Raw genomic sequence first — 127,842 nt, forward strand, 5'->3', positions numbered from 1 at the left:
TAAAGTCAATACATTTCTACTTGTGCTCCTAATTCTTGATTTAGATTCAATCTAAGCTGTTGGTTGTATCATCAATCAACTCTGGAAAACAAAAGGTTCAGATGCATAGAAGCCCCAAATTAATTTTATATTCCTGATGATCTTCAGCAGGAATGTGTATTAGAGGCCCCTTGAGGAAAGAAGAAAATATAAATGTTTTCTTCTCTGTTACAGAATAATGACAAAATACTCTATCAGGAATAAAGATGAAACTTGATGTCAAGAAAAATGTCATAAAATAGAGGAAAAAAGTCACAATTCTGTTTCATGATTGAATTAAAATATTGAGATTAAATTAGAAATAATATCAGTTTCAAAAGAGGGAACCTTGGAACTGCTGTTTTCTTTATAAGCAGTTTGGTATAAGTCAGGATTGTCTACCTGCTGACGGATAGTGTGCATCCACATGATGCTTAGATGGAAAATGAGAAATAATTTCTTGATTAGATTCTGCAGTAAAGCATAATGCTATGAACTCATTCCAGGCATGATTGTTGCTGGTCTTTGGACCTGTGTTGGTTTGGTTTAAAGGATTATACTTTAATCTCAACATGCCAGCTTTACTCTCAACACTCAACAATTATTGTTGACACACGTTTTCCAGTTTTTTATCATTGTTTAAACTTGTTCTAATCATGTCAATTGCTTTATTGCAATTGCAATAAGATGCATGTAACAACTGTGTAATGTTCTGGGTTCTGTTCTGGTTATGTTAGTTATTTTACTCCCCTGTCTTAGGTTTTCTGGCTGCTTTGAGTTTTGTCTTGTCCTGTTAGCTTCTTAGTTTAGGTTTGGTTTCTGATTTATTTCTTGTTTTGAGCCTCTGCACTGATGTCTGGTCTAATTACTTACTCTGCACACCTGCCTTACTCCACCCCTGCTGCAATCATCTCTGACCGGTTTCACCTGCTTCATCCTCCATATAAACTGTTGAGACCAGACATCAGTGCCAGGTCGTCTGTTTGAGTATGGGTGAGTCTCCTCCTGCAAGTTTCTGTTTATTGGTTTAATTTTGGATTTTTGACCCCTTGTCCCCAGAGATCTGAGCCACCCTGTTTCTGTCTGTTCCTGCCTTGTCTGCCCAACTGGACTGTTTGTTTCTCTGCCCTTTTTGGTTTTTGGATTTTGTTAATAAATATTATTTTACTGAACCTCTGCTGGCCTGGCTGAATTCTGGGTCCCTTGCCTCCGATTCATGACAAATTGTTTACATCTTGCACTACTCATCATGACTGTGTATTGATTTGCATTCCTGACTGTTTATTTACAATTGTTTACATATACATTTGCAATACCGTACTTTAACTGTAATATACAATTACCTTCCACTGCACTTTAATTTAAATAGCTGCTGTACATACTCTAATTATTCATTTTATAGTAATAGCTACCTGTATATCATGCTCACAATTCTGCCTATAGTAATAGCCATCTGTACATATATTCATAGTACATGCAAACTCTGTTATAATAATCATCTGTATATTATGCTATTGTACATATCTGTAAAACTCTATTCACAGTAATATCCACCTGCTATTGCACTTCTGGTTAGACCTAAACTGCATTTCGTTGCCTTGTACCTGTGTAATGACAACAAAGTTGAATCTAAAATATATATATATATATATATATATATATATATATAAAAACACCATAAAAAGTTGTTTTCAAAAAGCATGACATTAAAAAGCTTGTGTTTGTAATGGGACAAAGATAATGCGGTATAAATAGGTTTGCTTTTTATTATAGTTGTATGTATCCTTTACATACAATCAGTGTAGCAACAATAATAAAAAGTTATTTTATGCAATTTCTTTCAAATATGGAGAGGGAGGTGTCGCAAAATAATATGTTTGGGAACATCTAATTTCATGATAACAGTAAACTCCTGAACATTTTCCAAACCTCCTGAGCTAATGTCAGTGACATTGATTATGTAATTGTAATGATCTTTCCATGACATGGATTTTGATGAGTGAAAATCATCTGTTGATGTACTGATATTAGATCACTCTCTCTCAAGGAGCTTCTCACTATCCCCAAGCTGCTGGAGGCCAGCACAGCCGGGCCATGCCAGCATTGCTAACACATAACTGAAACATAACTAAACTCCCACTAAGTGATTTAAGAGGGTTCACAGGAAGGGGGCATAAATTCGAGCAGCATACTGACTGAGCTTTGTTTGGAAAGTGATTTTGAGGTTCTAGAGACCTTCCTGGCATCTTCATCAAGCTGAACTTGTTGCCATGCCTCCGAAGGAAAGAGCTTTTTTTTTTTTTTCTGCTACTCTTAAATCTTAATAGTCAAGGTTGTAAAATAAAGCAGGTGCTCTGGGCGAGACTAGAGATGAGGTTACCCTGTTAGAAACTTAGGAGGTCACTTTTGTTTCATTTGTTTGTTTTGCACATTTCAATATATTGTGGACTTTAATTTACACGTTTAATAGAAACTGTGCGGAGACTGAGGCGGGTTGGATGGGTGAAAGGAAACACCGTGGTGTTGATCTCCTGGAATGCTGCATGCCAAAGGGCTGGCTTGACTGGCACCAAACCAAATGCCTTTGACCCCCTGCACCACCACCACCACCTCCTCCACCTCCCTCCATCCAAACTTTACCCAACTCCTCCCTCTCCGGCTCCTTTACCCCGCTTTACTCTCTCTCGTTCTCATCCACAACCCGTGAAACAGGAGAGCTGCCATCTCCGCTTCCTCGGATCAGCGTTCACTCGGCCCAGGCCTCCTGACAGACAGCATTCCTCTCCCCCTCTGCTGCTGCTGTTGCTGGCCGGCTGTTGCAGCAGGCATCTAGAATAGCTCTCTGACGTCCGCCTGGTTACTAGAATATGCCAGTGTCCTGAGAATCAAAGGAACATGCAGCAAAGATAGATACACAGAAGCAAATTCATTTCTAACAGCACCAGAGACAGAAATGCAGCTCCACGATGCTGTAATGACAAAGTCCTGCAAATGCGTAAACCATTATGGCGTTGCATAGAGTGGCAGCCTTTTAAAAAGTCATGCCAGGCCAAGCAAACTGAATGCTGGGAGAAGGGAGGGGTTATGACCTAAATAGTGACCTGACATTGACCCCCATAGGCTAATTGTGCAAATAAATGTGATCAATACAACCAACAACACTGCGAAAAACAAACTTCTACAGCTGAGGTCATCCAAAGGCGTTAATGAGATATTTCTAAATTCTGACGCAAACATCTGGAATATATATATAAACTAAATCTTTATCTATAGTATAGAAAACGTAGTCTCTTTACACACTTGTTCTGCTTTTGTCTTTTTGTCTCGCTTAATCAGATCATAAACCTTTTTTGCGACATTAGTTGCCATTGTGCACAGTAGTTCAACGATAAAAAAAATGGGCTCAGAAGAGGGAAAGAGGGGAAGACATCAAACAAAGGCAGAAGGTCAGGAATCAAACCCCAGAGAGCTATGTCAAGGACCAACGGCCTCTGTATGGGGAGCACCAGCAATACCGCTCTGGCTCACACTGCTTCATCAAACACATTTTAATTTCAGACCAAGATAACCAGAGTACATACAAAATGTATTTTTCACCTGATGATTTCATTTGTTGAAGCGGAAATGCTATCTAAACCATCCTGGCCCTATGTTGAAAAAAAAAAAAAAAAAGAACTGTGATTAACCACAATTTTTGAAGCGCTTGGTTCAGTTTCACTAGCCACATCTTGGCCTGATTCCTGCCAGACCTGAAAAATCAAGAGATCATTTGAAAAGAGCCTGTTTGACAACATGAAAATAGGCTGACTGCAGATCCCAATCATGTGACAGGATGTTTTCCCTCAGGATTTTCTGGAGTTTATTGTTGCCGTAATTAAAGTAAGTCGTCCAGGTCGTAAAGAAGCCCCAAACCATCACACTGCCACCACCTGTTACGGACTGGTTTCTGGACCCAGATTCAAGCCACACAGGTCAGTGACGTTTTAACAATTTATTGCAAAGCAGGAAGTAGGCGCGGTTTCTCTCAACGCCAAGGTTCTCGTCTGGTCTGACGAACTCCTGGGGCAAAGACAACAGGTTAGCGCACAGTAGTAGCTCACACGAAGCAACGTGGGTTACTGGAGCACTAACCTGAAGTCGGGATAGCTGAGCCAGGAATGACTACTGGAGAGCAGGAGAGCTGGGCGGGAGCCGAAGTCCGCTTGCTTGTGAGGCGGCGGGGTCCGTAAGGGGCTTTTCACAGACAATTGTCCAGTGACGGTCCAGGGTCCGAGATCGGGAAGGCAGAAATCCAGAAAGGGTTCCGACAGGGAAATCCAGAGGCTTTGTCCAGGTCCGGTCCGAGTTCAGTAGCTAATGGTCAGCAGGGTAAAGGCAAGCTCCGTAATCACAGACGAGCGGGGTTCAGGCAACAGGCAGGCAGTCCAGGGTGAGCGGGCTGAAAAATCCAGAGATTAATCAGGAAATCCGGCTGGCAGACAAAAACAGACCAAGGGACAGGCAGGATCGAAAACAGAGGGCTGGCACGGGTCGGATCGAATAAACAGGTAGGCAGAACAGAACGCTGGAAAGCTCGCACGGAATGGCTTGAGACAATCTAGCACTGGCAGCTAGTCTGTGCGGGGTATATATGGAGAAGAGAGCAGGTGAATCCAGTGATGACTAATTGCAGAGAGGGAGGGGTAGAGCAGGTGTGTAGAAACGAGGATCAGGACAGCGCCAGTGCAGAGATTGTCACACCACCATGTTTGACGTCAACGTGGTGTTCTTTTTCTGAAAGGCTGTGCTTTAATATTAAGTCAGACATAACAGGAGAAACACCTTCCAAAAAAGTTCCACTTTGGTCCCATCAGTCCACAGAATATTTTTCGAAAAGTCGTGGGGAACATGAAGATGCTTTTTTAGCAGATGTGAAACGGGCTTTTGTGTTCTTTGTGGTCAGCAGTAGTTTTCACCTTGGAGCTTTATCATAGATGCTATTTTTGCCCGATCTCTTTTTCTTATTGTTGAATCATGAACAATGGCCTTAATTGAGGTAAAGCCTGCCTGTGCTTTAGATGTTCTGACGTTTTTTGTTTTGTTTTGTTTTTTGGTTTTTTTTGTGACCTCTTGGATGAGTCAGTGATTAACACTGGTCGTAATCGTGGTAAGCCACCCACTCCCAGGAAGGTTCGCTCCAGTCCGATGTTTTCTCCATTTGTGCACTGCAAAAATAGAACTCAAAATAAGAAATAATTTCCTGAAATGAGAGAATCTTTCCTTAATTTGAGCAGGTAAATAAGATCATTTGCCAATGGAATAAGATTTTTGAACTTAAAATAGGAACAACTTATCTTCATCATCTTATTTCAAGTGAAGTATATCTAAATATCTTATTTTAGGGGTAAAAATACCAATTCCATTGACAAATAATCTTATTTACCTGCTCAAATCAAGGACAAATACATTCATTTAAAAAAAAATTTACTTATTTCTAGTTCTCTTTTTGCAGTGTGGTTAATGGCTCTCACCATGGGTTGCTGGAGTCTCAACACCTTAGAAAGTGATTTTTAATCCTTTCCAGACTGACGGATGTCAACGACTTTGTTTCACATCAGTTATTGAATTTGTGTAGATCGGGGGGGAATGATGTGTGACTTTTTAGGCTACTTCATGTTGCTCAGGTTATCTTTGTCACAAATTAGTATTTGTTAAATTATACGAAAGATTTTAATTTCACAAAAAAAAAGCAAAAATTTAAGAAATGTTGAAAAAAGGAAATACTTTTTCACAACGCTAAAGTTATGTACAGAGGTCTGCATTTTTAATGCTTATTAAAGACGAATGACCATGATACCAGATGTGATACATAGGGATTAAATATAAACAACAGTTACCCTAATATTTTAAATAGAGACAATAATTTAAAAGATTTTTCTTGCAACGAAAAAGACTTCTTCAAATATGGTCAAAATTCATTTCTGCATCACTAAATGAATTGGGACTCCCCTAGCTGGGGTGTAAATACATACATTTTAGTAGAGTAAAGACAAGGGATGAATGGGGAAATGGGACATTTGGCCTCCACATAATAATCCTTAAAAACATGTTCTAAAATATTGATGTGACATAATGGAAAACTGAACAAATGTATTTCAAACAAATATCTTAAGATTTAGTCGTCCCTGATAAAAACAAAAAATGTAAATACCCAAAATGATAACTCACAGATGTCTCTTTTTATTGGACACACTTGTGAAGGGTCCAAACAAGTGAGAGATCTGATGGTGGAATGCCTTGCTGTCACTTTTGCTGGCATCCATTTGCATGATTCATGTTGACTGCAGCCCTGCGTTTGTCAGGGGAGGTGTCTGCAGTAAAAGTGCCACAGCCCTCCAGATTGACACTCATTAATAAGGGGCTGTGAGGCAAAGGGACCCCACAGGGGGGCAAGAGGGCAGGAGGGAGGGTGAGAGGCCACATCCCACTAAAAATAAATGATTTTTAATGATTGATACAGATAGCACTGGACTGATAGGGCCAGATGATTCATAGGGCTTAGGTGGTGGCAGTGGCGGGCAAGACCTCTGGTTGGCAAGCTGTTGTCAGTTGCAACGCCGCTTAGAGCCAACCGTGTCCAGCTAAATACGCACACATGCACCACCTCTGTACCCTCGTCTTCTTTCACTTGTGCTTGATCACTCCCAGCAGTGCCCCTGTGCCTACTGCCATTCAAACCATCATCGCGAATACGTGCATTACACACACCACACAAAAATGCCAGCGCGCTCCCAAGAGCAAGGGAAATAAACAGAGGTTAGACTCCGTCGTCCGCCGCGCTCTAAGCCCTGCTGCACTTTCCACGGCTTCACCTCCCCCAGATCGCTGTGTCCGTCACCGTGTTTGTGCGGCTCGGGTCATTCAGCGCACATGTCTCCAGCTGCCAATCATTCAATCAATCGCGGCTTCATTACAGTGATTGTAATATCAGAGCCGCCAGCATCGAGATTGCATGATGTTGAGGAGCAGGAAGGCAGGTTTATTTTAAAACGGAGCTCAGATCAGATTTCCTTCAAAAGTAATTTTCAGCTACACCTTTTCAGGCAGTGTTTTTTTTTTTACAGAAGTTTCAAGATGGATCGCAAGTTCTACACTGTAAGTCGGCCATTTTGTTGTTCCTACATCAAGATACGAACAGCGACAGAGGCAAGCCTGTTGGTATTTGACTGATCATACACAAAGTTATTCAAAGTGCTTTACAGAAAAATTAAGGAACAAAGGCAAAGAAAGGGCATTGAAAACAAGAAACGTATTCAAGGAATAGTAGTAAAATGCCAAGATGTGATAAAATTGAATTGATAAAATAATGTTTGACTGACATAAACAATTTCTACAGCTCTGATATTGTTATAGTAGAAGTTTTTTTTTTCAGAGTTGAGGCACATAGGAATTAAATGTTGCTCTTCCTTTTTTGTTCTAAATCTGGGTATCTTGAATAAAAATGTTTCTGTTTACCCAAAGGGTCCACACTATTCATACCTGACAAACTTATCTGAATGTATTTAAGCCCAAGACCATTTGGTGCTATATAAACCATCAAAAAGATTTCAAAAACTAGACTCTTGTAAACAGGGAACCACTGAGGTGATTTAAGGACCAGTGAAAAATTATTCATTTTCCTGGTGTTGCTCAGAACTAGGGCAGCAGTATGTTGGATGAGCTGCAGCTACTTGATGGGTTTTTTTTTAGAGACCAGTAAAGACACCATCAAAATTATTTACACTACTGAAAATCAAACTATTCAAAAAAAATGTCTGTCTAGAAACCCCTTTGGTCTGGCAAAGTTTTTAAGATGGTAGTATGCCCTATGCCATTTAGCAACAGATTTTGCGTGGATATTAAAATTACAAGTGGATCCAGAACACCAAGTTTCCTGAATACTCTGTGGTCCATAACTTTATTGAGTCTGGTACAGTGCTTATCTTTAACCTTGTATTTTTGAACAGATGTTGTTCCTCCTGCATCAACATAAATTCATACCAATCCACTCATTGATGATATGGACACACGCAGTGACTGCAAAGGACTGTGGTCATGTGGTGGAGTAATATAAAGCTGGGTGTCATCAGCGTACAAATAGTAAGAGATGTTGTATTATGCAATCTAATGGTAAATATCTTGAAAGAAAGTGAGCCAAGATTCGAGCCTTGAATAACCCCACATGTGATGTTTGTTTGGTCAGATTTATAATAGCAAAACGTAGTTCCCGCTTGCCCAGATCTATGATTCTCTGTGGGGAGTAAGATATTGTGTAGAGTTAAATTATAAAATGATGTAATTAATTTGTCGGTCCCTTGTGTTTATCAGGGAACCTTAACTTCCCTGGGAACAGTTCTCACCACTGATTTAAAATAAAGGGTAGTCATTGTTACAGTCTTATTATGAAATCAGAGATAATGCACACAATCAGCCACTAATAAAAACAGAGTGCAAATCTATTAATAATCGAACTTGAAGTGATAAATCCCTTTTTCCTTGCATCTCAGAGAGATCTGTAGGATCTGTGGTGCCTCAGGAGATCCTGAAAATAGCAAAAAATAGCACTTTAAAATACATCTAAACATGAAAAACTACCACTTTATTCAAGATCAATAAAGGTTTGACATCATTAAATAACACAACACGTTAATCTAAAAGTGTAACACAATCATAAATAACTAAAGCTGCAACTAATAAAATTAATCCGTCTAAGGTTTCTCAGTTTAAAAAAAATACAACTTTCTGTGAAAGCACGGAAACTCTGGCAATCAGCTGGGAGTATCCTGAACCCTTGGGCATTCTGGTTCTGTGCATTAGACTATGTGCCTGACCTGATGAGAAAATAAAATAATATGATTACAATTTTGAGGTCATGTATGCTACATTTGCTTCATCATAACACTAATTTCATCTTCTGTAAGAAAGCAAAAAGTAATGACAACCTGAAACCTGGGTCAGAAAAATCTGGCCATGGGGGAGGTTCAGACTCTTGCACAGTGAGTTACCCTCAGAGCCATGCTCACTTGTAAGTCATGCAAAGCGGCTGCATAGGTTAAAAAAGCATTGCCGCTTGTTGCTTCATTTGCAACAGTGAAGCAATATTTTCCAATGGTGCCTCACATTCCCTGACCTTGTATGATGGCTGATTTAATTATTAAATAAACACTCTGTATCTTTGTGCGGAGAGGTGACACAGACCCATGGAAAGTCTTCGCCGAGTTGACAGCACCTGACTCCTCTTTCAGAAGGATTTATGGCTTCATAATTGGACATTTGAAGGAGAGCATATCCACAGAGGCAGCTGATGTACAACTGACACTCTGGATAAATAGAAACAAGATTGCCACTGAGGTAAAACTGGCGTGTGTCTGTCCCAAATAGATTCATTAGTCTGACCAGGCATGTTAAAACAAACAGGAACTTCTACAAAACATAACCTAAAGTTTATCAATCGTGACTAGGTGAAGTAAAATCCCAAAATCAAGAGATATTGATTCACACAGCTTCTCAGACATCAAAGCAAACACCATTCTTATAAATTTTCATTGTTCGTGGCCTAAATGTTTTATTATCTTGCAGAATTTGAGTACTATGTTATGTATACTATGTTTTTTTTTCTATTTTACATTCTTCTGGTTGCTCATATTAAAACATACGGAAAGAAAATGTCAGGAGCCATCTGCCACTAGACCCTAAACCAGACAACTATTGGTTTTCATCACTCAGGCTAACCAAAGATTGTCTTGGTGTAATGTTCTGTTTTGGCTTTTGATTATGTTGCTTCTCTCATGCCTTTGGGTTTATTTCCTTTGTAGTTTCTGTCTTGTTTTAGGGTGTAGTCTGTAGTGTCTTAAGTAATCCGGTCCTTGTATTAGTTCTTATTCTGTGCTTAGAGTTTTTCCTCGGTCTTAGTTCTATCAACCTGTCAGTTTCATTATTGTTTCCACCTGCCTGTCGTTAATTAGCCCCTCCCTGTTTACCTGTCTGCACGCTTATTTATTCCTGCCTTAGTTCTCTGCACTCTGCGAGAACGTCTCAATTCATTCCTCACGTTGAAGTGACCGGTAAGAGCTTTCCAAGTCTCTGTTATATTTTTGATGCCCTGTCTGTTTTTGCCCGACCTGTTTTCTGTTTTTGGAGTCCAGCATCTGTTAACCCCAGATCGTGTTTTTGTTTTTCCCCAAAGTCTGTTATTAAACCTTTTTCTTTGAGCGCAGCTCCGAGTCTGGTTGATTAATGGGTTCACTCTAAACAAGTCATTACACTTGGTGAGGAAATGTAACTATATTATCTGAAGTGCCTGCATGTATTGTACGCTTATTCCATCAACATATTTCGGCTACGTCTTTAATTAGCATTTTCCAAACAGAAGCTGACCTCCGGACCTCCTGACCTGTACAGGACACTGGTACAGTGAGCTTTGCTTTGATTTGACAAGGGTGATGATTTCTTAATGTGGCCGTTGAAGAGCAGCGTCTGGGAGAGGGTGGGAAACGGGTAAGGGAAGCCCGGCATTGGTTTTTCTGAGGTGAATGCGATAATTGAGCGGGCCTGAGGAATGTGAGGAAATGCACAGCTGCCGTGTTTTATCACGTCTGTGCACTGGGCTGTCTGTCTGTCTGTCTGAGTAACATAAAGCGTGCAGTTTTTTTAGCCTCCAAAGGGTCTGCAGCGCTAAGATGCTCAACTTAGCTTGGACCTACTGTCCTGTTTAAAAGTTTGAAACAGCCTTTACACAATGCCTGTAAAAGGTTTTTACCCCCTTTTGGATGTTTCCCTCATTTTAATGCTGTTTTAGATTAAATCGCGATCAAGTGATTTTTAACATTTGATGAGACAAATTATGAAATGTTTTCTAACTTTACACAGTCAATTAACTAGAAATATACAAGGGGAAGTAAATGATTGCATAAATATGTACCCCCTTCAAAGTTTCTCACTTACTTAAGTGAAATTTAACATGAGAGCTGCTGATTTGTTTCAAGTGAATAATGATAACACGTCTGTCTGTGAGATCCAGTCAGTGGTTCGCCAGTTTCCCTGCTGCTGTTACAACATATAGATAAAAATAGAAAAACGCAGAGTTTAACTAAATCCATCATTAAAAAGTTGAGCGAGTGTAAAACCTGTCTAAATCTGCCCAGAGCTGGCAGTCCTCATGAGCTGAGTGACTAGGCAAGAAGAAGACACCTAAAACCAGTCTGAAGTAGCTAAAAGCTTCAAGTGGCTGACACGAGACAGACTGTACACACAACTGCTGCCAGGGTCCATTACCAGTCAAAGCTGCGTGAGCGAGACATGAGCATGAAGCAGGGATCATATTGGCACGTCTTGTTTGGAAACAAACTCTATATGACACAGAATTGCATTGTAACATAGGAGTGCCTTTTCTCAGAAGAAGTGGTTTTTGTAAATGGGTGTTGTCTTTTCAACACCCATTGTATAACATCTGAATATAGGATGTCTCTGACTCCTTGAATCATTAGCAGAAGTTATCTGCAGTCATGGTTCATGATTCGGCATTATTAGTAGAACTCGTCCTCTTCTCCTGCCGCAAACATACCCGTTTACATTGATCGTCTTTGATGATGCAGACCAGAGATTCATCCCTAAGCATGATATCACACCGCTTGTAATCAGTCTAAAACTCACAACTGCCTCTACATGGGACAATGAACCTGTAGTGCAGCTGACTACAGTGGTCTAGACAGTACTGGATGTCATGGGGTGTTGTAGAAAGTCCAATACATGTGTCTAGAAAGCAGTGTCGAGGATCACCTGCAATGCTTGGCACAAAATACAGCTATCCTCCCTTGAGGCAGTCTGTCTTAGTCAACTGGAACCTTAATGAGGGACGTGTGGTTACCTCATCTATGCATCGGCTCTAAATGCGTAGATGTGACTTAGTGTGACTTTTGTAACTCTGTACTTCTAACAAGCACCTGGGGTGCTTTTTAGTATAAGAAGCCCAGTGGGACTTCATAGCAGTACAGGATTCACAGCTTCCATGTCCAGGTTGAAATATACCCAGCTGGAACTTCGCCTGAGCCTACACTAGAACCTCAAGTCATTTCCTTCCCTTTCTGTCTGATTTCTCTATCTTGGAAAAAGACATGATCCTTTTTCGGGCCTCCCGCTCCCCTGACTCTCAGATAACTGAGAATAACACAGCTGAATCAACCAGGGCCTAAACCTTTTTGCAACCTTTAAAGGACGAAGAGTGGTCTCAGCAAAGATCTCTTGTCATCTTCACAATGCAACATCTAGTCACTGAACCTATTTGTTCAGTAAAACTGAATTTTATTTAAAATTAATAACTAGACTTTCTTTTCAAATGTCTTTCTTCAAAATCCTTGTATTTGAGATACATCACCAGCCTGGATGTAATAGCTCCATTAAGGCCTCCGCATTTTTTTACCATCCAACAATTAGTAATCTTGGTTTTGATGTACAGATTTCAAACATTACACTGAAATGAGCATACTGGCCTTCTTTTATCAAATTTTTCTTGTAAAATGGAAACCTACTTACCAGGACAGGAGAATGTAATCCATGCCCTTATTTCCTGTGGTTAGATTATATAACTGCTTATACATTGAACTGGATCAGTCTTTACCTTGTATAACCTAAATCTCTAGAAATCAACCAGTTGCTTCCCGATGGGAGCTAAAACAAAGATGCATCACACCTTTTTAACTTCCTTACATTGCTGTTTCAATTGTTCATTTTTAACCATGTTCATAAATGCCACGGTGCGTACAGAATTGTTAAAGATACACCTGCCAGAGTTTTTAGATCATCAAACCAGATATGTTCACACAAGTTTCTAGTAAAGAGTTGTTTCGGCCACAAAACATCTTACGTGTCAATTTATGGTTCTGCTGATCTTCAGTCTTAGTTTTGAATGAGGGCTGAATGCTCTTTCGATATCTGATGATACTATCACTCACACTCATACCAATAAATGATCTGCATTTTCTGAAAACTATGTCGTAAAGTTGGTGTCTGAGTCCTTTCAATGCTTTTTTTGTCAAATGAGTACACTCATTGTCCACTTTACTAGGTACACCTGCTCAGTTGCTCGTAAACGCAAACAGGAAAAAGGCAATCAACTGGCAGCAACTAGATACAGCGAAGGCGACTTGCTAAAGTTTAAACTGAGCATCAGAATGGGGGAGGAAGGGGATTGAAGTAACTTCACCATTTGTCAGGGTTCGTACAGAACAATCCAAAAAGAGAAACTATCTAGTGAAATCATAAGGTAAAAGGGAGATTGGTTGACTGAACAGTAGCTCAAATACTCACTAGTAAAAACCAAGGTATGCTGAATACCATCTTTGAATGTACAACCCGTTAACTATCGAAGCAAATGAGCTACAGCAGAAAAAGACCTCACTGGGTGCCACTCAAGTCAGCTCAGAGCAGGAATCTGAGGAATCAATTCCCACAAACTAACAAAAACTGGACAAAGAGAGATTTTACAAATGTACACTGGTCTTAGTCTCATTTTCAGCTTCCACATTATAGTGGTAGGATCAGAAGTTGATGTAAACAACATGGAAGCATGGTCCTGTCATGCCTTGTGAGAACAGTTCAGGATGGCACTATGGGGTATATTTTCTTGGCACACATTAAGTCCATTACAAGCAATACACATTATTTAATTGCTTCATTTACATGAACATGACCACATGCTATCTTCTGATGGCTACTTCCTGTAGGATAAAGCACAATGTCAAAGACAACCACTAAAACACCCAGGTCTGTCTAAGTTCAACTCCAAAGCAGATCTCGAGATGATAAAAAAGGTCTCCAAAAACCCTAAAATGTCATCACATTGCACCTGTAACAGCCTTTTTTATGCTGTTGATATACAATTACCTGCCTTGTACGATCAGAGAAAGGCTGCACACATTAAACTTTCATTGGAAGTTTGCATGGAGTGAAACTTTGCTTTGTAAAAAAAAAAAAAAAAAAAAAAAAAACATGAAGGTCAGTTTAAAGGTTGCCTGAGAGACTGTAGAAAAAATCCAGGACTTCAATGCTAATATTTGGATGGACTGATTTATACTAACACCAGAACAGAGAACATGTTTATTATTATTATTATTATTAGTAGTAGTAGTAGTAGTAGTAGTAGTAGTAGTAGTAGTATACATTTTATTTGAAAAGCGTCCTTCATAACAGTTAAGGACGCTGTACAAAATTAAAACCAAGCAAATGGCAATACAACAAGAAAAGCATCAATAATCTAACACAAATAAAACATTAATAGAGAGTAGGCAGCTTTAAAAATGTCCGTTTTGAGGCGACTTTCAAAATGGGGGAGGGAGTCAACATTGTGGATGTCAGGAGGCAGTTGATTCCAGAGCTGGGGGGCAGAATAGGAAAAAAGCTCTGCCACCCATGGTCTGGAGGTGGATCGAGGGGACAGAGAGACAAGAAGAGGAAGACCTAAGAGAGCAAGAGGGGGTGTGAATATGGAGAAGTAAATATGGAGGGGTAACGTTATGGATGGTCTTGAAAGTAAGAAGGAGTAACTTAAATTGCATCCTGAATTGAATGGTAAGCCAGTGTAGCTGCTGTATAACAGGGGTAATGTGTTGGAAAGACAAAGTTAGGGTGAATTCTGAGCCAACTGAAGTTTATTGAGGGTTTTCTGTGGGAGACCGTAGAGAAGAGAGTTGCAATAGCCAAGACGGGATGTGACTAGGCCAGGAATAAGGACAGAGGTGGAGTGGGGACATAGGGAAGGACAGAGGTGGTTTATGGAGCGAATGTGGAAATAAGCAGAGCGAATAATGTTATTAATGTGGGATCCAAGATGATACCGAGACTGTTTATCTGGAGAGAAGGGGAGATTGAGGATTTGTCAACAGTTAAAGAGAAGTCGTTGGATTTAGAGAGGGTGTGATTGGTACCAATTAGAAGAATTTCTGTTTTAAGAAAGTTAGCTGTGAACCAGGAGTTAACAGCAGAGTTAATTTAGAATACAGCCTGCTCCAAAACACCTGATTCAAATGGCTGAATTAGCATTGCATGCAATCAGGTTCTACCAATTGCTTTAGATCAAATCAGTTTTATGAGGAAATCATGTAAAATATGCAGAATATCCCCCCCCCCCCAGTACAGAAATTAGGCACCACAAACTTAGTCAAGGTGAAAATGTTGTCCTTAGCCCTACATAGTAATTTAAAACAAGACATCTGGCAAGTTGATCCCACTTGTTATGAGTCATGATGCAATATCTTTTCACACACAATCATCACATTAGTTTGCAGAATGAGATACATTTAAGATACGACAGCTTGGCTGCCATACTTAAAATTAGGAAGACTGTTGAAACTCACTGAGAAGTGATGCCATGACTAAGACGTGGCTAAGCTGAAGTTAAGAGGTCAAGCACAAGAGTGCCAACTGTCCCATTACTCACACATAACACCGTCCCCACATCTCAAAGAAGCACTCGCTGGATGTGGTAAGTGTCTGAAGAAGTCACATCACAACATGTGTCAGTGGAGATGTCCGTGTACCCCACCAGGGAAGCGAGGTCACATCAAAGGTTTTTTGTAGAGCATCCTCAAAAGGTCACCTAGGAAAATAATGCTTCCCATCCTTAAGTGGACTTTTAGCAGGATTAGAGACCATGTCCATGCTGTCCATGCTGTTTCTGTCAACTGGCCCTGATCTGTATGGGGGGATGAGATGAGCCTCTGTATGTGGGACCGCACTGCTGTTTTCCCAGATTATAAAAAAAAAAAAAACACTTTTAGCAAATCTTTAGCTCCACTCACTCTGTGAGAAAAAAAAAGTTAGAGGCATCTCTATGAATTAGAATATCGTAGAAAAGTTTATTTCATTAAACCAGATTACAAAAGGAAAATCGTTACACACAGAGATAAATATTTCAAGCATTCACTACTGCTTAATTCTGATGATTAAGGCTTAAAGCTAATAAAAACTCTAAATGTGTTTTCTCAGAAAATGTATTATTACATTAGACCATTAAATTTTTTTTATTTTTCACAGAAATCTTTCTGGGTGGCAGTGACTGGCATCCAGCTTGAACGTGTGACGACACAGTGGATAAAATGCTTGTTGTTTCAATCCATCAGTGCAACATAAAATGTGTGGTCTTATTTTCCATTATTTTCTCTATTTGTTAAGTTTAAATAAAGCATTACTACTGCTATTGCACAACTGCAAATATTTTGATTATATTTATTGAAACTACTATAATAGGGGAATACTGATACAACAAACTGTATTTCTGTAAAAATTTAAGATTTTGCTGTCTAAAATGTCACAAAAGTACCATTTCCAACAATAAAGGTGTGATAAACCTGAGAGTTTGATTTTACCTGTTACACGTTATTTCATTTTTGAACAAAGTATCAGTCACATGTCCTGACCTGGCCGTTTCGGATCAACAATGAGCCCTCCTCACCATCACTAATGCTCTTCATGCAGTATTGTCATTTCAGACCGGAGAGTACAGCTGCCGGCCTGGTATTCCCCCGCGACGGCTAAGGATGTCTGCCAGGACAGAAATCCACCCAGCATTGATTACTAGTTAATTATAGGCCAAGGAAGTGGCAGCTTGTTTGTTTCTGGGTTGCTGAGGAATACATTTGCACTTCACCAAGAGTTCATGAGCTATCGGGTGCAAATTCCGCTGAGCTCCAAGTGTTATCTTTTTCAATCTCACTTTGTGTCTGGAGCTCACAAGATCTCTCCATTAACTCCTTCCTCACCTAATTCCGCCACCCTCTGCTTTCACAGCCTCTGTACGCGGTGCCTCCTTGAGCCCTCTTTCACACCCTCTCACAGATTTGAATAAACATATGCTCCGCTAATTGTGAGCCCGCCTCAGACGGGAGGACTGCGTTTCAGGGGCTGCGTCTGAGTTTAAGCTTCATCCAAAACGGTTTGTTCACAAACGTATCGATGGTGTTTGTCAGAGGCGCCGGCCTCACCGTACCGTCTCCTTCCTTAACCCACCGCTGGGATCACCATCCATCCTTCCTTGTGCTCCTGCACATATTCCCATGTTTACTCCTCCCTCCATCCAACTGCTCCTCTCCATTCCAGACACATCAGAACCCCAGACCCAGAATTCAGTCTCAGTTGTGCAGATTAATTGCAGTAACCAAAACCCCTTGCCTTTTACATTCTTCATCATGTGCGTGATTCTACATATGGGTCAGAAAATTACCTGAAAAGATAAAAGGGGATTTTTTTTTTACATCCCAACTCTGCTTTAAACTTCTCCACAACTTTCTCCCTGGCCTGTCTGCGGTGTTCCTTTATCTCCATGATGCGGTTTGTTCACTGATGTTCTCTGACAGTACTCCTATTAACTAATTAAGGGACTTCTGAAGACAATTGGTTGCTCTGTATTTAATTTACTAGGTTAGTGTAATGATTCCTGACACTCCGGATGCTCCCAAAAGTTTCATTGTGGCATTTTATCAGTTTGCCAAAAAAGATTCAATTCAATTCAATTAAATTTTATTTATATAGCACCAAATCATGAAACATGTCATCTCAAGGCACTTTACAAAATCAAGTTCAATCATATTATACAGATTGGGTCAGATTATATAGATTGGTCAAAAATGTCCTATATAAGGGAACCAATTGATTGCATCAAAGTCCCGACAAGCAGCATTCACTCCTGGGGAACCGTAGAGCCACAGGGAGAGTCGTCTGCATTGTACATGGCTTTGCTGCAATCCCTCATACTGAGCAAGCATGAAGCGACAGTGGGAAGAAAAACTCCCCATTAACGGGAAGGAAAACCTCCGGCAGAACCGGGCTCAGTATGAACGGTCATCTGCCTCGACCGACTGGGGTTACAGAAGACAGAGCAGAGGCACAACAAGACAGACAAAAATGCACAGAAGCACACATTGATCTAGTAATCTGTTCTACATTAGATGGTAATAGCAGGTGAGCCGTCTTCTCTGGATGATGTCACAGTTAACAGAACGTCAGACCAGGTGTACCTACTATGAAGATAAAAGAGAGAGAGCAAAAAGTTAATGACGACAGTCATTTCAATGTAATACAATGCAAAACTGGAGAACAGTAGAAATCAGTAGAGTGAGAAAATTAGACCCCGATGTCCTCCAGCAGCCTAGGCCTATCACAGCACAACTATAGAGGTAGCTCAGGGTAACATGAGCCACTCTAACTATAAGCTTTGTCAAAAAGGAAAGTTTTAACATTAGTCTTAAAAGTAGACAGGGTGTCTGCCTCACGGACCAAAACTGGGAGTTGGTTCCACAGGAGAGGAGCCTGATAGCTAAAGGATCTGCCTCCCAATCTACTTTTAGAGACTCTAGGAACCACCAGCAGACCTGCAGTCTGAGAGCTATGAGATATAACACAAAAAAACATCAAGGTGATGAATGACAGAAATTAAATTGTAATTATTTGTTTTTATTAGCCCATCTGAAGCATGTGACTTCCATGTTGCTTTTCATAAGCTCTTTAATGCATTTTTTTTTAGCTTTTTTTTAAATAAACCTATGCCATGTAAATGTTATAGTAATCATATTACTGAAGTAATTCCTGCCAAAAGACTGTCTCTTGTGATAAACCTGCTGTGCATGTTGCTATGTCACAGTTTTCAAAATGTCTCACTGGAGCAAGCGCCAAACTGTTGCTGCAGTGAAATGAACGCGACGGCTCGACTTGTAGACTGGTTTTGATTTGCAGCTCTGCGACAGGCCCACCATGGCCACCCACATCGCTGTGATGTCTGGAGCGGATATTTAAGGCTGAGGGGTTAAGCACTCAAAAGGCGGTTGACTTAAAGCGCGAGCAGAGATCTTGACAAAGACAACGACACGATAACTCAGCTTTCAATATTAGTGTGATGTTAACAATGACTGCTTGTGGAAATTTTATTAAAAGAAGGTAGATGTTAAAGAAAAAAGATGTTATGTGGTTGGCATAGCGAACATTGTGGTCATGAGTTTGCCTCCTCGGGTTTCCAATAGGGGTCAGAGGGGCTTCCCAAAGCAGATTCAGCAAGAGCAAGTGGTAAACTAAGTGGTGTCAATTTGAAAACTCACCCCATACCTAATTTCAGTGTCCTTTAAAGAGGCGTAGTCACGTACTATGACTTTACAAATTTGTACGCCAGTAGCTCACTCTGGTCACATACAAAGGTTTTCTGATTAAATCATTTTGCCCTGTTGTTTTATCATATTTAATTTCTGGATTTTATGCTTTCTATTTGCTCTATTTATTAGTAAATAAAGCGCTTTTATGTATATTTACCATAACAACATCCCATGACAGGAGGTATGATATTGTGCATGCACACAATTAATAGACAAGGAGAAGCAATGCAGCCGAGTGAGTCAGCAACGCGCAGCGGCGGTGATAAAAGAAACAGGAAAGGTTCGAGTTCGAGTGTGACAAAGTGCAAATAAAATATTAATCGGGTTGGTCTGCCACCACACCGAGCGGCAGAGATGGGTAGTAACTAGTTACATTTACTTGAGTAACATTTTGAACAAAATGTACTTTTAGGGGTAGTTTTACTGCACTGTACTTTTTACTTGAGTCATACTCAAGTATCACTACTTTTACTTGATTAAAATTTCTGGGGAGTAACTAGAATAAAGAACACACTTTTTTTAACCAAAAATGCACCTGAGAGACAAAAACCTAGAGTTTATGTTAAAGTGAGACTTCTTATTTGTACACAAGCTTTGTTGTTTTACTGTTATTTTCTACCTGCTGAGCTCAGTGAGCAATTTGGAGGTCAAATGAACGTAAACAGTAGATATTGTCAATGGAAGTACTTTGGACTGTTCTAACATACTGCATTTTTAAATTAACTGCTGGAAGTATTGCTTTCAAGTTTAACCATGTTATTATTTGTATATTTTTGTCTTAAAAATACCATAATTTGCACATAATCTTTTTTTGTCTGTCTGATTACGTTCATCATTTTTAAATATTAAATCATCAGCTGCTATGATCAGTTACTCAGTACAACAACGTTTATGTCTGCTGATCACGCCTGGTGCAAAAATTCATTTCAGGCTCAAAAAGGACTAAGTAATCAGCTATCAGGATGAACGATTGGTGTACATTGTTTTATTTTAAGATAAATATGTACTTGTTGTGGTTTTTATTGTCATAGTGAGTGACTAGGGCCCTTTAAGGATGTCTAGTATAGATCACCCTGAACTATACGCTCTTCTGAAGAGGCAAGAGAGATGAGTTGTGGGAACACTGCTGGAAAGGTCAAAGGGTATAAAAAAGCAGGATGGATGGATGCTAAAGGTGACCTGGGCAAGATAGCAGTGTAAAACATACAACAAGACCAAAAAACAAGACCAAATACACAGTCATAAACAATAGTTTCACATTTTAAGTATATTCTGCAGCGTTAAACATTTAGGCAGTTACAAGAGCCAAGTGAGTTAATGTCTTTTGAAATCGACTTAAATTCCCCCAAAAGTTATAAAAAAAACTTGACAGCTTTAAATCCTTTTGCATTTCTTTCCAGGTAGCTGGAGCAAAAAAATGTAAAGGCCTTTTTACCCGATTCAGTTCTGACGTTTGGGACCTGCATCAAAATAATGTCCTGAGAGCACATGTCATACTGGTTGAGGTTCCTACACAGAAATGAGCATAAATATGTTGGACGAAGCACAAGAATGCATTCTTAGATAAAAAGAAACACCCAGGCAGAGAGTCTGCAGACAGATAGAAGTGGACAATTTTCTGCAGCATGCAAAGTACACTGAAGTACTCAGTAGTTGCAATCAGTCATAAAATGCAGACTGAGATTGCCAATACATGTCATAATGCAAGTGTGTGTGTTGAGTGTGTGTAGGTGGGCAAAGAACATGAAACAATAACACAAGCTTTAGCCAAGGCAATGAATTCCCCATGTGGTCACTCTAATCTTGTACCAAATCATTTGCAAGATGGCAAATCTGAAAGGCCTTTAGGCTGTATTAAAGACTGTGTGCTCTGTACCTGTTGGTGTTTTAACACAAGTGGTACAGAGGAAAATCTGAGGTTAGACTCATACCGGCCCTGCTAGATGAAACCCTTGCTTATTTACCAAGACAAAGCTGAAGATGGGCCAGTGTGCGGTGTGGTTCACTTCAACCCTAACCAAATGCAGGAAGATGGCTACAACACCAGGTGCCAAAACAAACGCAGGGATAGCTAAAGCCGGGAGATACGGCTCGCCGTGAGATGTTGAGTGGGGACAAAGGTAAATCTCCAATTGAAATATTGTATGATGAAAATATATGAGAGCATTTTTAGCGTCAATTAGGGTCAGGAGATCCAGTTAGTTTGACCACCGTATTAGGGAAGCGAACCCAGAGAAGCAGAATGCAACAGCAACCTACAATCATACCGGGCCTACCGGACTATTTAATGTGAGAATCAGAGGAATCTCTCTTGAGATCCAGTCTAACTACAGTAGAAAGGAACTGCTAAATATTGTGCTGGATGTGCCGGGTTTAACAAAGATAGGGGTAGTTGCCACGAGAGACGAATACTACTTTATAAACATTCAAGTAATTACAATTAAAACCTGTTAAATGTGAGTGGTAATGCCTTGGGATTCCCCCGGAGGGGCTGGCCCAAGTGGCTGGGGAGAGGGATGTCTGGGCCTCCCTACTGAAGCTGTTACCCCCGCGACCCGACCCCGGATAAGTGGAAGAAGATGGATGAATGGATAAATGTGAGTTTAGGATGTTTACTAGTCTTATGCTTAGCTGTGGCACCAATGCTATGTCCGGTTACTTTCTTTGCTCCCATAGTCTGGAGGATATGATCCTTCTGGATCCTCCTCCTTGTCCAATGTGCTTCTCTCCACATGTGATTCTCTTAGGGAAAAGAGAATCTGGTTTATTTCTTGTCCTTTGGGAGTTAACTTGTGTGTTAACTTCATCTGGTCACTACGTTTCTCAATTTAACTTGTACTGATAGATTTCTCTCTACATTTTATGCTGGTGGTTAAACCAACACAGAGCTGCATTTGGAAGAAGACCCCATAGGTAGTAGGTAGGAGGAGCAATTTTGAAAACTAAATTCTTGTAGCAGCCACTTGCAGGGTGAAAAAAACAGGTCTAGGCCAACATATCTTGTTCTTACCCTCAGAGGTACCCGCAGCCAAGCCGCTACTCCCAAGCAAAAATGAAAGGAGTCGAGGCCTCAGGTCCCCTTCAAATAGTAGCCAGACCTAAAGAGAGAGAGAGAGAAGGATTGCATCACCTGGTCTCCAATGGGAGTCCCCAGCCTCATCACCAGTGACTATGACCATGAGAGAAGGAAGTGGATTCACCATAAGAGCCAAATTAATCTCTAAAAGATTCACAGGTCAGAATCAAGCCAAGCCATCTTTATTTCTAAACCTCTTTAAAAACAGCAGGAACTGACCAAAGTGTTGAACAAAAAGAATTTAAATAAATAAAAACAAGATTTAATATGCTTACCAAACAGAAACCAAATATGTCCGCTCAAATGACCAGGACTGTGTGGATAACCAGTTAAAAATAAATCCAAGACCCACAGTAAAACTTCAAAAGTTCTTCAGAATGGTCCCTGATCATCTCAGGATTTCTATCGAGGTGATCTGGGATCAAATGTGTCACAATAAGATAGGCAGTCATTGTGAAAGTGTTGCCACCGCTAGGGATTTAACAAAATATGTTTGTCAAGTTACAGCAATAGACTTCAAGGTATATTATTTTGATTTAATGCAATAGTGCCTGAAGGCAATTGTTTGTACTGGATTTTCTTTAAGGGGATCAGGGTAATAAGACGCTGAATACATACATCTGTTTTCTGTTTTCTGTTTGTTTTGTGAAAAATAATGGCACCCGTGTATCCCTTCACCTCCACTTTACATGTTCTTCTTTGAGTTGATCTGTCACATAAAATACCAATAAAAGGCATTGAAGCGTGTGGTTCTAATGTGATCAAATGATGAAAAGGGGGTATGAAAATGTTTGTAAGCTAATTATTTCATGGAAAGTGCTTGGATTTCACGACACTCCCTCCGTTTTAATGGAGCTGCAATTGAGTGATCGTGTTAATGAAGACATTAGGACATGTGATGATGAGCCTGTACATAATCTGACAAAGTTGCTTACAAGCCAGCGCTTACTTTCACTGCATTCTGTTACAACCAATAAGCTTTTACACGAGCGCTCAGTTTCCAGCTCTCAGGACGAGCGAGGTAATATCTCCCTATTTATAACTCCTGTTCCCCCGACTCGCTGCGCCTCTGTGTTACATTCATTACCAAACAGCACACAGCATCAGGTTTTGGCCTGGGAAAGATAATGACTCAAATTCTCAACTTTGAAGACACGAACGTGGCGAGCGGCGGCTGACCTGCTCCTGACACAAAGCGAAATCCGATTTCAGCCGAACAAGGTGACCGCCTGAGGCCGCTAACCGGAAGCAGGGAGAGGGGAGCAGAGGAAGTGCTGACTCCAGCCCCGGGGCGGCTGGACACGCCTGGCTGGCCGTGGCAGCAGCCGTGTCGCTCACACCGTGGCCCCCTCGCCACCCGTGTCAACACTGATGACTTCAGCGGGCGCCCTTGTGAGCTCACCTTGCTTGGAGAGACGCGGGAAGTGGGATAAGAGCCGTGACAGTGTTGAGGGGGGTTCACGTGTGTCATACCTGCTCTGGAGGGGGAGGGGGTTCGTCCATTAATGTGTGTGCCGTTCCAGCACATGTAGCTGCTAATACCCCAGGGTTATCTGTTTCATCTGTGTTTATGAAGCAGATCCTCTGTCCATGCTGAGCTGCAGACGGCTCAGAACGAGGTCTCCAGCAGCGCCGCTTATCACTCGACCAAGGGCCAAACCACTTTCTGTTTCAGCCAGATCACACAGTCGTGTTCAAAAGATAGGACGCCTTCTGTCAGCACACCAGGTTCTAACATCTACACCATCCTACCTCAAGACGAACAAAAACACTTAACCGGTCGCACCCGGTTATTGTTCATCAAGTCCCGGGAACCTCGGGATTTATACGATGTTCTTTCTCTTTTGGCCATGACTCAACAGGCCCGTCTCAGTAAATTAAAGAATCTATTAGAGTGAGGCTCTGCAATGTGGAGTCATGTAGTCAGAGTACTACATTTATTTGCTTCTGTTGACTTTAAGAAATATAACATAAGACATATAAGAGGGATTTCTATTACAGAAATGCGGGGCCGCTAGTGCAGTTTGTCCATGTACTGAACCAAATCTAGTTTACTTGGATGGGGCTCCTTTTGCATGAATTGCTGCATCGCGACGTGGCAAAGAGGTGATCAACCTGTGGTTCTGCTGGGGTGTAATGGAAGTCCAGACCGCTTTGATAGCTGCCTTCAGGTCATCTGCATTGATTGGGTCTGGTGTCTCTCGTCTTCTTTACTCCACATTCTCTGTGGGGTTCGGGTCCGGCCAGTTTGCTGAACAATCAAGAACAGCAACACCACGGTCACTGAACCATGTCTCTGTACCTCTGGCAGAGTGGGCAGGTGTAGGTGGACAGCAGAGTCTTGTCCTGAGGAGGAGACTCTGCTGTTCACCAACACCTGGGCGACTGTGGCTTGATGGGTTGAGTAGTTGTCTGGCAACCAGAAGGTTGTGGGTTCGATTCCAGCTTCTCCTTGCCACATGTTGATGTGCCCTTGGGCAAGGCACTTAACCCCAAGTTGCCTACACTCTTTTGAGGACCAAAGTGTTCACATTTTGGACAAAGAAGACAGTTGGTTTGAAAGGGGTGTGAAGGAAGCCATCTAAGAGAGAAAAAACAACCTTAAACAGAGGAGGAGGCCTTAGGTTCCAACTCTCAAAAACTTACAATGCAGCTATAGGATTAATTCCAGCCAATCATCACCTTAACTCTCACCCTCATTCGGGTGATCAAAACATTGTTCCTTTAAGTCAGGCCAATAACAACCCTAACGACTCCTCGTTACAGAGGAGTGGACCAGTTTCGGTCCAATCTGCTGGCCTAAAGTCTTTAACAACCGCCCATTACTAAGGGGTGGACCTGTTTCGATTGAATTTGCATGTTATCTAAGCCATTGCAAGGCCTTTGTTTGGGCAGTAGTATAAAGCTTGGTACTCATCATTACTTCAGACTTTTTGAATTGAGAAAGCTTCCTGGAGAGGAAGCGAAACGTCTTCAACTACGGAAAACAAGTCCAGTTGCTTTGTTTTTTACTTTTTTTTTTTGGAATGACCATGACCTGGATGACTGAGAATCTTCACCAGCACACACAAGGACTGCAACAGTTGCAGAGCATGTCCTGGATACATCTGTGTGCTGTGGCTCTTGAAGCTCTGACTCCTGCTGCAGTCCGCCCCTTGTGAATCTCTCTAAATTTGAATGTATTGTGCTTCAAAATCCCCTCGAGGTGGCGGGTACCCCTGTTGCTCGTGCGCCTTTTGCCTTCCACTAACTTTTCCATTGTGCCAGTATGGCGTTTGGAGGACTGACTGACACAGGATGTCAGTCAGTCTCTGCTGGAAAATATCGATCAGCAAACTTCCCCAGGATTGTGGAGGCCATAACACAGCATTTTTTTTTTTTTAAAGTTAAAAATAAATGATCAGTCTTATGTAATATTCAAGTATTGTGAGAAATTGAGCTTTAGATTTGCATTTGCTTCAAATCATAATCATTGAAATTGACTCAATTAAAGCTTTAATGGATCACTTTGTGCGTCAAGAATCTACATGAGACTCATGTTTCAAAATGAGTTTACTGAAATAACTGAATTTATTAATGATATAATAATTTACGGAAATGTGCCTTTTTGTGATTGGCTGTAAGATACTTTAACAAATGTATGGAGGAGTTGTGAACCTGATTTGCGCAACAGTTTGACAGCACATCATTCATTCTAATGACCAAAATAAAAATATAGAAATAAAAATCAATGAGAATAACTAAATTCTAGCTTTATTATGTTTTTTTCTAAATGTGGTATGTAGTATAGGAGTTAAAAAAATCATAGACGTTTGTCCTTAAAGTCTTTACCTTTCATCAAGAAAAGTCAGGTCAATTTATACCTCAAAGCCCTTAATTAGCCATTTTTAATATTTGCTGGCATTTCATTATTTGGTTTGAGACTTGTTTGATTAAAAAATTTAGAATTCTAGAAAAACGGGTGATAATTTGACTTTTCTGTTCTCTTAAAACTTCCACATTATTTTTAAATCCTGGTTTTCCTTATTTTCTTGTGAAATCCAATATTTTTTGCGCCATGCAATGTCCATCACGATATAATCAACGTCATTACCAGTGCCTGAACATTTCCAAAATTGTGAGGAAAAATACATCAATATAAAAAAAAATACAAGTAAAACATATCTTTTCTTTTTTTCAGGTGCATCGAGAGTCAAACAGAAAATGAAAAGCAAAATTTCTGATTCACTGATGATTCAATCTGTCAACTGGTTTATGACGAGGAAAAATTGAAAAGGAGAAAGACGCAGCCACAAAAAATGAAAAAAATAAATAAATAAAAACTAACTGAAACAGAGTGGGCGACCATGCAATCTCTGTATAATTCAGACGCTCAATCAGATTACATGAAAATTACACTTTTAAACGAATTAACATTAGAGAGAAGATGCTGTAGAGGAGAAGTCATTAGAAAATACATGTTTAAAGGGGTATCTTCTTGGAGGCACATGGACTGACTTGATGATGAGTTTCTGAAACTAAAAGAAATGCATTTAATCACCAATTTGTGTAAATTACGTGCATAAAAGGCTGTCTTTTAATTTATCATGCGCTGTTTTTATTGATTACAGACGCTTTCCTGTTAGATGTTCGAGTCCGGCAAAGACTGTGTGCCTAGAAGTGTGTGTGTGTGTTTTATGTAGAGGATGGGTTGGCTCTTTCATATCTGGAGCCTATCGCGTCCTCTCTGCGCACTCCTGACACTCCTCCACTTAATATATGTATGTCACAGGTTAAAAAGTGGAGCATGTGTTTGAGACAGTGTTAGGGTCAAATAAAAGACATTCATCCGCTCCCGTAGTAGTAGTAGTATAAAAAAAAAAAAAAGCTAAAGTTTGGTGTGAACGGAGCGTGTGAGAGATGTTTTCACCTCTGAGCGGCGGACAAGTTTAAATGTGCCGAATGTCAGAGCGCTTTCTCTCCTAGGTGAGGAGAAAACACTCCGGACTCTGCAGCTTTTCTGCTTCTGTTTTTTTTTTTTTTTTTCTATCATTTTTATTTTGTTTTGTTTTGTCTTGTTTTACTGGAAGTCTGGGTTAAGCTTATGACTTTTGACACAGTCCGGGAGCGACGCTGCAAATGGGCGGCATAGGTGGCAGCCTCTACCTCAGCATGTTGAATGGGACTGAAGCGCAAACTCTCGGAAAAAGCGTCGACATCAGCAGCCACCTCCACCGCGGCGGCAAGGATCTAGCCGAGTTCAAGATGGGCATCCAGGACGCCCGCTTCTACTATCCGGACTCGGTTCAGGGCGGCCAGGACCCTCTGACCCTCCCTTACCATTCGGAGCAGACGATGGGGGGTTACGGGGCGCAGCCCGGCAGGTTTTACGCGCAGACTTTGAGCGGCTGCCCCTACGGCGGCGTGCGCTCTCCGACGAGGAGCGGCACCGGGCAGGGATACGTCCCTGTGACGGGAGACGGCTTCCCCGCTGGGGGTAAAGAGGCCGTGTATCCCCCCTCTGCGGAGAACTACTCGGCGGGCTTCCAGCACGGCTACCAGCGGCCTCTCTACCCTTTACCTGGGCTGCAGGTGTGCGGCAAGACGCAGGTCCTGCTCAATAACTACCCGCTGTGGGCCAAGTTTCACAAGTTCCAGACCGAGATGATAATCACCAAACAGGGCAGGTAGGTCTCACGGTCTTTGCGCGTTAAAGAAGGTTTATTAAAGCATTGTTTTTTTAAAACAGGAGAAAATTTCCCATTTTGCGCTTTACGATTTAATGTTAGAGGTCTGATCTGTGCAGACTTTGTTGCCATCGGTGGTCAGGTGACAGAGCTGTTTAAAATAAAGTTTTAAAATTTGATTTGCTGAGAATGACCCCTTAGAATTAAACAAGATTTCCATATGATCTGGGTAATGCAGGACTAATTCAGGTCAGTTACAGTTTTTTTTTTTTTTTTTTTTTTTTGTTATTTGCACCTTGTGAAAATTGCATTTGTGCAACAGATGTATTTTCAAGATTAGCAGTATTTCTAACGTGCTTTAAATTAACTTCCTGATGAATGATGTTACTTTTTCCTTCTGACGTTTGACTTTCTGCTAAATCAAGCAGACTTGTGGCTCACTCATCGATGAGGACATCTTTAGAGAAAGAATGAAAGCTCAGTAATAATGAAACCGCCCCTGCTGTGATGCGTTCAGATGTTAAAACCGATGTAGAAGTTGTGATAAACGCACAAAAAAGGGGGGGGGGAGAAGTGTTTCAGAAGCAGAGAAAAACACGGAGAGAAAGAGAGACGCTGGCGGGCTTCTCTGCAGGTCACCGAGCATTAAGATGCAGCCACGTCGATGGGGATTAATTCACTAATACGCAACACTTGTGTTTGACAGAAGGTTTCAGGCCAGAGGTTTCTCATGGCTCAGATCAGTGCACACAAAAAACCCTAATCCATGTCACACAATAAGTGCAGTGATAGCCTCAGCTCATCTGCAGAAGCCTCTTATGTCTCATAATAAACGTCATGGCGTAATAAAGCAATAATTTCCCTCAGACGGTTTTGATGCAGGGAGAATTAGGGTGCTGCAGCTCTTCTTGCAGAGTCGCCTCCTTTGACCTTCTTTGCGTGTCTTGGCTTTCTGGTTGACTACAAAAAGAGTTGAAGAAGTGGAGCACAGTTCAGGCTCTTCTTTGAAGTCAATACAAGCTTCTTTTATAAGTCTGAGAGTTATTTACTACAGCTGAACAAATCAATTGATACATTGGCTGAAGCCTACTTGACCCCTTAACCCTCATTCTTACCACTAAACGCCACATTTCTAAGGGGTAGGGTGTCCCGGTTGTTTCTTATGAGTAGGGAGCAGAGTAAGGGACCATATCCTTTAAAAAAAAAAAAAAAAGTTTTTTTTCCAGGCATTTTTTCACTTAGAAATAAAGGGTTGGAATATTTGCTTGCAGATTCACTCAAAAGTTACGTCACATTAACCACTGTTATGCTTATTTTCAAGTGTTCCAGTATATTACGTTTGGCCAGAACATTCCCTGAAGTCATCCCTTCCCCTGCCACCCATTGGCACCTACCACAGGTAGTGGTTAAAATATCCCACTGCGAAATGGGACACCCTTTCAAGAAGCCGACGCGTCATCCTCCTATTTATGCACATGGGACGTCAACGTGCATTATTCTCTCTGCTTGTTAGAAGAATAATTGGGGATATTGCGAAGAGTAAAAATTGAAAAAGCAATCAAACCCTATTGAGAAAGGATGAATCTATTATTTTATGTATTTCATGTCAATATACAAACAAAACTATGCAAATATGCAGTAGAGTTGTTCCAAAATAGTGGATTTTAGGCATACGGATCGGCATTTGATGTTCGCAAGTGTGCTAAAATATGTCAAAATGGATTAAACAGATCCAGCCAAACACATTGGCATGCATTAAACAATACCAACTAGCTGCTGTGCTGGTGAAAAAAAATTATAAAAAAAAAACATTATACCAGCTATTTCTTAGTAATTAAGTCTTACCAAATGTAAAATGTTGTACATATTGTAATTATATAATACACATCAGGCTAGACATTGAAGTGGTTATAGTGGTGCTGAAAATATGTCAAGTTAGAGAATAATTTTACATTTGTGAGCATATTTGCAGATACAGCTTTAATCGCTTGATTTCCATGTGTGCTCCTAAAGAAATTCTCAGTTTTCCTAAGAATGCAAAGGTATTTCCCATCAGCCAATCCCCTGGCTTCAAAGGAACGATTGGGACTACCTACCCCTTAGAGATGTAGGATTAAAGGCTACGCTTTTATTGTTGATTATTGTCAATCAGTATATAAACAGCAAGTATATTCTATTTTTATTTTGTAATATATTCTACGAAAGAAGACTTTTAAAAATATTTACAAATTTACATTTAAAAAACATGAAACACAGCCTCATCTGTCTGATGACAGATGATGAAATATGTTCCCGCAAGACTAAAAATTCAAAAGCCACTTGAAGGCTTAGTTAAATGGTAACCACCATAGTAATGATAGTAATAATCATACTATTAGTATATCTTATTTTGACACGTTTTAGTATTTGCAGTAAAACTACACAAAAATGTGTTTGAAGATTTTTGTGTACAGAAAGACACTGTTGGTGAATTGACAACAAAAATTTTAATATATTTTAAATAAAATCAGGTACATTTCTTTTAATCTGGTTATATTTGCTGCTATATTTTTCCTCTTCCTTTAACAGGCATTAAAAATTCAGCCACAGGATTGATGTTTACCTAATAAGGATCGGGACAATGATGATCATGCATCAGCTTTTGCATGGAGTACAATATTTCTCAGTATGATATTTTAACCACCACCTGAAACAGGGGCCAGGGGACCGGGATGGGGTTAGGGTGACTATTGGAAATAAGGTTCAGCAATTTTGTTACCATTTAGGTAATTGCATCATTGCATATTTTTGCGCTCTTGTTCATGCATGCAAAGATTCAGGTGAAGATGTGGCTTTTCTTTCCTGTTGTTTCTTGTTATTTTTACCCAGGTGTGTGTGTGTATGCGTGCGTGTGTGTGTGTGTGTCTGTGTGTGTATAGTTTGACATTAACTCTCCTTGACAGCTTTCTCTCCAGAAACATTCACTGTGGTCAGTAGCTTTTAGTCCACCAGGTCATGTAATTAAAGTGCATTTTTATTTCAAAGAAGCTATAATTTTTTTTTTTATAAAAACAGTTGCATATATACGCTTCATGTGAGGATTTCTAACAAAAGGAGTTTTCGATCCACATGTAAGAAAAAGCAAAATATCCATGTTGTGCAAAAAAAACCCCGAAAATTTAAATTCCTAACGATGACTGCACTGTTCGCCTCTTATCTTCCACACCCTCGTTTATGTGCAGCAAGGACAATTTTTTTTTTTAAGCAACCAAAGAAAGATTTTACTGAAGTTGAGCAGAGTACCGATGAAAACAGAATCTTTTTTTTTTTTTTTTTTTTTTTTGCAATATCAGAGGCAAAATCCTCGTCAAATTTTTATCTCGGGTTCAGGCCCCCAAAGTAATTTTGCTGTGATTTCAGAGAGCCGTCTGCAATGTTAATCAAAACATCTGCAGGAGGAAGGGTGAGAGAAATGTGAAGGGAAGGGTCAAACACCAGCGAGGCTTCAGATGGCCACGCTGAGGAGCTGAGGCACCTTTGAAGTGCAGGAAGTAAAAGACAAGATTCTCTCTCTTTCTTTTTTTTTTTTTTTGCCTGCTTTCTTCACCAGATACATGCAGGGTGCAAAGATCTCTCAGAAGTTTTTTTACTCATGTACCACACCTGGCCTTTGAAATATAGATGCGTTTTCATGACCCTGTGGCAAAGCGAGAGGCCCGAGTTCATCCGCTCCTCTCGCGAGCCAGATTCAGATCACCGAGCGAGCTGTTGTCATTTCAGATCCCGCGTCTGTGGCAAAGTTTAGGCAGGCTGGGGGGCTGCCGAGGCGCCGCCGTTCGGTGTTCATCGGCGTGTCAGCCCAGGTCCTTTTGCTTCCAAACAATAGGGTTTTATTCTGGTTGGGTTTTGAAGAGCATCAAGCCACTAAAACTGAAACAAGAAAGTGAATTTCTCTCTCCATCAATCGTTGCTTTCGCCAGTTTGATGATCCCACACCTGGGGTGTTCTTTTAATTCAGACATGAGTCAAAAAAGAAAAGTTTTCCCTGCAGTGGGTTCCAAGAAGCACATGCTTCAAAGGGGACTTTTTTTGTGGACATTTTTGTGATTTCTTTTAAAAGGCTAGAGACTCAATTATGAAAGAAAAATAATAAATATTGCTTCGTGAAAAGCATCCAATGAGTTTTTTTATTTGAATTTTCTGGTGATTATTTCCTTTATCAGGCTTTAATTTGATATTAATTATCACAACTGTCTGACCAAGAATTTCGTGTTTCGTGACGGAGAACGAACTGACTAAGATCTCATCTTACAGATATGTTTTATGGAAATAAGGTAGAACTTCACACTCGGAGGAATCATGCTCATTTGCTCTCTCTGCTCTGATGAGTCCAAACACTGACATGCATCGGTTTGATGTCTGCTAGCTTTTCAAAAGGAAACAATCCTTTGATTTTGTTTGCTCCCAAGAATAGCTGGTAGTTTTACAAGCAGGTACTGAAATGAGTAGCTAAAGCTAATGCGTCATAATCAGCATGATCTGCTCCAACAGGTGGTTGCACTCTCAAAAGATGAAGTGTGTTATATTTGTTTAATTTATCCACTTTTGAGTTATATATTTATCCCAAATTGGGGTTATTGTCTATTTATATCCATTTCAACGGTAAATAAGAGTGGGCATGCCAAGCTGCAGATGCCTTTCTACATTTGTGTTAAAATAGCATCAGATGAAAGAATAAAGCGGGGGAATTTTATTTAAAGCGAGCCTCCTGTTTAGGGGGAATGTTTGGAAGTCATGTTTATTCATTTTCTCGCTCGCTGTCTGAAAAGCAGAAGCGGGACTATTTCAAGGTTTTGACAGTATGACCAGCCACTTCCTGTTCAGCTGTCTATGGCTGCCTTTGCAGCCTTTTCGCAGAAACATCTAGTGCCAATATTTTCACTCACCGAGCTGAGCACTTCCTCGTTTCGTGTAAATAACCTCCTCTAATAGATGGTCGTTCAAGTGCACTGCAGTTTAAGCCGCAGGCCTATTAATACCGTCCTCCGCATCGCTGTTTATCACGGAGAGGGGAGGGTGGCTCTCTATATTTGGTGTCAGTAATGTCAATAAAAATGCAAAAGATTACTAAAAATTCTGTTTTCTAGAACTAATTTGGAATCAAATGTAAGGTGGGAGCTCTGAAGGTTTCATATGTGCACGTGAAACTACTCTGATTCAGTTTTATTTCAGTAACTCATCAAGTACTGCAACATCGTTGCGGTTTTTGTAAGATTCTTTGTTAGGTTTAGCTGCTGCTGTCTTTGCAAATCTGTATGCAAATCTTTATTAATTTTCTCTCTAATAAAGTACAACGTTAACGCCATCTTCTGTGAGAAAATTAAAGAAACAAATTGGAACGGAATCTGAGCTAATTTTTCTAGATTTGATATTTGGTCTCTAATAATGTACATTATAAACTTGACTTTTGGTAAGAGTAGCACCTTTTGAGCTTAATAAGTACTTTTAGCTAATTTGAAATGCTGTCTCTAGTGATGAACAAGATGTATTAATTTCTTTATATTAAAAATATCCAGTTTTGCGTAAGATTAGAGCTTCTTGTCATTTAGATTGGGAATGAGGTCCTGTGTGAAGTACAGTGTTTGATACATTTGTTTGTCAGTGCATCAAATTTTGAGCTAAGTAAATACTATTTGTTGCACATTTGGAATTTTTTTTTCATATTTTAATTTTGGTATAAACTGCTAATTTTAAGCCAATTCGAGTTTCCTTTGGCAAAGTTTGAATTTGCTCTTTGATGAAGGACAATGTTTACCCTAGTTTTTAGTGAAACATGTTCATTTTGAGTTGAACATGAGCTTTTTGTTGCTAATTTGGACTTTGGTCTTTCATAAATTATGACATTTACTTTTAATTTTTTGTATAAACTATTAACTGTTGTTGAATAATTAGAGTTTGGATTTTCTGTTGCTTGAAACTTCTCTTGTTGGAAAATGCTTGTCAAACAACCCCTCATTCCTTTTCTGCTTTATTGTAGGACTTTCTGTTTCATATTTACAGGCCTGTCTGCTATGATGCCAAAGGAAAGTCTTTTTCCTTTACCAAAGTCAATTATACAACGGAGGGAGTATCTCAGAATCCCTATCAAAGCCACAAATCTTCAATATCTCCGAGACTCTGTGAGAAAGACTTGAAAGGTGACATTCACAGATGATCCAACCTGACCGAAATCAGGCTAAAGTTCAGTCACTAGATGCAAAAACCTGGTGGAGACACACGCCCAAAGACTGCAGTAAAAGAAATTCAGTAAAGTGTAAGAGGCCAGACTCTTCAGGTTGTTGTTTGTAAAAAAGAAAACAAAATACATCTATCCCTTCCCATTCACAATTATGCAGGCCTTTGTGTAGGTGTACTGCATAAAACCCAAATGAAATACACCAGTTTGTGGTTGTGACTGATACAAAAAAAAAGTTCAAGGGGTGTGCATACTTTATAAAGCTATGAAGCCAGGTGCCAAAGTAAAAATTCAGCACCAACAACTCAAACCTTCCTCTCCAAGGTGAAGCTAAGGCAATGGGAAGTCAATCCCGGGTCACAAAAATGAACATCCCATACCTTATTTCAGCACCACTGCTCCTTTACTTCCTTTGGCAGATATTTTTGCCCGTTCATTAAGCAGTGTTTGCTCTCAAAGACACCGATGCCATCAGTCAGCTTGTGTGCACCTCAAGCACTTGAATGCCTTTTAGACCTTTAATTGTGACCCATCTGAAGGGCTTGCATAGGAAATATGCAGGAAGTGCTCGTGCTCGTGAGGATTCAAAGCTGTCAGTGACAGATTTAAATTCCCATCTTAAACGACTGCACTCTGAACCGCTTCATGACTGGCGGTACGCATCCTCGGCCGTTCTGGTCACAGTTTATCCAGGTGTTAAATGAAAACAACCGGACATGCTTCGCTTCTCATCCAAAATCAGTCAATACAGAAACAGGGGTTGACTACACGTTAAAAGGAGTGACTGTGTCCGGCAGCAGCTGTAGACTGGCATGTTTTCGTCACAGATGATCAAGCGCACCCACAGTGACAAAAACCGGACCTGAGCTCCTGTCCGGATGCATCAGCGGGTGCGCTCGTGTGGAAAAGTCCTCTCCCTGGCGAATAGCCGGTCCCTCTTCTCCTCTCAAGCTTCTCTCTTCCATCCCCAGGATATAGCCCTACCTCTACCCTTTCCTTTTCCTTCTCTCTCTCTCTCTCTCTCTAACCTCCACTTCCCCCTGCGCTTTCCCCTCCTTTCTGTCAGCCCTCCTCCCCTTCCTCTTTCTCCAGCATCCACACAGTTTATTTTGATTTTTAAATGTCAGTGTCTCTGTATTACCGGCCGCTTCAGCACACTTTTCTGTCTCCACCGTACTACGTCTGGATTCAAACTAGTCTTTCTGCAGAGACACCAGACATTTGGTGGTACTGCTGCTTGTTTATGAACTGCACGGCTGCAGGTGGAAGCTACACTGTTGCTCACTGGCAAGGTGAGCTACATGTGTGCATATGTTTGCTACAGAGGAGTTAATTCATTTTCCACCCAGCTAAAGATACCGTCATCAGAGACCAGTTTTACAACTGTACTTTTTTTTTTTTCTTCACTACAACTCTGAAAATAGCCGCTGCTGACATGTGTGCACTGTTTTTCAGCCGCTCTAACCTACTCTGTACATAAAACCCAAGGGCCGCCTGCGCATGCAAATACCCCTCTGTTGTGTTTTCTATGGTTTCCCCCCCTAGCTCAAGTTCTGATTTCCTATAAAAGGCTCAGTATAAGTAAATTGACAATTTCAATGGAGCAAGAGCGATAACTATTCATACACTTTCTAGATTACTTTCACACTGTGTAGGTGGGTTGAGCCATTCATACCGGTTTCTGTTTTCACTTGTATTAAATGCTGCAGTGGAAGAAGAGCTCCTTCACCTGTTCTCTGCAAGCCTCCAAAGAGCTGCTGGCATGATTGTGTTTCATAAAGAACTACGATTGATCGTTAAACTGGACTCGCTATGTTGCTGGAAAAACCCGACTGGGACCGGCCAGGGTACGGTTTTGTTTTACCAGTAAACGGCAGCGAAGCAGATGTGCTGTTGCTGTGAAGAGGCGTGTGCTCCCTCATGGATTTCTTCTATTTTTTGGTCTCACTTGGATTATTCTGGCTTCTCAAATAAATTTCTAAGTGACCCTGAGTAAATGACTGATTTAATTCATAAAAGCCATCATAAATAACCTAGTCTTATGTTAAAAAGGAATCTACCCCTTAGTGGAATCATTAAATAAATGATTAAACACATTACCTGGTAAAATTAGTTCAGTTTCACAATCAACAACAAGAATTAAAAAAAAAGCAACAGGGCTAGTCTGACAACATGAAGGGGACTAAATGAAATTCAAGAATAGATGAGTAGCAAACTCAATAACATCCATCATTTATCTATTTTTTTTCATCGTCAGCCTTTCATTTTTTCGCGATTTGCTTTTTGGGATGTTTTTCCTGCATCATGTTGTCAAACACGTTCTGCTTAAGGGATGTCATAATTACATGACTCTGGCAGTATTCAGGGAAATACTTTTTACAAAGCGTCCAGTTAGTTTAAATAGCACTTTTTTTTATTATCGTTAAACTACACAACGTATTCCCTCCGGTTATCTATGATAGGTGACTTCCTTTGATAAGCAGAAAAATTTAAGAGTGACAAAAAGCAAGGCAAGCAAAATCTGCAAGGGGGCCGATACTTTTTCATTGCCCCGTGTTTGACGCTGTACGCTGCAACCAAAAATAGGTATAATTATACAGCAAACAGAACAGATATGTTAATTTAAACATGTACTGTAAAAAGTTGGACTTGTAAACGTTGCTATGTGCAAAATCATTTTTAAAAAGCTGTGTCCTGTGGTTGCGAGCAATTAGCATAATTCCTGTAGTGGACAGCAGTCAGGGCGATCTCAGTTTGGAGAAAAAGAAAAAAGGAGGGAGTCAAACCTACGGATATTTCTGCTAACAGCTACTCAGTACATGGCCAGCTCATCAAATGCTAAATGAGGGATTTTTGTGAAGTATCTCTTTATCACTTTTTTTTCTCACTCTAACAGTTTTCCTGTGGCTACGCTAACCGTGCGTGCTGTAGCTGCTGAAGTGTCCATTCCCTGCATTCACAACTGGCTGTTCTCTACTTCTAACAGCAGAGATAAAAACAGGAACCATGTTTTCACAATTTCTTTTTTTTTTTTTTTTTTTTTTTGTTACTTATTTCTCATTTTCACACTCTGTAGAGGTTGTCTGGAGGCTGAGTGGTGAAGGACAAGTCAAAGGACAGGCTGTCCAGCGAGACTCGCTTACAAAAGCAGAGTGTAATATTGCAATATAAGAACCAGATATTCTACAATGACTTCATTCTCTGAAATACAGTTCTCTATGTATGTAAAAAAGTTGGACGTTTTACTTTTCCCAATAATGTTCTTGATGTTTCATCTTATTTCTGTGAAGCCAATACTGTGAACGACCTCGCCTTCTGTGTTGGATGCACTGCCCCATGCCTAGTCATTCAGTAAACAACTTTTTCATGCAAAACTGATGAGGTGTAAAAAATATTTCAACACTGTCCGCTTGTTCTACTTTTTAAAAAAAATCTTTGGTAGTTGTTTTAGACGGTGACATTTGCTCTTGAACTGGCCCTGTCCTGCTTATGTGTTAGCTTGACTCCTCCCGGAGGTTTCCGTCTTTATTCCTTGACTGAGATCGGTGTGACTTGCCGCGACAGCTCTGTAAACAAATACATTTAAAAAAAATCATAACCGCTTCTTAGAAAAATGTATTTTAAAAAAGTAGTTATGTGTTACTGATGGGCTATCCCTCTAGTGGTTAAAAGAGGAATTCTTTCTCAATACAAAATTTGTGTTTCCATGTGGTAATGTTTTCATTTCCACCCAATTATGTAGAAAGGTTGAGCTGTATTGTGTGACACAGCACACCTCTGCTGGTTGTGGCCAAGTTTGCTTTCCGTCAGCTGTGGTTGCTCAGATGCAAGTCTGCAGCAGTTGGAAATATTAACCAGCAGAGCTTCTTCATCGGTTCCTTTATAGAAAAAGGCGTTGTTTTGCTTGCTGATCTGCATGGGAAAGCCCTGCATTCATAACTACCGTGTAAATAGTGTCTTATAGAATCTGAAGGAGATTTGCTTAAACTGTCAATGTTTGCATTCACATTATTTAATAATTGTAATTGCTTAAATACATTTGGGAAGTTTTTGCACGGAAATGGACAATAGGGTTGCAGTTAAAATTCAATAGAGAAACCATAAAGGTCTGAGGAACAGTTCCCGACTTTAAGCGGTGAGATGGGGAGGTGTTTTTTGCACCCGCGACAAACTGATCAATGAGATCAACCCAGGAATTTTCCTTTTTTTATTTTCAGTCAGTTCTTGGTGAATCTGCTGCTATGTTTCTGGTTGTTGCCACATTGCAGGGTCCAGATCAGCTTCAGCCTAAATCTTTTTTTAAAGATTGTCTCATATTGTCCCCAAGCGTCCGCAGATACACAGCAGTATTTTTGGTGAACTGGCCAGCTCCTGCTTAATAAAACTATCGCCAAACCATAACACTTCCATGTTCATGCTTTACGGCTGTGAAGCGCATGGAGAGCCGCATTTAGTTAGACTCTTGAAGTCCTAGGTTCTCATTTATAAAGCTTGTGTACGCAAAAAAGGGGTCCTGAAACTTGCATACGTCACTTTCTACGTAAAACCTGCTATCTTTTTAAAAAAGACTCGACTGGAAATTGTGCGGTAAATAAGGGTGTTATGGGGTGTTTTTTCTATTTTGTATGGTGTTGAGTTGGTGCCTGAAAATGGAACAAATAGTAATGATTGAGAGGTTGAGATCTTTCCATTGAGAAAAAAATATTGCAGTCTGTTAAATCTGGCAACCAAATACTAGTACTGTTTTTATGCATTTAAAAATTAGAATTTAGACCAAATGTCTTATTTGGCGTATTTATAAATAAACTTGTTATTTTTTTTTTCATTGTACTTTAACACCACAGATTTTAAATATATAATTAATCTCCAGCTTCTTTGGAAGGAAAGCATTTTTGTAGATTAATTGTGTTAAACCTTAGTTTTTGGCATAAGAGCACAGTGTTTTACTCTAAAGCAAGCAGTTCACAACAGATCTAGATCAGGGGTGTCACACATAAGGCCCGCGGGTCGGTTCCGGCCCGCCGCACAATTTAGTCCGGCCCGGTGGCTAAAAGCATTATCATTATTCAAAAAAAAAATAATAGTGATAATAATTTTTATTTTTATTTCTCCAGTGTCCTGTCTGACAATGTGGCAATAAGAATTGTTGTCTTAATGCCAAAAAGAGCCCAACAGATTTGACTTTCACAAGTGGAGCAGTACTGCTTTTGCCATAGTGCTCCGCTTGATTTATGAATGTGAATAGATTTATTATGATTCATGCGGGGAATATCTCAAATGATATGGACACTACAATGGGAAAGTAGGAGAGGAAAGGAAGAACAAGAAGAAAAAAGAAAAAGGTGAAAGAAAGAGGAGATAAAAGGAAGAGAATGATAAAAAAATTATTGAAAAAAAACATGTAGGCTACTTCGTTTAATTGAAAATCTGCAGTTCCTATATTGTCCACGGGGGGCGCTGTGTTTTAATCAGCAGATGGTAGCGCTGAGCTTCAAATGTGGAAAATTGATTTTAAATCATTTCTTAATTTTTATCTGTTTGATGTATTTTGTCATGCAGGACAGTGTTTTTAAGTTCCAAAAAATGTGAATAAATGTTGTTTAACATTGTACAATCACTGTGATCAGTTCTTATGCATAATGCACTTAAGTAAATGTTTAACTGAGTAAACGTGTTGTTTAAATTGCACATACTTTTCTTAAAAACGCTGAGGTTATTCATAATATATTGTGTAACAGTGAAATTAATTTAATATAAAAATCAACAAGTCCCCTTTTATTAGTTCTATTTAATCTTGTAATGAGTTTACTCGTGTGGTCCTCTTGAGATCAGATTAAGCTGTATGCAGCTCCTAAACCAAAAGGAGTTTGTCACCCCTGATCTAGATCTTATCTACAGTATTTTTTCCACTCACAACAAAGTGTTTTAAACAAGTGTTGCTAAAAGTTGGATCTTATAGCTTTTATCTTATGTTTCTACACTTTTTTGCCATCCTACAGATAAGCTGTACGTTTACTCATGCACACTCTTACGTCACACATTAGTTCATATATATATATATATATATATATATATATATATATATGTGTGTGTGTGTGTGTGTGTGTGTGTGTGTGTGTGTGTGTGTGTGTGTGTGTGTGTGTGTGTGTGTGTCTGCATTTTACATAAAATATATGTAAGATGCAATAGTTGCTTCCCCACTACAATATTTTGCAAATCATTTTTGGTATTTCACAAAACTAAACCGTCATGTTAATACTATTGCTAAATACGATTGAAGGCTTTGCATCTGTGGTTACTACCCATAGTAGCAGAAGTATCTTTTATCCTTTTGCATTTGTTGTTTCAAGATTAGCATGTAAGCATAGCGTTAGCCAAACATAATCTCAAACATAAATTGTTTGAGATTAATAGCAAAACACATTGTTTTCCTATTTGTAAAACTGATGTGTAGATAATATTATTGAATAAAACGTCTCTTAATAAACTCATTAGCTGCTGGAATTAGACTTTTATAAAAGCTGTATCTCACGCTAGTGGTAGAAAATATGTCTGTGGCGAAGAATTGTCACAGCAACGTGACAAATATGTGAATCAAAACAGATTATGTCATGTGGTTATATTTATTGTTGGCTGTGCTCCATATTATGTGACTACTACACAGGAAAGATAATTTCTTAGTTTCTCTGTCAATGCTACATGCATTTCCAGGTGCTTGGCGTCAGCAGGCCCCATCTGCAACAGAGTGTGTGTAGTCACAGCTGTGTGTCATTTTGATTTGGAGTAACCCAGCGTTTCCCACTGCTTTCCCTGGCAGTGAACCCGGGGACACCCTGACCTCCCAGTTACCTTGTCTCACTGAAACCATCGGTGGTCAAAATGAGTTCAACACATAAAGCCCCGGCAATCAAGAGCATCTTCTGGGGCATCTTTTATTAACACCAGCATTAAATATTCACCCAGAGTCTTAGCCTTCTTTAAACTCCCACACCCTTCTCGTTCTTCTCTTACTCTCTGATTCTGAGAAAACAGAGGGGGTCTTGGTATACTTATGTCCAAACAGGAACCATTTCTTTGGTTTTAAAAAAATATATATATTTTTTTAAATATTTTTTAATTTGTATAAAATTGTCCATTCAGTCCACAATGCTTTGTGAAAGAGAATAATCATAAGAAAATGTTATCAGATCTTATTTTTGAAGAACTCTGGAGTATAAATTTAAAAATGTATGTTTTGATCTTAAGATACTTTGCATCAAAAAACATGATGAAATATACTGCTGAGAGTTCAACTGTCTGATTAAATTAAGTTAAGGCGCAGCAAGAACCCGACTGTTTTGACAAAAAAAATTATTCTGGGTAAGAACTTTGTTTTAATGACAAACACACAATAAGAACCGCACCAAGGAATTTCAGATTCTATCTATACTAACTACTTTGAAAACAGCTAATTAACTTCTAGTTTGGTGCAAATTCGTGGACCATGTGTCAATTCATATCTGATTTAGTCATGTTTTGTACCCAATGATTTGAAGTCGATTTCCATTAACTTTTTTCATTTTACTTTTTACATTTACATTGTGGATTATAATCTGTTAAAATCCACAACTGGCAAAACCAGGGAATAGAACCACAACCAGCACAATCAAGGTGAAAAATAAAATTATGAAAATGATGTACAACCCAGTCAACATATGAAAGTTTCCTTCATTCGAATTTTGCTCAGGCTAGACTGGTGCAAACTGGGCTGGGCTTGTAATGGAGTTATTATATTGGTCCCATCTTGATTGACTAAATAAAAACAGTATTGGCAAAACTAGTTGGGCAGCATGTCTGGACGGGTGATATAGCCTTAAAAAAATATCATGATGTAATATATTGCAAAAAGTATGCACTGAAATCAGGTGTTCCAACCACTTCCACGGCCACAGGTGTATAAAATCAAGCACATAAGCACGCATATTGTTTCTACAAACATTTGTGGAACAATGGGTCACTCTTAGGAACTTAGTGAATTCCTGGCAGGTTCAAATTAGCTCCAAAAACAGAGCACAGACAACTTCATGGAATGGATCTCCATGGCCGAGCAGCCAGATCCAAGCCATACTTCACCAACTGCAGTGTAAAGCACACTGCCACTGCACTCAGGAGCAGAGGGGGTGTGTTTCTGGAGTGAATCATGTTTCTCCATTCGGCAGTCTGATGGACAAGTCAGGGCTTGGCATTTGCCAGTAAAGCAGTACTTGTCTGACTGTTTTGTGCCAAGTGTAAAGATTGGTGGAGGGGGGATTTTGGTGTGGGGTTGCTTTTCAAGAACTGGGCTTGGCCCCTTAGTTTCAGTGAAAGGACCTCTGACTGTTTCAGCAGACCAAAACATTTTGGACATTTTCATGCTCCCAACTTTGTGAGAACAGTTTGGAGATTGCCTCTTCCTTTTCCATCATCACAAACCAAAGTCCACAAAGACATGGATGAGACAGTTTGGTGTGCAAAAAATCCTGACCTCAACCAGAACAGAGACAGAACAGAACAGACGCTGAGAGCCAGGCCTTCTCATCCAACATCAGTGTATGACCTCACCAATGCACTTCTGGAAGAATGGTCAACATTTCCCATAAACACGCTCTAGAACCTTGCAGACAGGCTTCCCAAAAGATATTTTGGCTGTTATATCTGCTAAGGGACCCCTGTGGATTAAGAGTGGGATGTCACTAAAGTTAATATGCGAGTCGAGGAAGGAGAGCAACTTTTGGCAATACACTTCAGGCAATGTAGTGTATTTTGTGGTATTTATTGCATTACCATAAAAATGAACGATAAAAATCTTTTGCAGTTTTTTTTATAATACATTTTTGCTTGTGACTGTACATCATTGTTCTAACTGATCAACAAAATAACAAAGAAGTGTGTACTGGCAGCAGGAAAATAAATAACTTACTGAGCTTTTTGAGAGCAGCGACGGTGAAAAACACTAACAGCTGCTGTGAGGACGGACCTGCGATACGCTCCTTTGTGCACCAGGGATGCAACATTGTGTCACTGAAGGAGCTCTTCAGCTCTGCAGCAGCATTATGCATGGGAGGGACATTGTCCATGTGATTTAAACCTGCTTGCTGTTGCGAAGACCTGGATAACTGAGAATTTGCACAGGCACACTGTCCATGTGAAACTTTCAATGTGCATGTGAAACCTAATACACACACTAGGTGAATTAAAATAAACTGCTTGAGATCTTAGTCAATGCTCCTGTTGAGTTGTGGCGTGACTTTGATGTGATACCCATTAGTGTTGTGACTCCACTTCAGTTTATTGTTCTGGTGAACACCCAGGTACTTACACTTATTGTCACAGTAAATCCACATTTGTGTGATGAGTAAAACAATGAATAATGTGATAATTGCTCATCCCTAACCCATGTAAGTCTTGCTCAGAGTCAAATCGGTATGAAGAGTATCAGCAGACATCTAAAACCAAATGGGTTCCGCTTTCTGACCAGAGCTTTCCTGCAGATAACATGGGGCTGATATTTAACCTGCGGATAGTCCCATGTCTTCACAGCTCATTCAACCCATAGAATATTAGAATATAGAATATTTTTACTTGTTTGTCACCGCGGCAAAATTTCTCTTTGGTTTCTCCGGTTCACATTACAGTTCACATTACACATAATGAAGGCAAACAAAGTGACAAACATGCAATGTACGAGAGTTACAATATTTTTTTAGCCTTCAGGAAAGTGAGGTAGTATGGTGCTTCTTTAACAATGATCGTTTGAGACTTCCTGTACAGAAATGTGCATTTAGATATTCAGAGATGATAGTGTGCAGTAGGCAGTACTATTAAGGTGATTGTAAAACATGTGGTCCCCGTACGATAACATTCGCTGAATTGAAGCAAATATTAAGTGAGATGTCTAATTGAGATTAGGATGGGAAAGTGATAAATCAAGGCACTTCATGTCAGAGTTCACCATCTGCTCAGAACAAGAGGGAAAGTTCCTGTTAGGTAGCAGCCATTGCTCACAGGACCAGTGGTATCACCACTTAGCAGCTCCCTTCTTAAACATCCCTTTGGCATAGGGACACATCCAGACACAGATTACTGCAATGCTTCTGTTGGTCCATAGTCATCACCATAAATAAGACAGCCACAGTGGTGTGTGCTGGTCTTCATTTATATTTCTGGAGGTTCTCTACATTAAAATCCGGACCAGGGTATTAGTACAAAAAGGGTAACTTCAGAAATAGTTGCAGAGGGTTTAAAATACACATCCTTTAAGTGAAAGAAAAATAAAGTCTTGCAGACCTTCCCTCAGAATGACAAAGCGTACAATGCAAAGGAAACATTAATTACAACCACAGCTCCAAAGACTTCCCAGGTTCTGAGCTTATATGTTGGACAAAAGCTTTTTGAGAGTTCCCATTTGACCAGAATTCACACTTCTGCCTGGACCAGATCAGCCAGGACCAATCAACCATTCAAAAGTAGCCTGGTAGGTTACAGAGGAGAGGCCGAAGGTTATCCAGTCACTAAGAAAAAGGAGTTTTTTAAATTGGCCCACCAGAAAGAATGTTTGTGACATCTGAGAGTTTCGACTTATGCTTTTACTTGATCCTACATGGTGCATGCCTTCAAAAAGATCCGATAAACATTCGCTTGTGTTTATCCAGGAGGATGTTCCCCTTCCTGAGCTTCAACATCAGCGTACTGGATCCATCTGCTCACTATAACGTCTACGTGGACGTGGTTCTGGCCGATCAGCACCACTGGAGGTACCAGGGCGGCAAATGGGTCCAGTGTGGGAAAGCAGAGGGTAACATGCCAGGTATGTGTAAAATCTTAGCACAAAGCAAACTACTGAAAGTGTTCTATGTTTTGGGTGCAGTTTACATTCATAAATGTCAAAAAAGGAGGAAAAAATCAAGGTAAAAATGATTTAAAATTAAACCACCAGCAGAGATTATTACACTTTGTATTTATTTGTGACATCAGGATCGACCCAGTAAATAAATTATAGTCTTTTATAGTAGAACTTCTCACTCAAGTTAATGCATTTAATCCGCCTTTTACCAGGAGCAGCATTAAGACCATACATAAATTGATGGATATGATGCATCATGCTTTACACTGCAGCAGTTTTTCTTACGTAATCTGTGGTTTTCACTTTGGTGTTGACCTTCTGGAAGCAGAACATTTCCTTTTTCCTGTAGTAATAAAGTACCTTTTTTGGTTGAAAGTGGTTCTTTCTTTCTCTCTTATCTCTTCATAAGTATTCATTTCCAATGCTTTGAAGCATCTCAGAATAGTCAGAAAGTCATATTGCTCTGACTGCTATACAAACTACTTCCCACAAAAATCTTTGTGTCAGCGCCTACCAATAAAAGCCAAAAATGATGGAGAGAAAACAACTCAAAATTAACTTCTTGAACCCAGATTTACAGTTGTAGATTAAACAACATCAGATGGAGTACAAAACCTCTTGTCAGTCTCTGGGGAGCTGAGAAGTTCTCATCTCAGTACATGCAACATGGAGGATCTCGAGGAAGTGGTTTGTGTAGCAGCGCATCCACAAGCAACAGAGGCAACCAGAACTTGCATCAAGATGCATCGGCAGGCTCTTTCTTGTGGACGTTCTGGTGTTGCTTTAAGTCCGCCGCTCCTCTGCTGCATATTTTGTTTGTTTTGATGGGGCCTGACGTAAATCATTGCTGAAATTGGTTATTACATTTCCAGATCAGTACCTGAACTTTTAATTTTTTTTTTCAGAAGAAGGAAAAAGAAGGTTTAGCGTATTATTTTAATGGACAGTAACTTTACTGATTTGAAGTTTTCCATTTGAGCTTCTAGGTGTCATTATATCTTCAAACCTGGACGCCTGTTTAAATCATACAATCTTGAGGGAAAGAAATACTGTTTTACATACTGTTCCTGGCTTTAAAGATCTAGAGACTGATTTTTTGAAACATTTTCTGTGGAATAATAACTGAAGCTCAGTCAGATTGAATGAAGAGTGCCTCTAAATATTCCTGTCTTTAAGTCTTGCAAGTCTGGACCGTTCTTAAACATGAATATGATTTGATCAAAACCGGTGGTATCAAACTCTCCTCCACCGTCCTGCAATTTTTAGAAACATTTGTCTATCAACACACCTGAAACAAATGAACAGGCCATTGCCAGACCTGTGCAGAACTTGACTGGATGCTTCGGAGGTAATTCAACCATTTGATTCATGTATGTTGGAACAAGGATTGCATCTAAAGTAGAAGGACCGCGGCTCTGGAGATCGGGACCCGTGATATAAGCCAGTTCACTGTAGCTCCGGCTGTAATGTCTAAGGTCATTGTCCTGCAAAAAGGTTAACCTCTCAAGTCTTTTACTGCCTGTAGCAGGTCTTCTTGCAGCATTGTGCTGTGTTTGGCTCCATCTTGCCATCATCTCAGCCCAGTTTCTCTGTCGGTACTGAAGAAAACCATCCCCACAGCATGATGCTGCCACCACTATTGTCCCATTCACTAAACATTTCTGACACCTACAAAGATGTGAGCCCCCGGCTGAGGTACCCCTAGTCAATCATAAACCACACAAGGACGATGCCACCCCCATGTTTCACTATGTGGATGAGGTGTTCGGAGTGATGCTAGGTGTCATTTCACCCCCCCCCCCCCCCCCCCCTCCACAGCCCCCCTCACATTGGGTTTTGCATGTAGGAAAAAAAAATTAGACTTCTGTCTTGTCTCACTAGACCACCTTCTTCCACTCTTTCTACGTATCCTGAAGTATTTGAAAGCAGCTGAAAAATGGTTAACCACAAGAGAGCATGAATTACCCTGACATCTAAATGTGGCTCCTTTAATTCACTTCTCATTCACATTAAAAAAAAAATGTTTTCCATCTGATAAAAACTTTGGGTATGAACAAAACTACTGATCCATTTGTTCCGATCCATTCTGGGCCCAAATGTTGTAATTTCAGACAGTTTCTGTGAAGAAAATTTGATTTTGTGCCCATACCTCATATTCCTTGATCTCTCCTGCTTCGGTTCATCAGTTCACGTAAACGTAAGCGTAGAAGCAAGTTCAACCAGGAATCCCTTTTTTATTTGTTCCGTGATAAACAAACCACAATTATCTTAACGAGAGAAACTCTAAGGTGTTTTCACACATTTGCCAGTTGGCGCTGTTGTGCTAAAGTTGTGGAATCTGTGGTGCAACAGCTTATTTTAATTAGATTTAATAGTGCACTTCATGTGGTATGAACAAAATTGGGTTAGGAGGTCACTGTGGTAACGCTGTGAAAATTCAAGGTGCTGTAGTTTGCACGTGAACGGTGAAATATCAGAGGAATTAAACATCGCAGCTGACTACAGGCTGTAACGTTCATCATGGAGGTTTATTTCAAATCCAAACTGACCCAAAAAGACAAAATTATATTGCTTTATTTAATTCTTTAGCACAAGAGAATTAGATGTTCTACAAGAATTATGTGGCCACTTTATCTATTTATTTGTTATTTAAAGCAACTCAGTCTAATAACAGCAGTGGTGTTTGAATATTTTGTGCTAATGAATTCGAATGCCTTGCAAAAAATATTGTTACACCTTAGATTTTTTTCACATTTCGTCTCGCGCCAACCACAGTCCTCAGTGCCTTTTATTGAAATTGTACGCGATGCATCAACAAAAAGTAGGGCATACCAAGACATGGCGGTCTGCCCAAACTGACTAGTCAGTCTAGCAGAGCTTTAATCAGAGAAGCTGCTAAGAGGCCCATAGAGGAAATTCAGAGATCCTAATGTCATTTGTCGAGAATCTGTTGACTGAAGTAGAATTAGTCGTGCCGCCTCAGATTTGGCCGTTATCAAAGAGTTTGAACAAGAAAGCCAGTGTTGAACAAAAGCTGTAAGAAGTTCAATTTAAAGATTACCAAAAGGCTTGTAGTGGCCACATCAGACACACGAAAGAAGGTGCTTTGGTCAGACGAAACTAAAGTTAAACGTTTTGGCCCACATCCTAATTGCTTTGAGGAGAGGAAAACTAACACTGCCTGTCACCCAGAACTAGCTTTCCCCCACTGTGAAACACGGTGGTGGCAATTTCATGCTCTGGGGATGTTTTTCTTTAGCAGGGAAAGGGAAATTTGACCTACTTTGGTCAAGTTTCTGCCACAAGATGTACACAGCTGGCATAGACACACCACAAAAGCCGGCGTAACGGCAAATAAAACTGTTCATACTGAGTATTGACTGAGGGGGGCTGGTTACTAAAGGACACAATGTTTTTCGGATTTTTATTTGTGTAATGGTCAAGGGGTGTGAATATATTTGAAAATGACTCTTCATTCAAAGCTTAAAACCCTGCTCCTGTTGCTGATAACTCACCTTGGTGATTGCAGGGAACAGGACGTACATGCACCCTGACTCTCCTAACTCAGGAGCTCATTGGATGAGACAAGAAGTGTCATTCAGCAAGCTCAAGCTCACCAACAATAAGGGCAGCAACAACAACGTGGCACAGGTATCCTTGCTTCTGTTCATTTTTAATATTTATGACATTTCTTAAATGAAGCCTCTATTGTGTAAACGTGCTGTAATACTGCCTGATTTTATTTTGTATTAAGGATATTATAGGAATTTATTACTGTTTCCACCCTCAGATGATCGTGCTCCAGTCACTCCACAAGTACCAGCCGCGTCTTCACATTGTGGAGGTGAAGGAAGACGGCTCAGAGGACCCCTTCCTGTCCTCCAAAGCTCAGACGTTTGTCTTTTCAGAGACGCAGTTCATCGCTGTCACTGCTTATCAGAACGCAGACGTAAGATCTTGTACCTATTGGTCATTGGACGTAATTATTGGGTCGTTGTGCTTTTCAAAAGTAATACACATTTAGTCTCAGATGAATTGGATCGGGTTTTTGCATGCATGCATACAGTGCTGTGAAAACCTAATTGCAACGTTCCATCTTCTTTTTTACATTTACATGTTTCCAATTGTAGAACTAATTTGACATCAGACAAAGATAACCTTCGTAAGCACAAAAGGCTGTTTTTAAATGTTTATCTCGATTATTAAGTGAAAAAGGTATCCAAACCTAACTGGCGCTATGTGAAAAAGTATTTGCCCCCTAAACCCAATAAGTGGCCGTGCCAACCTTTGACATAACTGCCATCAAATGTTTGTTGTATCTTGTAATGAGTCAAAGCTATGGGGGAATTCTGGCCCCGTCTCTTTTTTGCAGAATTGAGCCTCATTAGAGTGTTTCTGATTTCATGATTAAAGTCATGATATAAGTCATTCCAAAACTACCATTTTCTGCTATTTCGCAGTGTTCTTGCTAGTGTGGTTTTGGATCACTCACCTGCATGACTCAGGTCCGCCACAGCGTAAGGCCACAAACTGACGGCCGGACATTATCCTTTGGGTTTAGTTTTTTTTTTTTACTCAAGAGAAGAATTCATGTTTTCGTTAATTACAGCAAGTTGCGTAGGTCCCATAGCAGCAAAGCAGTCCCAGACCATTACATCACCATTGCCATGTTTTGGTATAATGTACCTTTTCTGTAATGGTTTGTTACGTCTAAGCCAGTTGTAACAGGAAGCAAAACGTCCAAAGAAACAACCCCTTTGTCTCATTAGTCCACAGAATATTTTCCAAAAAGCCTTGGGGATCATCATAATATTCCAGGAAATTTGGTATAGCTTCTTTTGGCAAAAACATTTGACACACTTTTGTGTCTTCTTTCATTTGTTGTTGTTTTTGCTTGTTGTATTTTTTTTTACATTGGAACTTTCAAATGGAGACCATTTTTGCCTAGCCTCCTTCTTGCTGTTGAATCTTGGACACTGACTTTAACCGAGGCAAGTGAGGCCTCGCCTTCAGCTGTTGTTTGGGGTTATTTTATGACTTCCCGAATGAGTTGTCGATGCCTTAATAAGCTATCTCCCCCCCGTTAGGAACTGTGTTATGTATCTGTTTTGGTTATCTTTGTCTGATGAGAGAATTTATGTCCTGACAGAAGAAGTCTCCAATGGGGCGAGCTGTCTTTTCACTGCACTGTACATGTAACTTTGCTGAGCTGCTGCTACACCAGTTCAGCAAAGAGTCACTGACTCTTCAATGTTTCACTAACAGCTGCATTGTCTAAAACTTACTCCATGCCTAGCATAGACATACTGGCTCTGGTTCTGTAGGTGTGATCACCCACTTTGTGGTTCTAAAGATCAACTCTTTCCAGCATGTTGACCTCATTAATTATTAGTCAGTGACCTCCTCTCTAACTGATCTCTTGTTTCTTCATGGTAGTTGCTCACTCCTTCTCTTTTTCCTGTGCCTACATTCTCTCGTTGCCCTCCTCCTGTTCCTTACACAGATCACTCAGCTGAAAATAGACCATAACCCCTTCGCTAAAGGTTTCCGCGACAATTACGACGCGTAAGTAATTTGGAAAATACTTGTGTTTGTAAAGAGAAACCAGCAGCAAATCCTCCCCTTTTTGCTCTGGATTAAGAACATTGTGTGAACTCTGCATAAATAATTCAAACTGGATCAGTGCTGCCACTGAGATGCCCTGAGTGCTTGTGTCGCCTTTTTAATATTAGAATAGATGCAATTATTGCGCCGCTGCTGAGCATGCTGCAGTGAAAGGGTGTGAGGGGCTGCGAGATGTTTGATAGTTGTTTGAGGTTTGTGCAGGAAATAACACCTTCTTCTTTTTCCTCTTCTTCTCACACTCTTCTCTTCCCCTCCTCCTCCCTCCTGCCTAGGCTCTACGCTCCTCCCGACTCTGATCGCCTCACTCCTTCCCCTACAGAGGGCCAGCAGTTGTTGCCAGGGACCTGCTACCCACAGGGCTACCTCTCTGAACAGTACATTAGCCCCCTGCCACAGTCCCGCTTCTATGGCCGTGAACCCATCGGCATGGGCCAGCAGCACAAAGACCCGTCTTCTAGCCCTGGACCCCACAGTCGTTGGTACCTGCCCCCGCAGCAGAGCGTCCCGCCAAACCGGCTTGACTTCACTTCCTCCTTTGAGGGGGACTTTTCTGGAAATGGTTTCTACAAGCCGTTCCCCCTGCAGACGTCCACTCATCACGCCCTCAGCTACTACCCGGAGCATCCTTTTGCGTCAAGCGGCGTGTCCGTATCAGCATCCGGTTCAGCAGGATGGACCACCAGCAGGCCCACCCCGCAGTATCCCGGCAAACCCGCCCACAATCTGAGCTGGTTCAGAGCCATTTCGTCCTCCTCTTCCTCCTCGTCGTCTTCCACGCCTCCCGGCAACCCAAGGCTGCACGCCCCCTCCCTCCTGGAGTCTCTGCAGCCGCCCCTGCTGCAGGAGAAGCCGAAAGACTCTGCCGGACTGGCAGCAGAGGACCCCTGGCTGGAGCCACCCTCTGTCAAATCAGCGGATTCGGCTGACTCGGGCCTGTTCGAGGGGAACAAGAAGAGGAGGGTGTCGCCCTACACGTCCAGCACTGAAAACTCCCCGCCTCCACGTGCCGGGGAGGTCTGTGAAAAAGACAACAGCAGCGATCCAGACTACTATGGCTATTACACCCACTGAGGGCCTCCCGTTTCGTCACAAATGTTTCCCAACACCCTCTCACACCACCCTGAGACTGCCCGGACTGTCAGGTCTTGATGAAGGGCTGAAACAATTCAAACAGAACAGCATAATATAAGCCCGCACAGTGAAAACAGCCACACCATAAAGTTTCATCTCACAAGTGTCAAATGATCACAGGAGGAACTGTTAAGGACAGTGACAAAGTGAACAAAGTGGATGTGACTGGGACTCTGGCCTACAGTCACATAAACACCAAACAGACATACAGAGGTGTGACTTAAGTCTTTGGAACATCTGGAGATTTGAGGGGGGGGGAACCAAACATCTGCATATCTGCTTGCTGACAGATGCCTGCAGGGATTGTCCATTCTTTCTGCATCAAACACTCTTTGGCTGCAGTGCCATCTCTCGTCTGTGTCTTCCTCCGCACCCAGAACCAGTCACACATTTATTAAAAAAAAATAAAAAAACGAAAAAAAAAATAAAAAAAACTTCTGTCCTCTACAATTCCAGGCTCACAATATATGGCGCAGCTCCCACTTGTGGTGGTAGAGGAGCATCACAGGCAGGCAGTACGCGGGTCAAAGACGGAGAGGGTTTTAGGACAGCTTAGCAGACGTGTGTTCAGTTTGGTTGGCAAATGCCCAATAAAATAGGCAGATCATCTGGAGGTCATCCAACCTTTTATACGGAATCATAGACACAAACATAAGTTGAAAACAAAAACGGGTACAGCTCCTTACAAATGTGTTTATACACCTCGAGGTTTTCCAAATCTTGTTTTGTTGTGGCCACAAATGTCATTTTTTTAAATTCTGATTCTATGATAGACCGGCACAAAGTAGCGAATAATTATAAAGTTCAACCACAACTATACAAAGTTTTGAAACAAAATTAAAATAAGACTGTTGCATTCATTTGTATTTAACCCTCCCGAGTCAATAATTTGTAGATCCACCTTCGGAGTTACATCTTGTTCATTGTGTGAATGGAGAGACCATATTTTTGCCCAATCTGTGCAAAATAACTGAATTTTTCAAGTCTTACCATACAAAAATAATAATTAGATTTAGTTCTTGGCCATTCTTACCGATTAATATGTTTTGATCTGGTGTTCCTGTCATGCTGGAAGTTGAACCCCCACACCCCAGTCTCCAGTCTTTTGCAGCCTCTAACAGTTTTTCTTCTAGTATTGCCTTTCATTCAGTTCCATCCATCTTGCTACGAACTTTGACCTACTTCAATGTTGCTGCAAAACGTATCCCCACAGCATAATGCTGTTACCACCATTTTTCACGGTGGGGACGGTGTGTTCGGGAAAGTGTTTAAATGTGACTTCATCTGACCAGAGCACCTTCTTTCACAAGTTTGCTATGTCCTCTGCATGGCTCGTGCCAAACCACAAGCCCTCTCATGCCAACGGCTTTCTTCTCACCGCATAAAGGCCAGATTTGTTGATTGCTCAACTAATAGTTGAACTATTAATAGATTTTCCCACCTAAGGTGTGGGTCTCTGAGTCTCCTTCAGAGAAACCATGGGCCTCCTTGATACCTTTCTGATTAACCCTCTCCTTGACCAGCCTGTCAGATTTGGTTAGACGTTTTTGCCTTTGTCTTACAGTTGTGCCATACTCTTTACATTTTTCCATGATGGAGTGATTGCTCTTTAAGATATTCAGAGTTTATTCATATTGCTTTATAACTTAAATTTGCTTTAAAACTCCTCCATACCTTTATCCCAAACCTGTTTGTTGTCTTCCTTTGTCCTTATTTTGTCCCATCAGATCATTATATCTAACTAATTTGATAAACTTAACTTGTGGTAGCAGCAGTAGAGTAACAAATGGTTCTGAGAATGTACTTCATGGAAAAAGTGACAATTAGTCAATGTTAAAACGCTCCTACCACCAACCCAATAAAACCCTCAATCAAAATGAGCGTCAATAACAGCATAATTTTTTTTTATTAAATTTTATTTATATAGCGCCAATTCCCAATACATCATCTAAAGGCACTTTACAAAGTTAAATTCAATCAAATAATACAGACAGATTAGTAAAAAGGTTTCCTATCCAAGAAACCCAGTAGATTGAACCTAGTAGATAAGCAGCATTTACTCCCTCTGAAAGAGCGCGGAGCCACAGGGGACAGCCGTCTACATTGTCGATGGCTTTGCAGAAATCCCTCATACCGAACATGCATGTAGCTGCGTTATCATGTCATCAAGAGAAGCACCCAAGCTTTAAAAACACAGGGACGAAATGGCAGCAGTTCTGCAGATCAGTTGACTGTGGGCTGTGGAGGACGGCAGCGTACACCTGTAGTTAAACTGACGAGGCCCTGTCAGCCACAGACCACAATAAACAGGAAGCACTAGGTGACCAGACCGACACTCTGAATTTCCCCTCTGGTCTCAGGACCCATCATTTGGTGACGCTGTTTGACAGAGGCCCAGCTCCAACCCCGGTGACAGAAATAAAGAGTGAGGCTACAGTCGAAGCTGATCAGAGGTCTGCTCCTCATTCGTCACCAGGTGTGCTAACCGCCTCAGACAACGCCGGAGGCGACAGGCGGGCACCTAGTGCTATCTATCAGGCAAACTTCAGTGTTTACTAAACGGGCTCAAATTCTTCCACGTGCAGAACTCGTGTAGCTTTATGGTGGCAGTACTACTGTAACGCGCAAAAATTCAACATCTGCCATGGGTGGTTTAAACTGAATAAAAATACAAATGTTAAAAAAACATGTTTACATTTTTCCCTCTTTAATATTTCAAAACTCCATGGAGTTTAAATTTATATGGAGAGAAAATGCTAAACGTTTAAAACCATTTCTAAAACAGTGCCTATGAGAACAAAGGGGGTTCAATTTAGGCTAAACACCTGTCACAAGCAGGTAAGACACAATTAAACCTTACAATAATATTTAACTTTGCTAACATTTGGGTGCTCAAACTATACATATGTTTAGCCTAGTTTTATCAAAACGGTACCATTAACATTTACTTTGCTAAAGGCTACTACTTACTGGTGACATAGAATGAGCTTAAGCTAATTAGCGCTTTTGTAGTGTTTATTTCGCTGTTCTAGCAGTCATTTAAATTATTCATTCAAATGCTACAGCAACATAGTATATTAAATTGCATTACCAATAAGGTAATTTCTTCTGAACAAAGCATTGTCTAACAATATACAAACATAATTTATGAGAAACATTCAATAAAGTTGCATTGCTAAATGCTAGCTTAACTAGCAAAATTAGCTTTTTGGAACAAGTTCTTGCTGCAGCAGTTTTTAGACATTACAACCACAGACTTCAAAGTATTTCACTGGGATTTTATACAATAAATCAACACAAAATTGTGCCTAACTTTGCAGTGTAAAGAACATGATACATAGTTTTCAACATTTTATTAATCGCAAAAATCAAAAAAGTATGAAATGCATACAGATGCCTTATGTAGAACCACTGTCTGCTGCAGTTTCAGCTCTCTGTGTATGGAATCAACAGCATAATTCGCTTTCAGGTTTTGTGCGTGCTCTCAAATACAATGTGTCTGATTCCTGAATAGGACATATTCGGAAATCCTGCCTTTGTCGTCCTGATTTTCAAAGGAATCCATGTAGTTTATCAAATGCGTTTGTAATGGTCTTAATGATAACAGATACTATGACATAATGAACAATCAGATAGTAACAAGGTGCTAAAAGCAGATCGGACAGTAAAAACTTTCGGTGTTATATTTTGAAAATATGTTTTTTATTTAATATATTTGTCAAATAATTCTTGGGGTACATTGATGAACGTGTTCTCATTTTGTAAGGGCAATTGATGAAGATGGAAAAAGGTTTCAGGTGAGGGTGCTTTTGCAGAAACAAATAGAGATAGTGTCGCACGAACACTGGGCTGCAGAAATATCAGTTACTTATTTTATTTTCTGTGGCATCTGTGGTACACAGGTGACCTCTTGCCTACATGAGAGCAAAATCTCACATCAAACAGCTGCATGAAAATGCTGTCAGATACCTCAGGAAGGACCCCTGCTGAATACCCCAGCTCTTATTATAAAGTCTGCTGTTCACCTTCTTGACTCCTTCATATTCCCGGTGTGTTTTTTTTTTTTTTTCCTTTGACCCATTTTACTCTAGATTAAAAAAAAAATAGGCCTGCATTTCTCAAGATTGTCCTAAATAATAAGAAAAAATAAGCAGCGAGTAAAGAAGGGAGACCACACAGCTCAAGCGTTCATTTTTGTGTGTGATCGGTTTGTGCCATTTAGGGAGCAGTAATTGTTCTTTTGCTCATGAAAAGCTTATAAATTACAAGGAGCAAATAAGCAGCAACGGAGATATGTCAAGGAAGAAAAATGAAACTTATTTATTGAACATGGCATATGTGTATATTTGTTTTTTTATTAATGAAATTAAAGCTTTCACATCTGAAACCCTGACTGCTTTTTGTTCGCTGACTTAATTGAATAGAGGTTATACGGTTAGCACGCATTAACATCTCAGACAGGCTTTTTACACATATTTAAAGTTTTTCACTAAGGTGTTACAGCTGGCGACATGTTCACCCTTGGGAACTGAGGTGTGTGAACCCTAATTGAGACTTAGGAAAGAATCCAAGAGAGAAACAGAACATGGAGCCAAAAAGGAGGAGGAGTTACAAAATCAGTACAGATAACGAGGGAACAGTCAAACCGATTTCAGATTCCAAGTAAGGCATCATCTCATCAGTTCTATCATTGCTGTTCTGTAGTAACCATGGACACAGTGTTTAATCCTCATTTTCCTCTGCCAAATGTCAGGTTTTCTAAATCATAATTTGATGGAAAATATGTTGTTTAAAAGACAGATGATCTGAAATTTTGATAAAGAAAAACTTCTATTCAACTTTCAGATTAATCAATGACAACCTGAACTTTAAGGGGTAGTCCTAAAAATGTATCCTTAATTAGTTCTTAGATTTCATGTTACTGTTTTGTATGTTTAGTTTCTTTGCTTAATCTGTTTAAAGAAGACCTTAGAAGGATTAGTGATTAATATAAGCATTAATTATAAATTGTGAATTTAATTGTTAAAAGCTTTCTTGTTTGAGAAATGTAAAAATCACCTTTCTTTCAATTATACACATCGATCCTTAATAAAGGTAATTACTCCTTTAGGTTGATTTTTCAGACATGAGAATGACAACTGAAAATTATTGATACATTATTCCAATTTAAAGAAGACAAGCATTTCGCTACAACACAAAGAAATGGGAAGGTTTTTATTTTCTTTCAGATTGTAAAGGCAATCCCTCATAATCTTTCAATCTGACCAAAAAAGGTCACATTAAACATAAGTAATAAGTAGCTATACATTCATAGTTCTTCTGTTTAAGTTCTATGGAAATGAAAAGATTTTAAGGCAGATAAGAAATTCTACAGTTCTCAAAGTCTGCCAATAATATAAAGTATCCGATTCCACTGCTTTGACCCAAGTCCAGAGGAAAAAACTATGCTGGGAAATCCTTGTCGACTTACCCCAGGCACCTTCACTGTAAAAATTATACTATGGATGTAAAAAGTGAAAATAGTCCTGTTGAAATGGCAGGTTTTTGAAAGGTTAAACAACGAGTGTATGATGAATCATTACAAAACTTTTTCCACTTTAGTAGGAAATATATTCAGTAAAATTCAACAAAAACTATTAAAAGGAACAAGCTTGCTTTAGTGCGCACAACCTCAGCTAAAATGTTGCAGAACCATCCTTTGATACAATTTCAGCATTCAGTCTTCTTTGATAAGAGTCTGTGGGCATCTTGCATGTTGACTTGATTGTCAGGCCATCCATTTTTGCCGGTCGGTTTCAGGCGACTCATTGATTTTTGTCAGATTGTGTTCTGGATTCTGACTTAGCTGTTCTGACACTTGTATTTTGTTCTGGTTAAGACATTCTTTGACTGAATTGGATACAATTTTTGCTCTCACCGTGATGCTGATGCATCTTTAGCCTTCAAGAAGACTCCAGGAGTTGTTGTGCCAATCATTTCATCATAAACGGTTCTCCTAAAAGATTTGCAATGATGGCAGCCAGGGCCTAACATATATTCACTGTAAACAATTGCTCTTAAGATTAACTATAAGTGATGGTAGGTGTAAACTCTTGCAGCCTGGATCCAAACTGGTTATTGAACATTTTATTTCTGTATTATGGACATAAATCCATTTAAAAAGCATTTTAAAAGGGGCGTATATACTTCTGATATCCACTAGACATCACAACACTATAACATGACCAAATTACTGTAAGTGACTCAGTAATTATTCAAGTTATAATTACGTTGATAATATAAATACAGTTTATAAACTTCAGTTTAGGGTTTTCCGTATACCAAGAACAACAATAAACGTTAGTTGGATATATCATCATTAACTTTATTAGTAAACAACTTATTTTAGGTAACCAGCAACAATGATAAATAACTTGTGCAAGAAAGATGACTCCGAGGTTAAATTTTACATTGCATTGTTTCATTCAGCAAAGAGCTTAATCAAAAGTGAGTTACACCTGAGGTCCAACATTCGGACATAGACTGATTTAACAAAAATGGGTCTACATTAAGACGCACAGAAGCCATCATTCACCATTAACATGCGGAACATGATTTATGATGGAGCGTCTGCTACAAACCTGTAACACCTTACTTGGCCACTCTGAGGCAGCAAAAACAGCGTGTGAGCTCACAGAGGGCAGAGATGCAGCTGAATAGATGGTGGCAGTATTATCACATCTACCTGTACATGGCAGTAATATTAGTTGGTCTTTACCTTGACTGTAAAATGGATTCCAGTACATTAATCCAGCATTACACATGATGCCCTGATAGGTTCAGGAGCTCACTAATAAAAGAAAACTTTAAAAATCCTGCAATTGTGCATGTATAGTGTTGACATATTCTACCACTTATGATAAAATGAGTTAATAAAAGTGAAAGTAATATCTGTTTTTTTCCACCAGTTGTGTATAATTGTGTTCCTCATGAAACCAGTCATGAGAGAACAGAAACAGCACCGTCTTCGCTCCATCAAAGCGGGTCATGTATGCTGTTCGACGTCATCATACGCCGTGTGCATGTTGCTGTGATCTCCTTTCATTACCACAGAGTAATGTTTTCAAGGTTAGAAAAACCTGGGTCCTCCCTGAGCTCCCAGTAAGTCCCATTGGTCAGCCACACATCCCGTCCGCATGAATCCTTGGCTTTCCTGGGGATAGGAACAGGAGGTGATTAGAAATTTGAGAGAACAGGAAATATACACAAAGCAAAGTGTTTGCTTAAGGTGACAACTGGGAAACATATCAGCAGTTTGAACCATGGATTACCTACTATACAAGCCTGAGAAGTCTTCCTGTTATCTAGGCGGGATTTCTGTGGGGGCTCAGGTTGTTAAAGGGATAATTGAATGCTTTTAAATTAAGGTTCTGATAATTTCTAACCAGTATAGTTCTCTTAATTGTAATAAGCAGATACCATATCACTTTATTATTATTATTATTATTATTATTATTATTATTATTATTATTATTATTATTATTATTATTATTATTATTATTATTATTATTATATTGCAGACATTTTTACCAATTTGACCCATTTAAAAGAGTTCAGACTTTAAACTTTTATTCAAAACACTGCATCAGTAAATATTAAATGTCAAACCCTTCACAAGGGACTGTTTGTAGGCTGGTTGGGCTTTTTTTTTAGCCAACAGTAATGTCATTAAAAGTAAGTTAAAACAGAGGCTACTAGCTTTATCAGCTGGCCTGATGAGTTGATCATCATTCCACTGGGAGAATTTCCCCAGCAAATATAAGGCCTTGAGAAGCTATGGGGTGTATAGTATTCATGTGCCTCTTCACACTGTGAAAACTGAATTATTTCATGTTCCTATCAGACCACCTAGACCGTTTAAGGTAAATTAACAGTCCTATTAACACCTAGTGTTCATTCATTCAGACTTTTTAAAATAAATTTAAATTGTAAATATATGGATCACGACATTATCCCTTAATTAGTATGTTGATTGCACCAGAAAAAAGTGTTTGCAGCTAACATACATCTGTTTATTTCTGTTTTGTTACTTTTTAATCAATAAAGTGGCTTTCACTATAGCCGATTTAATAATAAAACTATTTTTAATCCACATATGTTTTCGTTTTAGTTGTCTGAAAGCAAACATTTGGATAGAAAATCAGACCATTAAAACCACAGCTTTAAAAGCTACCAACCATGAAACACTACATGATTGGTGTTCTTGCAAATCAAAATCCTCATCTTTACAAAGTCTACATTGACGTGATCTAAAACCTACACTGCAAATTAACCTTACCTGAAAAAACGAGGGACATGCTCTTCACCCCTCTTGGCGAGCTGTTTTCTCCGTTCTCTTTGAATTTCTTCAATATCGTCTTTCTTCTTGTCGGCCTCAGCAACTTTCCCCTCCTCCAGCATTCTGCAGAAGCATTAAAAAAATGATATGTTAATTCATATTAAACTGCACATTTTATTATTGTATGTAGTTATTGCTTAAACATACAGAGACAGATTTGTTATCTTAGCTTAACTTTTTCGTCTACAAGCAAAACCCTACATATGGAGCATAGCACTGCTCATTACTATTAAATACACCCATCTCCACAGTGAAACATGATGGTAGCAGAATCATGCTGTGGTGCCATATTTCTTCAGCATGCAAGCAAATTAGTCAGAGTTTAAAGGAAGCTAATTGTAGCTACTAAATACATGGAAATCCCAATAGAGACCCTAAACCTTTTTGCCAGGGAACTTGAGTTTTGCAAAGAAGAATGGGCAAAAATTTCAGCTTTTAGACATGCAAAGCTGGTGGAGACAATCCCCAAAAATCTTGCAGCTGTTATTGCAGCTAAAAGTACTTGCTCAGAGGGACTGTTAATACAAATGTGCAATGTTTGATTTTTAAATTGTAAAATTGAAAAAAGTTGAATTTTGTGACATGTTAATTTTGTAACCTGACAAAATGTAAAAAGTTCAGCAAGTATGGATAATGTTGTGATTAACAAACATATATAATCTGATATGAATAAACTACATGATAATTGCACTCTAATTCAGACTACCGTTTTCCTTTCTCTGTAGAAAGCATCTGAAATAATTTCTGACCTTTGATCTGGGCGCAGGCGGGTGTCGGTAGGAGGAAGTAGAGGCTTCAGGTTTGGCGCGAGTTCATTCAGCTCCATAGCAAAGGAAGAGAACCCGTAATACAGCACGTAATCCTTTGGCTGAGGATCTGTGCAAGACAGAAGCATCTCAGATGGGCTGTAGCACAAATGTGACACTTGGATGTATGCTGATTAGACGTGTTTGCTGTTTCAATACTTAAACCTTTCACCTCAAAAGCAGAGTATTTGCGCCCTTATTAACAACATCAACATCTGTGGTTTATTCTTGCTGAATTAAAAAAGGGACTAACTTGGTTTCCAGATGCATTTTGGAGTCGGCAGTGTATCGCAGAAGATTCCTTCGTGCCAAAGTCCACCAAACCGGTGAATGACATTGCCGCTTTGGTCGATCACTGTTCCCTGCACTTCGTTCCTGTTTGAGTCTGAACCCCAGTAACGAGACTAAGCAAGAACACAAGCAAAATAATTTTATTTTCCTTTTTTTTTTTTATAAGAAAGCATTAACAGAGAGTATATTGAGTATAAGTGAAGCTGCTTTATTCACCTTGACAAAGGTAATCTTGCAGGTGCAGGTGTTGTTGGTCAGGTTTTGGATGGTCACCTCTCCATAATGTTCCAGATACCTCTGCTGGCTTAATACATTGTGGATGCACGTCACTACTTTGTTCCACTCGTAGTGATCCCCATACCTAGAAAACATTTATAATACAGTCAGCCTACAGTTAAAACAATCTGAAGGAACAGACAGCAAAGCAAATAGTCCATGGTTACAGATATTCATCTGTGTAGCTGTTCTTCTAAAGCTACTGTCCCAGTGTTGCTCATCTCACCAAACATGCTGGGATATCTAAACAAATGACTGATGTGGATCGAAACATCAAGAAATTAAGCTGAAACATCCAGTCCTGTCTATGCACTCCAAAGGTTTCACTTTCCTGCTGTGTCAGGAGGGAGGACTTTACTTTAGCTGTTAAGTCACCATCTCATTTTGTTTATATTTTTTCATACTTATGGCCCTAGAGAAGGAGGTTATAGGCCCAGCATATAGTCAATGGGTGTCCAAGTGTTAAAAAAAAATAATTAGCCAAATTAATTGATATCAGGCTAGGTCCCCCACCAGTTCAGCAACTCCTAGCATTTGGCACAGAGACCTGAGTAAATTTTCATTGGTGCAGACATAGTGTCTGCATGGAATTGCATAAGTGTAAGCAATGTAATTATCTGGTAATTTATACAATACTTGAGTAACATTTCAATTTGTCCTATTGCAGTTGCACCTTCACGATGAAGATATAGCGTGTCATATTTGCATGGCTCATGTTTTAAACCTTTTATTATGTCCAAATAAAAGACAGTGGCATCCTGGCTTAGCAGGTGACCACATTGTGCATATCAGAGTATCAAATATATAGAAAGACGACGCTGAAGTATTATTTACTTAAAGCAACACATCTTCACAAAACAGTCTTGTATGCTATGGTCTTGGGGTTAATAATTAAGATTATATATTTTTGAATGTTAGATTACTGCAATAAAACTACACAAAAAGACAATGAAAGTGCAATTGGCATCTGCAAAAATCTCAGTTAATGTTTTGATATTTCTTGTGCTTTTTGATATACTTAAGAGCAGCAAGATATTTCTTGTAATATTTTAAAGTGGTATTTTATAGAATCTTTCCAGACGTAATGAAGATTTGTCTTTTGCGCTGCTTGTTTTTGCTTTTTCTTGAGCTTGGATTACCAAGTGTCTTAGATTCCAAACCAAAAATGTGTCTCTGGCAAAGTTTCTGATCCAGAAATATTAAAATATTACTAATGTTCATGTCTAATGGCAATAATAAAATTAAGAAATTTCACTGAAATTATACTGCTGTGACACAGGATTTAAGGCTTTTACAAATCTTTACCCAAGGGGAGCCAATCTATGTTCTTTTCTAGTGTTTTGTCTTTTTAGAACTGTGGAGAAAATGTGATGTGAGCCATAACCTTTAATTAACTTTGATTTTTGGAGGTTACATCACCCCACCTTAGTGGTGCTTCCTGACCCTGAGTGGAGGTCATGACCCCTACTTTGGTAACCACTACTTTGGGAAGCACTGATTTACAGGACTGAGTCCAGAGCAATGAGATCCTGTTCTACTGTCTAAAATCTCTTTAACACTCATCCCTTCCAAGAAAGATTCATTACATCTTTAGCACACTTAATTCCCACTTACTCTGCACTTCTGTATCTGGACTGCTTCCCATTGGTTATATTTAGCGCATCATGCTGATGCTTGCATGAAGCACTGGTAAAAGCACTGATATGAACAAGTAATGTTTCACACTTATGCATCACTTTCAGTAAGTAACATAAATCCAGTGGCTTGAAAAAGTATTTATTCAAACAGTATTAATACTTGTTCAAACCACTGCATTTTGTCTTTTTTGCAACGTTCCTATTTTACGGGTGGGGGTAGATACTTAATGTGGTTTCTTAATGCACTAGATTATGCTAACCGATTTGGAAACATGTTCAGATGACAGACTGGTAGGTTTCAAAGCTAAAGTGATTTTACACCTAACACTGTATGTGTTGGATGTGAAATCTGCTCATTTGGTAATAAATTAGCTGACAGGCAACTCTCAAAAACAGTTTTTGCACAGTTACCACAGGGAATTGATAAATTGTTTTCAGTTATTGTAAAACGAATCTACACCCCAGTTGTTCAATAGCCTTAATGTATAATTGATCTGGTCTTCACCACTCAAGAGTACAAAAAACACACAACTGTCCAACTTTACGGTTTCAAAGAAGATTCTGATATTACTTACTAAGTGTTTAAAAAAAAACAGGTAATTTGCAACATAAAGCATGTTAACTTACCTTGGCAAAGTTACATTGACCATTCCTGTTGGCACAATCTCAAGTGACTTCCCCCAGAATTTATTTTTCCATCGCTGGTCTGTTAGGATATATGAGTATATACTGATCACACTGTGTAATATACTGTATATATATTTATATACATGCCAAGGAAAAACGTTTTATAAAACATATCAATGGTGCCATCACCTTGCCAAAATGTGAAGTTTTCTGACTCAGCATGGCAGGCTGAGATGGGCGGATGGTGGCAGACCTGGCACAATATGAAGGAGGGAGGACATGTACACAAAGCTAATTTGAATAAATTGTTGTTTATCTAGACTATTCTTTGTGACATTATAATCTTAGGTGATTTTATGCGTTTACAATCATGCTACAAACTGCAGAGCTCTGAGAAATAAATTACAGAGTAATAAAAACATTTCAAGTGTGCAAAACAACAGCAAGTCGTCGTTAATAAAACAAAAATGCATGCAAGTCCAGTTTTCTGAAGATTGGAAAAGGCGTCCCTCAAGGATACCTTTTTGGCCCCTTTCCATTTCCCCATTTTATTAATTACATCAGGAAAATATTTCTTCAGCTAAGGTACACCTTTCAGGCAGATTATGTTTTTCTTTAATCAAGTGGCTCTATATTGGGGCAGAATGTCCCTCAAACTGAATTTCAGCTTCTGCAGGGTATGGCATACAATTGATTTTCTAGTGTAAATAAAATTAAATGTATGATGTTTTCCAGAAGTCAACCTAGTGTCTCAGATATTTCTGGCATTTCTAATCAAGGGGAAAACCTAATAAAGTCAAGCAAAATACAGTAACAAAGGTGAGTAAATCCCTCACATTTTTGTAAGTTTTTAATACATATTTTCATAGGACACAGCTCTGTCTCTAATAGAATAAACTGTAATTGGCTGAAGCATTTATGTTCATTTGTCAGAGTGACCAGAGTTCATGATTTTACTAAAGGCAATAAACAATAAACTCAGTGAAACCAATACAGCTTTGTTAATCTGAGCAAATTAAATCAATGTGTGTCATCTTAATAACCACATGATGACTCATCAACTCTTCCATAATTGTAGTAAATCTACTTCAAAAGCAAATTGTTGCTGTTAAAGTCTGTAAATATAAAACAAATGAAGACACTGATACCTGTTCACTGATGAAGCGGAAACCTCGATCCTCTCTGATACACTCAAAGGTTTCCCCCAGCACCGGATTAAACGGCTTATAGCGGTTTCTGAACGTTGCAGTGGAATAACCAGAAATAGCAAAGGCAGCAATGTAAACCTAGACAAGTGGGAGAAAAACACAGGCTTGTTTTATTCCATTTCAAAAACAGATATGAAAGCTACTATATTTATTTTATCTTACTAAAACAGATGCCAATTCCAATTATTCAATTTCATTTCAATTTTGCTTTACCCAGCAGTGGTTATAAAACAACCCCTTTTCTTTCACTTCCTTATTTTTAGTCATAAAACTGTGTAAAAGTATCACTGGGTTTTAATTCAAAAATCAAAATTGTGTGCGTAAATATTTGTTTTTATTAAATTATCTACAGACAAGGTATCTTATTATCTTGAGCGAACAAGATCTTCAGCTTGTCTTGTCCAAAGAACCATCTAATTTTGTTGAGATAAGCTCTCAAGATTCTCAAGTTTCTGTTGTGATAACAGCGTTATCTCCTTAAGATCACAGTCTCATTATGCCATTACAAAAGGGTAATTTTGCTATATCAAAATAGCATACGTTTCATTTCCCCAATATGTTTAGATAATAGGATTTCAAGCTCCATTTTTACTTGTCGTAAAATGGAGCAACAAAGTACAACAGCCACAGGAAAGAGCGATCCCCTTCAGTTTTACATCAGGTGCTTAAAAGCGTGAATCGATGTCAGTTTGAAGAACTGATGGTTTGAGCTGGAGTGCGTGATTTAAATAATTCAGTAATCCAGGAAGAAGAGTGACCATTGCAAGGACCAGAGAGTCATTCTAAAATAAACTCATAACCAGTCCAAAGACATTAAACAAGGAGCGATGTGATCCCCTCTGTAGGCTCCAGTGCTAAAGCTGACCTGCTGAGCGTCCTCTAATCTTCGCAGTGGGAATTCAGACTCCAGCAGGGACATTCCTGTGGCATTTATCAGAATGCCGAGTATAATAATAAAATGCACCATAACTGCCAGCTACTATTAAAACTAATATGCGTTTGTGCACACAAATATCCTGGATATTAGGGCAGTCTTACCATCCTCTGGTATGGGTCTGGCGTGTTGCTGGCCGTTTCCAGCAGCTCGCTGTACTCCAGCTCTTCACACAGTCTCTGCAGCAGGTTAATTGGCTCATTGAGAGCAGCTGGCATGGACACACGAGCCAAATCTTTACCTGAGGGGGGAAAAAGGGTATGATTCAAAAATATAAGATCTGTTTCAATTTATTTTTTTCCTTTGAAAATCAATAAGCACATCTGACCTATGTTGTTGTAGAGAATAGCCATGAGGCCAACGTGGCTGTTGTCAGGACAGTGAGCTGGTAGGGTGGTTCGACGGCCAGTGCTCTTGGGAACAGCATTGTTTGGGGTCCTGGATATGCTTGCACGGTACTTCCTGGTTGTTGAAGCTGCAAAAGTAGGAGGAAATCAATTTTAATCATGTTGGTGACCAAGCGTGGAAATAGTTTGAAGATAATTTGTTGATTTTAAAATGTCACCCCCATAAGAAACCCATTGCCTTGGTGCACAATGCTTGCCATACATTTAATTGGATACAGGCGCTTCACGTGTGAGAGGAAAAGTGAAGGAAAATTATCACAGCTGGGATTTTTACCTGATTTCCTAGATGGCTCAATGACTTCTTGAACTGGAGCAGAGTTGATAACTCTGAACAGTCCCTCACTACACAAAACGGAGGTCGGACTAAGCTGGCATTAGGGCATTCAACAGGAAACTTGCTGCTACACAAAAGCCTCGTTAAGATCAGGGGCGGTGCTAGCCCTTTGGGGGCCCTGAGCATAAAGGCTGCATGCTCCTCGTGTGGAAATGAACAATAATACAAGATTTGTCTGTCTGCTTCTCTTTATTTCCAAAATAACTTCTTAATATTAAATGTTCTGAAAACAGCTGCAACAAATGAGAAATTAAAATCCTAGAAAACATTAAACTAATTTTGTATCAAAAAATGATGCATATGCTTCTACACAAGATAACTGTGTTTTACCAATTAAGGAGGAAAATTAACAGACAACAGATTTTAGGTAAGATTAAAAATGAGAAAAACATAAAATGCAATAATGGGAAGTGTAATACTCTAGGACTCATTCTATAAAGAGCTCTTAGAATAAGACTTGTTGTTTTGCCCTCTTTTCACACGTGGGCTAATATTTGTTTGATGAAAGTCTATAAACCATCACTCTACAGTCTCTAAAGTCACACTTTCCAGAGGAAACTGACCAATGTGATTATGACAAGTTATGTTTTCCTGAGGAAGATACATTAGGAGAAGCTCATTAAAACCAAAGATCCTCAAAATCTGCAGAACGTCTGCAAATTATTTTAGATTAACAGACTTTAACACTGCTGTTCAGAGTAAATCATTTTGAATTAGGGCAGATGTAATAGGCTAAACAGGGTATCAATTCTCATGTCTTTGTTACTTTTGCATTTCTCATTTGTTCAAAGAAGTTTACTGTTGCTTTAGTGAAAAACTGCATGTGAAACGATTCCTTGCTACTTTTTTGTCTACAAAAAAAGTATGTTTGGTAAGTTTATTTCAACATCCCCGTTGACAACCTTTTTTCCATTCATCAACTCATGACTTTGTTAAAGTAGCTTAAGTACCTTTTTTCACTACTCAATTACAGGGAGTGGGGGACCACAGGAGAGACTGGAGAAATGTCCATCTTTTTTTCTTGAGCAAATATTTTCATGCTTAAATATAATAACATGCTTTAAACATTTTGATTTAAAATATGTCGTCATCATGATTGCTATAACTATGATTTTGCTCTGGCTGAATCCCCCACAAAAAAGGGGAGTACCGGCACTTTTTTCCCCACTTAAAGCACTGTGCACAGGTAAATTGTTTTCAGAATATTCAGCCCAGCTAATTGATTTTCTAGAAGTCCAGTTTATGATGCTCTAAATTAGTGGTTCCCAAAACCTGGTCCTCAAGGACCCATGTCCTTAGATCTGTCTCTGTTCCATCTCACCTGATTGAAATGACTGCATGGCCTCGTCTGCATGCCATCAAGTGCTTACAGAAGACTCAATCATCCATTCATTTAAGTCAGGTGTGTGGCAGCAAGGAGACACCTACAACATGCAGGACATGGGTCCCTGAGGACCAGGGTTGGGAACCACTGGTTTAAATCACAATTAGTTCAGCTCTTCTGTGTTAATTAGCCTCCTTCCCTCAGCCTCCCTGCTTACTTTCTGCCTAAGCCGCTCATCCAATGTCATTTTCCTCACCTTCCTTCGTATTCAAGTTCCCTGTTGCCTATTGTTTTCCATTGGATTCCTCCTGTTCTACTTCCATATTCTCGGCTACCCCATTTATCTCCCTGTCCCCAGTGTTCTGTGCCTTATTGTAAGTTTGCTGTTTGTCTTCATTAAATCCTTGTAGTCAACATGTTGCTCCCAAGTTCCTGTCTGCAGTTTGGTCCTGCAAACCAGTCATCATACATGAAAGAGCTCTGGAAGTTTACTGTCCTTCATCGTCACGCCATGGTCCACATCTCTATTTATTGCCAAGTAATATTGGCAATAAAGCGCATTCAGATTTTGACTCAGCTTATTTTCTCAGATGTCCTTTAATTTTGTTAATTGTTTCCTTTTCGTTATAATATACTTTTACAAAAGGCCATGGCCCCAGTGATACTGGCTTGTATTTGGCAAATACGCTAATGCACAAGATAATCTTAATAAATACAGTTTTATGTTTTTTAAAAGTTTTGTCTTCCATCCATCCATCCACCGTCTATAGCCCTCTTGCAGGGTTGCAGAACATTTTGCCCTGCCCATTGATTTTTAATTTAAAACAAGGTTTAGTAGATAGAAGTAACTTTAAAAACTGTAAATGCATAAGCTTAATGGAAGCAGAATTTCTGACTAACAAGATTTTACCAGACAGGGGTTTATTGCATTAAGCATTTTATCAATTGGAGACATATCTGAGACTGTGTGGGAGTCTGGCCTCTCAAAAAAAAAATTAAGTAGGAGGTTCACAGAATAAAACTTGACGTCAGATACAATTTATCCACACTACAAGGGTATTAATAGTCTTTAAAGCATCTTAATTCAGCACAAGCAAGTTCCCAAAAATGCCCTGCATTGTACACCTTTCTTACTTAAGAAGTCATCAATAAAAGAATACCGCTTAATTGACTTAAGTGAAAATAAACATCTGCTATATATATATATATATATATATATATATATATATATATATATATATATATATATATATATATATATATATATATACACACACACCTTTCTGCAGAACCAAAAAAAAAAAAAAACTGAAATTTGCTCGTTAATTATATGAGATCATCGGGCTTAGTTTGCACTTTTAAAATCATGTTACAGCAATAAGAGTCATACTTCCTTTGTCATAACTGTCTGTTTTTTGTAATACAATATGTATCCAAACAAATTAATTTGTTTCTCTTGTAAGCAAGTGTAGAATCAGTGGCAGGAACAATATGACAATCTTTGCAGTTTTGAAACCATATCTTTTTAAAAAATCTGGGTACACCTTAAAATGGGAACTTTAGCCATGGCAATTTTAAGGGCCGATTTATTTGGACAAGACTGGAAAAAAAAACTGGCAAAAGTTGAGACAAATTTCTGTAAAAGATATTTTTACAGTGAAAGAATTATTGTAATGTCTAGTTTAGTGAATGGCCATATATTGCCTTTGGTATCATAGTTTATTTTTCAATTCAGGCAATAAAACCTGTTGTATCCCAAAGATCTGCAAGATAAAAAAAGCACTTGTACAGGGAATATGGGTATACTGACATCAGCTTTATTTATTAGAAAAGATTATCAAACGATTATTTCTTCAAGTGGCATCCCACTCCATTACTTTGTATTAACGGTAATTATTGAGAAAACCCTGGTAAAAGGTGTTGAGCCTTATTTACCATGTCCCTCTTCAGGTTCTGAATTACTGGTGCTTCCGTCACTAAGCCCGGATTCATCAGACACCTCAGAGGAACTACCACAAAGGACATCGTCGCTGGCATCAAAATACTCTGCCGTTGAATCTGTCACTGACGGAGGCCTATGCGTTGGCGCAGGCTGGTGATAGAGGGAGAGAAACAGGAAGCAACAATTAAAAATGGCCCTAAAGAAACAGGTAAAGCATGGAAAAGTGGCAGCATGCATTTATCGTACCACAGCTAACGTGTTAGACTGATGGAGGTTGTTGGCTTCCCAAGCTTCCTGCAACTTTTGCCTCTCCAGGGACAGAGTTTCATGCACCGACTTCAGAGAAGAAAGCACTAAAAGGTGCACAAGAAAACGATTTAGAACTACGCTCATACACACTATATCAATGCAGAGCATGGTAGTATTTCCCTGTTGAACAGGCTGATCCTTTAATTAAGCCCATCCGTCACATTTGTTAATGAAGACTGAAAATATATTTTTTATCTTGTTTTCATTTGCTCGTCTGACCTCGTGTTGACATGGCGCAGATGTCCTGCTGGATTTTCTTGCCCTCGGGCGATAAAACAGTGGGAGGTGACAGCTGGGAGTAGACGTAGTCGGGGATAGAGGGCACTGACGCACCGAGGTGGGACGAGCTGCTCAGGTGACTGGAGGACAGCTGGGAGGTGAACAGGAGAGAACAGATGATGGCTGAATTACTGGTTTATTTAACAGTTCACTTGTTATCTGTCAGTTTGTGCCTGGTGTCAGTGCTTTGATGTGTTATCCTGCACAGGAAGTGTGTGTGTGCTTGGATCCACATGCAGGGAAGCAGGAATTAATCTGGTCTCTGAGTCAAACCAGGCTCAGACAGCACATGTTTATTTGTACTGGCGATGCAACCGTGTGTCTGAAACCAAACAGAACCAAAGTTAAATGAGCCTGAATGTTTGCATAATGGTTTTAGGCCCATTTGGATTACGGTGAGCTTCGAATGGAAATTAGATTGGGAGTTGAAAACAATGTAAAAATAATAATAATAATTAATAATAATCATAATAATAATAATATCTGTCCAACAGTGGTGATGGTGACACTTAGTTGAGCATAAATAGTTTTATTTCAACTCATTTATTTATTTATTCTGATTCAGATGTTTTCCTATTACTGAACAGGAAAACAAATGTTTTGTTGTGTGTTATGTTAAAGCAATTTAACCAAGCTATCAATCTACCAAATTAGCAATTACCAAATTTAAATCATTTTATTTTATTTTATTTTTCCTTTTTTTTTTTTGTACTGTGTCCTGTCAAGCTCTTTTTGGCATTAAGACAACAATTCTTATTGCCACATTGCCAAACAGATTTTACTTTCACAAGCGGAGCAGTACTGCTTTTGCCATAGTGCTCTGCTTGATTTATGCATGTGAATAGTTTTATTATGATTCATGCGGGGAATATCTCAAACTATATAGCTTATAACCACAGTACACTGCACAGCCTGTTCTCACGTGATTTGATTTATTTATTTATTTTAAAAAGCTGAGAATGCGTTGGAAATGTATTGTATCTGTGCACCTGCATTACAGTTTAACATGAAAAAGGAGTTATGTGGCATTTCGAACCAATTACATTACATCCTAGACAACTCAAAGTGGGCTGATCTTCTGTGTGTTGGCAACTCACCGATTTGGAAATCCCCCGAATAGGCTTTGGATTGAATAAAAGAAAGTCTTGAGTAGATTCAATCAAAATCCAACTTTATAGACATATATAAATATGCATAAAGTTAGCGAGAGGGTAGTTTACAGACCATTCTTACCATTCCCAGGGCCTCTACTCTGGATAGTGTGCGAGAATGACCCCAAATTTTTCCGGACTTTGTCCTCTTTGGCTTCTCAAGTGACAAATTCTGTTTAAAAGTAAGATTATTGGATCGCTCTTAATATCATAGTTAATTTAAATTAATACAGCGGCTAAATAAAATAAGCAGTCAGCTGATATATACCTGTATGCTGATAATGCGCTGCAGGTCTCCATTGGTGAAGGTCTGGCCCGCCTCCATCGCCTGAAGCCTCTGAACTAAACGGGTTAGCTCCGACAGGTCCAAACTACAGCGATTTAACTCTGTAGGAAATCAGAAAGTTTAGTCACTTAATTTAGTTAAAATAGCTTACTGAAAGCACATGCCCATTTTGTTTCAATGAAACTGAAAAACCTAATAGAATGCCATTTCTATTCTTAATAAATAATGTCCATAATAAAAACAAATTAGTTTTATATTGCCAATGCCAGGTGTCTGTAACCTGCGGTTCCAGAGCAATATGTGACTCTTTACTGCCTCACATTGGTTCTTGATGACTTTGGTCAAAATTACAGAAATGAACAACATAAAAGCAAAGGCAGGACACATTTTAACTGCTCTTTTATCTATTTTAAGCAATAGGCTAGCTCCATAGAAACCCATGTTACATGGAATTTCTTTACTGTTTCTTTATTAGATTATTCATATTTAAAATAAATGTTTAACTCTGATGTAGAACTGGAAAAAAAAATTTAATTTAAAAATTAAATTAAAAAAAAACTTAATGTTTATGTTAACTTCTAAATAATTTACAGAAATATTTGAATATGAAATACATTTGTTACACAAATAATCTATGTGACTGAATTATTTAAATAAATGCTCTAAAAATACATGAGATACATTAACTATTTAAATGTGGCCTTTATTAACAAGCATTATTGGGCATGGGTATTATTTAATTATTTTTTTAATACCCATGTTGCTGTCCATCATGACAAACTTAAAAGTGACAGAATGGTTCAACCAGGTCCTAAAATGTGATTAATTAACTCACATTTCCTCCATATTTGTGCTTATTCTGTCAACTTAACTTTGCTGGGCAAAATAGATTTTTTTTGTATATACCCCTCTAATTACACTCAAATGATCAGCAATGGAAACTAAGAATTAAATAAACAAACCTTGAAATACCAGATAACCTTTAAACATACAGTATTTTGAATTCAGATTTTAATTACGATTTTACCATTAAATTGTTTAAAGATTCCAATTTCCTTCAAACACCGCTGTCCGGCTGCTGCATTAAGCTCAGTTATAGCTTAATGCTGATAGTTGTAATGTAAACCATATCATTGTAATGAAATCAATACGCCTCCCATACTTTGGTTAGGAAGTCTGTCACCGCACACACTTTGAGAAGTTCTTTATATCTCTAAAACGGGTTAGGATGTATGACAATATGAGTGCACTCTTAGCTCCAATTACATTTGGAAATCATCTCTTTGTTGGGAATGAGAGCCAAGGTTTAGGGGAATTTTATGTATATTAATAACATGGATGAGGCCATTCCATACTGCAGGGACAGCTAAAGGATGACTGATGACTGACCAGTCAGTCAGCTCCTTCCAAAAAGCTCTGGTTGCAAAGACTCCAGCATAGTGCCTGAAACGGCACCGGAGACGCACGGCCGCTCCTGGTTTCCCTCTGCAACGCTGGAGCCAGTTCAACAATAACTGCTCTGGATGTCCTCCAGCATTGCCAACGGCGCCATCGTTCCACAATTATACTTTACGCAGCTATTTATGGACATGTGATTGTCTCCACCGTACGAATCACAACATCTGACTTGTTAAGAATTAATCTGCTGATCCGACGGAGTTTTATTCTCAGTTGAAATGAAAGCGTTGCTTAGATGATCCACATGCATTTATGACCGATTAACATTTACATATACGTACATGAGCAAAACAGCACACCATTTACAGCTTACATCTGATGAAGGTTGTTTCCATCATTTTTGAGTTGTGTTACGTTATTGTACGAGGCTAAATGTGATTCTGTTTTTTTTTTGTACGGATTCAAACCCTAAAAGGTTTTTAATTGTCAATTGAACATGTTTGCGTGGCTGCAGCACATTCTCATGGCCGGTCAAAAGCTTGCATGGATCCCCACACACTTTCACGCAACATAAATGTTTCTACATGCCAAATTGTGCGTTAAACATCCCGGTACCTTGTACCTCACATACCTTGAGCACATGTGTCTGGATTTTGGCTTTGCTTCAGCCAGGCAGACACCTTGGTGTTCACAGCAGTGTTGGCCGAGGGTAAGACCCCTGACACTCCTGCCGAACTTTTCACTCCTGCCAAACTCTGGCGCCATGAAAACAGACACAAAAAAGACAAAGTGGCAACCGTAGGACTCATTTTTAATCTCCTGCAAAAACAGGGTGTTTTTAAGTTTGACTTTTGGGATCTTATAGTCACCACATCTCCGTTTCTGTGAGCTTGTCCTGTCGGAGTTGTGTTGGACGGCGGCTGCAGTGGGCCGCTGTGAGCGTGGGTTGTCTCGTTCTTTTTGTACAGGCGGTGTGCTTGCAGCTTCGTCACCCAAATGTAGAAGAGATCGTGGCTCGTTGCCTTCGAGATCAAAAGGAGCGCTACGTCTTTCAAATCGGACAAGACTCTATGAGTTTAAAACTAATCAGCAGCATTTATTGACTACATTTACCTTAATATGATAGAGGATGTCCCCATTATCCAAGTCGATCCGATTTGATTTTTTGTTTATTGTCAAGACAGCAAGACTAACATCCAGTGAACCCTGGACTCGACCCCTGGAGACCTAATGGAAAACAAGAAGGTTAAAGAGTTTTCAAATCACATGGTATAAAAACCATAAAGTCTTTCATATTTTCTATTCCACAAGTTAGTAAGGGCATATTTAAAAAAAAAAAAGAAATGTGTGAAAGGTAACGTGAGAGGAAATTTGAAGATAATTGCAACAAAACACTAACAATTTGTATTTCCTAGTAAAGGTTTTTCCTCCTTATATTGCCTATTTAAATACAAATTTAATAAAGATTGTAGCTACAGACATGCACCGATGAGGCACAGCTTTAGGACCATCTGCCTAAAAGTGTTGGTCCCCCTTTTACTACCAAAACGAAGAGGCAAATTTTCTTTGCTATTAGATGTCTGAGAAAATTATCCTCTGCTTGATAATCTTGGAAAACATTTTAAAACATTCACTGGGAAAAAAAACTCCAAAGTCAAAGCGGAACGACTTCAAAGGGTAAAGCATGGTAAGCATTAAAAGCAAAGGCTAACCCCTTTACTTAATTTTGATTTAAATGATACATAATTAAAATCACTGTGACATTCAATGCTGAGTTTTCCCCATGTTGAAGTTCTGAATATGAAACTGCTTTTATTCGGTAGCAGTGGTAGATGTGATTTTTATGTGCAAAGCAACTCCTTGGTCTGTTTTAAGCACAAAAGTTATATGTTTAGGACAATATCGGCCATCTGGAAAGCCAAATGGCATCACCGTAGAACCGTACCTGATCTCAGTTTCATGAGACAGTTGGAAATTCAGTCTTTGGAGCTGCTGTTGCAATAAGTGTTTGTTCTTTGCATGTATTTTGCTTGTTTGTCTATTTTGAGTGAAGCTCTTTGAGTCTCTGTTTTCTTTTGCATGCCAAAACGTGTTTAAGACTTCAGGACCTTTTTTAACGCAGCCTCTTGATCAACAACCGCTTTCTAAATACAAAGTCAGAGCTCTTTCAAAAAAAAAAAAAACTATACCAGGAGAGGACTCCACCTTTTAACAGCGCAGTGGTTCAAAACCTAAAAGAAAGGACAAAAATGCATTTCCAGATAAAATGAATTGATAACCTATAATGTTGATCTGATTTTGGGGTTATGGACATCAAAGTCCATTTAAATGGCCGATAAATCTTTGAAAGTAGCTTTCACTTCTGACAAGGGGTACCTGCATAGAAACTATTATTCTGTGAAACGCATAACTAATGCACACATCAATTACCCCTTCAAACGTTAATTAGCTGTTTTAAACGGCAGAGTTTTCCGGTAGAGCCTCCATGAATCAGACTTTATTTTGTCTAATACATCGCTCAGGTTAGGAGTTAGACTGAGATCTGGGAAATATAGGGATCTAGTTAACACATCCAGCTAATTCAATTGCTCCTCTAACCATTTCTGAACCATTTTGCTCATTGTCCTTCTGAAAAAGGCCTCAGCCATTAGGGAATTATGTTTTATTTTAAGGCTACACATGATCTGAAATAAGGCTTTACGTAGATAGACAGTATTAATGTAACATTCACATGGACGTAGGACTACGCTCTAGGTCACATGACCCATTCAGCAATGGATCTGACCCTCTTAGGTTACATAGGTGCGTTTTGGAAAAAAAAAAATTCTGCTTTTAACACTTCAACTTTAAGGGCAAAAGGTTTTCTGGCTAACTAATACATCTCATCCACTAACAGGTGGCAAGATGAGAGAAGTTATTCAGTTCAGCTGGTGGTGGTAATGTTAGGACTGATCGCTGTTTGGATGACCTGTAAGTCTTTAGAAAATGTAGACCATGCAGAAGTTTTCACAAGGGGGAAAAAAAACAAAAAAAACAGGCTTTCCATAAAATCCTGAACCTGAATGGTACAACAAAGATAACTAAAAGCAAAGGAACCTTTACTGCAGAAACAGTAGACCTGAACCATTCTATACATTTTATAATAAGCACCTGAAAGGATCTTAATTATAAGCTAAACAGTGTGTTGAAAAAGTAGTTGAACTTCTTGAACCTTTTCACATTTTGTTGCATTCATTTACATTTCACAAACATTCATTTATGTTGAGACTTTAAGGAGTAGACCGACAGTATTCAGACAACCTGAAACCACACTTTTAGAACCACCTTTTGCTGCTTCTTCATAATAAAGCTCAAACTCAGTCAGGTTGGATGTCTTATCCCATCAGAGCACCTTTCCCCACATGTTTACTGATTCTCCTATATCGCTTGTGGCAAACTGTAAATATCACTTTTTATTTCTTTCGTTCATAGCAGGTTTCTTCTTGACACTCTTAAATAAAGCTCTGATTTTGATGTGCATGACTAATAGTTGTCATGACACCAGATTAAATTACATACACATTTGGTGAAGCCAATTGGTTGAACTGGATTTTATTCAGTAAAATCAAATTAAGGGGGACTAAATTCTTATGCGCATACAATTTTAAGATTTTTATTCGCTGAAGACCACGTGTAATTTTTCTTTCACTTCACAATTATGTAATACTTTGTTTTAGGCTATTGTATAAAAATTTATATATTTTGGTCAGGTGCTGTATTATCACCGTTTATAAGGATTAAATGTTGACTTACATCTTGTTGGTTTTTGGAGTAGCGTAAGACCCCTGCTTCCAGAACAAAGTATCGCTGTAAAAAAAAAAGGAAAATCTAAAAGTAAGCTTTCAGCAAGATGTTATGGCTGTTTAAAGTTCCAGTTTATTTTTTCCTCCCACCATTCTCACCTTGTGCCAGCCTTTAAGAGGCCACTTCCTCCTCTTGAGAAGATACCCCTCACAGATTCCTGGAGCGGTCATTTCCTGGGGACTCTCACTTCCTGCTTGCATTTCTACCTGAAGGTCATCAATTACTTCCCAGTCTTTGATGACCTGTTTAAAGCGGGAAACAGAAAATACATCAAAATTGTGTTTTCAGTGACTTCACGGAACAGATTCTTGCAGGATGACAGTAGGATCTCTACAAGGCGGTTTCAACGTTTTTATTCAGGGGAGACACGCTTTTATTCGTCTTCAGTAAGACTGCAAGAAGCCTCAAACTGACCTGTTACTGACCTGTCTGGAGTGACGAGATGACAAGGTGCTGCTGCTCTGAGAGAGGGCGGGCTTGTTCCACGACGTCGACGTCTTCTCCAGACCGCTCGCCAGAGACTGGCTGCGATTGAGTGCAGGTCCGTTGGCGTCCATGTCTGTCGTCACACTCCTCTTGCTGTCGTCATTAGCTGTGTGTTTAGAAAGGCCCTCCTCAATCTGCTGAAAGCCTCCTGCGATCAGAAACATGCCGTGTAAAGGGAAAGGGGAGGGAAATTGTTCATGGTTATGAATGTGTTAGAGAAATTAAAATCTGAAAAGGTGAGGCAAATTTATTTATATACCACAATTCAGTACAGAGACAATGCAAAGTGCTTTGCATGATTAAAATATAGGAAAATAAAACAGAATAAAAGCAAGTAGGAATAAAATGTAGAAACAAAATAGATTAAAAAAAAGTTGAACTAATGATGTTTCAGTAGAACAGTTTAACTAGAACAGTCGAAGGCAATCCTAAACAGATGTGTTTTTAATCTTGATTTAAAAGAACTCAGGCTTTCCGCACTTTTACAGTTTTCTGGAAGTTTGTTCCAGATAAGCGGAGCATAGGAACTAAATGCTGCTTCTCCATGTTTAATTCTGGTTCTGGGTATGCGGAGTAGGTTGGAGCCAGAAGACCTTAGTGGTCTGGAGGGTTGATACACTGATAACAAGTCTGTGATGTATTTAGGTGCTGAACCATTCGGGGATTTAGAAACGAACAGAAGTATTTTAAAGTCTATTCTCTGAGATACAGGGAGCCAGTGTAAGGACTTTAGAAAAAGTGTTTTATATCTATCCAGGCTTCATTCCATCCGACACCTCCGAATAAAATCCAGCGCAATCAACTGCTTGACAATTGATCCAATTGGTAAATCAGGTTTACATGACAGTAATTTATTCTCATCATGAGGAATAAATTTAGGTTTAAAGCAGGTTTGTTTTCTGAAAACAATATCCCAAGTTTTGTTGTAAGCGAATCAAGCTCTGTTCACTCCATCATCTGAAAATTTAACTGTAATCCTGCCAAGACATGCCCATCTACGTAAACTGACAGGCTGGGCAAGGGGAGCCAGCAAATCTGCCAGGTTAATCTGAAGGAGCTGGGACACAGAAAATATGTAGAAGGGGGCAATTTGATCAGATGAGACCTAAATTGATCTCTTTGTGGTGCATATAAAAATGCAATATGAGGTGGACAACAAACACTGTACATCACCATCACTATCTCCACAGTGAAACATGGTGGTGGCAGCATTATGCTGTGGGAATACTTGTCTTTAGCAGGTACAGAGGAGCTGGTCAGACTTTATGGTAGATAAAGGAAGAGAAAACCTGTTAGAGGCTGAAAAATGATTGATATTGGGTTTGAGCTTCACGTTCCACCATTGAACGGAGAGCTAGAGGTACAATGGCAGCATCTATATCAATGTTCAGTCCATAAATCCAGGTGGGATTCTGTGAAAAGACTTCAAAATTTATGCAATAGAGAGCCCCTCTCTATTCAATCTGAGTTCAAGCTATTTTGCAAAAGAACATTGGGCAAAGATTTCAGTTTATAGATGTGAAAAACTGGGGAAGACTGAGTACGGTAATTTAACAGCTGCCTACCATGCTTTGTGAAGCGCTAGTTTCTGAAAACTCACATTATGGTCATGCAATCCTATTGTGTTTGGTTGTGTTTGTGCTGGAAGAACAGCAAAAGCTAAAAATATATGTCACGCAACATTACTGGAGGCTGTAATGTCTATATACACTCGACTAGGTCAGTTAGTTTGTGTGTTTAGCTGGACAACACATTGGGACGGCACCTTCAAAGCACTAATGTACTCTCTGCGCATCGGTTTATGTTTGTTCTGGAGATGTTTTGTATCCCTCAGAGAGCCCAGTCGTGTTTAATGCTGGGTCTAATTTAATCTTTTTCTCTTTATATTAGCAATACTGAAAATGTAAGAAAAAAAATATCAACATATTAAACATAATAGATATACTAAAAATATATTTTTTGTCAAAATAAAATAAGCTTGCTTCATGTAAGAATGTGGTGAGTTTGGTGCTAAGTTAAAACCAGGGCTGTATGACATAATCTTGTGAAGAAGAAAAGAAGTTAAGGACTTTAATAGACTGAGCAGCGCTGTATGAAGGACCAAGTCTTCCATATCTAAAAATAAATACAGAAATAAATAAATGCTCAATAAATAAATAAGCATACAATTAATTGCCACCAAATTATTAAATGTAGGTAGAAATTAAATTATACAGTGAGACATAAATGTATATATCTCTTTTAATTAGCTTATTTATTTATTTGCCTTTGTAATAATTACCTTATTTATTTATTGTGCGTTATAATCTTCAACTTTATTTATTAATTACTTATATTTTTTAAGTATTTATTTATGTGCATGTTATAATATTTTTGTCTGTTTTATTCTTCCTTTGTATTTTTTTACCCTATATATTTCTGTGATGCTATTTATTTCTGCCTGTCGTTTTTACATTTCTGCCTGTCCTTTTTACATTTCTGTATGCATTTCTGCCTCATTATGCAAATGAGGAGGGGTGTGTCTTAAGGGCTCAACTTCTTCCCATTGGTTGGTTAGCATTTTACTGCGTCGGTCAAATCTACATGGCTTTTCCCCGCACTAAAGCTTAAGTAATGTCAATCTCATCAGGCAGACGTTCAGTGTCCGACCTCTTAAGGGAAGCTGCTAATAGACTGGAAGAATTAGAACGCTGTACATTTGGGATCTGAATGTTTTTTCTGTGGTTTCAGATTCGGTTTTTCCAGATCAGTAACTCATCGGCGGATGATTTATTCTACAAAACAGACACCTCTCTGCAACCACAGCAAGGCAGACAGTGAGCTACAACCATAGTTTCCTCAAAACGAGTCTCCCATCGCGCTGGGTGAATTACATTGGACCCTATGCAGAGTTCGCTTGATAAGAAAATACTGTAGTTGATTATAAAAGTCCCGTTGACTCCACGGAGTCAACAGGATCTAGCTCATGGTTGACCGGTTGAGGGACTCCGATTTCGGCCAGCGTCTCTCAGCTGCTCCCTCCTCCCACACGCGGTGGTGCATTTAGGGACCGTCAAAAAACCTTTGAATCAAGCACTCTTGAGAAACAAAAATCAATAAATTCCGTATCTTGTGACCACCTATGACAAAACTAATATAAAATCAAGCCACTAAAAAACATCTGTAAGGAAAAGTCCCAATTTTTGTCTTGAAAATTGAAAATAGCTTAAAAATGAATAAAAACAAATGTGCCTTACAGATTTTATCTATTGACATCAATTTATATTAGTTTATCTTAGCTGGTCACAAGATAATACATTTATTGGTTTTTATTTCTCAAGAGTGCTTGGTTATAAAGTTTTTTGACAGTCTCTAACTGCACCACCGCGTGTGGGAGGAGGGAGCAGCTGAGAGACGCTGGCCGAAATCGGAGTCCCTCAACCGGATTAACCATGAGCTAGATCCCGCTGACTGCGCGGAGCTGTAATGTCCAATATCCAAATTCAAACCAACTTCACTGCGGTGCTGGATAACGCGTAAAGACGCAGCATGAAGTGTTGCAGCTGAGGGGGAAATGTTGGATCGGCTTGATGAAACTCCGCCTCCTTCACAAATTAGACCAACATGGATAGAATAATGATAATCTGTAGTGCTTTTTATTGCCTGGATGTGAATCTGATAATTCATATTGTGCCTTTTATAATCAACGACAGTATTTTCTTATCAAGCGAGCTCTGCATAGGGTCCAATGTAATTCACCCAGCGCGATGGGAGACTCGTTTTGAGGAAACTACGGTTGTAGCTCAGTGTCTCCCTTGCTGTGGTTGCGGAGAGGTGTCTGTTTTGTAGAATACATTTTTCGCCGATGAGTTACTGATCTGGAAAAACCGAATCTGAAACCATAAAAAAACATTCAGATCCCAAACGTACAGCGTTCTAACTCTTCCAGTCTATTAGCAGCTTTCCTTAAGAGGTCGGCCACTGAACGTCTGCCTGCTGAGTTTGACATTACTTAAGCTTTAGTGCGGGGAAAAGCCATGTAGATTTGACCGATGCAGTAAAATGCTAACCAACCAATGGGAAGAAGTTGAGCCCTTAAGACACACCCCTCCTCATTTGCATAATGAGGCAGAAATGCATACAGAAATGTAAAAAGGACAGGCAGAAATGTAAAAGCGACAGGCAGAAATAAATAGCATCACAGAAATATATAGGGTAAAAAAATACAAAGGAAGAATAAAACAGACAAAAATATTATAACATGCACATAAATAAATACTTAAAAAATATAAGTAATTAATAAATAAAGTTGAAGATTATAACGCACAATAAATAAATAAGGTAATTATTACAAAGGCAAATAAACAAATAAGCTAATTAAAAGAGATATATACATTTATGTCTCACTGTATAATTTAATTTCTACCTACATTTATTAATTTGGTGGCAATTAATTGTATGCTTATTTATTTATTGAGCATTTATTTATTTCTGTATTTATTTTTAGATATGGAAGACTTGGTCCTCCATAGCGCTGGAGTGCAGCGTGACCTCGTTGCTTAATTCGGGGGAGATCTGGGCTTCTCTGCGGCAACTTCAAAGTATATCCTGAATTGTCTGCTGGATCAATCCAGGTCTTAAAGGGATATGTTATGTGTTTTTAAAGAGCTTTTAGGCGGTCACCATTTTAAAGCGATTTTAAAAGTTATTATTAGCAGTTGCTTCTTGTTGTATGAAGGTAACATTTTGCAGCAAATTTGTAGAAAAGTAAATAAAAACTTAGAGTAATGGAAGGCTACCAGCTAATAGGATAAGGCACCAAGTTCAGCTGGTTTTAACTATTTAAAACATTGGAAACATAACGTTCAGGTCCTGTTGTTCCGGAGATAAAAACCCTCCAAACATGGGACCCCCTTGGAAATATTTCCATTGCAGCTTTCTACAATGGGTCAGTCTTTCATTTAACCCAAACATTTTTTTTTTACTTTCTTGTCTTGTTCAACGTCAGCCTAAACAATGATGTTGAAACTCAGGTTAATTTAGCTAATCCCTTCAAAGCGAACCACCATTCAAGTGCATTTGAAAATCAGAAGAAGCGTTATCTGTTTCACTTTTTGACCACAATTTCACATTATTTAGACGGTTTCCTACATCACAAATTTTCATTTTTAATCCAGGAACAGTTGTTCTAGAGGAAACGCTAAATCTACATTTTTGCAAGAGACTGGTGGGGTGTTTTTAACCCAGAAATGTGTGTTATGATGATAATGTTCCAGCCAATTACTTTCTCAGAAGAATGGGTTTTGTTTTGTTTTTCCAACCCCGATTAAAGCCCAGTGGTGAGCCTGCAAAGTATCTTTGGCTGGTTCGTTCAGTCCAACCCAAAACAACAACAGCAAAAACAGACTGTAAAATCAGGAGATTAGGAGAGCAAAGGGGAGTGGTGCACTGGTGGTTAGAGCAGAGCACTTGCATCCTGGGAAGGTTCCCCAGTTTGAATCCCACTGAAGAGTCCCTGAGCAAGACTCTTTACCTATAATGCTCCCCATATGCCGCACACCAGCAGCCTACTGCTCTAAAGGATGTGCTAAATGCAAAGGACACATTTCTTTGGAAAATAGGCTACAACAATTGCTATGACAAAAAAGATGACGATTATTATGATGAAAGACGATGTGTCTTTTTGGGAAAAGACTCAAGGACATACACTGCGATTGAAAAGTATTCCCGAACGATGGATTTCTTCAGTTTATATTGTTTTTATCAAATTTAAATGTTTCAGATCATAAAAACATAAACAGTATTCAAATTAGGATTTTATCCTTTTAAAAGAACATAGCCAAGAACAGTTGTTAGTACTGTTGCATTTCAGCATTAAGGTCCTGGGTTCAAATCCCAGTCTGGGGTAATTTTGCACACAGTTTGTGTCTCTGTGCCCTGCAAAGATAACCGGGGAGGGTGGCTGGAAGGATTCTGTGCATAGACGGCCTGGTGTGGCCCAGTCTTTGACTAGGCCACACCAGGATTCATTCAGAGGGGGACTTCCTGGTGTTCAGGGGATCATTGTCCTGCTTCATAATCCAGGATTGCTTGAGATTAAGGTCAAAAACTTATGCTGGGCATTCAGCTTCAGGATTTTCTAACAGAGAGCAAAACTCTTGGCTTTGGATTCCTTGATTTCCATAAGTCATCTTCCAGGTCGTGAAGCAGCAGAACAGGCCCGGACCATCAAGCCGATACCACTAAGGGTATGATGTTCTTTTTCCTGAAACGATTTGCTTGTTTTGTTGAACATGATCCCAAAAGTGTTGGGGATCATCATCATCATCATCATCATCATTAACAGCAGTCGGTTTCATCATTGCCCAGTCTCTTTGCTTATTTCTTATGGTTCAATCATGAACTCTGACCTGAACTGAGGCAGATAAGACCTGCAGTGTTTTAGATGTTGTCCTGGGATCTTTTTGGGACTTTTCCGAAGGAGTCAATGGTCCACTTATGAAGTAATTTTACACCACCTCCACCCGAGATGGAGATATTTTGTATCTATGAACAGGTTTACTTCCAGGACTGGAATACCCGTCTTCTTGATACCCTTCCATGAAGGTCAGATTTATAAAGTGTATGACTAATAGTTGACCCATGTACAGATTCTCCTGCCTGGGAACCCGCTTGAATTCATATCCACACTACAAAGGTTTTTATTGGTAAAAAAATAGATAATTATCAAGAAAATTGTGTATTACGTCCTTAAAACCATACGTTTTTCATGCATTCCTTTGTGCGTGTCCATCACATAAAACCCTGTTAAAATACACTGAGCTTTGGGATTGTAATGTGATAAAATGTAAACAGGTGGAAGGCCTATGGATACTTTTCCAAAGCACTCATCAAGTCCAAGTCTCAACCTGATATCTGACACAAAATACTGATTCATATCAAAAAATGCTGACAATCAAAGTTATTAATATACCTTTTTAACACAGATAACGATGATAAAAGAAATGATAAACAAATTTAAGTTTTTGCAGCAAATTAAATGTCCAAAACCAGTCGTGGATGGCAGCGGCCGGTATGCTCAGTTGTTAATCTAGTGTTGTATGTGACACGATGGTAAAGACTGCCTGCAAGATGAGGATTAACGTCTGCCTAAGAAGATTTTCAAGAGATGTTTTTAGCTACTTGGAGCGACGCGATTTCCAGCCAGGGAGCTCTGACACATCAATAAAAAATGCTCAGTAATGTCAGCAGTCAAAGAAGTCAGCAAAGAAAATCGCTTCATAAATTGTCTGGTTAAAGTTTATTTAAATCAGGTACATAACTGCGTCCTTTAAAAATATTTGCATTTAAAAAATTCTGATATTTATAGGGATTTTTTTAGGTTAGTGGGTTTTTTATTATTATTAAGAGATACCTATTAGCTATTTGTAGCATTTAATGAATTTGTTTGCATCTCAATTGATTCAGGAAGATTGCTGGATCCCTCTGTAAATTGGGCCAGATTCGTTAAGCCCTTGGTGAATTTCAGGGTTGTCGTTTTTTTGTTTTATTCAAAAAATAAAACTGAGAAGTACGAGGCAGCTCAGATATGTTATGCAAGGGCACAGAGAGGACCGCAGTAGCTGACCTCAGTAATGAAAGCATCACGGGGTGGAAACAGGATGAAAGGATTTGGAGGACTCTGAGCTCATTTACTTAAGAGGAAGCACGAAGAATACACTTAGACGATCAGTTTAATTTTAGCTATATCTCTACTTAAGGCAGTTTCATATCAAAAACAGCTCAATATTTATGCCAAGAGTTATTCGCTTGCAAACAAAAGTGTCTTCTTACTTGGTTCTGTGCAGATTTCTGGACATGTTCAATGAGTGGACTAATATCATGCTCCTGCCAGATCAGACGAGGCATTTTATTTTCATATAGATGGCATTAGGATTTGCAATTTGTCAGGTGGAAATCAAGCCAAGAAGTCGTCCAAGGTGGAGGTGGCCTCTTGCCAGAGGGTGGGGTTTAAAAGGCTGAGATTATGACAGCTGTAATCTCTTACTAGAAATAAAGACTGAAGCACCAGCTCTCTTTAATAATCCATGTTCATGAGTCTGGGATATTCAGTCGGACTAATTGTGCAGACTTTGTACACATTCAACTTTAGGTTTTTGATTTGGACAAATCAAACAATGCATCTGTGTGGATTTCTTTTATCTAATTTGGTATTTCAAACGAGCTTTCTTTTCACAGCATTAGGATGTTCAGTGTGGTAGAATCTGTCATGACATTTTTGTTAGTTGTAAATTTGATAAATAAATACATAAACGCGTACTTCAACAGACAGATCTGGATAAAACGACACAGCAGCTGTAGTTAAATATATTTAACTGTCATCATTTCATGGCGAGGAAGACTCAATCTATTTCCCTTTTCTCTAATGAAAACTATCAATATGTCACTAAAGAGGTGAACGCTATATATCCAGATCGCGCTATATGGAGTGCTGTTCTCTTTAAACGGTGTTTTGCATCCGATTTTCTAAAGGCTCTTACCTGAAATTTACTTCCGACTCTCATCATCCGCTACTTCCTCTGATTCATCCAGAAATTCAAAAACTTTCTCGCCAGGTAATTAGAAATCCGGGGTAAACCATAGTTCGGGGTAGGGGAGGGGGGAGAAATAACTTTTGTCCTGTCCAAAAACGCTCAAACAAAACAGCCCGAATACATGCTGCGCCCACAGATTACCGTCGATTCTGACCGCATAATCTGACAGGCCGCGCAGGGGGGACGCTGGCTGCGTCCAAATCCAAGGAGGACTGCGCGTCGCAGGCAGCGCGCACCTGTGCCCAACGTGTCCTGAGCATTATCCGCATTAGTTGGAATTACAGCGACGGCCTGGGAGGGATGTGGACGACCAGAAAGGTGGCCCCGCCCACTCTGCACAGCCACTTTACGCAGTATGAAGTTCGGTTATCCTGGATTCATGGAGGATGGATGGATCTGATACACACAGAGTGATCTGTTGCACCTAATGCATTCGGTCGTGTGGGTTTTGATGATTATGGCTCACAGCGAATGAAACCTCAATATTCAGTTTCTCGGAAAAGATTTAAACGTTACTCAAGTCCATATGAGCAATTATTTAACCATATATGTTGTGAGTATGTTGTGGCCACCATAATCATGAGGATGTCAGCTGACCGTTTCTGACAGTCGTCCAGAAAACAGTCACTGACATCCTCCACGAAGAGGGCAAGCCACAAAAGGTCAAAGCTAGAGACGCTGGATGTTAATGAGATTGTGTATACAGGTATATGAATGGAAAGCTTTGTGGAAGGAAAAAGTGTTGCAGAAAAAAAGATCCACAAGCAACGAGGAAAATCACGGCCATGAAGCCCAAAGTCCATTCAGGAGTCTGGGGGAGATTCACAAAAATTAGAATACGGCTGACATACACAGACATGGACAATAACTGCATTCCTTGTGTTGAACTGACCGCTGCTGAACCAGAGACATTCTGAGAGGTTTCTTACATGACAAAAAAATTTAATAAATGGCTGAACATTGCTCAGTAGAGGATTCTTATAGAATAAAGTATATCTAAAGTCTGGAAAAAGATTGGAGAGGCACAAAACCCAAGCTGTTTGAGGTCCCATGGAGCTTCCACGGTCAGCGATAATTTGGAGGGTCGTGTCACCTGCTGAGATTGGTCCGATGTGTTTTATCCAGTAAAGTCAGAGGAACCGTCCACCAGACCTGACCCAAACCACTGAGGATCTATGGAACCTTCAGAAGTGTAGACAGCTGTGCCTGCAATGCTTTCACAGTACAGGTCTTCAGAGAGCTCACTTCACGTGATCAAGTGCGTTTGAACAACGTCAGGGTCTCATCTGGAAAGTGCAACTCTGTATGTTCCTGCTTGTGTTAATAAACATAATCTCAAAGTCATCGATGGACTCCAGTCAATGAAAACCGCACAAAGGAAAATGAGAGACCATTTACCCGACAATGCAGATGACCTGAAAGCCGCTGTCAAAGCATATATGCAGAACCACAGTCTGCCTCCATGCCACGCCGCATTGATGCAGTAATTCATGTAAAAGGAGCCTCAACCAAGTACTGAGTGCCTAGAAATGAACATACTTTGAAATATTCTTCTTTATTGTCGTTATGTAATATTAAAATTTTCTGAGACAGCGAATGTAAGGTTTTCATTATGTGTAAGCCATGATGATCAAGACTACTGATGAACAAAAGAAAATAAAGGTTCTAAATATTTCCCCTCGATGTGTAATGAATCCCAATCAGAGGCCAGGAACATTCACAATCCAAAGAGCCAATTTAGCTCTCAGTCCAGCTAAAAGTAATTTGTCTAGAGCCGCAAATGTTACATGACCTTTTGACAATTTGCAAAATAGGGTGGATATAACTCCTTCTTTGGGATGTTAGTATTTGTAGAAACTTCTGTAAAAAAACCCTGCAAAACATAGTTTTCAAACTAATGACGAGAAAAATCGATTATTAAATATTAAAGGTACTTTCCGTTTTTGCTTTGTTGTTGGAATTTAATACAATTATTCTATTAGAAAATAGTTAAATCCTCTGTTCGTTATTATATCTATATTTAAAAACATTAATTGTTTTTTATAATTTTTAGCCAGTTATTAACAGGCACAGTGACAGGTCCAAAGAGCATCTTGTAGCTCTGGAGCCATAGGTGCAGATTTATATGAGTTTCACCTTTTGAAATGAATTTACAAAAAATATCAAACTTTTTCACTATATTATAATTTATTTAGTGATATTTGTAGTAAAAAAAAAAAAAGAGCCTCTACCAAATATTAACTGCATATGTTGTATGGACATCCTTCTCCATAATCCCTCATTTATGTATCATATTTTTTTGTGGTCTTTTGTCATACTCAGATTTTCAGAGAAACTCAGTGTTGGGTTTTCATTAGCTGTAAACTACAATCATCAAAATTAACAGAAATAAACGCTTAACAATACCCCTTTGCATTTAATGAAGCTTTATAATTTGAATTAACTTTTCAATAACATTCAAATGTACTGAGATGCACTTTTATGGGGCCCACATGGGAGGTAAATGGGCTAAAAAAAAATGGGTTACGGATAGCCTAATCTTAATTAGACATGTAAGGGACCATATTCTACATATTTCTGCTTAGTTTCAAAGGATTGTAATAATACCCATTTGACACCAGCAAAGAACCATCTTGTGTTTAGTCAATCCAGGTCCTTTGTAGAAGCTTGGGCCCAGTACCATCCAACCTAAGCAAATAGCTTATGGGGCCCAAATACACGGTCACTATTCAAAAGATAAATAATTTGTTTAATACTCTGTGTCCATGATAATGTAAATAAATCAATTAAATACAATAAATTGATGTTTCTAGAATGATTTAAGTCAAAAATGTATTGAATACAAAATAAAATGCTAAAATGTGGAAATCAATAAGTAAAACTTAGAATTTCAAGTCAAATTTTGATTAGTTGTCATTTCATATTACCTGTGCTACCATCCATCATTAAATAACAAAAAATATCATTACAGTATATCAACTAGACCCTAACATCTGATTGGGTAATCTTGTTTATATTACTGTTAGCCCCACCCACTGAAATGCTGGCAGATAATGTACTTATGTGCTGCAACTCATGTCATGAATTAGTGATATTGTTTTTAACTTAAATATGAATTTATATTTGAATTATACTCACATTCAGTTATAGCAACAACTAAATACTTCTAAATCCTAAGTATCTCCAATTATAAACAAATACCTTAAAACAACTTATTTGCACTGAACTTGGGAACTTTTATTTTTTGTGGCATAAATGGTGATTATTCTACTTCAGATAACAAAAATAATTGTAATTTTCTTTTCTAAAATTTATAGGGTGTTAGCAATAACTAAAAAAACAGACCTTAATAAACAAACTGACCCAGATTACTGTGCTGTAATCTGCAGATTAAAATTAGTGTTTATTTTGGCTTCAGATGATTGTTTTAATGACGCTAATGATGTTTTATATCAATTCTCCATCTGGTGGAAAGCATCTTTAATGCATGTTTATAAATCCTTTTAAAATGTCACTAAATGTAAAGGAATAAAATCAAATGCTGAGCAAACAACCTTTATTTATGTACAAACATCACTACATTAAGGATTAACCCTCAAGCACGGTCCATTCAGTAATTCCACCATGAGGCTGAAAACATTCAAGATGGCGGACGCGATTCAGCCCCAGCAGTGCTGCTGCACCAAAGTCCGGTACCAAACAGCTGCCGTTTCACTTCCTCCTCGTTCTAACCGGGTGTCAATCTGCTCGGCCAGTCCAGAGATTATCCTGCGAAGCTCTATGTGGCTGCCTCTGCTTTAGGCGCTGCCTCCGCTCCGTCGTCGGGGCTCTGCTGTTTGACGTACTGCCGCAGCAGGGCGGAGAGGCGGGCCGGGTGGTGCTGCAGCATGGAGGCTGTGCGAGATGTCAGCATGGTCAAGCCGCTGACCAGCTCGCCCTGAACGACAGTCACCGACGGCAGCTTGGAGTAGCTCACCACGCCCTGCGCACTCAGCAGTGTGTTGTCTATGCAGGCGCCTGGGGAGAAATGAAGGGAGTGATGTGGTTTAGAAGAGAGGCTGTCATTGCTAGAGTGACCTGCAATGAAATGAAGAAATTAAACTAAATGTGCAGCGTTAGACATGAACAATCCCTATAGGTAGGGAGCAGAGAGAAATCAGATCACCAGGGCAAAAGTCTACCCCAGCAAATGGCACTGGAAGGGAGGTAATACTTTTTGGATTTCACCTAAACTAATGGGGGAGTTCTGTGAAAGGAAGTAGTTAAACTTTGACTGAACATTCCCAGAATTTGGTTGCAGTTTAAACTCCTCAGTTCAGATTTTCCATCAAATACTATTCAACTTACAAAACCTTAGCAAATAGTCAAAACCTAGTCACAGCGCTTCAGTGAAGTGCATTACTAAAATAAAATAAGCTAACCTAAAGTCCCGAGAAGCTCCTTCGAGACACAGTACAGGCTTTATTAAGAAAAAACAAAAATCAATCAAATGTAAGCATTTTCTCCGATTGTAGAGTGATATATAACTACTGTAAAATGACCACAAGTTATGGCTATTGTTTCCTACTGTCCGTAAGATTAAAGGCGAAGCAAATATAAACCAATATGACTCCTATAGGTTTTAGGACGTATTAACTGCATGATCAAACTTTGTTTTTCATTGATATGCACAATTTGTTGTTACCAAACCATTGTTAAGTAAATGTTAAAAAAGAAAACAACTGTATTGTCCTCAGACCACTTTTATGGTCATTTTCTGCTTGGAAAGGCAATTTCCAGTCAAGTTTTCCCTTCCTGACAGATGTCTTGTGATGAAAAAATTAGGTTTTCTAATGATGCCGTTTACTTTGGGTAGTGCACCGATTGCTCTTGTGCTAAAGCAACCCCTCGGCCTGATGCTCTAACCTCCGTGCTTCGAGTTTCGGCCTTTTATGTTGCTTTAGGAGAAATTGTCAAGACATCCTGATGTGGACTTTCCCAGATTGTTTGAAGGCATTTTAATCTAGATGCATGTAAACGTCTGACTTTGAAGAAAACAATGTAAAAAAAAAAAAAATATTAATAATAATAAACTCCCTTTTCTCATTTTTCTGGAACTTTGCAAATAGAAATTTTAGTGATCAAAAACAGGAAAGGTTTACTTTAATTTATTGTCAGACACAGAAAAAAAATGTACCGTATTTTTCGGACTATAAATCGCACCACACTATGAGTCGCATTTAATTAGAAATGCAATTCACACAATCTAAGGCTAAAAACTGACATTTAATCTGGTAAGGCAATTTATTCAATTGAGCAGCTGCATCCACTACCGGCTGAATAATGTGGAAAATATCTGGGAGGTTGAATGGGGTAAATTAGTTCAACAAGCCACCAACTCCAACCGAGAACGATCTCGTCAGAGCATCTCGGTCTAATTACTTGGAAGCAGACATAAAACCTACCCAAGAGCGTCATCTGTGGGCTGGCCCTGAGAGCCGACAGCATCTCCTTCACCTTTGGCTCTTTGCTAACAAAGAGAACGGTGGGGCCGATAAAGAGAGGAGCCATGTTGCAGTAAACAGAGTCACTCAGGAACGACCGTGTCACCTGAAAAAAAAAAAAAAAACACAAAACGAAGGATGAACCTTTAAACAGCTGGTAAAGGTGCATCATGATATAAATGCTTAAAGGGTTTGTGCTTGAGATGCACTGATCACGCTTTTCCTGACAGACACAGATTTACAGCTTTCTTTCTGAGGTCGACCTGCTGATTCTTTTTTTTTTTTTTATCATCTTCAATCTCTATCGGGTTCTCTGATTCAGATGGTAAGTTTTTTTTTTTTATAATCAAAAACTGCCCGGACTACCTTCCTGTAACACCACAGTGAGAGAATAAACAGTGAGTTCTGTGACAGTGACCCCAGGGTTCCACTGAATGTGAAAGTGGTGCGGGAGCGCCATGCTTTCTGCCATGCATTCTGATCCACTAGGAGTGTTAGTAGAGCTGAGCGCCTCTGGACTCAGATCACACGAGGACTGCATCATCGCACAATAGTGGCGTACATGTAGGCTTTGAAAAAATATAAATTGGCATCCATGGTTTCAAGTACCAAGTGAGATCATCTGGTGGCCTAGTGCTAGAGCCACAGGTGATGGCGTATTGATGTTTCAGGGTAAAATGCGATCCAAAGTCTGCGCATGTAGTCTTTTACTTGTAAACTCGACTGAATCCACTTTACTTTTCATCAACTGATTCCTCCCTGAACGATCCGCTCTGCTGCAGATTGTCGTGGAGTCGGCGTGGCCAGCAGCAAAAAATAGAACAGCATCGGGTGGAACCGCTATGACTGACTAGAGTCACTGCGGCACAGCTGCACCACGGCCATTCAGTGGAACCCCGGGGTGACTAAGAAAAATCCTTGTTACCTGGTTGGGGAAGAACTTGACTTTGATGCCGTGTTTGCAAAGCCGGTGTTTGAGAATCATCATGTCTTCAGCGTTGCTGCCGTTTTTCTGAACCACGGCGACCATTTTGCTCTCCTCAAACACTTTCTTCAAATCCTTCTTCAGGAGTAGAGACAACCCAGCATCCTGATAGATTTAAAGAGAAGAGACTGAGCTGTGGAAAAATGCAAATCTTTGAGTCATAAACAAGAAATAAATGTAGAAATCTACCCATCAATTTGCCAGAGACATAAGTCACCATTTACCCTTTGATTGGCAAAAATATAGTAAATCTGAATTATTTTCCTATTCAATAAATGCATTAAAGCAAAGAACTCCAAATATTTAAGTGTATAGATGAATCAAGCAAAGGCGTGTACTGCTTTGTGCCTTTTGAGCTTAGTAAAAATCAGATACGGGTTAGGGACTTATAGTTTCATCTAGAAACAGAAATCATTTTCAAAAAATCTTTATATTATGTTAGACTCACATTTTCAACCTCTAGCAGAAACCTGCTAGAGGTTAAATGCTACAATCCTTGGGGGAGAAAGAGAAGCAGAATCAGTTTTGGGAAATTGGGCCCTGAGGAAAACCACAAATCGGCACCAGTCAGAAAAAGCCTGATGGGTCGCCTACATGTCTAAATTAAAAGACCTCAAGTCGTATGAGAGGCGAAGGAGGTACCCTGAACTGAAAGTAGACTTTTGGATCCAAAAACCTGGGTCTAAATGTTGATTTGAAAGTACTGACAGGTTCTAATGCACCCCAGTTTTTTTGTATTTTGCTTCCATGCAGGGATATTTCCTTAAGTTCTTTTAATTCATAGCTATAAAGAATTTCTGAAGATCTTTCAAAGCTCCTTTCATTCGTTTCCCTTTTTATTCATGTGTTTTTGACCATATTCAACTGTATAGGAAACAAACATCAAAGAATATGAAGCATCTGGTCTGACAGCAACAATCTGAAGGTGATGTTTACTGGTAATCAAACACTTAAAATATTTAGAAATCTACTTTGATCAGGAAATTACACTAATGGCTGCACCGTCCCCTAACATTCAATTGTGGGTTGCAGTTTTGAAATAATATGAAGCAAACACATCCAGAACATAAAATTCTCCTCATCGGTTTTTCTTCACCCTGGTAGCAACTTACCCAGGGCTGATTGCTGAAGTTTTGGTTAGACTAAAATGAACTGCTTTAATATGAGAGCACTTGATTAAATAGCCCGCTTAATTTCAAGATTGAATCATAAAGTCACATTTTAAAATTAATCAAAACTTTTAGTCTCTTTACTTCAAGGCAGGATCCTTTTTGTTTCTTTAAAGATTAAACTTTTTTTTTTTACTCTGCACGACTCAATGAGACTTTTAGGCTGAATAACTGAACCTTTCCTCATTCAAACCCCATTTAATATGATCCTAAAATCATTTAATTATGACGCTTGTTCAAATGAATTGTTTGATACATAACCCCACTAAAGATTCCGCCAATGTAGAAATACACCAATGCCCTGTTGTTAAAACCAAGTTGCCCCGTTGCATCAATTCAGTTGCAGTTAAAGGACGGCTGCTGCCGGGGTCTCACCTCCTGGACGCACTTGTTTTCGGCCGGATAGGCCCCCGGAGGGACGACCCTAGCTGGAGGAATGTACTGCGTGACGGCCAGGAGCTTCTGTTTGATGATGTGAAGGGGTTTTCTGTGACGGGTCACAGCCTTGGAGCCGTGCCGGACACTCTGAACCAGAGGCGCCCACCCTGAAAGGCACAGAATCGGTCAGAAGTCTGCTGCAGCCACTGATGACGCGGAGCTAGCGCCGGCTAACTACACTGCAATGAATCCTCCGGTTTAAGTGAAAGGCGGCAGACATTTGTGACAACAGACACTTATATTCATGGGAAATATACATTTATAACATTTAATCGGTTTAATCTGGTGTTTAAGCAAAATATAAGATGTTTTTTTACCCTGGTTTCGTAGTAACTTCATACACAAGGTCGCCGCCATCTTTAACAGGAAATACGTCACTCAGAAGGTGACGATGGAACAAATGCTGCGTTCACTTACGTGTTGGTCAAAACAAAATTAATATATAAAAGTCATGTCTCGAGCTAAAACAAGTTAAACCACAACACGGACCCTAAATAGGAGACAGTTGTGACTATATGGTAATCACAGTCACCTTCGAAATACTCTTATCTAAAGTTTTACATCATGTTTTTTCATGCTAGTCACTCATTTGTGCTCAACTTTAGCTTGCAAAAGTGTTTTAAATGTAGTTAAAAATGCACCCTGCACAAAAAGAACTTAAAACTTTAAAACCATATTTCACTTGCCATGTTGGGAAAGAGATCTCAACTTTCTTCTTTTTAGGTCTCAGACAAAAGCTATTTTTTCTACTTTTCTCCCCCTGAAAAGATCAACTATTCACCTTATTCTCAGTCTTATTGATAGAACTTCGTTGAAAATATTTCTATGGCTATGACATGACCAGGTTTTATTTTTTATTTTTTTGAGCAGTAAGGTGGAAAAAATGTCTTTTTCTAAAGTTCAAAATATTATATCCTTACATTTAGAGAAATAAAAGTGGTATTAGTGTTAACTGTAGTCTTTCTGAAACACTAGGAAAAACATGGTACATCTAATGTGATCAGTTGATGTTTTTTGCCCCTTTGCCAATTTGCACCTTGCTGGTTTTAATCATTTTGTGACCACGTTTCGCTACATGGAGTACATACCAAAGGACATATTCTTACCTGGCAGATTGATACTTTGTATAAATTTAACTCCAGAGAAATAAATAGATTCTTAATGGTATAAGTACAAGAGTACAAAATGGACAGGTGCATTTGCACTGTCCATACATCAAATCAGACCCCAACCTCCACTCCAGAGAAACCTATTATCTGCCTATTCTGTTTCTGTAATTGCCTAATATCAGCTACCATAACTATGCAGACGACACACAGCTTTACATCAACATGTCAACAGGTGACTATGAACCAGTTCAGGCACTGAGTAAATGCTTTGAAGAAATCAATGCCTGGATGTGCCAAAATTTTCTTCAGTTGAATAAAAACAAAACTGAAGTAATAATATTTGGACCAATAGAGGAGAGATCAAAAGTTAGCACACAGCTTCAGTCGCTTCAGCTAAAAACCACTAATCAGGCCCGAAATCTGGGTGTAGTGATGGACTCAGACCTGAACCTTCAAAAGCATCTAAAGACAATTACAAGGTCGGCTTTCTACCACCTGAGGAACATTTCCAGGATTAAAGGACTAATGACTCAGAAGGATCTGGAAAAACTAATCCATGTGTTTATATTTAGTAGAATTGATTACTGCAACGTTGTTTTCACAGGTCTGCCTAAAAAGTGGATCAGACAGCTGCAGCTGATCCAGATCGCTGCCCACGTCCTCATTAAGAAGAAAGTAGAGAACATCACCCCAGTTCTAAAGTCCTTACACTGGCTCCCTGTATCTCAGAGAATAGACTTTAAAATACTTCTGTTAGTCTATAAATCCCTAAATGGCTTAGCACGTAAATACATCACAGACTTGTTATCAGTGTATCAACCATCCAGACCACTCAGGTTTTCTGGCTCCAGCCTACTCTGCATACCTAGAACCACAACTAAACACGGAGAAGCAGCATTCAGTTCCTATGCTCCACTTATCTGGAACAAACTTCCAGAAAACTGTAAAAGTGCAGAAAGCCTGAGTTCCTTTAAATCGAGTTTGAAAACACATTTGTTTGAAATTGCCTTTAAATGTTCTAGTTAAACTGTTTTGCTGTTTTTAATGTTCTTTTTTGTTTCTACATTCTATCCCTACTTGCTTTTATTTATATATTTTAACCATGTAAAGCACTTTGCACTTTGCACACTGAATTGTGCTATATAAATAAATTTGCCTTGCCTTGCCTAATATGACATTGTTCATGCACAAACCAACTATGGGCTAATTTATTATTGTTTTATTTCTGCCACCTTGGTCCAAATTTGATTCTGAGTTGACAAAGAGGTTGTTTGGTTGCACCGATTATGACGGTGCTATGACACATGTTTTTCACCAATCATAAACCAAATGTGCTAGCATTGATCTTACATTAAAAAAAAAAATTACACAGTGTATGCTGTATGGCACCAATTTAAAAAAAAGTCTTGTACAACCCCTGAAATCTTTTAAACCACTATTTTTCCCTTTGATTCTATATATATTTTTTTTTTTCTTCAAATAAACCATATTGTATGTACAGTAAACTCAACCCATAATATGTTTTTCTATACCTCTTTTTTCGTTTCTATTTTTTTTATGTCAGTCTTGCTGTGTGTCATGTCTGTTTGTTTTTGGTTTCCCTCAATAAACTTGCGAAAAAGAGTCTGCCAAACGCAACGCTGGCTGCGCCAGTCGAGAAATAGACCCTTTTCACAGTGACGTCATGCAACTTCCGTTCTGCGGTGAAGCAGGGTATCTTTACTTCCGCTTTCTCCGCGAGCAGTGTTTTTACATAGGGAATTCACACAGTCCCTCACCAATCTACCCAAATTTCGTTTGGGAGACGTGCACAAACTGGTACAAAAGCTTTCGGCCACACCAGCCTCCAGACTTGACAAAGATTACAAGTTCTTTGTGGAACAATACCTTTTCGATTATGAAGGTAAGAGCTTTGTCTTCTTAGCTCTGTTGTTAGCATAGATGCTAGGATAATGGTAGCTATGCTATCAACAGGACTTTTGTCATTTATTAGTTTTCTATTTCTCCATTTTATTGCTACGCTAGCTTTATTGCTATATCAGCTTATCTGTTTCACAGCTTTTAGCCAATGAGTCACACCAGGGATATAGTTGATGTATAATGTTGAGCCTTTTCATACTTTGTTTTGGAACAGTGTCAATGCTGTTGGCCACTTGGTCACAGCTCTATGAATAAAAATGAGGAGCCTCATTCCCTCCCGTTTTTTTTTTTTTTTTTTTGTGTAGTATTTTACTAAAGTTGCAGACTTTGCAGTATCCCTCAAAATTCCTCTGTGGGTTCAGTGTGTTTCTCAGTCTCGTCAGTAGATTTGGAGCCCCAATTAATAAAATAATTCTGCCCATTCCTGTTAAAACTGTGATAGTTTAGGACATCATAGACTGAGAAAGACGCTGTCAATGTTGCTTGCACACTGCATGCACACTAATAATCAGTTAATTATAGTATTTATGGATTATGCTGCTGTCGGGGCAAACCCCTTGTGTCCTATACTGTTATTTTTCAGGAACTGACCAAAAAAACATGGATTTTAAAAAACTTCAGACATCACACTTCATATATTTTAGTTATTTATTACATAGATACTTCATAGCAGCTCTGTCCATTTTACCTTTTACCTGTCCTGTTTATCCTGCTGCCTTGCTCCGGTTCCCCTCTGCCTTACAGAAGAGCCTGCTGCCGAGCTCTGGTGGGTTCTGAACTGTCAATTCTCTGCCGAGGTGTGGACCCTGCTGCCTGTTCCTGGTTCCAAGAAGTCTCTCTCCGGGCCGTCAGCTCCTGCCAACACCATCACCCTGTTCCCGTGCAGTTCTACCTCGCTGCTTACATCACCCTCCATCCCATCAAACCTTCAATAAAGACTTTCATTTTAAGTCCCGTGTGTGTGGTTCTGGGTTCATCCATTGACAAATTAGACTTAGACAACTTTATTTGTCATTATGTATGCACAGAGTGCGTACAGAACGAAATTCCGTTTGCATACAGCTTGAGAATTACAGTAAATTACAGGATAAAGTGCAGCAGTGATTTAACAGTAAACAATTGAAATGTAAACAATGCAGGAGAAAGAGACAGAGTGCGATCACAGTGTACAGGTGAGTATTTTTTAAAAACATTTGTATGTGCAGAAATTAATTAATTTCTCAGATTAATTTCCTTTCATTAATAAATTGATTTTGACAGCTCTAATAAAAAAATTACATAGTGAGCCACTGAAATTATCTTGGGAATAGCTAAATAAACTTATAACTCAATTATCTTTAAGAAAGAAAGATGGAGTTTAATTTGTTAAAGACCACTTGCAGAAACATAGGTCTCCTCGGAAGAGAAGTGCTGACTGCAGGCGTAAGTGCTGCTGCGAAGGATTTTAAAATTTGGCCCCTCGTCTCTTATTGCCGTCACCCAACGGGCTCGAGTCTCAGCATCAGCCGGGAAGTTGTGAAAACTGAGATATGGAAAGTTTTTTTTTTTGTTGTTCGAACACTGGGACACTGCAGTACCAGTTTATCTGTGATTGTGCCATGCTTGGTGGATATGATGCTGCTGAGAGATGGACACAAGGGGAGAAAAAATAGATTAATTATAATACTTTTTAAAACCTTTATTTAACCAGATAAACTCCCATTGAGATTAAGATCTCTTTTTTAAAGGTTGATCTGACTAAGAGGTCAGCAGCACATGTCATTACTAATACAGTATAATAAAACAATTTCAGGCTTCTACTTAAAATATACAGTATTTTGCACAAAAACTAAAAAAAAAGTGCATTAATATAAGTGCAAATAATATTATGAAGAAAATTCATTATAATACACAGAAAATTCAGAAACAGAAGTACTGTCCAATAGACCCACGGTAATTTTTTTTTTTAGGAATGAACAAAAAAATTCAAATGGAATAAGATCTTTTTAATTCAGTGACTGCAATTATATATAACACCTCACCATAATCAAGTAAGGGGAACAATGTAGCAGATAAATGTCTCTTTTTTCACTCAGTGAACAAGATTTATTTTTATAATGGCAAAGCTACAGTAATCATTTTATAACATCTACATCATATTAATGCTGCATGTCAGCTTTGATCTTCATGTTACTGTCCCAATCAAAGCATCTATATAACAGCAATGATCGCTATAAATACTAAGGAAAATAAAGATAGTCAATAAAACACGTTTAATATTGTGCTTTTAGTCTTACCTGATGAAATCACGCTGATTACTGATAGGTAAAAGTTTGGTAAGGTAAGCTAGCAAGCTGCTGCATGTTAGCTTTGATCTACATGTTACTGTCCCGATCAAAGCATCTATATAACAGCAATGATCCCTACAAATACAAAGGAAAATAAAGATAGTCAATGCGACACATTGTGGTCTCAGTCTTACCTTATGAAATCGCGCTGATTATCAGTGAAACACCTCTTCACCTCCCGAATTTTCTATGTAAAAGCATGTAGCCGGAAGTAAAGATACCCTGCTCCGCTTCAAAACGGAAGTTGAGTGACGTCATGTGAAAAGGGTCTATTCCACATTATTTGAACGCCTCACAACGTAATGACGTATGCTTGTTTTTTTTCTTCCGCGTATTCATGATTTCCATGCATTTAAACCAGATATTATTTATGTTCTACCTGAACTAAGAGTGAAGATATACTTTTTCTATTTCCACCCAATTTCACAAAAAAATAAAAAAAATAAATAAAAAACTCTTGTCGAAGTGGACACAAAAAGCCGTACGTTTTCATAATCCTTTACGTAAAGGGAGGTTACGTCAGAGTCATTTTGACAAGCATGAGGCGCATACTCAGTACGAGTTTATTGAGACATTTCACCCTGTTTGGTAGAAATCCCTGCTCTCGTATTGACCTGACTGTGGGCGGACGGAGCGTTTTAGCTCTACGTTTCTGCAGTAAAACGACAAGTGACCGCAGCGACATGGATCTGAGTAACATGAGGAAGAAATACAAAGGAGATGAGGAGGTGAGTGGCATTGGACGTGGTAATGTGGTGCATTGGGTTGAGCAATTAAAACAGCAGTCCTAGTCTGAAGGTGCAAGGTCATCAAAAAACTGTTTTTGCACCGTGTTTAATTTGCACTGCGAAAACTGATCACAGTCTGTGGGGGATATTCTACTCTATTCCTGTGTAGACCTTGACGTATACCCAAAGCCATGTGCTGTTCCATGAAAATCCAGACTGCCAGTTAAATTATTTAACCATCTTAAACATGCATGCTTTACTGCACACGCAATGCATACATGAGCTAAACCTTTGTGTTGTTACAGTAAATGTGTTCTCTGTGTGTCTATCTCTGATACCTTTTTCAACACTCCCATTTTATTAGTCACTCATTAGTACCTGTGTGATGGCTGTCCATCCACCTAACTGGTGGGGAGAGGTTCAAGCGCTTCACACACAACGATTTCAAAAGTACAACTGTGTGTATTACTTCAAAGCAAACGTGTATTTCAGCACATGGAGCAAAATTGTGAATGAGGAGTTGAAAAAAATACCCAACTATAAATCGAATCAAAGCGCTTTATAAAGAAAAAAAAAATTCAAAACTACCTTCTTTGTTGAGCTAGTGTGAATTGTTTTTTTGTTTGTTTTGTTTTATGGTTTTTTTGCAGTGCTTTGAGGAGAGTCAGCTTGTGTCTTTGGATCCCATCAAGGAGTTTGGAAACTGGTTCGATGCAGCGACCAAGTGCCCTGAAATTGGAGAGGCCAACGCCATGTGCATCGCCACAGCCACCAAGTAGGTAACCCTAATGTCTCGCAGCAGGTTTAAAACACTAAAGAGTTCTAGTGTCTGTCATGGCGACCCATCTCCTCTGTCTGATCAGGGACGGACGTCCGTCTGCTCGTATGGTCCTCCTGAAAGGCTACAGCCACGAAGGTTTCCGTTTCTTCACCAACTACGAGAGCAGAAAGGGTGTCGAGTTGGTATGTATCTGCATCTTATGAAACATTTTTAATTCTTGTAAAGATCAAATTCAATGGAACTCGACCCAGAATTGCATGTACTTATTTATCCCAGTGTGGTTAATAGTCATATTTGTCCAGATCAGTCTTCAGTAAACTCAAGTCTGGCTACTTCTGACAATGTTTTCTTGCTGAGCAGTTTGCTATAGTGCTAAACTAACAGTAGCATGTTTTCTCTCAGTTTTGATTCAGGTCGTTATTAATTTGGCTTGTGACATATTCCAGTACCAGTCGATCATATGCAGACAAAAAGAAAAAAAAAAGTTGTTGTTTTTCTGCATTATAAAAGTCAGACTTTGGTTTAAATTCCTTAAAATTTAATGACTTAATATTTTAACTGCACTTTGCCTACTTCTTCTGGGTCAGCCGGGGATATTTAAGCCATATGATCAGAGCTCAGGATGATGTCCAGAGCAAATCACGTCACAGACAGACCACAGGAAAAAGAGGCCAATATCTGTTCTTCTTCTTTGTCATTTAAGTTTCACTTTTTTGTTGATGCGTCTCATTCTTAATATTTCAGAACAATGTGCATGTCCTTGATTTTATTTGCTATGAGTTGGCTGAGTCAATCAGCTACAGCTGTCTAAAAAGGCAATTATTTGGCTTCGTCCTTCTTTTAATTATGTTTCAAAAACACAAAATATGGTTTTGTGTTTTCATTAAATAACAAGGCAAAGCAAACTATCTGAATTAGTCTGAAGAGGCTCTGGAAGTTTATGTTTAATATTTTAGCGTTTTTTTTTTTTTTTTTAACTGTGTCCCAATCTGAAAACTGCTGCACATCATTGAACTTTACTTTAACAGCTGACATTATGAATTAAATTTTTCAAATTCACATATTCAGTGATTTGAATCCCCTTACAAATTTTCTGAATTCACGTGGTGTAAAATTGTAACAAATTTGATGATTTGAACAAATAATAACAGTTTTTTCTTGTGTTTTTCTACCTCATTTAATGTTGATTATCTTGTTCTGATTTCTTTTATTGTTGTTTGCAGGAGAGTAATCCATACGCATGCCTGGTTTTCTACTGGGAACCACTTAACAGACAGGTAAAACTTACTCTAAATTAAGCCTCATCCATTCTGTTTCACAGCTTTCCTTGTATTGATGGTTAATTTACTAAAATTTTAATTTGTAGATCCGTATTGAGGGCTCGGTGGAGAGGATCCCTTACCAGAGCTCCTGCGAATATTTCCATTCTCGGCCGAAGAGCAGTCAGATCGGGGCTGTTGTGAGCCGACAGAGTACTCCGGTTCCTAACAGAGATGTAAGGGATGGAAAACTGCACCGTGTTTTAGGTCATGCATGTATTTAAAATATTTCCAGGCTGAACTTGAATATTTCTTTCAGTATCTAAGGCAGAAAAATGCTGAACTGGAGGAGAAGTACAAGGACACCGAGGTGCCAATGCCCGACTACTGGTGAGAATATCTCTATCTTTCTTCTTTTCCAAATATTGTAACTCAAAACAAAGTTTAAATTCCCACCATTTCCAGTCTGTAAATGCATCAACCAAGAGCATTTGCTTTGATGCTCTTAAATTGGTTCTGATGAAACTCAGGTGAAGGTTGGAGACATGTGCTTTTATGCGTAAATGAAGATTACCTTCTAATTCCTTTATCTTCTGCTTGATTAAAAAAAAACAACTACTCACTGCAACACATTCGTTCACAACTTAAATAAACAGACTGAAAACCATTTGTTTATTCCACTTTTTCCAGTTTTCCAGGTTGCTTTTCTCCTGGAAAGTATTCATACTGATCAAACTTTGTCACATTTTGTAACATTACAACCACAAACTTATGTATTTCATTGGGATTTTATGTGCTAGACATAAGTGAGGACGTAATTGTAAAGTGGAAGAAAAATTATGCATGGCTTTAAAATCTTTTTACAAATAAAATATAAAGTAATTAATCTGATTTCCCCAAAATGAAATCCCATGCAACCAGTTGCATTTACAATTAAGCTAATTAGTAGGTATTAAATCTCTTTATAAAGGCAGCTATTCTGCAAAGAGCTCAGAGGTTGCTTTCTATTTTAATTTATTTCTGCAGGATAATGTTGCTGAGATCCACCGTCTCACTTTAAGAGGGATGATGATGAAAATAACACTAAAACAGAACTGGTAAAACATCAAAAATGAGATGATGAATCTTATAAGCATTGAAATCTTGTAGTACATTAGTGAACAGACATGATGAAAGAAGCATCAGAGTTGATGGTAGCATGTATGGAGCAAACTCCCGGAAGAAAGGCAGCTGATGCGGCAAAAAACGTGATACTGAATGAAATAAAACTCAATAAAAGTGTTTAAATGCATGTATAGTCTTTTTTTTTTTTTTTTTTTTTTTTTTTTTAGAAAGGCCCAGTCAAAATCTGGACACAAGTCCAATTGATAAGCGTTGGGAAGACTTGAAAGCTGATGTTTACAGATGCTCTACATCCCGTCTGAGTTTGAATAAGATTGTCAGACTTTACAGATTTTTACTTCTACTATATTTCCTTTCACGTTACCATTACGCCTTGTTTTATGTGGTCTATCAAATGAAATAAGATACACCTGAAGTTTGTGGCTGCAATGTGACAAAACGGGGAACGGTTCCAGGAGTTTGAATCCGTTTGCAAGGCGCTCTTCATTAAAAGTAACTTTGCAGATATTCCCGTTTGAACTGTTCCAAGTCAACACTTTCCAACAATCCTGTGATCTTTCAGGGGTGGCTACATGGTCAAGCCTTACTTGATTGAGTTCTGGCAGGGTCAGACCAACAGACTCCACGACCGCATCGTTTTCACCAAGGTGAAGGAGGGAGAGGAGCCGGGGGAGTTCCAGCACGAAGCTGAGGGAGGCTGGGTGTACCGGCGACTTTCTCCGTGAGAAATACCTCCACGGGTGTTTCATCCAGAACATCATGAACTTTAAAAGTAACCAACGTGTAAGAGTGCTGCTGGAAAACCATTTGATGTTCGTTAAATCTGTGTCGAATGTGCCTGTGGAGTCTTTGACATGAACCATCCAAACGCTGTAGGCTGATGCAACCTGACTGTACGGTGCAACGTCACGTTTTCTTTGGGTTTCATAAAAAGAAACGACGAGCGTTTGTCTCCCCGAGAAACAAACCGTCTCCATCACATAATGAGCCAGAGTTGGTTGTTATTCAGAGTACAAGCAGTGTCTTAATATCTTTTAAAAAAAAAAAAAAAAGCACAGTTTTTTTTTCCAAGTGCAGGTATTTTTGCAGAAGTATTCACACCCTTCAACGACGTTCACATTTTCTCTCATTAAATCTAAAAAAAAAATTAAATAAATCTGTGTAATTTACTGGACTTTTACGTGATGGATCAACCCAAAGTGGTGCATAATTGTGAAGCGAAGAATTACTTTGCAAATAAAAAAAAATGTGAGAAATGTGCTATGCATATGTATTCAGCTCCGGCTAGAGACAAGCAGAACACTGCTGCCACCATGTTTCCCCGTTGGAATGATCTATTTATAGTGATGTATAAGTTTTACTCATGTAATGAGTTTGTGCTGGTGAAGCAGATATTCAGCCAGACACAGAGCTTCGTTATTAAAAGGTTTATTGAAATGATGAGTAGTGGATGATGAGGCAGGGAAGCTGGACCAGACTTGACCAGATGCAGGTAGTGACAGGCCAGACCAGTGAAGAAGGCTGGAGCTGATGAGAAGAGGCGATGTGGACTGAGGAACCACCAGAGCGAGTGGCTGGAACGCATAGGAGAACATGCTGATTTGTCCGATGAGAAGAGATGTTCTGGCAGTGAGTGGCTGACTGGGGCAGGTATATGTAGACAGGTTAAAAGGCCGAGTTGGCTGCAATCAGTAGCAACCGGTGGAGCTGATCTAGAGCAGAGTGGTGGCTGGAGGGTGACTGGATGATGGCTTAGAGGTGAAGGTTGATTAAGAAAAGTCCAAAGCAAAACAATCGAAAACCTAAATCATGACAACTCAACACAGAGTTTTGCATGTGGGCCGTTAAGTTTCATTTTGGCCTCATCAGAGTATCTTCATTATTCCTCTAACAAACTTCTTCACTGAACAGCTGGGTATTATTGGCTATGTTATGTTGGTCCACCCCGTACAATCCTAAATAAAAAACATTGAGGTTTGTGGATACAAGGTGACTAAATGTGAAAAAGTTCAAGTGGTATGAATACTTTTTATCTCTTTATGTAATGTCACAGTGTCTAGCATAATCTTTTAAACTCTTTTACTATGTGGAAGAGAGAGAAAGCTGTTTGAGGCTGATTGCTGAAATGTGTTTAATGTTTTGTTGGGGATATTTGAACAGGCAAACTCTAAAAGCAGAACTCATGATGGTTTTCCAGAACTGTGATCATAATTTTTAAACAATTTCAGTTTTTTACTAATTATTTGTAACCATTTCACCCTGTTAAAAAGCCTGCATGCTGAAATGACCTGCATTTCACTTCTTGAATTAAATGAATGCCACGGGCATTTATTTAACATTTACCCTTTAATAGATTTAACATCTTTCCTCTGCTAATCATCAGGTGTTGTCAGAAACTCTCATCTCAATTCACCTTAATACATTTTTTTCTTTAAAGTAATTCAAAAGAAAAAAATGTGAACTGTCTGTTCTCACGTAGTTTATTAAAGTATAAAGATGGATGTCGAAGATTATTTTAATGACATCCATATAAATACAGACTGTGGAAGAACCACCGTGCTGGTTCTGTTGGACCTTAGTGCAGCATTTGATACTGTTGATCACTCCATCCTGTTAGAACGCCTGGAAAACTGGGTCGGCCTCTCTGGTACAGCACTCAACTGGTTTAAATCCTACTTAAAGGACAGGGACTTTTTTGTATCAGTAGGTAACTTTACATCAGAGATGACAAAAATCCCATTTGGGGTTCCCCAAGGGTCCATTCTGGGTCCCCTCCTCTTCAATATCTACATGCTCCCTCTAGCCCAGATAATAAAAAATAACAACATCAGCTACCATAACTATGCAGACGACACACAGCTCTACATCACCATGTCACCAGGTGACTATGAACCAGTTCAGGCACTGAGTAAATGCCTAGAAGAAATCAATACGTGGATGTGCCAAAATTTTCTCCAATTGAATAAAAACAAAACTGAAGTAATAATATTTGGACCAATAGAGGAAAGATCAAAAGTTAGCACACAGCTTCAGTCGCTTCAGCTAAAAACCACTAATCAGGCCCGCAACCTGGGTGTAGTGATGGACTCAGACCTGAACCTTCAAAAGCATCTAAAGACAGTTACAAGGTCGGCTTTCTATCACTTGAAGAACATTTCTAGGATTAAAGGACTGATGTCTCAGCAGGATCTAGAAAAACTAATCCATGCGTTTATTTTTAGTCGAATTGATTACTGCAACGGTGTTTTTACAGGTCTGCCTAAAAAGTGGATCAGACAGCTGCAGCTGATCCAGAACGCTGCTGCCCGCGTCCTCACTAAGACTAAGAAAGTAGAGCACATAACCCCAGTTCTAAAGTCCTTACACTGGCTCCCTATATCTCAGAGAATAGACTTTAAAATACTTCTGTTAGTCTATAAATCCTTAAATGGCTTAGCTCCTAAATACATCACAGACTTGTTATCAGCATATAAACCCTCCAGACCATTAAGGTCTTCTGGCTCCAGCCTACTCTGCATACCTAGAACCAGAACTAAACACGGAGAAGCAGCATTTAGTTCCTATGCTCCAATTATCTGGAACAAACTTCCAGAAAACTGTAAAAGTGCGGAAAGCCTGAGTTCTTTTAAATCAAGATTAAAAACACATTTGTTTAAAATTGCCTTCAACTGTCCTAGTTAACTGAATCACCACTTTTTTGTTCTATTTTCTTTCTATATTTTATTCCTACTTGCTCTTATTCTGTTTTATTTTGCTATATTTTAATCATGTAAAGCACTTTGCATTGTCTTTGTACTGAATTGTGCTATATAAATAAATTTGCCTTGCCTTGCCTTGCCTTGCCTGCCTATTATGTTTGCCTTTTAAGGCTGAGATTGAAAGTGACCATACTGTCGCTAGTGTACCAACAATTGTGTCTTGTAGCATTTTAAAAGGCATTCATTGTTTAATCTGTGACTTAAAACAGCTATCTGAAAAAATAATAAAGTTTTAATTTTGAACAAAAACCTGGGCGTCTATGTCCAGCAGGTGGCAGCAGAGTCTTAGTGGGAAAAGAAGCGAGGAAAAAAAAACTATACATCTTAGAAAGTATAAAATTCTCCTGCACAAATTGTTCAAAAGTCAATTTAGATATCCACAATTGGTTTATGAACTTGCTTTAACGTTGTTGAATTATTAAATAAAGACCAGGATACAAGAAACGAGTGTCAGTTACTAGTGTCTGCTTACCATCACCAAGTCAACGAAACCTAGCAGCCGCTGTCCAGGAGAAACAAACTTTACTTTATAACATTACACAATGATCTCCCTTAGGTCACCTTGCTTACAGCACCAACCATCTAAGTGTTTCCTCCTGAATACATTAATGATCAGTCATGCAGAAATGAAGGCACCTGTTGCAAGGCAGAATACAGGTACATTTAAATTGTTTTATTTTAATAAATGCTACCTTAAATAAATGTAAGCATTTAACTAAAGTTGAATGCTTATATATATATATAGTTGTGGAAAATATTGTTGTGGAAAATATTAGTTGTTATATTAATAAGGCATTTGTATGGAGAATAATAAGAGGTACTTCGGCGTCTAAACTGTGTCTCCCCTCTGAGGCAGAAAACACACAGCTCACAGGATGTTTGAAAGCTATTTTATGGTTCTTGAGGTCATAGGACAAGTTGGGTACTAAATCAGCTTTACTGAATGAAGACCTTGAGAAACCAGCCTCAATGTTTTGGGAGCAGATAGAACCTGGAGACACAGTGTCTGGGCCCAAAACCGCCAAACTAATTGGGAGGGACTAGTCACTATGATAAAAAAAATGGGTTTGCGAAGAAGACGTTAGACAAAAAACTGCAATGCCTGGGAGAAGGACATGGGTAACAAACTAAGTTTATAATTTTTTTTGCCTCTTTGGAATTCCAAATGAATTAAATATGCATATTTGAAATGATTGCCTCTGATAAATTGTTTCTCCTTTACTATCAAATCTTAAACCGGGGTAAGACGGGCCTCCGGAAACAAGCAGGAGCAGGCCCACATTAATTTTAACAATATATATATATATATATATATATATATATATATATATATATATAATTTATGTTTTCTAGTAAAAGAAGTGACTGCCTTATTCCAGGCGGTGCTAATGTAGGGTTGCTAAAGCAAAACTCAGGTGGTTTAAAAGGAAACATTAAATGAGTTGGAATGGCCTAGTACTAATCCAAACTTTAACTAACTGACATCTGTGATGATAAAAACATGAACTCATTGAAAATGCCAAGGGAAAGGCGTGAGTATTTTTGCAAGGCACTTTAAAAGTTGATGCTCTCACACTAGAGTCTAGTTGTTAACGTAAAAAAGGGCAGCCCAGAGATGAGTAACAGGCTTTCCACAAAGTATGATTTGATCGAGGATTAAGGTGGGCAGAAATTAACGATCTGGTTTGTGAAGCCACGTTTTAAACTGAGGTTATTTTTCCCTTCCTCTACTTGCTAGCTGTGCTGGTGTACTAATAAAAAATGAGTCTTAAATAACCATTCCAGAATGAAACCAGTCTAAATATCCTCAGTATTAAACTGGTACATTTCTGCTTTGTTAACCTTATCACAAACAGAAACAAGTGGAGATTTAAATTCAGCTGCCTTATACTTATTCATCTTCTCTTCCAGTATAAAAACAAATTCATTTGAAAGAAAGACAGGGCTCATTTAATTTTTAAAACCAGACTTTTCTAACGTCTCGTAGCACCTAGCTGTGCCACATTGCTCACTCTAGATTGCACAAACAAATAAACAGCGTTTTCACTGTTTTCCCTCTAGTGTGCATGGAACACTTACTATTTTGAGTGGACATTGAATGCCTTAAATGGAGGTTTAGTACCATTTCCAAAGTCTGAAAAAGGAGAAGAAAAGTTCAAAAACCTATAATAGTTCACTTAGATGTGATTTCCTCTTTACTATAAATAATACCATTTGTAAAATGCTTCCTTATGGATAAAATAGGTCGCTGTTCTTCTGTATTACCAATAAGTGCCAATGCAAATGACTTATGCATGTAATCGTTTTTCTGTGTATCTAAAATAAAATTTGACAAAAATGTTGAAACAATTTATTTTAAGTAATAATTAATTGTTAACCCCACAAAAATCTTTACAAGATTCATTTACAAAATTAATTAAACTTGTGCTTGATTCATAGAAAATACATTAAATAACTATTTCCCAGCACTGTAAAAATGTACAAAAGAACCCTTCAAAAGGCAATAAGTCATTCAAAAATTCATGTCTAATGTGATGAAGGCTTTTTCTTTAATTTTGTTCAGGGATTTTTTTGTTTTTTTTGGGGGGGGGGGTAGTTTTTAACATTTAGAAACCAATATTTGATTCCAGTTAATGTACTGAGAAGTGTACAACACTTTTTCAGACTTTTCAGATTTTAGATTTGCGAAGTTTCCCTATAAAATTCAAACAAAATTGACTTTATCTTTTGAAAACAGGTCCTTAATAATGATAATCTATAACTGGTACACAACACAAAGGAGGTTAAGCTTAAACTACTTCATTTCAGTCCTTAATTTTTTTAGAGAGAAAAAAACAACAACTCCAGTGCAAACGTAAAAAATGCTTGAGAATATTAGGACATTTAGTTTTAGAATTCAGCATTCAGGTGAAAGGTGTTTCCAGAACCAGTCCTTGATTTGGTTTGTGAATATATTAAGATTGGGTTTAAGATACCACTCGTTTGTTTCAGTTACTGTAACCACTTAGGTGTGGTACACCGTGACAAAAGCTGGTGTGTCTTTGAGGCCCAGTCAAAGACTTTGTGAATGCCAGAGCGCTTTATGACACTTTTATGATCAAGTATGTGTATTTTGCTATTTTTCCGTCTTCTTTTTATGGTTCTCGTTACTGAGGTGGTGCTCTGCAAACAGACTTGGGTTCTCCGACAGCGTGGATCGGACTTTCTTTTTCTCTTTGAAGCGACCAGAGTGGGATACTTTGACGTGGCGGCCCTTGGTGGCAGATTTATCCACAATCTTCTCCAGCCTGGCATTGAACTGGCTGTCCATATTGTCTGAAGAGATGCCTGCTTGGTCTTTGTTCTCATTGTTGCTTCCATGCTCTGCTGGGATTTCATACAAAACCTTGGGTTCAGATTTCTTCTTGCGTGAGAAGGTCAGCTTCCACCAGCTTGATTCAGCCATGGCACCAACAGAGACTGGAGGAAGGGCCTGCAGGGACCAGAGCACACCGTTAACACTGCTTTCAACATTAAGTTAAATCTACTTCTTTCATTAATCCTGTCATGACAGTAAAAAGATTGTTAAAGGCAAACAGATCACAATGAAGTATTCCAACATTGCTCTGAGAGGCAAACTGTTTCTGGACATTTCAATAAGTTCATCTTGCATTCCAGAAATCAAATTAGTAGAGTTTGTAATTACAGAAATATTCAATAAAAACATTGAATATTTTTTATGTCCAGAATGAGTGAAAAGACAAGTTTACAAAGAACGTCAGAACAAAACAGAGAAAATGTTATGTATGAAGTGTGGTTTATATCTGAGTTTGAAAAGACGTGGAATTGTCACAATATGTGCTTTTTGTTTATGTTTTTTGGGCGGACTGGTTGTTCTCTCCCCATTCTCTGCTCCACTCAGCACAATCTGCTGAACCTGTCATCATTCTCTTCTGTAGCAGCTCAATTAGCCAGACCTGTTCACCTGTCTTTATATTCTGAGGTTACACCTGTTGCCAGGTCCTTTTAAAGCCTAACCTGGTTCACGGACCAGTCTCCAGCCTCAGCCCTCTCTGCCTATACCGAGTTCTTTGCCAAGACTTTATTATTTGAAAAAATCTGTTGAAACGCAAAAAAACTTTGTCCGGCTTCAAAATCGGGTTCTCTGAAGTCTGAGCGTAACAGAAATGAAATTGTAAAGCAACTGCAGATAAAAGTAGCCAGTGGTTTGCAGACATTGAAAAAGTATTTAGTTTGCAAAAATGAACACGATTATTACCATCATTAACACAGAGATAACTATTAGTAACTAACAAAATTAATAAAAAGAAAAGTCTCTTGCACACATGGAAGAGTTGAACTGCCAGCTACGCTAAAGAATAATGTAGCAAAAACAGACGATCTCTAGATGCCCCCAGTACTTTTTAAGGTGATGTTGAAAAATATGAATTGCATAATGTGCTGTAATTATTAGAGTAAGCTGTTTCGCATGGTAAAAATCATAAAATATTTAACAAACATTCCCTTTTAAATCAGTTCTTGTGGGAACCCCTTCCTGCAGCAGCTAGCTGTGCTGCAGGTTTAATGTTAGTCTGTATTTAAAAAGAAACAGGAACAAGAGGAGATGGGTTAGATTTACTTCTATTTTACTGTTCTAAAAATAGAATAATAAGCTCTGTGAATGTTTTAAATAAATGCAGTATGGGGGTTTAAAGAGCCTGCTCGGTAACTTTGTGTATAGCTGCTGACTATCGTACAGTGCTAACACTAATTTGTGCGTAACGTTTAACAGGAACATCAACAAGTGGAGATCTTGTTTCAGCCAAAATATTTCTCTCCTCTATTAAAAAACAACAAAACATAATTACTACCACCCAAAAAAAATTATTTATGCCTCATGGGACATTTAAAATGCAACTAGTTTAACATCTTGCAGTAGCTTGCTGTGATGCAGTGCCATTGTTAGTTTGTATGTAGACAGAACCGATAAGTGGAGATAGGTGGGTTAATCCCTAAGAGCGGTTAACTCTCAGACAATAATAGGCCAGTAATAAGAATAATAAAAGTGGAAAGTTAGAGTTCATTTCACAATTTTTGTTTTTATTTATTTTGTGTGTGTGATAAATTGCTATGTCCTTTATTAGCGTTACAGCTCTGGCTGGCCTCCACTTCCTGAAGTATTAGCTACAAATAAAAGTAAAAATAAGAGCTAAAAGTGTTTGAGTAGTTTACCCTGAACTGTTTAATACATTCAGAATAATAAAAACAAAGATTCAAAAAGACTTTATCTTCAAACAAAATTTCTGTTGCAGCTTTGTGTTTAAATTGATCTCTGTTGCTCAGTTCAAAAGTACAGATGACAATGTGCTCTCGCTGCGTACACAGTGTTCTGCTCTACAGGCCCTTTCTTAGAAAGCGGAGCAGAGCCATTGTTGCACTCTTTCACCTGCTGTTCATCTCTTTGGTTAGGAGCCGTAGCAACACCTGACACCTGGGTCTCAGCTGATAAATTAATTATTGTCTGAACAGGATCCTCTGTTACTCGTGTGATCTGATACAAAATGGCTCCTTGCTGATCAAGAAAGAAGCTTTCTGCTGTTCTTCTTCGGCCTGCAGAACAGAAACATACGCACAGGCTTACTGTTGGTGTCGGCAGCACTATTATGTGAATTAATAGTATTTTCTGTAAACACATAGGGTTATTTGAAAAGGTATTTATCCTCTTAAGGATTTATGCTGGTTTTTTTTTTTTTTTGCTATTTTCACACTTAAATATCTCAGACTATCAAACAAAATTTATTTACAATGATAACCAGAGTAAATACAAAAATCAGTTTTCAGATTATGATTTTGTTTACTAAGGGGAAAAAGATCTCCAAACCAACTTGGCACAATGTGAAAAGTAATCCACCCTCTTGTTATTTCATGAATTAACTGTGATTAACAACTATTTTGAAAAGCTGGAATCTATTTCTCTTGCCACACCCAGTTCTGGTCACTGTTAGACTCGCAGAGTCAAGAAATCCTGTGTCTGACCACTTGAAGTTGGTTAAAAGATCTCAAAAAGCGACACATCATGCACCGATCTCAAGAATTTCGAGAAAAGATGAAAACCAAAGCCACTGACATCTACCAGTGTGGAAATTTTTACCAAGCCTCTTTTGAGGTTTTGGGAGTCCATTGTGAGAAGCATTATCCACAATTGAAGAAAACATTGCACAGCAGTGAACCTTCCAAGGAACTGCATGGAAATTACTCCAAGAGAGCATCCAGGAGGTCACAAAATACACCAAAACAACAACGAAAGCAGTACTGGTCTTGCCTGCCTTTTAAAAGAAAATTAATGTTCACGATTCAATAAGGAAGATACTGGGCAAAAATTGTCAAATAAACACAAAATTTTGTCTCACATTTTAAAATATTTTGTGGACTGACAAGAATAAAGAAGAACTTTCTGGAAGGAGTGCATCCTGTTACATCTGGTTTAAAACTAACAGCATTTTAGCCAAAGAACATCCCACAGACGGTCAAACATGCTGGTTGTAGTGTGATCGTCGCCGACTGTTTTGCTGCTTCTAGAGCTTGATGACTTGCTGTAACTACTGTCTGCCAGAAAATCCATAAGATGAATGTCCGACCATCAGTCTGTGATGTTAAAGTCGAGTGCACTTGGGTTGCCCATCAGGTCAACGATCGGAAGCACACCATCAACTCAATAAAAAGAAAACCAAGCTGAGGTCTGAACTTCCATCCGATTCAAATGCTGCTGAAGTCCCTTCATGCTTGAAAACCCTCCAGTGTAGCTAATTTAAAGCAAATCTGCTTTAAATTAGCTACACAAAATTCCTCCACAGCAACATAGGCTGCAATAAAAAAAATTATGCCTTCATAAAGTTCATCATAATTTGAATACTGCATCTTCTGTTTGATCAAGTTATCTTCCTGTAGTATCACATTTTGTTTGAATATCTGAAATATGCAAAAACAGATGATATCTTATAGGGGACAAATACTTTTCCACAGCCCTGTAGATACACAGGAAACAATAACTTCTGTAATGCCCCATTGCCTGGTAACCGTGCAGCTAAAGCAAATAACTTTTCAACAAAACAATTATTAACTCAGAAATCTGACTGCATAGATTATAAACCGGTTTATGGAGCGCTGTTTGGAAATGGTCCATGATAAATCGGCCTGTAAACAACCCCGCACCATTGGGTTTCTGTTTTCTTTTCTCAAAATCTTGTTTGAAAGGATTGCATAAATGTGTAATGTTAGGGGGGGAAGTTTTACTTTCTTTTGTATTAATTTTACTGTTTTTATGAAGCTTCAGAAATCAAATCCTAAATACCGGGCGATTTGGCGGGTAGCCCACGTTACTAAAGCACAACCTATAAATTACTGCATGTTGCTTCATTTGCATCAAATCTGGAGGTGTATGAATAACATAAGTGTTCACTAAAGTTAGCCATTAAGCTTACATCCAATCACTGGTTTAGAATTTGGTGAAAAGGAGGTTAAAAAAAAAGAAGAAGCTCATCCAAGCCTGAAGTCTTTGCACGTGTCAAATGTTCTTTAGCCAACAAGCTACTTTTTAGTTTTGTTCAAGGACCTGGCTGATCATTTGTACTTATGTTTGAAGGTGGAAATGTTTTTAAAAAAAAATTGCAGCAGGAAACTACAGTGTGCTCTTCAACTGAAACAGTCAGACAATAAAAAATTATAGTTTCCATCAATTTTCATATAAAAATATGGAAATCATCAAAGCTGGACTGGACCAATCTGTATAATCTGATTGAATTGGACTTTGGAAAGTGCCTTGAGATGACATGTTTCATGAATTGGCGCTATATAAATAAAATTCAATTGAATTGAAGAGCACAAACTGAACAATCTGTTGGTCATATTTGAATTTCTATCAGAGAGTTTTGCATTTAGCAACTATGATGACTTCCGACTATTGTTTTCTTATTTTTACCATTTTTCTAATAGCTTTTGAAAAACCCGTTTAAAGGGAAACTTTGAATTGCTTCCCATCAACAATGTCTTCTCTTGGATAATGTTTGATGAATTTTGTTACACAGCAAATTCCTACAACCAACTGCAAATTAACTATTTTTTTATGCTCTACTAAATGGGGACCTGCTGAAGTAGAAAAAAGTGAGTTTAAGTCGCAAGTGTATAATCACTGATACTTTCGTTTTTGCTTTTTTTTTTGTTTGCTGTTATTAACTGTCTCCAGATTCCACATCTTTGTACAGTCCTGGTTCTCAAACATAAGGAAATCTAAACTGTTCTTTGGAGAAATTAAATTATCAGTTAGGAACATCCTAACTGAACAGATGAAGAAGGATTTTACCGAGCGGTGCAGCGGAAAACGTCAATATTAAAACACAGCAATGTGGATATAAATCAGCATTCCCCCCAATGCAGATGGTAGGCGAGGTATGGGATAAAATTAGCATTTCTCAGCCACTTTGATCACATCCCTCGTTGCTGGAGAAATCTTTTTCATGCCAATGTCTTAATTGTGTGTTAACGAGCTGTAGTCAGCGACAATAAGTGTGTTAAAACTTTCTTCACTCCTCACCTGGTACAGTAGCCTTAGTACATTACCTCATACAAAATACAAAGCTTTTACAGTTTGGTCATGTTCATTTCAGGAAGAAAGATCAGCTTATCTCATCAGTAAGATAAAAAAAGTACTCATAATTTTATATCAATCGTAGGGTGCTATAAATTATTTGAAATTACCCTACCAATAAATTCCTCGACAAATCTTGGTATGAATGGTTTACTGTCATTTTGGCAATTCCCCCTTTTTTCTCCCGTGGCTGAACACACCCGAAACTGAGCTGACAATGAAATCTGGAGGGTGCTGGGAAGCGCTGCAGATTGTAGCCCGCGAGCTTTATGGGCTTCATAAGCGCAACAATGTCCCTTTTATGAGCGCTTAAAGGAAGCAGAGAGGCACACAAATCTCCCTTTGGTGTGGTCATTTTTATCATGAAGCACCTATGCAAATAAAGAGCCTGTGCCCTTTCACAGAAACTCTCATCGGACTCTAATCTGGATCATGTGACGCTCGGCGCTTGGCACGGAAGGCCAAATGGCCCGAGGCTAAAGTTTTTCACATTTAGGTTTGGATTTGGAGTTCAAACTTCTGATTTAGGTCCAACGGGAACTTGCGGTTATGAGATGCACGACTGTGGGACTAATTTTACAGTTTGAACTTGGGTTGCATAATTATAAAAACGTTTGTTTGAAGATACTCAGGTAACAGATAGGTGTGAACCAGGACGAGCTTTATGATGTTTCTTTAAGGTTATATTTCTCAGACTTCTATGTGTGTGATGCTCTGTTACGATCGTAACGGAGCACAACTCTGCAGGTTCATTTTAAGAGGCATATGACGGCGATGCAATAGGCACACGTATTGCTTTTAGTGAGCGGTGTTTGACTTAGATGTGACCTTTGAGACAAAATCTGCTGTTGACATAAAGGAGCCCCCTCCACCCCCACCCCCGCCGCTCATTTTTAATAAGTTACCATGTATTCTGTCATGTGTGCGGCTGAGCAGCTTGAGCAAGTTCCAGCAGCAGAGACGGAGAAACGAGGAGGGCTCCAAGGGCACCAGGGCCCTCGGCTGATTTCATTATGCATCAGGCGGCGGACATCTGATTCTCAGGTTTCCTCTCAAATGCCAAACTCACCTCTGACCAGTTGCTGGAAGGTCGACGGTGTTGATAAAGGAGGCGATTTTATTGTTATTTTGTCTGGTGTTTATCATGAGGTGTATTCATTTTGCACTTCTTGGTAATAACCAAGATTTCCTTTATAGCAGCAAAGTCCAACAGATTATCATCGCTCTTATGGCTAATTATGTAACAACCTAGACGGGCACCACTCTTACTCAGTTTCAACAGAGCAGCATGTGAGATCACGGTGTCACTATGCCTATTAGGTTGCAATCAGCATTAGCAGGTTACCTCCAAGTCAGCACTGCAATTAAAAAAGTGTATTCACTTTCTGACACTAAAATCGCTTTAAATAAGATCTCTGGACATGAAAGATCAGTAACCATAGCGACAAAAACACAACATGTCCACAGTTGCATGCATGACAACCCCAGCCGAATATGAGATTAGGTTTTATAAAGCAACCAAAAATCGCTCTGCTAAAAAAAAAAAAAAAGTTTTCATTCTTAGATGCTCCAAATTATTAGTTCTACAGCAGCAAATAAAGACAGAAAAATGCCACAAACCTTAATTAAACAACTCAAATGACCAATTTTCTTCAAATTTTCCATTTTATTTTAAAAGATATGCAGCAAAGCGTTACAGTTTAAATATCCGTCAGTGTTTTTGGTCATTTCTCTTATGTCACTTAAACCTCGTCTATCGTTACGTTACGGACTCAGCATCTGCATTTGTTGCAAAGCTGAATCGAGTTTCATGGGAGCTTATTCTCTTACCTTGGGGATGACGAGCTGCCGGCCTGAAGGAGATTCTCTCACATAAGGAGGTGTCCCACCATCATGATGAACTCTGTCCTTTTTGGTTGCAGCTCTTCTAAATCTTCTTCTTCTCCTCAGGTGAGCATGCACAGGTGTAGCATCTCTCTCCCTCTGCCTCTCCCTCCAGCCTTGTTCTCATGTCCGCCGCTTAAGAACACACCCTTCTCAAACACACACACACACACACACACCTAAGGCCCGCCCAGCTGAGTGTTGCAACATTGTCACTAGGCGACCTTCAGCGTTTCAGCGTTCAAAGGTGCAATTAAATTCCTTTTTGTTTTTGTCTCACCTTGTGAGAGGATATTGTTTTGTCATATAGAGGGACCGCAGGATAACCAGATTTTCCCAGTTTTAGAGAGACCGTGAGCTCGTATCTGGAGCACAGGGAGAAAGAGTTAGAGGTGTTTTGCATGGCTTTGGGTAAAATCACAGACAGTGAATGGATGCCTTGGTGACCATTCAAATGAGCTGAAAATAGGCCACGAGAATGAAAGTTTCTGCCATTGCTGCTGCAGGGATTTAAATACAAGATTTTCACCACTGTCTGGCTTTACAAGAGGCGTACAGAGTTGATTAACATTATTTTATTTATTCATTAATTCAGTAGTTCCCAAAGCGTAGTTAGAGATTCCTGACTTTGCAAAATTAGAGACTATCCTAGTTTTAATATAGAAAAAAAAAATGTTTCCTCAAAAATTTACGACTTTCCGACATCAACGAACATCCAGTTTTTTCTTCTTGCAAATATTTGAAATTAATCTCAAAATTTCTGAATTTGTTTTGTAGAAATGTACTCCTCCATGGCCAATAATTTGTTTTCCTTAATCTACAAAGGCCCTGATAAAATTACTTATTTTAATTTTTTTGGGAGGGGTGGTATTACAAGAATAAAGTCAGGTGTACAAGAACAATAAAGTTGTGATATTAGGAGGGAAAAAAAAGTCACCCAGTTGTTTCCACAATCGTTTCAAAGTCCTGATACTAATCATAATTTGATGCTCAGGTGCCACAAATATTTAGCATCTCCTTATTTGTGAAACTGATCCCAAAGTATAACTTTACAAGATGCTCAACATTCCTCATTTTAACTCCTTACCAGGCTCCGCTGTTATTACTTATATTAATAAACACCTTTTACCGTATTACTGCATCTGTGTTTGTTGCTTCCGGGTCGTCATGGAAAACCCAGCCGTGATATTAAATGTTTCAGATTATCAATATCAGACAAAGATAAGAATAAACGCAAGAGACTTTTCAAATTATGATTTAATTTATTGAGGGAGGAGAAGTATCCAAGCCAACTGGTCCTATGTGAAAAAGTGGCCGCTTCCTAGACCTGAGAACTGGAATCAAGTGTTTGTGATGACATGGTCATTAGTCTGTTATATTACTGTGGAGAAGATTTACCCCAATTATCTTTAGGTTTTTTTTAATTCAACCATACTGGAGGGTTTTTTAACCATGGATAGTCTATTTAAGGTCATGCCACTAAATCTGAATAATGTTTATGTCCAAACTTTGATTAGGTCATGCCAAAACCTTGATTTTTTTTTTTTTTTTTTTTTTTTTTTTTTTTCTCGGGTGAGCTATTCAGAGTTGGAGTTGCTGGTTTGCTTTAAATTGTTGTGCTGAAGCATCATCCAACTGTGCTGAAGGTCCCAAACGCTTTGCCCGACACTCTGCTTCAGGATTTTCTGCTCAAGATAAGACTTCATCGCTCCTTCAAACACAGTAAGTCATGCTGGTCCTAAAACAGCAAAGTAGCTTCAGACCATTACATTACCACCACCAAATTGAAATCTCCTGATAGGATGTTCTTCTGAAATATTGTGGAAGGTGTTACAGAACGTACACCTTCCAAGGGGCTGAACTTTGCCATTTTTGCCCGGTCTCTGAAGTATTGTTGAATCATGATCTCTGACATTAACTAAGGCGAGTCGGGCCCGCGGGGCTTTGGATGTTGTTCTGGGTTCTTTTGTGACCTCTTGATGATTCATAGATGTGCTTTTGAAGTCGTTATCATAGGTCTGACACTCCTGGGAAGGTTTGCCACAGCTGCATGTTTTCTCCATTTGTGGAAAATGGCTCCCACTGTGGTCCCCTGGAGACCCAAAGCCTTAGAAGTGTTTTTTTATTAACCCCTTTCCAGACAGCTAGATTGTTTATCGTCTAATCTTCTGTTTTAGCACCAGTATATGCAGCTTTTAAAGAAAGAACTCCTTATTTGTCCTTGCAATTGTGAATTCCAATGACATTTGTCTTCTCCATTCAACCCATCACTTAGGGAGCAGTGAGCTGTGCCTGGGGAGCAATCTGGGGCTAAAGATCTTGCTCAGGGACCCATAGTGGCAGTTTGCAGGGATCAAACCAGGTACTTGCGACCTTCTCATAGCACAGGTGTGCTGCTCTAACCACTAGGCTACGGCTCCCCCATTTCCTTTTCACCTACTCCATGTCGCCAAAAGTTGTATTTAAAATATTTCTTGATTCTACAGATGTGGTATTAATCAGGCCTGTGTGAGGCTAGTGACATTGAACTCTGATTAAATGTGGTTAATCACATGCAATTCAAGATTGATCTTTGTCTGACATTAAAAACTGATGTTCTTAAACATTAAAGTATGAAGAAGGCAAAAAAATAATGTATTAATTAATAAATATTTGTAATAAAAAAACAAAAAGGTGTTGGTGCCTATCTAATAATACTAGAACAATGACTTATCAGGGAATTGTTAAGAAACCTTAAGTGTTGACCTGAATTTTAACAACTACATAAAGTCTATTGCTGCATCCTCTTACCTTCTCAAAAATGTTGCAAAAAATAAGACTTGGTTGTCAAAATGGGCTTTTATTTATTATTTAAGCATTGTTTACAGTGTGTTAGAATATTGTTAAAGAGCCTGTGCAGATGATGGTAAACATTGTAAATCACCCAAATGTTGTTATCAGAGTCCTGAGCAATTCTAGTAAAAATAAAACATGTTAGTGACTGCGCAGACTCCCTTTTTTTTAATGGTCTTTTTTTGATTATTGTTTTGCAGGTCTGTTCAGCATTCAGAATTTCTTATCAGGTTTGAACCCTCCACTCAGGCTAGCATACACCTGAACCAGTGTTCCCATGATGATTAATAAATATAATGTTATGATTATCATATGTGTCGTTTTTTTCACTTATTTACTATTAATATTTATAAATGTAATACTAAAATTTAGGGAGGAAATTTAAAGAATGAAACTCAAAGTTTCATTATTTGATTTTCATACTTTAAATTTTTTTTCTTGTGGTTTTATACACCTATTTTTTTCTTAAGACATTACATATTAATGTCTTGAGTGCTGAATAAAAAAGAGTTTCCATACATTTATTTATTTATTGTCTAATGAATAAAATATATATATATATATTTGTCTCCATCTTGTGGTACTTTTTGATATTGCACTCAAACAGTCACAATGTATCCACCAATCGGCTGCAGCCGTCAGTATACTCCAACATGATTGGTTAATTCCTAGGGGAAAGCTAACACGGTCCTCTGTCATTGGTGGCGCTTCCCCTAACGTGTCACATCAACACTGAAACCCTGACGAGTTTCGTAAAAACCGTTCATCTTAATGTTTAAACTCAACGAAAAAGGGACAACCTGCCAGAGTTCTTTGTTTGAACAAGCGGAAAAACCATGGAGGTGAGCTAAAACAACCTTTCTCACACTCGGGTTTTGATAGTTAGCCCGTTAGCTAAAGTCAGCTAATCCAAATGCAGCCAAAGTACAGCGATTAACTGATAAAAAGATTTATGGAGCAGTGGACATTCTTTCTGTCTCTTTTACATTTTGGTTATCTGTGCTGCTGCTGAGGTTGAACTAAAACTGTGAAAAATATCTATATTTAGTTGACATTTGCTTCTTTTTCTTCCCACCAGAATATTCAAAATCTCCCAATCGACATACAGACCAGCAAGTTGTTAGGTGAGAAACCCCACATACAGCACTCTTTAAAAAAGTCATGTTTCTTCATCTTTCTTTACAATCTTTTAAAACGATCTTCTGATTTAAAGCAGGTATTGGTCACTGGAAGTGGATGATATAGGGTTCAAAACTAAAAGCAAACAAGTTTTGAAACTTAAAGCAATCTTAATGCAAGCGATTACAAATTAATAATATGTTTCAAAAAACATCCAACCAAATGTTGAAACATTTGCACCACCGGATCTGAATATGCCTGAACATCATTCAGATGGCTATTTCCTCATTATGACAATTTTTTAGCATTTTTCGCAGTATTTATCTAAAACGGTACAATGTTGCCCAAGATCAGAGCTGAAAATGAGAAACTTCTAAAGACTGAAAGTTTTTATTTATTTATTTATTTATTATCTCCAAACCACTTTGAAGCATTTCAAAATAAATGTGGATGCTTGAATGCTAGAGGCACATACTCTGGAGCTGACGGTACTCTCCTGACAGTTGATATGTGTCAATAAGTGCTGACTGATGTGTATTTGGCTGCAGGAGTTAAATCCAGCTGTTAATGTGCTATTAAGGTATAATATTCCAACTGCTATAAGTCGCTCAAATAATGGTTTCCTGGACTTGAGTCATTTGAAATTCTTTGTGTTTGCAGACTGGCTGCTGGATCGACGCCACTGTAACATAAAGTGGCAGAGTACAGTGAAAACAGTCCGAGAGAAGATCAACGCCGCCATTCAGGACATGCCCGAAAACGAGGAGATCAAGCAGCTTCTCTCTGGATCTTGTAGGTTTCTCATGGATGGCACCACACTTTCTCTTTGTCCTCTTGTCACCAGTGACATGCAGTTGCTTTAAAGAGATTTTTTTTATTATTATTGTGGAGATGTAGAAAAAAAAAAAAAATTAGGATGAGTTACGATAATCCTTGAATCCAGAAGCATAATCTCCCACAAAAAAAAAATCCTCCATTTACAATTTTTAAGAATCGAAATCACAGGTGCCGTAGGTTTTGGACCTATTAAAATAACCAAATGCTAAATGTACCTGAACGTTTGTTTTTTTAGAATTAACACTTCTGTATGTTGGTCAGAGTTTCTAAGAATGTGCCCATGTGTACTCCACGACTCCCTGGGGCGTGAATATGTCGTAACACAAAGGCCCTCATTTGGCTCAGACACGGAGGAAATGCAAGACAAGTCGTAGCTAAAGCTGAGCGGGAGCAGTTATCAATTGGAAATGATCCGTTGGAGTCAATTACTGTTTTCTACTGATAAAGGACACATAAAATCTGAAAAAAAAAATGTTTAAAAGAAAGTATTTTCATACCTGATAAATGTTATGCTCACCAACATCCGCTATGGTAGCGGTCTGAGTCTTTACTCCCTGCTGGAACCGTCTCCTAGCTCTGTTACATTCTGATCATCCCGGGGTGAGAACTGTTTCTAACGGATAGTCTGGTTGTGTTCGGTGAACTGTAATCTGTCACTCAGTAATCTGAGTAAATGTCAATCCCTTTTTTTCTCTCCGCGTTTCCGCCACCAGACATCCACTACTTTCACTGTTTGAGAATAGTGGAGATACTGAAGGGAACCGAGGCTTCGTCAAAGAACATCTTTGGCAGATATTCTTCGCAGAGGATGAAGGTAAAACCACTCAGCCGATCTGCTGCTGTCAGGCTTTCATTTTGTCGCTGCAGAGGGAAATCTGTCACAAAGCTACATTTTTTTGGTCTTGCAGGACTGGCAGGAGATTGTGTCGCTTTATGAAGCAGACAATGTTTATTTAGGTGAGCGCATTTCCAAAAACTAATGTCTGTCGTCTTTGGTGCAACGTTTTTGAAAACTGGAAGGTTGTTTGCATGTGGTGAGCTGTTTGGAGGGGAAAATGTTTGTTATATACTAAATGTGCCTGTTTTGCGTGTCGCAGCGGAGGTCGCCAGCTTGCTGATTCGAAACGTGAGCTACGAAGGGCCAGCTCTGAGGAAGCAGATCGCCAAAGCTCAGCAGCTGCAGCAGGAGCTCAGCAGGCGGGAGGTGGAGTGCCAGAGCTCAGCGGCCGAGCTGAGGGAACGCTACTATGCTGCCTGCAAACAGTACGGCATTACTGTGAGTGCAAGGAAGAGCGATAATTCAGCGCCAACCAGCGTTTAACAAGCTAACGAAATGACATCCATGTGTTCTGACAGGGGGATAATGTTCAGCGAGAGCTTCAGGCTTTGGTGAAGGACTTACCTGCGGTCCTGGAGGAGGTGGGGAGGGATGCGGCCAAGTTAGAGGAGCAAATCCAGCTTTATGCTGCATTTACAAACTTTGTGTGTGATTGGTGAGTACATCATTTACATGCAGTTTTCATTTCGCTTTGTGCAACAAGGTGCAAAAGTCTTTTTCCTTCCAAGCAGATAGAGTCTTATGAACTAGTCTTGATCAGGACTTCTTCAGGACTCTGGTTGCTGTTTCACTCTTTTACTATTGAGCATTTAAGGAGGTTCTTGTTTGGGTTAACTCAAAATTTCTGTTCAGTCAGCCTTGGGTACGTGGAATTTCTGTCACACCCCGAGTTGATCTCTGTCCGGCAGCACGTCCGAAAGCCGGTGGGTTTTATTAATTGTTGTTGTTGCAACTACGGGTTGCTCAAGCGTGTGCCGCCAGAGTTGACCAAGACTCCTGGAAAGGTGTCGAAACGTTTTCAGAAAAAACTGAGCGAAAGTCCGGTTGCCTTCGATTTAAGGCTATTTGCTCTTGCTACGACCTATATTACTGAGAATTTACACAGGCAATTATTGTGGCGCTATCTACGAGTATCTATTTAAACTAGAGCTGCATAATGTGAATCGTAATATGAATCTGTGCAATGCTGCAATCCCAAAGGACTGCTAGGACTCAGTATTTAGTAGGATGCTGTATTTTCAAGTGTCATATATTCATGTTCTACCTACTGTTAATATAGTTGGATGGGCCCTGAGTGTCCTCATTGGGACATAGTGTTATGGTAAAGGAAGAAAATATTCTTTAATATGTGGGTTAGAATGTTATCGCAATGTTCAGCAATAGTACTGCAATTATTTATTTCCCTGCAGCATCTCACAGCCTTAATTCAGTAATAACATGCCGCACCATGCAAAAGTAGGCACACCCCTTGAAGTTTTTCACATTTTATTTCACCTTACAACTCCAAACTTATTTTTTTTATTTTTTGGAGCTTCATCACAGTTAAACTTCTAAGGTGTACGGGCATTTTCTTCTAGATTTGTCTTTTTTCCACGTGTTTGCTGTGTCGCCTTCATGGCTCGTGACAAGCTGCAGATAGGACTTCTCGTGGGTTTCTTTAAACAATGCCGTATCTCCTGCCTCTCTTCCTTAAGGATTTTTGCGATGCATGACTTAATGGTTATCTTTTTCCCAGATTCTCTCACCTGAGCCGTGGATCTCTGCAGCTCCTCCACAGTTAGCATGGGCCTCTAGGCTGCTCTCTGATGATTTCTCCTGCTGTTGTGTTGTTTTGTTTGTTCAGGCCTGGCACCTCTTTATCTCTCCTTACCTAAACACACTCTGCACAATATGCTTTAATCATCATTACTATAATACAAAGAAGACTTTAGAAAGCTAGAGGAACCACAGATCAGCACCCTCTAGTGTCTAGTTCCTACAGACACTGACTAAACCGCCGATCCTTCCACTAAATCTAAGTAAATGTGTGCTGTGTTTAGGTTAGTTAGCCACGCAGATGTTTTCTGGCTTTGGGTTTATGAGCTCCCGTGTTGCTGTTTGAAGGTCAGACCCGGTGCTGCCCATGCTGACGTTCAGCCAGAAGACGGGGAACGTAACCTTTTACGAGTGGAGGACGGGGAAAGTCCCCAGCCTGGTTGAAAGGCCGGCCGTTGAGGAAGCCCCCCCTGATGCGGCGACGGAGGACACGGTTGTTTTCATCACTATCATTATTACAGAACCACGCACGTGGAATTCACATTATCACAGTCGGCTAACGGGTTACGGTTTAGCTGTAGGAAATTTTTGGGGATATTTTATTCCTCTCTCTCTCCAAATTGACTAGATTATTGCTACACATAATGATTTTTTCATTCTGGGCCAAACAAAATGAGAATTTTCTTTTCACATTTTCGTTTTATTAGATTATTAACTTATTATCTTGATTAATAACTGCTTCAGATTGACTGGGGGGACTTTGGTCAGAAACCGTCAGATGATCTGGGTGTGACCGCCGGCATCACGGTGGAGGACGGAATCGACTGGGGCGTCTCTCTGGAGCCGACGGCTGAGGTTAGACAAACACGCGCAACCTGGGTGTGACGGTTTAACGCGTGGCAACTCAGCAGACTGTGGAACGATCTGCACATTTAAATCCATTACAGCCTCGTCCTCACTTTGTGAAGAGCATGAATTCATCCTTTATGGCAGCGGCGTGAGCTCCTGGTGGCAAGTTTAGACAAATTATATTTAGTCTGTGGGGGAAGAGTCAATCTCATGTTGAGGAGTTTGTTGATTACCTGAAAGCATGTGTACCACAAGCATTGCCTCGCAGGCTGTTACACTTTGTGGAACACCGTTTTGTCAATAGAATTATTTTACTTATAATACTGATATTTCATAAGTTTGGAGCACAGGGAGAAGGATCTTTGATCATTCCTATTCACACAGTCCTGGGTAGGGCTGAACAATTAATCGCATTTTCAATATAATCGCGATTTAAAAAAACGCAATTTCCAAATCGCAGAGGTCTGCAATTTTTGGCTATGTAACAATTAGTGAATCAGACGCGTCCTTTAGGTGTCAGTAATATGTTTAAAGTGGGTTTGCCTCCACATGGAAGGGAAGACAGTTGCAGCAGTGAGATAATGTAATTTTATTACTTGTTTTAGAGTTTATATAATCATACATAGCATTAAGTACAGTTCAATCAGTTTAATACATAGACTTGTTTGTTGGTTGCACTTTGCACTTTATGTTCAACAAGCATTGATCAACTAAAAGCTGTTCTCTTGAATAATATTCTGATCAATAGAAATATTAAAAGTTCTTGTTTTAAATAGTCCTTGTTTACAAACATCTTTATTTAGAGGCCATTTTTTTTGCTTGTGGTTAATGCATAGAAAAGTCAAAATTGCAATTTTTGCTGAAATATATTGTAGGCAGAACGCAATAATTTCTGCACCGAGTTTAGATGCTGTGGGTCTTTTAGCAACTAATCCGCATGGCGAGGAAACAAATTAATTTGTTGTTTGCATATGTTTAAAAAGACATGATAAATTAAACTGGGGGGAAAAAATTGCATTAATCACAATATTAAGAAAAGAAATCGTAATTAGATTATTTTCCAAAATCGTTCAGCCCTAGTCCTGGGTCCTCTGTTTTGCTGTTTTTTCCAGCTCCCCGACACATCTTTTCTAGATTTACATCTTGGGGACTGAGAGGCCAAACCTGTACCAGTGCTTTACTGGTGCTACACCTGACTGAGCATCAGTTGTTCGTGGGTCCACTCAGACTAATTGTGGCCTTATCTCCAGCTACCCAGTGCTAACCCAGCACCAGTTTGCATCTGGGCCGGAGGAAACAGCAGCCAATCAAAACGTCTTTTATCTTTTCACTGTATCGGTTTAAAATTGTTGCTTTTTAGAATATAAAAGGAGATCCCAGTTGTTTTACCTTTTTAATGAAGACGGGTTCTGTCTATGTATTTCAGATGCATATACATTTTATTAAAAGGTCTGAGTGATTGGTCTGGTCTCCCTCATTAGGACACTGGTGCAGGCGGCATCGACTGGGGCGACAGTGAACCAGCTCCGATTGAAATAGAAATCGTCGATACCGGCACAGACTGTAAGTTCTAAATTTTCTAAAGTTTTAAATGGTGATCGCTATGAATCCAGATAATTATTTGCAAAAAGCTGAAGATGAAGCGTGTTTGTGTTCAGGTCCCGAGGGCGTGGCCAGGGGCGACGACGCTCTGAGTATACTGGAAAACTCCCAGTCACGCGGTCAGTTCATCGATGAGCTCATGGAGGTAAACCTATATGCTGTCGTCCACGGCAAAATCAGAGCAACGAGCCTGC

The 127,842-nt window shown here is 39.0% G+C and overlaps 6 protein-coding genes across 8 annotated transcripts in view; 3 read left to right on the forward strand and 3 right to left on the reverse strand.

Annotated features, from left to right (window-relative positions):
* Positions 1-26,999: 26,999 nt before the first annotated feature.
* On the forward strand, positions 27,000-53,428 carry tbx21 (T-box transcription factor 21). The gene is made up of 6 exons (XM_012876976.3): positions 27,000-27,911; positions 44,796-44,950; positions 48,516-48,637; positions 48,777-48,935; positions 50,490-50,551; positions 50,884-53,428. Exons 1-6 carry the CDS (start codon positions 27,364-27,366, stop codon positions 51,680-51,682), a joined length of 1,845 nt encoding a protein of 614 aa, XP_012732430.2. The 5' UTR covers positions 27,000-27,363; the 3' UTR covers positions 51,683-53,428.
* Positions 53,429-58,085: 4,657 nt separating this feature from the next.
* Positions 58,086-86,488, reverse strand: osbpl7 (oxysterol binding protein-like 7). 3 transcript variants are annotated; one of them, XM_036142170.1, is made up of 23 exons: positions 86,177-86,488; positions 77,597-77,805; positions 77,270-77,413; positions 77,121-77,174; positions 74,442-74,555; positions 74,198-74,350; positions 73,960-74,083; positions 71,913-72,031; positions 71,727-71,816; positions 71,591-71,614; positions 70,434-70,584; positions 70,152-70,258; positions 69,899-70,055; positions 66,227-66,373; positions 66,003-66,139; positions 64,905-65,042; positions 63,946-64,009; positions 63,757-63,835; positions 61,433-61,577; positions 61,179-61,329; positions 60,869-60,995; positions 60,060-60,182; positions 58,086-58,934 (listed from the first exon to the last, which is right to left on the reverse strand). In XM_036142170.1, exons 2-23 carry the CDS (start codon positions 77,726-77,728, stop codon positions 58,826-58,828), a joined length of 2,589 nt encoding a protein of 862 aa, XP_035998063.1. In that variant the 5' UTR covers positions 77,729-77,805; positions 86,177-86,488; the 3' UTR covers positions 58,086-58,825. The 3 variants fall into 3 exon arrangements, with proteins under 3 accessions (XP_035998063.1, XP_035998062.1, XP_035998064.1); XM_036142169.1 differs by having other exon boundaries at positions 71,718-71,816; XM_036142171.1 differs by lacking the exon at positions 71,591-71,614.
* A 3,281-nt stretch (positions 86,489-89,769) lies between these two features.
* Positions 89,770-94,737, reverse strand: mrpl10 (mitochondrial ribosomal protein L10). The gene is made up of 5 exons (XM_012876971.3): positions 94,623-94,737; positions 94,243-94,412; positions 92,639-92,803; positions 91,675-91,819; positions 89,770-90,247 (listed from the first exon to the last, which is right to left on the reverse strand). The coding sequence occupies exons 1-5, from the start codon at positions 94,660-94,662 to the stop codon at positions 90,009-90,011; spliced, it is 759 nt and encodes a 252-aa protein (XP_012732425.2). The 5' UTR covers positions 94,663-94,737; the 3' UTR covers positions 89,770-90,008.
* A 5,427-nt stretch (positions 94,738-100,164) lies between these two features.
* Positions 100,165-104,810, forward strand: pnpo (pyridoxamine 5'-phosphate oxidase). Its single transcript, XM_012876972.3, has 7 exons — positions 100,165-100,389; positions 101,040-101,164; positions 101,253-101,352; positions 102,394-102,447; positions 102,537-102,665; positions 102,749-102,819; positions 104,114-104,810. Exons 1-7 carry the CDS (start codon positions 100,201-100,203, stop codon positions 104,274-104,276), a joined length of 831 nt encoding a protein of 276 aa, XP_012732426.1. The 5' UTR covers positions 100,165-100,200; the 3' UTR covers positions 104,277-104,810.
* Positions 104,811-109,645: 4,835 nt separating this feature from the next.
* On the reverse strand, positions 109,646-117,960 carry prr15lb (proline rich 15 like b). Its single transcript, XM_021323794.2, has 2 exons — positions 117,763-117,960; positions 109,646-110,781 (listed from the first exon to the last, which is right to left on the reverse strand). The coding sequence occupies exon 2, from the start codon at positions 110,752-110,754 to the stop codon at positions 110,425-110,427; it is 330 nt and encodes a 109-aa protein (XP_021179469.1). The 5' UTR covers positions 110,755-110,781; positions 117,763-117,960; the 3' UTR covers positions 109,646-110,424.
* Positions 117,961-121,333: 3,373 nt separating this feature from the next.
* The window catches only part of cdk5rap3 (CDK5 regulatory subunit associated protein 3), a 9,673-nt gene continuing 3,164 nt past the window's right edge, over positions 121,334-127,842 (forward strand). The window contains exons 1-11 of the mRNA XM_012877034.3: positions 121,334-121,490; positions 121,727-121,772; positions 122,428-122,559; positions 123,318-123,418; positions 123,513-123,561; positions 123,702-123,880; positions 123,961-124,097; positions 125,546-125,690; positions 125,942-126,052; positions 127,528-127,609; positions 127,705-127,793. Coding sequence (XP_012732488.2) covers positions 121,485-121,490; positions 121,727-121,772; positions 122,428-122,559; positions 123,318-123,418; positions 123,513-123,561; positions 123,702-123,880; positions 123,961-124,097; positions 125,546-125,690; positions 125,942-126,052; positions 127,528-127,609; positions 127,705-127,793 — 1,077 coding nt within the window. The 5' untranslated portion in view covers positions 121,334-121,484. The remainder of the gene's footprint in view (positions 121,491-121,726; positions 121,773-122,427; positions 122,560-123,317; positions 123,419-123,512; positions 123,562-123,701; positions 123,881-123,960; positions 124,098-125,545; positions 125,691-125,941; positions 126,053-127,527; positions 127,610-127,704; positions 127,794-127,842) is intronic.

The sequence above is a fragment of the Fundulus heteroclitus genome, chromosome 10, assembly GCF_011125445.2.
Source record: "Fundulus heteroclitus isolate FHET01 chromosome 10, MU-UCD_Fhet_4.1, whole genome shotgun sequence".
NCBI lineage: Eukaryota > Metazoa > Chordata > Actinopteri > Cyprinodontiformes > Fundulidae > Fundulus > Fundulus heteroclitus.

Bases quoted from the DNA above. Each gene is read 5' to 3' on its own strand.
- tbx21 (XM_012876976.3), top strand. From the start codon at position 27,364: ATGGGCGGCATAGGTGGCAGCCTCTACCTCAGCATGTTGAATGGGACT. The intron at 27,912-44,795 runs GTAGGTCTCACG...GTGTTTATCCAG, and splicing joins ATAATCACCAAACAGGGCAG to GAGGATGTTCCCCTTCCTGA. The intron at 48,638-48,776 runs GTATCCTTGCTT...TTCCACCCTCAG, and splicing joins GCAACAACAACGTGGCACAG to ATGATCGTGCTCCAGTCACT.
- osbpl7 (XM_036142169.1), bottom strand. From the start codon at position 77,728: ATGGACGCCAACGGACCTGCACTCAATCGCAGCCAGTCTCTGGCGAGC. The intron at 71,817-71,912 runs GTATATATCAGC...ACTTTTAAACAG, and splicing joins AGCGCATTATCAGCATACAG to AATTTGTCACTTGAGAAGCC. The intron at 64,010-64,904 runs GTATCAGTGTCT...ATATTGTGCCAG, and splicing joins TCCGCTTCATCAGTGAACAG to GTCTGCCACCATCCGCCCAT.
- mrpl10 (XM_012876971.3), bottom strand. From the start codon at position 94,662: ATGGCGGCGACCTTGTGTATGAAGTTACTACGAAACCAGG. The intron at 91,820-92,638 runs GTAACAAGGATT...TTTTTTTTTCAG, and splicing joins TCAAGTTCTTCCCCAACCAG to GTGACACGGTCGTTCCTGAG. The intron at 90,248-91,674 runs GTAGGTTTTATG...ATTTCTCCCCAG, and splicing joins CCCACAGATGACGCTCTTGG to GCGCCTGCATAGACAACACA.
- pnpo (XM_012876972.3), top strand. From the start codon at position 100,201: ATGAGGCGCATACTCAGTACGAGTTTATTGAGACATTTCACCCTGTTT. The intron at 100,390-101,039 runs GTGAGTGGCATT...GTTTTTTTGCAG, and splicing joins AATACAAAGGAGATGAGGAG to TGCTTTGAGGAGAGTCAGCT. The intron at 102,666-102,748 runs GTAAGGGATGGA...TATTTCTTTCAG, and splicing joins CTCCGGTTCCTAACAGAGAT to TATCTAAGGCAGAAAAATGC.
- prr15lb (XM_021323794.2), bottom strand. From the start codon at position 110,754: ATGGCTGAATCAAGCTGGTGGAAGCTGACCTTCTCACGCAAGAAGAAA.